Below are 144,179 nucleotides of genomic sequence, written 5' to 3'. Positions count from 1 at the left end.
ACACCCACCCAACTGGTCATTAGGACAGAGAACTGATTGTTAAATTATTTGAATCCCATCACTGGCTGTATGCTCTGGAAAACTAATGTAACTGCTTTGGATGTTATCTCTACCTGATCTCAGTGTTGGTGTCATCTCTGCATAATTCATGTGTCAAGACAGCCAGAAACAATCTTCAAAGCAACTGCATCAGCTTTCGAGAGGACACGGCCACTTTAAGGCTTTGAGAAATCATGGGGGGCTTTTCTCATGCTAGTGATTTGTGAAATGTCTTTTCTTAAAGCTTTGCACAGCCCTACAGTATTTTCTACGCCTACTCTAGATTTCTGGATTGATCAAAGCAAATGAATAGACAAGCTGAAAACAGCAGGTTCTGTTTTTCTTGACAGGCTACATGGAGCAAAACACATCCATCACCACTGATTCTTGAAGGTGAAATGAGATTTTTGCAAGAATATCCAGCCATCTGGACTTGGAGGTACTTTCTCAGGAGAATATCTTCCAATGAGCTTCTCCTTGGATAGTCAGTTTCATTACTCAAAAAAAAACATCTGATGTTTAGCCTGATAATGTCCTTTTGGTTTGGCTTTATGAAGATGCATGTCTCAAGCAGGGCTTTCCACATGGTGTTTGACTTGGTTTGTTCTGTCATTTCAAAAATAGAATGGTTTTCTATAGAAAGATGAATCTTTGGGAAGGAAAGAGGGGGAGGGAGGGAGGGATGGCAACCAGCAATCATGAACAATGTTAGGAAACCAGGCTGCATAAACTGCATAAACAAAACAATTTTTCCTTCCTGCTAGAAACATTGAAAGAGTAAAACATTGAAAGAATAAAATATCAATCATCGTTTACCCGTAACTGATTCCCAGGTTATTTGGTAGCTTTCTATTTTTGTGAATAAGATATTTTTTTAGAAATAAAGTTTTCAGAAGCATTCAGCATAGTTTCAATAGCACCTGGCTATGAATAGAAGAGTAAGAGGTACAATCTTTTATTATCTAAATTCTAATTAAGTTTCCATTTCATTCAAAAAACCTATTTAGAATATGATAGGTGATGTGCTTTGATCTGCCTCTTCATTTACTTATAGGAGCTTTTGTACCTACATTGACTATTTGCAATAGCCTCTGTTACTGAACAAAGCTAGATTTGCTTCATTAACAAAAAGCCACATATTAGAAGGATTGTTTTGATTAAAGCCTAAAGAAGCAAATTTCCCCTTTGAAATTGCTTGCAGTCCTGAGCCCCCCAGATTCATCAGCTTAAAATGCCTATAAATCTCATTATAATAGAAAGGGATGAGATTTTTTTTCCAAAACAGAGTCATTCCTAGAGGCTTTGTCCACCTGAGCTCCTGCATGTCTGGATGTGGCTATTCTCTCTGGTTAAATAATTAGTTACCACCTGTTCTTATGCTGGGAGATGCCCCAATTCATCTGGAATTTTGATACAACACAACAGGAAATTTCCCTTTCCCAAGAATAAAATTTAAATAAATAAATGGCTCCAGTTTTTCCTTTTAAACAGGTGATCTGGTTTTCTGCTGCCTGGTGCTTGGAGTGGAAGGAAAAAAAACATGGCCTTTTTATCATTTCAATAAGGGCAACAAAATAATGATGTGAAAAAGAGTGAAGCTGAATTAGGTTACTGGGAGACTGAGATCTGCATACTAAAGCTGGTTGTCATTAATCTGAGCAAACAAAGAGATAACGGGACAAAGAATGACAGCGGATGTAAATCTATGCAAACTGAGCACAGCAGCACTTAGAAGAAATAAAATATCTCTCATGCATCAGCCTGCACGTTCCCTGCCAAGCTTATCTCGCTGGTTTTAGGCTTCCCAGGTTCCACAAGCATTGCACCTGAATCCCAGGCCTAATCAGAAAATGTGCTCTTCTACTCCTTTGCTGCTTTCAGAGATTTCCAGTCCATTAGACTTTTTAGGAATAAAGAAAATCCTGTCCTTTGCCTCTGAATAGATGCTCTGCCTCACTCTACAGGGAAAGTCTACTTAACATGGTCTCTTATCTGCAGGGCTCCAGGTGAACTATCAGGAGGGTCAAAATCTACAAGAAGGACAGGGCTGCATCACAATCTCTAAACCCCCAAACCTTTTGTATATGCATGCAACACCACACCCATACTGGCAATCCACAGAGGGGCAGTAACATGAATGTTGCAACATTGTGACCTAAGATCTAACCATTTTCTAGTGATATATGAGTCATTTTGACAACATTGTTACATTCTGTGCAACACATTTGCTACATCTTTACTCTAATAATGTACTTATTACATTAGTCCATTTTGTGGGCTTGCACCATACCTTTGTGTGTACTTAAAGGTAAAGGTTCCCCTCACATATATGTGCTAGTCATTCCCAACTCTAGGGGGTGGTGCTCATCTCCGTTTCAAAGCCAGAGGTGTCTAAAGACATCTCCAAGGTCATGTGGCCAGCATGACTAAACGCCAAAGGTGCACGGAATACAGTTACCTTCCCACCAAAGGTGGTTCCTATTTTTCTACTTGCATTTTTACATACTTTTGAACTGCTAGGTTGGCAGAAGCTGGGACAAGTAACAGGAGCTCATTCCCTTTCGTGGCGCTAGGGATTCAAACCGCAGAACTGCCGACCTTTCTGATCAATAAGCTCAGTGCCTTGTGTGTACTTACTTGGCTTTTATTTTTTGACACCAGGACAAGACCCAGAATTTTTCTTGGCAAGTTTTTCAGAACCTGCCATATGAATACAGGGCATGTTTCCAAGATGAAGGGTAGACAGTTGTTAGCTAGATAGAGAAGGGCTGTTTTGGTACCTTCCTATGATCCTGTGTCAGAATCCTGATAAATCTTATGAAATGTCAAATATACCAAAAGCGGTTTGCTGATTGTGGGAGCATGGTTGGAATAGCAAAGCTTCTTGTCTTTCTATCATGCATCCAACCCATCCCACTCTACATGTGTACTCTTCCACAAAGTACAAGCAGGTTAAGGAATAAGCTGGTCCAGGAAATGCATGGGTATGAAAGTTTTGTTTATTTGCATTCTCTTCAGGGGAATTTGTGAAGAAGGAGGCAATTGGTGAGTACATGTAGGCTGGAGGAAAAAACCTAAAAATGGATGGTGATAGAAGTGATAGCATTGAAAGGAAATGAGCAGTGAAGCAGGACAGCCGAAGATGCAGAAATCATTCATGTGATTGATGGCGATCTTTAGCAATAAGGCAGTGATGGGAAATTATTGCTTCCAAAGATGCTGGACTTCTTCTAGAGAATTATTCTGGGGTCAGGTTTATTCTGGTTCATTTCTCACTCCTCCTTTTGGTTTACATATCAATAACAAACAAACAAGCAAACACTAGCCAAAATATCTGAAGGTAGCATCCAGTAGGAACCAGCTGCCAGCAAAGTCCAGGAATGGAATAACAAATTGGGTTTTGTCCCACCAGCAAATCCAGAAGGGGGACTCATAGACCAAGAATAAGTGGAAAGCCAACCACAGCTCTTAATCAAAGACAGAACCCATGCAACAAAATAATGGTGACATATCAGGGCCTAGGACTAGGAGAAGGAAAAGACCATTAGGAAATTTGAGACTCTCTATGGCCTATTTGTATTAAGCACCAAGGATTTAAAAAAAAATAGGGCTGGAAGAAATCTTGAACATCTTCTAGTCCAGGGGTGTCAAATTCAAGGCCTGCAGATCGGATTTGGCTCATGGGGATGATTAGATCTGGCCTGTGGGGCCACCCTAGAAACAGCAAAGGACCAGCCCTTGGTGCCTCCACCAATGAAAATGGAGCTCGGGAGAGTGCGTGCATGCGTCTCTCCTGAACTTCATTTTTACTAGAAGAGCACTGCAGAAGGCCCCTGCAGGCACTCCTGATACAAGTGATGTTGAGCTAGCTGCACCCATTCTAGTCATGCCCCCTGGGTCCCCCAAGGTCAAACACAACCCTGATGTAGTCCTCAATATAAATTGAGTTTGACACCCCTGTTCTAGTCCAAATCCTGTCCAGTGCAGAGATCTTCATTCCAAAGAAATGAATGTCCAATCTTTTCTTGAAAACCAATGATTGAGCACCCACAATTTCAGGAGGTTCCATAGCTTAATAGTTCCATAGCTTAATAGTTGTAACAGTCAGGAAAGTCATCATTATTTCAAGTTTGGATCTCCCACTGTAAAGCTTCTAACCATTATTTATTTATTCAAATAAGTAAGTAAGTAAGTAAGCAAGCAAGCAAGCAAGTAAATCCAGAGAATAAATAATTCCCTGTCACATCCATCTTGGAAGACTGCTATCATGTCTCCCTTTAGCTTTCTTTTACTTAGGTTAATCATACTAACTTCCTTTTAACCTCTCTTCATAAAATTTTGCCTCCAATAGCCTTCCCATCTTTGTCTGTCTTCTCTGAATTATTTTAGTTCCTAAGTATCCTTTTAAAATTATGACCTCCAGAACTGGACATAATATTCCAAGTGTGATCTGATCAGTGCAGCACAGAACAGTACTCTCACTTTCTATAATCTTGACATAATATCTCAATTGATGCACTCCTTACTAGGCCCTTTGGACATCTGCAGTATATTTCCAGATCATGCTTTATTTGTGGTCTACCAGGACATCTAAATCCTTTTTACACCCAGATCTTATTCAGCCAGTTTGATTTAGTGTGTTCCATTGATCAAACAATATCACTTATTTGGAATGAGGGTCCCTTCCAAAAATACAACTGTCCTAACCCTACTGTCATTTCAAAGCACTCTGAAGAAATGACTTTTTTGCCCAAGCCTTTGGCAAGGATAAAAATATTCCATTTATTCCTTTTCCTCGTTCCTATCTGGGGTTGTTTACCCTGCCATCATTGCTTTTATTTTGATTTTTTTTTAATTGTCCCACGTTTTTAAATGAGCCGCAAGGAGTTGGCTGGCCTGTAAATTTAATACATTATTATGGTTTGTCACACAGTCAAAAATTTAGACTGGATTTGGCATTTTATCCACCTATTGAGTTCTTTCCAAGGACTGGAATAGGCAGATGTTATTGTTTGTTGGTGTTAAAATTATTATTACTATCCTTCCCTTGCTTCATAGATGATAAAATTAAGAGTTTTTTCCATTGTAAAAGGAAAGCAATTTATTTTAATCCTATAGAGTTCAAAGGTTTATATTAAACAAAATAATTTGCACTCAGTGGCCTCATTAAATATTGTAACTATTAGAAATGTCTGAACATTTAAACAGTAATAAATTATTGGCAAAACCTCTCTCTCTTTATCTTTATCTCGATCTCTAGCTATCTCTCGCTCCCTTTAATTTATTTGCCCTAGTATATATTAATTCTACTGTTCTACATTAATACCTCATTAGTTTGCAATTTAAATTACTATTTTTTAAAGACATAGAGCATTTCTTAAAACCAGACAGCCATAACATTCATAATAAATAATTTGGAAGATTTTCTTTTAGCGCGGAAAATGGAATCTCCATTTTTTAGACTTAGTTTAGCTCATGAGTGTCAAATCCATGCCGTCACATTGCCATTATGTGGTGTTTCATGATGTTTTTCTTCTTTGCGGAGCTGAAGTGGACATGGCCTGCATATGATGCATCTGGCCCACGGGCCCCCAGTTTGACACCCCTGGTTTAACTGATGGACCCATGAAGCAAAAGAAGATGTAAATGAGAACATGAGACTGCTAATTGTTTGAGATGCAACCACAAGCCTGGAACATTCTATCACATGTGGTGGATGTGCCCCATCACAAGGAAGTACTGGTGCAAAATTCAGAAGTGGTTAGAAGAAATTACTGAGTGAAAAATAGAACTCAAGCCAGCATTCTTATTAGGACTACTGGATCAAAAAATGGACAAACAATCTCAATACATAATCATACACATACTCACTGCAGCCAGGATTGGCTTCACACAAAACTGGAAAAAAATCAATATACCCTCAGATGAAACTACAATCAGGAAAATACTCAAATGCGCAGAAATGGATAAAATGACAATAGAACTGAAAGAAAGAGAAGAATCAGACTTCTATAAAGTATGGAATAAAATGTACAAGTGGCTAGAAAACAGAAGCCAAGACACAAAATAGATAATATAAATATATGGAGATATAAATAATGAAAACTATTATAAGTGTTAATATTATGTTTGTTACAATATAGGACAAGGTTATAGTGAGAGGAAGGCAGTGCAGAAGGGAGAATTATAAAAGTTAAGAAGGAAAGCCGCTATAGAAAGCTGTAAAATTACTGTATATTGTTATGTACGTTTTGTGTTTTGTTTTGTCTTATTGTGTTTTTTTCTTTGCTGTGTCTTTCCTATTGTTTCTAAAGATCAAAACATTTAATAAAAATAATTTTTTTAAAAAAAATGAGAACATGAGACTGCTGCCTGCCATTGTATACAAAAATTGCATCATCACCATCTGGGCCTTCAACCAGCATGTGAACAGCTTCTGAATAGATACTGATGCATGCAGATAAAGCTCCTGGATTTGGGAGGCTAGCATATTTGGACCGTGATCCCTGACATTGAGGTTTTATCCATTTGTAAATCAATACAAGTGCAAATCCTTTTCATATGCTTGTGGGTGGTAGCAATGAAAGTATATTTGGGGGAGGGGAGGTTGCTCTTCCCTGCATCAGAGATTATAGCTCAAACCAATCATTGCCAGACCTCTATAAATATTTTTCATGTCTTCTATCAGTATGTGATGTCTCTTAGGGATTCTTATTACCTGAGGAATTACTTGCAGTTGTACTTGTAGGAACAGTTTTCATTCAGAAGTTTGCTACTTTGTTGGATTGTTTATGTACCTGATTCAAAAGAATTAGAAGGATGCTTTCCCCATGAAACAAAAATGTCTGTTTTTAGAAACAAATGTTTTTATTTAATTAAACCTGATATACAGATGTAGTTTAGCTTATTTTATCAGGTGCTAAAACTGTTTTAGAATTCAGCACCCTGTATTTTCCCATATGTTTCTATGCTCAGACATCCATGCTCACATTTAGCACATATTTCAAATCTATATATGAACCTGCAACAAATACTGGGGTATAAGGAGTTCCTGTTTAACTATCCCTTCCTCCAGAAAACTCCACTGCATTTCTCCATATCACATATTTCTCTCTCACCTCCACAGCCAATTCCTGTGTACTCTAATCCTTACTGTGCTATTTTCAAAGGGGTTTTTCACTCCATTAATGCTCTCCTCCTACCAACATTTATTTGTTCTTCTTATGAACACTAGCTTTTCTTCAAAAAAGCAGATATCTCCTTTTCATGCTGCAGATGGACCCAGCTAAACCTGCTTGAACAATGTAATTTTGAAAATGGGAACAGAAATTGAATCACTTCCAAACATTGAAAGAAATACCAGGAAAATGTGACAATTCATTTAGATTCCAAACAAATAATTACTACTGGGATCTGTGAGGTTGCTTTATTGGAGAAATATTTGGGAGGATCCAAAGTGGGGATGTGCTAATTTGTCTAAGTCCATTAATTTCATGCATTCCAATTTGTTAGCATCAAAATATATATGTAAGTATGTGGAATATAAAGTATACGGAAGTGTGTACACATTAAAACTGAATTATAAAATTGATATCTACGATGCTGGGGTTCAATGGCTTGTATCTATGATGTGTCTCTATAGATTTGATCTGCTTTTCCAAAATATGTTGAACCAAAACCCTTTTTTCCCATGAATAATATCAGAGTTAAAAGGGTCATTCTTCTGTTTATAAGATAAACAAAAAAGAATCTTCAGTGGAAGCAATGTAGCCCTTATGAATTGTTTATTCAAATGCTTCTTTCTAAATCCGCATTTTAACTCATATATTGTTGCTGCTGCCGTTTTCTTTCTCATCTACCAAATGAGCTCATGATTTCAGCTGTCAGCATTTTGATTTGGAGCTTGTTGTAGTATTATGATGTACTTATTTCTAAATGAGAATGTCTGCCATCACCAATAACATATATCAATATATCTATTTCCATTCATTCTCCCAGAAGAGTCAGTGCCTACAAAATAGGATATATTAATTCAGTGGCAGAATAGCTCTCTATTTCAGATCCTCTGTGCTTCAAAACAAATGAAGAGATAAAACACTAATATGCACTAGTATACAGATCTTACTTTTATAAGCCCACAGAGGGGTCTGCAGGCTGTGGTGGAGAAAGTTAAGTTGGAAGCCATGACAGTGCAATTGAAAATCTAATTTTTTTAAAGTATGTCATGAGTGCAACACATGTAAGAAATGGATTTAATTGCACTCTTGGGACTGTCATCTTATATTTTTCTTAAAGCACACCTTGGGGACACTCCCATAAACTTGCCTGTCAAATCTGTATCTCTGGTTACCATGATTCAGAGTTGTCCTTTATTTGGAAAATATGCAATTTATGAGCTCATCCAGGCACACAATTTAATGTATGTGATAAAACTTAAAATATGTCCACATAAATTTCCTATGTCCCCATAGTAGTTAAGTATAGTGAATGATGCTAAGCAAATATTTTACAATGATACAAATTAAATTTCATTTATTGGAGAGTTTCCCAGCCAGTGGAGTGGGGGAGTTGGGAAATTCACCAGTCAGTTTTTTTAACATGGGCTGGGGCTGAGTGAGGCTGGAATGGTGGGGTGAGCTACCTGTCAGAACTGATCATGCATTGATACTATGAATTACCCTGCCATAATCTAGGGATGGCTATAGGTTTAATTCTAGTCTCTAACTAAAAAAAAATATGCTGCTGATTGATTTAAGAACCTTTCCTGATAAGTTCGATTTTTAGGTAAGTTGTGTTTTCAGGCAGGCTGAAAGACAGTGGTTTTGTTCAGGTAGTTGAGTAGGACTGACATGTCTACTTGCTAATGGGAAGAGCCCCCAGAAGGGCTTCTCAGCAACAAAAGTATGATTAAATGGGAGCGGTGAGTGCCTCCACCTGTTTACTGGACCCGTGTCCCTCCTGGCTGGTCTCGAACAGCAGGGAGGTGACACGTGGCTGGCTCCAGAGGATTATTAACACCTCTCTCCAGGAGGGATCCTTCCCGCACCCCCTAAAGGATGCGGTGGTGAGACCCCTTAAGAAACCTTCCCTGGATCCAGCCATCTTAAACAACTATCGTCCCGTCTCCAATCCAGTCCCTGGTGCCAGAAAAGTTGGGGAAGAGTGTCCTACAGGATTTGATCCATGAGATGGGTGTGACAGATTCTTCCATCACTTGCAGATCAAATACTTGGAGTTTCCAGTAAAATAGGAGATGCTTTCTCTCCTGCTTCACTGAGAAGCAATTCTCAAGCATGGATTGCCCACATCCTTGTTGTCATGTTCAGGTCGAACCTGGGATGCAAGAGACAGGTATCCTAGATCTTCCATAGGACTTGCCAACAAGTTGCACAAGTGGCTAAAGAGAGAATTCCTCTTGCTTCAGCCATGCTTCAGCCAGACAGAAATCCTCCTGCTGACATGGTGTGTGGAAGAATCTACAGCTTTGATGGTGAACCTATGTCACCTGTGCCACAGGTGGCATGCAAAGCCATTGTCAAGGCATGCAAGGCATGCCCTGATAAATGATCAGGCTCAAATGATCAAAGTTGAAAGTCGGCCCTATGGACAAATCGGATGTCTCTTCCGGTTTGCTCATAGGGCCATTTTTTGCTCGCCAGAGCCTTCAGGGAAGCCTTCTGAAAGCTCTGGAGGTCGAAAATCGGCCCTACGGACAAACCAGAAGTCACTATTCCCAAACTTCCGTGTTCCCCGTAGGTCCATTTTTTTGCCCTCCAGAGGCTTCAAGGAAGCTCCTGAGGCCTCCGGAGGGAGTCTCGGGGGGGGGGGGGAAGGCTGTTTTCGCCTCCCAGGCTATGGAGCCTGGGGAAGGTGAAAAAACAGCAACAAAAGCGGGGGTGCTGGTTGCTGATCACACGCACAGGTGCTTGGGGGGGGCATAGAATTATGGGTAAGGCATGCCAGCGCACAACGCCCATGTGCTCACCCTGCTTTTGGCATGGCAGCCAAAAAGGTTTGCCATCACTGATCTACAGTATAGATTATAGTATAATCTCCCGTGTAAATGTGTCACAAAATTTCATGTGGATCATCATATGGCATGCAGAAAATTTTGGGTTCTCCTACATAGTGTGTCAATTAGTCATGCCATGCAGCCAGATATATATATATTTAAATTTCACAAGCAGAATACGAAGCAAACATCTGCTTTTCAATAGGTTACTAGTTATTAGAACTGTATAGCTTTTCATACTGCAACTTTCTCAGCACTGGAAATGTAAAGATAATAACTTCCTAATAAATTGCTGCCGAGTCTTATTTAATGTCTTCCAGTGAAGAAAAGTTCATCTCCTCACTGTTAAATTAGCTCTCTTGCCGTCCTCAAGGACTATTCTAGTTGGTATGCATCAGAGATGGGCAATATTGTACCCTTGAACATAGTTTTGTTTGCCTGTTTACTCCCTTGTCCACAACAGTTTTCTGCACTATAGTTTTACAGTTCAGTAGAATGATGGTTCTGTGAGTGTAAGTTGTATTTGTGCTTTTGTAGTTACTGAACTTAAAGGCTGCATTTATTTCCATACTAATCAAACTATTGATATTGGCTTCTCCTGAAGAAATGCTCTGAGGCAATCTAAGCTGATGGATTCTACACCTTGGGAGAGTAAATTTGTATAAAGAATGTACTTCTTCCATAACATTAGCTTTCCAAAATGTTATTACTTCAGCTTTTATTCAGTGTCTAAAACCTCTCCAAAAATCATGGGAATCCTCTTCTCTGTAGGTGGGGAAAGCTGAAATAGAAGCCAAAACATTATTAGAAGCAATGGAGCATGTGCTAATTTGTTCGTGTTTCTATTCAGCAGGCATTTATTAAATGTTTCTAACTCTATTCATATGCAGGTCAATTTAATAATCTTATCTTAGTCTCCAATGACATCTATGGAAACAATAAAAAGCCTTCTATATTTTATTGAACATAATATACAAGACTTGATGTAATCTCCAGACAGACAACCCAATTAGATTTATAAAGTTGTTGTTCTGGTTTTAAAAAAGAGGATTTCTACAGGTTTTGGTGTAGATTTTTTCCCTTGTTCTATCCTGTATGTATGAAGGCATTTCCTTATTAATTAATTCAGTGATATCCAGCCATTTTTGATTAAAGCAGTATGAAATTTTCTATCCCCATTGCCTCTCCCTAGCCTTGCCTCTTATTTCTTTATCCAATCACCACTGGGAAAGTAATGGGTGACAAAGCTTAATTGATTGTATGTGCTTTGTGTCAGTCCTTCAAAAGTGTCAAATTAAAGGGGAAAGTAGTAGTAAACTTGTCTCATTCATGGGTGGAAAAGAGAAGGCAAATTCATGGAGCTACTGTAGGGGCAAAACATTACTTGAACATTGTCAGAAGTACCACCTCATGCCTGTGCATGGCTGCAGTCATTTCAGTATCAGTATGCCATGAACCTCAGGGAGAGGGTGAGAAGAAGGTTGAGCACTTGGGGGGAGGGGGGGTGAAAGTTAAGAAAGTGAAGGTGCCTGCTGTTCGAAACGGCATTTCAAGGTTGCTCTGTGATAAGAAGAATGCTGCAAGCAAGCCTATGAGCAGAGTGGCTATTTCCAAAATATCTTCTTCAAAATTGATTGGACGATGGGGGACCAGCAATGGGAAGCACCTAAGGGGGAAAAGTTTTTACTTGGGCTTTTGGCACATGAATTTCAGTTCTGGTTTTGTACTACTGTACTGCTTTGTACTACTGTCTTTCACTTGGCTTCAAGTAAGCTGTACCTTCTTTCTCAACCCAATGGTATTAAGGATTGTTCTTCATTAGGGGCTCAAGGTGAGGCAGGTCTGACAGGCATATTTATGCCTGAGTGAGGGATTCATAAATGAAAAGTGGAGAATCAGGGGTGCAAGATATTGTCAGATGCTTACTGGGATGCCTATATTTTGGGAAAAGAAGAAAATCAGGGACTTGGATCACAATGAATGACAATATGTGCTCCTTCATTTCTTCAGTATTTTACTTTATGAATTCCTTGAGGGACCAGTCATTCATATTCATTACAAATTCTTTACATCTAAAATCATGGCACAGGACAGAATATAAATACTAGAAATTAATTAATCAACCCATACAATAATTAAATAGCAAGTTCTTCATAAAATTAGCATGTGAAAATATATTAAAAAAGACACCCAGCATAGGTGGCATCTGCAGGATCTGGCCCAAAAATTCACATACACAAAAATCAAATGTACCCTCAATTGCATTGGAACAGCCATCATCTTGACTCTTTTATGGACTTTCCTGTCAATTTACTTAAGGCAGATATTAAACTAGAACTGTCACACTTTCCCCCTTTAGTCTTAATCCAATCTGGAATGCATTCCTGGGACCAGAGGTGGGTTCCTACCAGTTCACACCAATTCGGTAGAATCGGTTCGTCAAATCTACTGAACCAGTTAGAAGAGGTTCCACCAGTGGACCCGGAAAGCAGGCCACACCTACAGAAGAGGTTCCAAAAAATTTTGAAAGCCACCATTGGTCTTTGGAACCTTGATTATTCTACACTATCATGCTCATATTTATAAAACTCAGTGCCTCTGTGAAAGGTAAGGATGACTACTGCGTTTGTGGTGCAATCAGAACATTGCATGTGTTGAAGTTGTTTTAATGCAAACCAAAGATGCCTTTTAAAAAACAAGTTTACATCATATTCTTATGCATGCCACTGCTGTGTGTGAGGTAATTTAAGGTGGTTCTGACAAGTGTCGTCGGCATCTTCATATCTGGTCACATGGGCGGCAAGCCACTCCCATCCGGTCACATGGGTGGCAAGCCACTCCCACAAAGGAGGACACACCCACAGAGTAGGTTCGAACAATTTTTGAAACCCACCACTGCCTGGGACATATAATTCTGCATAATTCAGGTCTCCCCTGAACTTCTCCCATAAGCTAGTACTACTACCCTGTCTAGAAAAACCACAGAAATCGGACACAAAGAAGTAAGACTAGAATTGTGGGGAAGTGATCTTGCATAGCTTGGCTGTAACGTTTGTTTTCAAAACAGGCCTTTCAGATCATAATTATAGAGATGGTGCTTGATATCTCCCCTCTGTTTCTCTCTATTTATGGTTTGTAAGCTCTTGCTCCCTCTTCCGCTCCTCTCTCTCAATGAGTACATTCAGAAGGATGCGAGAAGTAAAATCATGCAAAATGGTAGAACTGTACAAATGCGATTGAGTAGATTGTTTCTCTTCCTTTCCCTTCCTTTCCTGAATGGGATTGGAATCAAAGCCAGATTTGTTCAAGTGTTTGATGTAAATTGTACTTTCACATTTGTAACCAGATATGAATAGAATTGCATTTTATAAGGAAAACATTGTTTCTATTATCTGTAATATAATTCAAAATGTGAGCACTGAGGACCCATCAAGTGTTCTCTCAAAGTATCTCCTGGGATGCTCATTCCCCACACCTGATCGGTAACAAGATCAATAGATGATAAAACATAGCTTAAAAATAATAGTTCATAAATTTTCAGCAAATAAGCATAAATCTTACAACTTAGAAGGGGCCAATTTTTCTGTTTCTATTTTCTTAGTTTTCTATGACATGTTAAATACCGTACTTTATGCCACAGGTGTCAAACTTGCCATGTCATGTTGATGTCATGTGATGTATCGTGATGGGGTTTTTGCCTTTGGCCTGCACATGACACATTTGGCCCGAAGGCCACCAGTTTGATACCCCTGCAATTTGTGCCAAGCAGAGGTTTTATATAACCATGGTATTTCTTTACATTTTTAAAATTCCCCACTAACATTGGGCCAGTTTAGGGTTCTATGCCTCTGCAAAGTTGGAAAAACTAACTTCATCCCTGAAAAGCCTTCATTTTTTAAAAGAAAAGTTAAATACTTCAGCTTTGCCAGCTTCAGTAACATTAAAAGTCATTAGTCACTCAATCCCTTTGTATCATAGGATGAAAAGAGGTAGGTCATATATTTCCAGGGCCCACCAAAAACTCAGCCAACCAATAAACATAGAACTACTTTGATATGGGCGGTTATAAAGAGTTATTAGCAGGTCTCAGGACAAGTGAGCTATGACCCCATTAATAAACTGGAGCAATGTTTTATAAGTTTTACTAATACAAGCTGTTAGAAGTTGATTGTATTATTATTGAATGGTCTTCTGCTTTTGCTTTTAAAATATATTGAGTATTTGATTGCATCTTACATAGACTTGCCACAGGAATCGAGGCCCCTTACACATTTTTTTTTTAAAATGGACTATTGAATTATTGAATAACGCCATATACAAATTTGTACAGAAGCTCCAATTGCTAGAGGCAAAGATGGGACAATGTCACAGAGTTGATATGTATGCTTAAATAATATTGGAAAAATAATACAGAATTTGGCATGTTATTTGCAACAACAGTTCTGTTCAAGATGTCTCTATTTTCATCCCTGGTGTGTTTATGGGAACCTCAGGCTGGTTCTAGCAACATACTAAAGTACAAGATGTTGTTATTTTTTTAAATTTGGTTTTTGTGTACTCTGTGAACCTATTCTCAATGTAACCAAAGAACTGGAAATAGGAACTCCTTTGTATATATCACACCCTAAGATTGCAGTCAAGCACTTGCCTTTTTTACTTAGGCTGTTTTGATCAGTGCTACAGTATGTAGATTAAAGACCTAAATACATATATAAATAAACCACTAAATAAAGTCATCGCTTCCTGCCATTTCCTGTGTCGCTATGCTTTGTTTTCCAATCTTCTATTTTATTCAGGCCATCAAAGTTTTGCTAAAAGAGAATCACAGAGAAACGCACAAAGCAATTTTTCACCTGGGCATGATGAGATTTTGACTGAGTGGCTGCAGTCTGGAGGGAGGCCAGAAGCTTCCTGCAGTGAGCAAGGAAAATGAAACCCATTAGAAAGATATTTTCTTTTACTGTCCTAGATAAAAAATTTAGACATGTTGAACTGGAGGGTAAACTAGTCTCTCCCAGAAATATTTGTCCATGCTCTAAGACACATAATAATCACTGAAGTTCAACAACAACCCAAAGCTGATGTGAGCTTCGTGATTGATGATTAACTGGAAAGGTGGAATTCCGCTAGTAGTTTAAATATCTACTGTGCTAATATAAAGAAGAAAACAGCCACTTAGCTCTTTCCAAGACACAACAGGACACTATCAATTCAAGTGGCACAATAACATATTTATGACATAAGCCAGCTCATCTTCTCAAAAGAAAGAACAGCTAAATTGTACCTTTCTTTTACACCTATGAAATTTGGAGGTGGTAAATAATAGCTTCATTCTGAGCTGATCTTTTTTAAACAAGACTTTATGGGTATTTTTCAGTGGTTCTTTTTTTTTAATGGACCTCCTGGTCCATTAAATAAGCTATTACCCATTCTTTCCTGAGATGTGTCTTTCTAATGCCAAGAATTGCAATCCAGTTTTAATCTGTGTATTTCACTGGTACGACATTGGTATTTTTTTACATGGCAAAGTTGGTTCATGTGCTGTATGCATTGCACTTAATAGGACTAAATGATGTGTAGTTTCAATTTTGCATTTGTGTGCTGGAATCATTGCAGATAAACCATGCACAATATTCTGATTTGGGTAGAAGGATGTGCAACCACAACTGCCTCCTTTGGCTGCCTGAATTAATTATGTAAGATGATATTCACATGTAATGAACATGACTAAAACTGGATACCATAATTAAATTAAGTCCACTCAGAAGAAACAAGTCCCACTTGAATAACCCTGGTGAGATATTAGATTGCGAGAGATCATAATAAAATAATAGCAAAATAGTGCTTAGCATACTAAGCAGCCATGCACATGTGACTGCAGAAAAAACAAAATGGGAAAAGTATGCAGAGCAGAGAAGGTACCTGTGATCTCTTCTGCCTAACAAAGTTAAGCATGTGTGTTTCTGCTCCCATCTAATGTTGCCTCAATGCATTTTTGGTATACTGGGCACTTGGATCTACAACCTCAGCCACATATATTCCATTCTGGATCACATGACTTGGAGGGAAGAGAAGATTTAGAATGGAACAGTCAACAACATTTTGAGCCATTGCCCAATTGACTTTCCTATAAAGTTGCCCTCGGTTTTTCTCGGATATTTTTTTTCACACCACAGTTCTTTTTTTGTGGTCATCTTTCTTTATATTTTATTCAGTTTATTGTGCTGATGGACAGAACCACTTGACATACTTTTTTTTTTACAACATTTCCTGGGGGGAAATGTTGTGACTAATAAAAATTATGAAGAGTATGACTTGACATTAATTATCATAGTTGTATCATAGATTATATTAATCCTGTTTCATGTGGTATTACACTGGATCTTTTGAAATGTTTAATTTATTATTATTATTATTATTATTATTATTATTATTATTATTATTATTGTACAATTGTATCACAGCGGCCAGTTGTTTCGCCGGATTTGGCATTGGTTACTAGTCGGGCCCCACCCAGGGGCCTAGGACGTCGTAACATATTTTCGTAATATTCGTGCAGATCCAAGCAGTGCGGCTTTTTGCATTTGACTGATGGTGATTTTGTCAATTTTTAACTGTTTTAAATGTAATTCCAGTGCTTTTGGAATAGCACCCAGTGTGCCAATTACCACTGGAATTACCACTGCTGGTTTGTGCCATAGTCGTTGAATTTCGATTTTTAAGTCCTGGTATCTTGCGATTTTTTCATGTTCCTTCTCGGCGACCCTGCTATCACCTGGTATTGCGATGTCTATGATTGTGACCTTATTTTTCTCAACCAGTGTGATGTCTGGTGTATTATGCGCCAGTATTTTGTCGGTTTGTATACGGAAATCCCACAAGATCTTGACCATCTGATTTTCTGTGACTTTTTCAGGCTGATGTTCCCACCAGTTTGTTGCGGTTTTAATATTATAATTTTTGCACAAATTCCAATGGATCATTTGTGCTACTGAATTGTGCCGCAATTTATAATCAGTCTGCGCGATTTTTTTACAGCAGCTGAGAATGTGATCAACAGTTTCGTCAGCTTCTTTGCAAAGTCTGCATTTGGCATCATCAGAGGATTTTTCGATTTTGGCCTTAATGGCATTTGTGCGGATAGCTTGTTCTTGCGCAGCCAGGATTAGTGACTCTGTTTCTTTCTTTAATGTACCTGTTTTTAACCATAACCAAGTTTGTTCCCTGTCCACTTTATCTTTTATTTTTTCCAGAAATTGACCATGCAGTGCTTTGTTCTGCCAACTCTCCATTCTTGATTTTATCACATCTTTTCTGTATTCTTGTTTTGTCTGTTGGGCCTTCAGTAGATTTTTGCTCTTTACTTCGATTAATAGATGTTCTTGACTTTCTTTTAAATAATCAGCCAGTGCATGTTTTTCTTCTTCAACTGTTTGCTTCACTTGTAATAATCCTCTGCCACCTGATTTTCGGGGCAGATATAGTCTATCAGTATCACCACGTGGATGTAAACTGTAGTGCATTGTCATTAGTTTCCTGGTTTTTCGGTCCAAAAGGTCCAAATCAGTTTGTGTCCAGTTAACTATGCCAGCTGTGTATCTTATAACTGGTATTGCCCAGGTATTTATGGCCTTGATTGTATTTCCACCATTCAATTTAGATTTCAAAATTTTCCTAACTCTGTTGGTGTACTCTCGTCTGACAATAGTTTTTACTTCTCCATGCTTGATGTTATCCAACTGCAGAATGCCTAAGTATTTGTAGGCTTCATTTTCTTTGCATTTAATTAGTTGGCCATTGGGCATTTCAATTCCCTCAGATGCAGTGATTTTGCCCCTTTTTATGGATACAGTGGCGCATTTTTCCATGCCAAACTGCATTGAAATATCGGTGCTGAATACTCGGACTGTATTTGTCAATGATTGGATTTCTATTTCTGACTTTCCATAGAGTTTCAAATCATCCATATATAGTAAATGCGAAATTTTTTCAGCTTTTTTGGCTGTTTGGTAGCCTAATTTCATTTTTTTTAAGATTACTGATAGTGGGATCATTGCGATGATGAAGAGAAGAGGTGAAAGTGAATCACCCTGGAAAATTCCTCGCTTGATATTAACCATTCCGTAGCTCTCATTCCCTACTGCCAACTCAGTTCTCCATTGTTTCATTGCCTTTTCAGTAAAGGATGTAATATTTTTGCTAATGCCAGTTGTTTCTAAGCATTTTATGATCCAACTATGTGGCAGTGAGTCAAATGCCTTTTTGTAATCAATCCAGACCATATTCAAGTTCGTTTTTCTGTTCTTACAATTTTCTAATATCATTTTATCAATTAGAAGCTGATCTTTTGTGCCCCTGCTCCTTCTTTTGTTGCCTTTTTGCTCTACTGGCAAGATGTTGTTTGTTTCCAAATAATCCATCATGTTATCTGCAATAATGCCTGTGAGTAATTTGAAGGTTGTTGGCAAGCATGTTATTGGTCTATAGTTTTCTGGTGTTGTTCCTTTAGTTGGATCTTTCTGAATCAAGTATGTTTTTCCAGTTGTCAACCATTCATCAATTTGGCCCTTTTGTAAAATTTCATTCAGTTGCCTGGCCAATATTGCATGTAAACTGGTCAGATATTTGAGCCAGAAACCATGTAATTGGTCACTTCCAGGTGATGTCCAATTCTTTACCTTTTTAACTCGATTTTTGACCATCTCAGTTGTTATTTCTAATACTTGCATTTGTTTGTTGCCAATGCTTTTCTCAAAGTCATGTATCCACTTTGCTTCCTTGTTGTAGTCCTTTGCATTTTCCCACAATTCTTTCCAGAATTCAACTGTGGCCTGTTTTTCTGGTTTTTCACTTTTGGTGTCACCATTTACATTAAGACTTTGATAAAAACGCCGTTGATCTGATCGAAATTGCTGATTTTGTTTATATTGGATGATTCGTGCCTCATATCTTTCAATTTTTCTAGCTGTTGCTGTTATCTGCTGTTTTACAATCTCTACAGCTTCATTGATGTTTCTTGTATCCAATCTATATCTCCTGATTAGCCGATCTATGATTTTGTTGTTTTTAAGCCGTTGCTCATGCATGTTCTTTAAGTTACTAGCATCTGCCCTTAATTTTTTTATTTTTTGTTCTAAACGGATTTTCCACTTTGGCTTTGATGCTTTTTCTGTTGTATGACTAGGTACTTTAATTTTAATGCCTAGTTCATTAGTGACTATTACAGCTGCGCTGTACATTAACTGGTTTGTTTCCAAGATGGATCCCGGTTCAATTGTTGAAAACACTGCATTAACCATTTTCATGATAGGGGCCAAAATTTTCTTAGGCACAGTTTTTAGTGTTGGTAAACGTTGCCTTTCCTCATTAAGCAGAAAATGCTCCATGATCTTATCCTTCAATTCTTTTTGTTTTTGAGTTAGTTCATCAGTTGGTTCAGTGATAACTGGTTCTAGTGGTGGTGGTGTTATTTCCTCCCCAAGAGCTTCTTCTGGGAGTTCTACTATAATGTCTTTAGTTGTGTCTTGAATATCAGTTATTTCCGCTTGTGATATTGTTTTTTGGGTTTTGCAATTTGCCTGAATTTCCTCATGTTCAACTTCACTAAACACTTTATTCCGTATAATAAATCGCCTTTGATCTGCTAGTCGTTGTTCACTAACATTTGAATCTGGATATTGTTGTTTCCATAATTCATACATTCGCTTTAAATAGCCTCTTTTTTCTGGCTCTGAGTTGTAGTAACAGGCCATTATGGCACGGTTTTCATCTGCACTATATTTTTGTCGTTTTGTTGGCTGGTCCACTTGTAGCCCACTTGTCGACGGATGTCCAGGGACCCCAACATCCGCCGCGGCCCTTGTTAACCCGCGCGACGACCGATGCGGTATGGAATTCTTATTTGTTTTTTTCACCATATTGTATGGGTTGGCGGGGGGTTTTTTACGGGACCAGATGCCAACCTGATCCCAACCTTCCTCCTTTCTCATCCAGGCTTGGGACCGGCAATGGCGGAGTTCTTATTATTATTATTATTATTATTATTATTATTATTATTTATTAGTTTAAATGCCACTTGTTCTCTAGGCTTTGTAGATGGTTTCTCTCCACAATTATCTTATTACATAAGTAAACGAAGAGAAAGAATGACTGCTCACTCAGTGAGCTTTTATGTTTGAAGGCTATGTCCTAATCCAATACCAATCAACCACAGCTGCTCTGTGTTATTTTTGACAATCATTATTACTTAAGAAACAATAACATTCTTATTCTCACATGAGAAGAATAGGTATTTTCAAGGGGACAAGTAATGAAAGATGCTTTGCAATACTGCAATACAAATTCTACACTTTACATACTTTGTATTGAAATTGCCACATAAGTACAAGATGATGCATCTTACATTGTGACTGCACAAGTCATTTGGATGTTATTGTGAATTAATGCTCTGCCAGAATATTTCCTGTATTTCACCCATCTAGCTGAAATTATGAACTATTGTAATAATACAGACAATGCCATTTTATGCAATGCCATTTTATTACCAGTTAAGGAACTTTGTTGTTGTAGGAATTGGGTGACCGGGGGGGGGGGGGGGGGGGCGGGTCAAGGATAATGTGTATTTGAGAATATGGGATAGATACAATCCTGTGCCCAAAAACATCTTTGTGACTCTCAGCACAAGATGTATTTTAAGCATGAGAACTCATAGGCATGACTTCTTGCCAGATACTAGATTTTTGAGAAGGGGCATGTGAAATAAAATCAAGAGAAGAATTGTTGACATAGGGATATAGTTATCAGTGGTTCTCTTATTTAAAAAGTATTAGAAAGGTTTAAAGTAAACAAATTAAGATACAGTTTTTAATATCAAGTTTAAAATAGAACTGGTTACAAAAGATGAATAAATAATAACTAAAATATATAAGCTTTTACTGAAAAGAAGAACAAGTAATGTATGATAAAATTGGCTAAAATTTTTGTTGTAATCTATCTATAAGTGGAACAAAGGGGAAATTGTTCCCATGGGTTGAAAGGATTGAAATTTGTACTATGTTATAATCTTAAAGAGGATTTTTTAAAATAAAAAATTGGTATATGTAACCCGAGAATGTATAAATAAATTTATGTTGGAAATATGAACAAGAATCGACATCTTATCATGTTTGGTGGATATGTAAAAAAATGTTAGAAAATTATGGATTCAAATAAATACATTGATTCAGACGGTTTTAAAAATTAATATACAATTGAGACCAGAGATTTTTCTTTTGTATTTATAGAAGACAGCTGGAAAAATATGAAACTTATTTTTGTGCATGATAGCTGCAACAAGATTATTCTGTGAACAAAGATGTAAAGATTTGGCAATACCCACAATGGAGGATTGATTAGTAAAAATGATGGAACTTGTTGAGATGGCCAAATTGACTTCTTTAGTCAGAGAAAAGGCAATATCTACATTTACTGTTGTCTGGAAATCTTTTACAGACTTTTTGCATGAAAAAGAAAAGAATAACCATATATCTTTATGGTTTTGATTATTAGACAGAATAGACTTGAACACTGGTGCTATCTAACAAAATAAAAATCAATAGTGAAAAAAAGTAAGGTTCTACGTTAGGGCACGAAAACCAAAATGCACAGGTACGATATATGTGGTACCTCGCTCAATAGTAGTAACTGTGAGAGGGATCTTGGAGTCCTAGTGGACAATCATTAAATATGAACCAGCAGTGGGCCAAAAAGTCAACACTTTCTCATGAGCTCTAGGCTGCATTAACAGAGGGATAGAATCAAGTTCACGTGAAGTGTTAATATCACTTTATAATCCCTAGGTAAAGCCACTCTCGGAGTACTGCATCCAGTTTTGGTTGCCATAATGTAAAAAAGATGTTCAGACTCTAGAAAGAGTGCAGAGAAAAGCAACAAAGATGATTAGGGAACTGAAGGCTTAAACATATAAAGAATGGTTACTATAATTGGGTATGTCTAATTTAATGAAAAGAAGGACTGGGGTGACATAAGCAACAAGATCTAAGAAGAAATTTTCTGACAGTTAAACAATTAATCAATGGAATAACTGGTTCAAAAAGTTGTTCCAGAAGTTCTGAATGCTCCAACACTGGAACTTTTTAAGAAGAGATTGGATAACCATTTGTCGTAAATAGTGTAGGGTTCCCTGCCTAAGCAGGGGGTTGGACTTGAAGACCTCCAAGATTCCTTCCAACTCTGTTATTCTATTCTATTCTATTCTATTCTATTCTATTCTATTCTACTCTACTCTACTCTACCTTAGCCTACCCTAGCCTATCCTAGCCTTGCCTAGAAAAAAGGGAATCACAATGTAACTTTAGAGAAAGAGGTAAATTTATAACTGCTATTATGAAGATTCAAAATTATTTCTTTTCTTTCTAATTTTTCTTTTTCTTTTTTCTCCTCTCCTCCACTTTCAGCTTTGATTTCTTTCCTACTTTATATGTTTGTATTAGCTTTATTTACTTTTAAATTTTCAATAGAAATTATATTTTTAAAAGGATATTATAGACCCCAACATATAGTATGTCTGCAAAGATTGGAGCTTCCAGAGAGCCTTCAGGCGATCTTTTCTTGCTGTTTCTGTCCAATATCTGAGTACAAGAACCTGTCAGTGTCACAGTGCCTGCTTGCTATCATTTCAAGCTGGTCAATAACTGAGTGCCTTAATCCATGCTTTCAATTTCATTAGATTTATGCTTAAACTAACCTTCTTGTCCTTTTTTCCTTTCCGCAAACCAGTACAACAATTTCAAGTGTTTTCCCCTCTCCTATGCTCCGTCCATATGCGAACTTGTATTTGTGAACATTAAAAAAATATGTTTTATTAAAAAAAATCCCAGAAACACTTTGAGGGAAAGCTGTGCGATGGCAAAGCAGCGTGTTAAAAAAACAAAACCTTGCACTGAAACCTCTCTAAAGCTTCGCAGTTGTCATGGCAGCAGATCTGCAAAGTCTTCCAGCTCCCTACAATTTATAAAGCTGATGTAGCAGCAATTCTACACTTGGGCACCTTTTCCTTATCAAGATAGCAAGTTGGTACAACAGAAGCCCAGGATTTGGGAGGTGAGGCAAGGCAAGAATTCTCACTGCCCCTTGCAGATATACTCAGGGATATACTCAGACTCCTGAAGCAACATTTACAGAGCTATAATAGTATTTTCACATTCACAGGTAAAACAGCTTTGGCACAAAGATAGGTGATAATTATACAATACAAAAGTCATGAAATCAGCATGGATTGAGATCATGACTGTGCAGAAGTGACATTGGATTTTCATAGATCAAGTTTGCTAATCTAGCTAGAACTAAACTCCTGACTAGTCTTCCTTCCAATCTGAAAATAAAAAGTAAGTTAGAAATAGGAGTATCTTTGTTGTCTTGGAAACATTAGGTAATTCTGGACACAAAGCTTGCCCTTCTCTACCTTTGAGAGACTTTCTTGGTGAATGAATTTCCCCGAAGGTTCATGATTGTTTATGCTCATTTCCACATGAAGCAGCTGGGAAAGATTCTGAGATCTTTTTCTTCTGGATTTTAAATTTTGTTTACCTCTGAAATGATAAGCTACCCACTGAGCCTATTAGCTTTAAGTTCAAGGGCATTTTCTTCAAACCAAGTCATTGTAGTCTCTTTTCCCAGAAAATGTCTTTGACATAATATACACTACAGGGAAGGAAGGCAAAAGACAGAACAAGCTCTGTTTTGAGCCTATTCTATTTACTGATTGGATCAAAGATTAAAGTAGGTATTCATTTGTATAAAGTGATTTCTAACCATGTTTTCCTGTTGCTGTGAATAGGGGCAGGAATAAAACCATTGATTTGTGCAAGTCACAATTTAACTTGTACCTTTTCCAGCCTGTTATTAATCTCTTGATTTATTGCAGGCATTTGATTTCTTCAGTATTGTTCCATAATAAAGGGATTACCAAAGGCCAGAAGTCTTTCCATGAATGCTTATTTGCTATGGCTTGCATCCCAATTTTGTATTAATTAATGGGTTATATAAATAAAACTGTAGGGTTGGGAGTCAGTGTTTCTTTAGGTCTGGGGAAAAAAGCCAAGCCAAGAGACAAATAGCTCAAAAATGGTGTTTAAGGCACTGAATGGAAATTGCAAAAGCTATTGCAATTGCATGGAAATGCAAACGTTATTCCTCAATCAGATTAAAAAGGCCACAATGTAAATGCAATACATTTGAAGTTGAAGTTCCTCAGCACTTTTCTTCAATCTTCTAAGCTTTAGTTTTTCCTTCCACTCAATATTAAACAAACAGCTATTGAAGTTCTTGCTCAAATAAACTTCTGAGAAAAGTGTATTATAAGGTGACCAGATGGCCCGCTTTTGGCAGGATAGTCACGCTTTTTCACAATTTTTCCCGTGTCCCGTTTTTTTAAAAAAAAAACTCCTGATTTTTTTTAAAATTACAAAAAAGCCTCCAGCCGCCGAGGCTCTCCTAGCAACTGGGAGCGTATATTCTTCTTCGAGACGAGCGCATTCCCGCCCGCACATACCTGGGAGCTGTTGCCAATGGCTGAGGGAGAAGAAGACTTACTCCATGTGGAGACCGCGGACTTCCCTCACGGATTTTTTCTTTTTCTGTTGCTTTGAGCAGCCCCTCCTTCCTCCCCTATCTCTTCCTTTCTCTCTTGGAGCTAGCTAGCAACTGCCTCCGAGGCTGTCCAAGCTCAGCCTCTCCCCCCGCCCCCGCCCTGGACTGCTGCTTCTCCATGTTGTTGTTTGAGGAGGGGATTACTGATAGAAACACAGTGTGTGTCTCACGTGGCTGATAACCTGGTCTCTACAGAAGAGGTAATTTTAAAAACTTCGGAGCGAATCCAGAAAGAGGGGAGAAAGAGGCTGAAAGAGTGTGTGAGGATGGGGGATTTCCTAAAGTTTAGGAAATCCCCCATCCTCACACACTCCCTCTTTCTCTCTCTCTTCCCTCCTCTGGATTCAATGGGGTTTAGGAAATCCCTCATCCTCACACACTCCCTCTTTCTCTCTCTCTTCCCTCCTCTGGATTCAATGGGGTTTAGGAAATCCCCCTTCCTCACACACTCCCTCTTTCTCTCTCTCTTCCCTCCTCTGGATTCAATGGGGTTTAGGAAATCCCCCTTCCTCACACACTCCCTCTTTCTCTCTCTCTTCCCTCCTAAACCCCATTGAATTTTAGGGTTATGCGGATGCAGTATGGGGATAAGATATAATAGTTGTTGTTTCTTATGATTGCCATCCTGTGTGTCTTCCTATTATTACTGAGAACTCCCATGAAAATTAGGTGATGCTATTACAGATGCTGTTTGATGAAAATGGCCTGGGGCAATGCTGGAACACACTGAGCCAGTGGAAAAGGAGCTGAAGATCTTTGCTTACAAAGAGCAGAATGAACCAGAGGATAGAAAAGGTGCTGATGGAGGATCATTACTGTAGTTGAGACTCAGAGACAGGATGATACAAGAACTAAAGATCCAGTTTGACAAAGAAGAAGTAAGTCAGTTAAATCATAGCATGGCAGCAGAACTTTTACCTTTATCAATTTTATTCTCTGGTCTTGCTGTGCCAGATTGTGGGATAGGAGAGAGGAAAGATTTGGAAGAATAAACCATTAAAAAGCTTAAGACATCAAATTTTCTCGAGAATTTTGGATGTGAGAGATAAAATGGTAATGATGGTAAGTAATGAAGCTGTAAAAGGGAGAAGGTGGAGCAAAATATTTTATCAGAAGGAGAAAAGAAACTTAGAAATCATGTTATCTGTAGATGTTATGACAAGACAGGAAGAGACATAACAATGCAATGTAGTAATAATTCACAACCACTGCTAAGCTAAGTATCAAAATTTATTTTGTAAACTGTTTTGCAATAAAAGTGGTTTCTTGTTCAATTCTTAAATTGTTCATGCCTATTGCCTGAGGAATACAACTTCACCCTCAGGGATGCATATACCCATTTCTGATACTTACAAAAATGATAATGCTCTTTTTTAACTGACAAGCCTACAATATTTCTTATTGAATAACAATTGTTACACATCTCGCATTCTCCAAGCAGTGAGAATTTCCAGAAATGTAGCTATTACCCTAGTTTGTTTTCATGAAAGGAAGTCCCTTGTGGCCTGTTAATGGTTGGTAATAAATATCTGGTTATATATTACAATATAGCTAGGGTTTAGGTGAACAGTATGAAAAATTGAAAATGTACTGTTTCCTCTACATTTTGCTAAGGCAGCATTCAACCCTTTAGGACTTCAAAACAAGGTCAGCTGTGTTTTGTCTTTTTCTGTTTATTCTTGTGCCAAACACCCATCTAGAGTTTTACATTCACAAATTAGCTACATTGCAGAAGGACAGGCCTCGTTCCATATTGTCATTCAGGGAAAAATGATTCAGTATTTTGGGCCAGGAGTTTATTAGTTTATAAAGCAATCCAAATATTATGATCTGGTGATCTGATTGCAGGGTCCACCATTAGCCACTGTAACCAAAAGTTGTTTTCTGATGATAACATATTCCTAGAGATCTATGATTCCAGTGCAGCAAATAAGGTTCATGATAATGTTTGTCTATAGATCAATTTTTGGGTCCAGAGGAAAGCATTTTTACTTTTAGAAGCTATTTATGAAGTTCCCTTTTCAGAGCAACTCTCCTCGTGCCCCCTGTGAAGATATTCTAACAGCTATTTGCTCAGGCATTAAAACATGTAACATCAATATTATGTGTGTATCATCTGGTCTCCTGAAGATTTATGCCAAACATTGTTGATCTTCTCTCTTGTTTGCCTAAGTGTGATTTTAATGTTGTCTATTGATTTTGTTTCATAATCCTGGTTCTTGCTGTACCTGCACAGCTTTGCTGAAGGTTAGCTTTAAAAAATCCTTCAAATAAATAAATAAAGATCTTTGAAGAGTTACAACGCAGCAAAAAGAGATTAATTTGGCACCTTTTTCCTCCCTAACAAAGGAGGCTCCTGAGGATTGTCTTATGTCTTTCATCATTGCTAGAATTGTCAGCATATGGAGTGCTCAGGGAACCTTATGCAAGTGAACCATACCAGACTATTTTGTTGGATATTGATCATGTGTGGTGAGGCCAATGACGTATATGCTCTCTTCCCTACTCCTAGTGGGTTTGCCCTCTGGCTAACAAGGCTGGAGGCATAGAACTGCCTGAGGGAAGAAGAATGTGGGATAAAAAGCAAGCTGTATAAGATGCAAACTATGTTGAGCATTCCCTAACAGCTGAAGTGAGTTTATTCTCCTATGCATGAGCATTGCATATGTGGTCTATTAGGAAAGCACTAGGGCTTTTGAAGATTGCTTTTAAAAGATATATCTCTCCACATGTTGAAATCTGGATTTCATTTAGCTAAAGTGCAGGGCTCAAAAATTATCTGAACTCCTTTGTGTAATGGCAAATAAAGGAATAGAATGGAGACCTCTTTAAAAAAAAAACAGTGCTTCTAGATAATTCTTCTTTTGTAAGAAATTATTTGCTTTTTATACATTGGATCTGAGCTTTTAATTTTTTATTATCTAAGCAAAGAAACTGATTCTTCATATTCCCAAATAAAAAAAGCTGTATATTGTAAAGAAAATAATATTGAAATACTTTCACAACTTTTGTTTTCCACGTATCGTTTTTTTGGACTTCCTATCTAGACCTGGATTGTAGCAGTAGCTAAAAGTAAGCTACAAGCACGTCTGCTCAAATAGAGATTATCTCATAATCATTCAAAAATTAAATGTGATGTATGTACAAATTTTAAATCTAATCAGATATCTGCACTAGGTATGCAGCAGGTTTGGATGGAATCAATTTACAAGCCTTCCCCAACCATTGTTCTCCACAAGCGTTATGGAGATTCTCAATCATCCAGACCATGGTTCTCCCAAAGATGCTTTTCAAAAGACAACTGAAACTTCTTTGTTGTTTTTCTTCCTTGAAAACATTCTGCTTCTCATCCAAGAAGCTGAACTGAACTGGAATGAAGCTTTTTGGATGAGAAGTGAAATGTTTTCAAGGAGAAAAAAAGAGGAAAGTAGGTCCAGTTGCCTTTTGAAAGCACCTTTGGAAAAAAAATTCAGAATTCATGGCAATTTTGGCAATCTGATCATGGGGTAATGCTGTATTATTTGTAATTCAAAAATATTCCACAGAAGTTGGAGTCAAGCTTTCAAACTCTGTGTTGTGCTATGACCTGCCTTGGAAATGATACAAGATGGTGTCCTGTTGCAGATAGCAGTGCATAAAACAAAACAAAAACCCAAATTCTAGGCATGATTTCGAACACTTTTGAAGACAAATACAATATTATAGCAGAGAAAGTAGGAATTCAAACCTTAGGTTAAAGTATCTCAAACCTTAGGTTATATATCTCACTTAATACTGTGAAGTTTATTGAGCTAATCCCATCCATAAATTCCTTTGGGGGAAGCTAGATGCTTTATTTATTTAAAAATAATATCACAGCTTGCATTTGCATTCGAATGAAGTCTTGCCATAAGCTCATGTTTCCCCACAAATCAAATAAAAGTTTTCCAAGAAGGATTTTCCTCAATAGTATAGCAGAGCAGACAAAACTTACATTTCCTCTCCATTTTCACTGATTATGTTATTCCTAGCTCTCCTATTCAATCAGTGCTTCCAAATTTTACATAGGCACAGATAAAGTCAATGTGCTTTACCCCAGAGTCATCAAAGAAGGAAATGAAGCTTATCAGACCAACCATAACAGTTGGAACAAAGGTGTCAAGCCAGATGAATGGACATTAGCTTGTCAAAAAAAGAACAGCTGATACTGGAAATGAGAGCTTCTCTCAAATTTTAATAGGTGTTTTATCTAAAATAAAATTAGTTCTGTAGGGTATTTTAGCCACTGATAAAGACATGTACTGTATCTCCCTTTCTATTGTATTTCTTTGAATAGAAAATATTTATTTTCCTTAAATGTCTCTGTATCAAGAAAAGAGACAGATTAAGATAACCTCTATTATATTTGTCTGCTGTGGTTTTTTAGGGATTGTAAAAAAAAGTGAGCATCGGGGTGCTAATCTACACTGGGAGTTGATCACAATATTGTACACTGAAATGATGCTAGTAGCAGGGCACCACCACTCTTTCCAGTGGCTTTTATTGCACATTTTGTTGGAGCATGAATATTTTATTTTGTTCTCTTCCACAAGAACATCTTCATTGATATGCACTTTAATAAAACATGAGACCATGTTTTTTGGCATCTCCTTGGTTGCCTCCAGAACAGGCCCCATCACAATTTCATTAAGCAGAACAAACACTTCGGGTTCATATCCTTAATAGCGTTGTTCTGAAGGAGTCATAGACCATGTAATTTAGCAGCAAAATGTGTTCCTGGGAGTCTTGGTTGTGCTAAGAATAAAACATGTGCAGTCATCAATAAAAACTCAAAATATATAACCCAAAATACGAAGAGATTAAGCATCCTTTACAGGTTTTCCCAGGTTCATGGAATTTCATATAGTTTCTTTCCTATGGAAGTATCCAAAATAAAAGCTGAAGTAGGGCATAGATATATTACCAAAAAGAGAACATTTGTAATCAAAACAAAACACAAACACAAAAACACAATCTGTCAAGGCTGATTAAAGCTTAGATCCAGAAAAGCATGAAATATACAATCAAATAAAAAATATGCTGAGGCTCCAGAAAGAGTGCAGAGAAGAGCAACAAAGATGATTAGGGGACTGGACACTGAAACTTATGAGTATCAGTTTCAGAAATTGGGTACATCTAATCTAATGAAAAGAAGGACTGGGGGAGACATGATAGCAGTGTACCAATATCTAATGGGCTGCCACAAAGAAGAGGGAGTCAACCTATTCTTCAAAGCACTTGACAGCAGTACAAAAAGCAATGGATGGAAACTAATCAAGAGAGATCCAAACTAGAAATAAGGAATAATTTCCTACAGTTAAACAATTGATCAGTGGAATGGGTTGCCTTCAGATGTGGTCCCCCATCACTAAAGTATTTTAAGAATTAATTGGACAGTTATTTTCATGGCATGGGGGACTCCTGCTTGAGCCTGGGATTGGACTAGAAGACATCCAAGGTTTCTTCCAACTTGATTCTGCTAAACATACATTGATACAAGGAAAAACCTATATAAAACAGTTTATAAGTTCCCATAATGTGAAGCTAATAACAACAACAATAAAAACAACAATATACTGTGACATTAATAATAACAATAAATGTAACGCCAATGTACTATTGCATATTCTTTTTTAAATGCAGGAATAGACTAAGAAACTGAACTGATCATTATAATCGCATGTAAGAGGTTTTTCACCACCACTACCACCACCACCACCACTACTACTACTACTACTACTATTACTACTACTACTACTACTACTACTACTACTACTACTACTATGGCTTTATTCTACTGCAACAGAGAGAGTTGGAAGTCAACACTTTTTTAAAATTCTCTTCCTTTCCTCCTCAATTGTTTTCCCCCTTTTCCTCCCCACTGTATCTTACTATTTGCTTTTGTATTTTTGTATTTTATTCTATAATCTAATAAAATGTTTGAATTGCAAAGTATTACTGATGCTACTGATGGCCCTGATGATATTAATGAAATATCAATGAAACATCTACAAGAAAACAACAATGTTCAGAGAACACCAAGGACCTCACAACAACAACATAATGTAAGCCACCCCATTTCAATGACTCTGGGTAATTCATTACAACCAAGCAAAGAAATTACAATGAAATCAATAAAAGATGGCAAGCATGACTGACCAGAAGGAATGGGGCCAAATATCTTGCTCACACTCATCAAAGACTTGAGTGAAGAACCAGAAATAGCCCTTCAAATACAGTAACTTTCTATAAAGTAAACATATGGTTCCATAGATTGAAATGAACAGAAAATATTGGAGATACATGACTATCTATTCATGTAACATGGAGTCTACATCCTCTATGGTATCAGATATGTAATAGTTGCCAAGATGACCAACAACATTCAAGATTCTACATCTGTAACAAGCAAACGCTCATTTCTGTTAAATCTGCATTAGCCCAAGGCAAGTGTGGCTGTTTGTCAAATTACCAAATCAGGACATCCTGTGAGTTCTCGTCCCACCTGAGCAATGAAAACTGGATGGGTAACTTTGGTCTCTCTCAGCCCCAAGTCATCTCACAGGGTTGTGAGCAAAATAGGAGAAGGAAGGACTATCAGGCATGTTTGTCACCTTAAATTGAATATGAAAAAAGCTTGGATAAAAATCTAATAAATAAATATTTCATCTAATTTTGTCTCCTAAGGCTGAGTAGCACTCTATGATTCCTCCTTATTTCTTGCTTAATGCTCTTTTTGATATTCATCTCATAGCTTTTTTTTACATTTGATAAATTTTTATTTTTCATTTCTATTTCTAAAGAAGGTTTAAATTTAGTTAGTAGATAATGTGTGGATGAATTCATGTGAAGTTTTATTATTCTGAAATAAAACAATATGCTCACCTTTCAATTTGCTTATGAATAATTATTCATCAAGGCCAAAAAGTTTTCCTCGCCATGATCTCCCACTGGAACTATTTAAAGCAGATATAATTATAACTATGAAATGATAGTACATCTTAACTATGGCAATCCTATCTCTAAAAGTGCTTGTAATCCATTTATCTGTTAATGTACTACACAAAGAGCCTGGCTCTCTACACTTATACATCAATTCAGTCTTATGTTATTGGTTTAATTTAATCCAGTTTGCTGCTATTATGTTAATTCATAGCCCGTAATGAGTCACAAATAGTTTGTAAAGAGTCTGATAGAAGTCTGCTAAAGTCTTTCAGGATAAGGCTGATAAGCATCCACTTTTATCTCCCTTGAAACGCTGCCAAAACCTAATTGCCAATTAGCTTTGAAATGCTACATGGAGCATAGAGTCAAAACCAAGCTTCAGAATTTAAACTGACCAGAACGAACAAAGTTGCTTCCTGCAAAGGCTCACATGCCTGTGCTCCTTCCTTATGTCTTATGGGAGAGCCCAATCATCTCCAAGTCTTACTGCCGAGTCGCCCCTTTTGTCTTAACTGTTCTTGTCTTCTAGTATCTCTGCGAATGCACGCACTGGGAACAGACTCCCCCTGTTCCTCTTCCTTGCTGATGTCTGATTCCAGAGGCAACACATACAGTAACTCCCAGATGGCCCTGGCCCCCTCTTTGTCTCCAATGCAGAGCCCTCATCCAAGAGCCCACCCCAGACTCCAGGACTGTCCCATGTTCCTTCCCAACATCCTCACTGCCTGACTCTGCTGTTAGCTCCACAGGCCAGCAGCAGACCACAACATAGTCACTGACTAGATCCAAACATGGTTAGCATTGGCAAGTTGGTTGCATCTCATGTACCTTCAGAGTGACTTGCCTGCAATGTTATCTGTTACCTATGTGATCACAACCATTTTAAAGAGCAGATGTAATTGTTGGCAATCTATATGTCTCACCAATCACCATCCACTCAGCTCAGGAGCAATTTTAAACACCAACATTCAAAATTGGACCTATTTTCTTTTTCTTTCTCTCTCTGAATCATGTAGAAACTAGTTTCTGTGACATCTGCCTGTTAATTTTAAAATAAAAATCAGAAATGAGCATATCTCATTTCACAGTAATGAAATCTCAGTCACCAGTTTACTACTGCCAAGTTTGCTTTCTTTTTTAAATAATTACATTTTAAATATAGGACAACTAAGAATAAAAGTAATAAAAGTAATTCTAGAGAGAATGATTTGTCCCAGAATGGCATTTCCAAATGATACATTCTCAAAGAAAATTCATATTTGCTCCAAATATTCAAAGCTGTTCCAAAAATAAAAAGTATCTTGCATTTTTCAGTAGCATTTTTTTTGTGTCTATGTGAGATGGAATGGGATACGGTAATAGGAAATAGTCATTGGCTTCCATTTTCCTAGTTACAATAGCAGCTAATCTTTCCTTATAGCTTTGAAATTAGTTACATTCCAGCACAAGAGCTGCTGGGTTTCAGTATTTATACCTATTACCTAGTAGCACAGTGGAGAAGATGCAAGGTCAGCACTTAGTGCTGATACAAAGGGGCCATTGTAGTGCTGAATAACTGTAGGAAGTAAAAGGGGAGGGAAGCATTAGAACTAGCTGTTATGAGAATAATAAAATGATTTTATAACATTAAAGTCCAGTCTGTTGAAGAAGTTCTCAGAATTATAAAGAGGTTAAGTTTCTTGCATGGCTAAACTGAAGCAGTATGAACAGTAAAAGAGAAAAAAAAAGATGCTATGTATTAGTCTTCTCTAACTGACTCCTTCCTGAAGTCTTGGAATCCAATTCTAATCATCCATCACCCAGTGTACCCGTTGGTGAGACAGATTTAGACCACGGATGTCAAACTCACCGTGTCACATGGCCATCATGTAATGTTTTGCGACACCTCCCCCTTCACAGAGCAGGGGTGGCCGTGGCATGCACATGACACATCTGGCCTAAAGGCCACCAGTTTGACACCCCTGATAGACTCTGCCTTTGTGTCAGGTACATATGTTCTGTATTTTCTTAGTTATGTCATAATTCACATTGTTTGCTCCTCAGCAGATGCTTGTATTTTAACTTTTATATATTTCAAGTGACCTCCTGTTACTCAAGTGAGTGAGCTCCCATTACTTGTCCCAGCTTCTGCCAGCCCAGCAGTTCGAAAGCACATAAAAATGCAAGTAGAAAAATAAGAACCACCTTTGGTGGGAAGGTAACAGTGTTCCATGAGCCTTTGGCATTTAGTCATGCCGACCACATGACCACGGAGACGTCTTCAAACAGCACTGGGTCTTTGGTTTGAAACAGAGATGAGTACTGTCCCCCTAGAGTCAGTAACTAGCACATATGTGCGAGGGGAACCTTTACTTTTATATTTCAAGCACACAGGAATAAAGGGGGGGGGGGGTTTCTCCACAGATGTTCAGATTGATATTAATAAATATTTGTAGCAATGTTCTACTGCAGCTGAAATATAACCTGGAAGACTTCAACAGAAAATAACTTCCATATTGTTCCCAAGAATATTCATAGCATGGGAACAGCATGGGACCCTCATGGCATGGGAGTGGACTATCTGAGGGACCACCTCTCCCTGGTTACACCAGTTACATCAGTAGAGAGGACATGCAACAGGTACCATCAGCTAGCACGCTGCATTTGATGGGTCACAGGAGATGTGCCTTCTCCGCCAAGATGCCCACTTTATGGAACATCCCTTTCCCTGAAATTAAGTTAGTTCCATCCCTCTTGCTATTCCAAAAGACCCTCAAGACCTGGCTTTGTTATCAGGATTGAAGCTACCAGGGGTCAGGAGACTGCTTAGACCAGGGCTGTCAAACTTGCATCCTGCGGGCCAGATGTGTCATGCACTGGCCACGACCATACCTAGTTTAGCAAATGAGAGGGGGAGTCCTGTGATGCCACCATGACACCATGAGTTTGACACCCCTGGCAGAGGGTTCCATTGTTGAGGTTCCATTCATCATTGTCCCTTTGCCTAGGTTTGTATCTTTGTTTTTTATCATATTTATTAAACTGGATTTGTATATGTTATATTGTTTTCACATTTGTTGCTTTATCAGATTGTTGTGCACTGTCCAGATTCACTTTTGGTGAGACAAGTGGTTTGATTAATAAATAAATTTATAAAATAAATATATGTGTCCATCAAGTTATCAGAAGTCAGGTTTAACTTGAGATACACTGTACTTTTGGGATTAGAAAACATCATTCAGAATCACTCAAAATTACAGGCTGGGGATAAACATCTTTTTGATGCTGTGGGCACATTTGGAAGTCATCAGTCTTCTCATAAAATAATACTGCAGCTTTTGTGGTCAGTCACAAACCATCCATTTATGAGAAGTCAAACTGATGAAATTGCTCCCTGCCACCATTTCTGATCGATTATTTTTCTAAGATTGTTTCAGTTTTATTTTCCCTTCCAAAACAGGAGTTGCTCAAACTGGCTTTCAGAAATAAAACAATTCAGCAAGCTGAAAACAGCACAAAAGATTAGAACTTCCATATTTTCCCTCACTTCTGATTAATCTCCAATAAGAAAGATTAAGCAGTGGGATGAGATCCTTGCTTTTTTAAAGTTTCTGACAGAACACAGATAAAAAAAAAATCTAATCTAGTGGATATCTTTTATAATCAATTGTCAAGTGTGCTCTTGCCTTTTGAGTTTAAGTCAGTGGCACCTCACTTTTTGGATAAAGGAGTTCTATGTATAAAGTATTTCTGCCACAGAAACCCTGCTGTAACTTTTGAAGGCAGCTGTTCCTGCAGGAGACAAGCATCTGCTGATATTCAAAGGTGAATGTACTTGCATTTCTTATGATGTTTCATTTAAAAAAATAAAAATAAACACCTCCATTTCATGGTGTGTTGATCTCCCATAATTTTAAAACAGTTATTGAAGTGAGATTTTAGCCATAGTGAGCTTTTCTCTTCCATGTGCTTGCCTTAGATGTCTACCAATATATTTAAAGCGGAACTTAGATTGGTGGGAATATACATTCTCTCTTCAGGACTCTTTCTTAATGAAAACTAGTTATAACTGACCATAGGGGCTAGAGTTGATTTCAACAAGAGCTTAAAAAATGTAGCAAATCATTACTTCAATTGTGTTATTTTTTAAAATATTACATTACAAAGGTACATGTTTCATTAAGATCCATAATTTCACTTTTATTTTCTCAACAGTGCTGGCCAACTGAGTTTTTGTTTATTAATCTGTCAATTCTAAAGTGGCATGTCCTATTTTGTTTATTTAATACTGTGAAAGGCAGTATGGTGTAGTGGTTATAGTCTTATACTGGGATCACAGAGACTCACGTTTGAGACTCTATTCCACCATAGAAATTATAGGCTGACTTTAAGGCTTTGTCTGAAGCCCACCCACCTCTCATGATTGCCATGAAAAACGGCAACCTTATGGGAGCCACTTAACATTATTAAGAGGAAGAAATATGCTTTACTTTAGTAAAGTATATTTATTCCTTTACCCTTAAAGGAAAAGTGGTAGGATAATTAGACATTTCTCTAAAATAATCCCATTTTTGGAGGAGGTGTCCCAAGCACTCAGTGGCGGGTTGCAGGCAGTACACCCCAGTACCAGACCCTGCACAGAGCACCGGATAATGTTCCGGTACAGTGCTCTGGAGGGCCCACCCACCCGCCTGAGCTCCTTACCGGTCTTTTAAGTCTTTGGCACTTCCAAGCACATTTCACTGAGCAGCTGGAGTATCGTGGAGGGTCGCGGAGGTGCTAAGATGCATGTGCACGCTGTGCATGTCCATGTGGATGCCGCCGGGCCTGTTCCAACCATACCGGTTGGAATGGCATCCGGAACCCACCACTACAAGCACTGTACACATTCTTCCTCAAAAACAGCAAAATGCCCAAATTTCTAGGAGCCTGACCTGGGGCAGTGGGCTAGCAGGACTACCACAAAGATCAGGAAGCTCATCTTCCATGAGCAGTGAAGTAAGAAAAAAAAATTATCCATCTTCCATTAGTTGCCTTGCATGAGTATTTAACTAGGACCACCATATCAAGGCTGCAAAATCTATTCACGGAAAATAGCTATGACTTACCTGTGTATCTTTATTTCCATCTAATTGTTGTCTGTAGTTTTGTAACCCAGATATAGAAGTTCATATCTATTGCTTATTAGACATATATAAAGTAGGTTAGATCTGGACATAATTCTACACACAAGGTATAAAATATAAACTAAAAAGTATTGGAATTACAGAAAGCCACTTCATTTATGGTGAAACATTTCCAAACATTAAATTCCATTTCTTCTTCTTGTAATTCTGGTTTGGAATTACAAACCAGCGTAATGAATTACAACTAATTGTATGGCTGTATAAATGAATACAAATCAATGTATCTCAGTTGTTATTCTGGAAAATCTGGTCACTCCATCCAGTGGATATTATGTGCACCAAACATTGAATATATGTTAAATCTCATTCTTCGTTTGGTGTTCTTTAGTCAACTTCATTGTAACTATTCAAATCATTCTAAGAGTTGTCTTGTTACAATAGCTTCAATGTTAAAAACCATCCTAGTTGGTTTACTTATGGGTTTATTACTGTACCTTTGCAGAGTATACAAACAAATGTTTATTCCTTATATTTATGCCTAGGTGCTAATTCTCTTTCCATGGCAAAATGAAAGTTTCCCACCACTACATTTCTTCAACTGAATATGGAAACCCTCAAAATTTGGGGATTTTTGAATGTTTATGGAATATGAAGTGAAAAACAGACACCGTAGGCAGAAAATTCCCCCTTGTTCAAGTGCAACAATTTAACATTCAAGCCTTTCTCTTTAGCAAAAATTGTTTATACAATTGCTATGAATGCCCATAGCAATCAGGACATGCAAGAGAGTAAGAAGGAACTCAAGTGGAAAAAAAGGCTGTAAACTGTAATAACAGCGTCCTATGACCCAGCTGTCTTAGTTCACATAACCAGTAAAATGTGTTTTAGAAGCCACTAATCAGTTGATTTCCAGTGGAAAAAGGTAACGTTCCTTCACATTCAAAGAAAAGGAACAAAAGCAGAAACTGTAGGAGTCAGAACAATGGCGCCCAGGGTAGGCAACCTTATGTGGTAAAACTATTTGATTGCTATAAAGGCATTCTAGGCCTACCCCCTGCCTAGGGCAACTCCGTAGCTTCAGCATTTCCATCCCCCAAACTCTCACAAAGCAGTGGGAAACTGACTGCTGAACATCTTGAATTGTGCTGATTTTGAGATGCAGGGAATTGGCAGAAAGCTAGTCAATGCATATTGTCTTCCCTTCTGACTGATTAACAGTAGAGGGTAAATAACATCATTCAATTAATGACTTGCCCCTTGAGTTTCAACTGGCCCTAGAGTAACAAAAATCTCTTCGCTCCCATTCCAAACCACTAGCCAAATATACACAGATAGTGGAAAAAACCATGAACAAGGGAATAGGAGAAAAACAGTCTTTATTTTACTTCTTGTTTTGTGTGTGGAATGCAAGTGACAAGATTGGTTGGACTGGGAGAATAAACAATGCATAGAACAAAAGACAAATTGCAGGAACAAGACACTGAACCTCAATATAGGGACAGCAGGAGTAGAGATTAATGGTTGACTTGAACCATGGAGATGGCAGCACCATCTCAAAATAGGTGGCAGACCACCCAAAATATTGACAGAACCCCACTGACAGAACCCCAAAATACCAGTTTTGTTGCTATTTCAAATAAACTAGAGAAAGAAATGGATTCATCTCCTTAAACATACAATATGAGATGAAACATTTCTAGATTCAATATAAAAATGAGACAAGTAATGATATGGCGATGCCCTAATCTTTGGGTAAATGCATTAACAGTTAACTAACAAAAAGCCCAAATTATTTTCTCATCATCTTCATCTGCCTCCTTCAATGAAGAAGAAGAAAAATACACCTGTCCTGTACAGGAAAGATATTTATGGAGGATCAGCCTTGCTGCTCTGCCTTTTCCATCTGTCTTCATTCCTTACTTACCACCTAATTTCAGACTCCACACAAGTTAAGGAAATTTTTACACTTTGCCAGGGAGAGAGGTCTAAAAAGAGATAGAGCTGTTCCCTCATGTGCCTCATGGAACAATTTGTTTATTGAAGATTAACCCCCATCTGTTCCTGTTTTCATCACAGAGCACATTTAGAAAACTGACACATTTTGATGCCTTAAGGGCAGGCTGTAGAAGACAACCCCCTCAGATAGCACACTGCATCCAAGTTCTACTACTAGAAGCAAATGTCATCTACCTACTTCTATATCCATAACACTTGGAGTTAATTGGGACTGGTACATATGTATGTACCCTAAAGGTGTGTTACAGACTTACCTGATTAATTGCTAGGGAGAAGCTTCCATACTAACTTTAAATGTTTGATTTCTTCCAAAGAAGCAAGAAAAGTTGGGGGAAAACTAATGCTGTTTAAATTAGAGCATCCTTTCCCGGAGACCAATCAATTTCTTTTCATCTTTAGATCCAATCTTTTATTTATCAATTCTACCATAGTCTTTATAAACCCAAGCTCACTGCAACTGCCAAGAATTCCTGGCCCATTTTCTTTTAATGTTCAAAACTATGTTGGGTGGCTAGTATAAGAGCCAATGATGAATCCTCTTGGATCAAGTCATGGGCCCATCTAGCCCAGCGTTTGACTAGCCATTTGGGAAGCTCACAGGCCTGAGCAAGAGAGCAATAACTTTCTTTCTATTGTGCCCCTGAATGGCTCATGCTCCAAGTAGTGACTTTGTGAGACAAGCCAATACCAGTAAATATCAGATCACAGAAAGTTCTAACAATTACCATTTAGACTGCACTATATTCATTTCAAGCAGAAGAGGAGCACAAAATGGGTCATTTTGAGTTTTCCATTTTCTTTTGTTTCTTTGCTTGGAGAATGACTGATACTAGTTGTTTATAATGGATGAAAGAGGGCATGAACATGAAGGAATGCCTTCTTAGGAGAGCTGAGGGCATTTTACCTCTTTTTACTTCTTCCTCTGTGATTGTGAGGTGTGGCTGCTGCTATAAACATCCACATAAACTTCATTTTGGAAAATCTGAGACAATCCGCAAATTTAGTTACTGATGGAACTATACACTTCTCATTTTCTATTGTTTTTCTACTTTTTTTACTTAAATCTGTGGGTACAGATATGCATAATTTACAGGACTCATAGATATTATTTTTGAAGTGCTGCCCTGCTTATTCTTATCAGCTTAACAACCCCTTTTTCATTTAAGGTTTTTGACCTGGTTCAGTGTAAGAAATTGTTGGTGACATCCTAATCCTCATTTAGAAACTGGCTGACATTTTGTTTCCCCTGATTCTCAATGCTTACTGCAACTGGTCACACAAAATCTGATTCTGAGCTGAGGTGAAAGAAATCTCTTCAGAACCAGCAAAAATGTATAATGGGGAATATAATAGCTCTAAATTGGCATGAAACTATTTTCTGGGTGTAAAATTGTACAAGGTTTTTTTTTTAGACCAACACCTGGACATTAGGAGTTTTCATTCTCCAGTTATAAAGGTATGTATATTAAGTATTAGAAAAAGTTATTCTTCAGCTTTAACAGAGCTTTTCCCCTACTTCATTACTTTTATAAGGATTCATAAATGCTAATATATCTAACAAGCCCAGCAGCAAAAGGTTAGTTTAGGTCAACATATAATGGTGAGAAACAAGCAGAGTAGCTAGTGATTATAGACAAAAATAGACATTGGGTGTGGGCCAAAATAACTGGGAGAGTTTTCATTTTCTTTCAATTGTATCTCACAGTGTCCATGAAAAGAATAAGGAAAATTGTTCCCCATTCTCTTTAAATATTATTCTATTTTCCCAGTTCCATCATATAGGAGAAAAAAGAAAAAAAGATGAATGAGTCTAGTTCATTTTCTCAAATTTTTGCAAATGCACAGTTCACAATTGTTTCATGTTTTAAAAATTAAGGCTTGTAGAGAACTAGACACCCCCACCCCAGATCTGAGGAGAGAAAAGGGATAGTTGCATTCGAATCTGTCCGTTAGTCCAAGAGTCATACATCCACTTAGAAATTCCTACAAATTGGAAACCTCAGGCATCAGACATTTGTCCAATTCTCATCCATCCCTTCAGCTATATCCATTTCTATGGCAACCTTTTCCCAATTTTCCCAGAGTTTGGTTTGATAGCTATTTTAACTTTTAGCTCTCTTAGATATGAAATTATATTTTGATAAATTGATTGTGGGCAATAGTTTCACATCAATTTCCATTATTTCTAGATATGCTAGCCAGGCATCATGAAAGTTGAAGAAATCCGACAAGCTTTATGCTAGGATAGCTGAGTGTCTATGTATTTTAAAAAAATCGCAAATGTCATCAAGTCTTTTCAGAGATTTTCACTTAGTACCTTCTTCATAAAGAAACAGATTTTCTTAAAAACGTAATTAAAAAGTTAGTTCTTGAACTGTTGTTGGGTTTTTTTCATCAGTTTATTGTCTTTTGTACTTTTTTTGTTCAAGGCTCATTTATTTTATGAAGAGATTATGCACAAACTGAAAACAAATTCACCAACACAAATTTTCATTAATCCAGAATGTTAAAAGCAAGCCTTCAAACTAAATGCTACAAAAAATGGGAAACTGAAAGCTCAGCTAGTCACAATATTAACAGTCAATGGTACCAACTTAATGCTTTGGTTAATCTATTGGCTTTAAAGAAATAAATGTAAAAACATTAAACTAAACTTCAAAACATAAAAAGAGAGAGTTCCTGAAACAACCTTTACAAAATACATTTCTCAAAACATTTTGCCTACCAGTTCTGCTAATCCTTTTTCTCTCTCATATCAAGTGGTCTTAAATCTCCCAAATAAATTATTTACACTTACAAAAACTAATCAATGCAAAATCCGGAAAGAGAGGTCATTCTTCAGGCAGGGCTACATTTGTATAGACAGTCTGGCACATAAACATGCTCATACAGATACATAATCCAAATTTCTTTATTATGGCAGTTATCCAAGACATTTAGGGGCATTGGAACTGTCTTATCTCTAAGAACGTAAGGCATTTCACTTCTGTTTGACAAAAGACTTTCATGTTGTGAATTTTTCTTTTCTTAACAAAGGGATTCCATGTCAACAAATAATGGCATACAGGGTTGTTTGTTGGTTTTTCATAAAAAGATAGCTCTGTATGAGGGGTGTTTCCAGTTAGGATTCATATATAAGTATATATGGAGATTCTCAGTCATCCAGGTCATGGTTGCCCCAAAGGTGCTTTTTCAAGAGGCAACTGGCCTTACTTTGTTTTTCCTTGAAGATGTTTTGCTTCTCATCCAATAAGCTTTTTCAGTTCTGAAGATGAAAAAGCATCTTTGGGATATAGATCGGTAAGCATAGGTTAAATGTTAAAAAAAGGTTCTTTGTTTTACTGTGGTCTCTTAATTTCCAGGGATTGGGTTCACTATCACCCCTAGCCATTGCCCATATTGTCCGGTGCTGATAGAAGCTGCAGTACAACAATCTAGGGGCATACATGTAAAAGAAATCTGCCTTAGAGCCCTGTGTATCTTGAAGTCATGTGTCCTGTATTATGAATACTGATCTATAGTTGACTGGATCTTTGATTTTCATAACATGGCTGGTTGGTGGAGGCTAATATGACTCATAACTGTCCCTTTTTGTCTCAGCACTAGTAATTTAGTAACTGTACATCAACTGTAATCAATTATCTTTGCTATTGATTAAAATAATATGTTAAGTGATCCCAGCCTAAAAAAATTAACATCATTTAATCCAACTCTGGAACTCCTTGTTAAGTTTACCCAAAGGCTTTGGTACAGATTCCAGACAACATGACATGTAAGAGCCCTATGGGAATCTATAGCAGAACTGCAAAGGGGCAAAGCAATAAGCAGTTCCATCTTTGGAAAATGATTGTTAGAAGACGAATCACAGCAATACAGTATTCCAATCTTCAGTTCAGATAAGAAGAATGTGATTGTCAGTAATAATGAAAGACATTGAGAGAGTAAAGAAAATCATATATTTTTTAATTTGTTACTTGTTATGTGAAGAATATTGCATTTTGATATTCTGCAATGGGATTATGGAAAGGAAAGGAAGTATTTTTTATTTTTTGTCGGGATGTTACTATTTGAATGTTAACTTTTTGTCTAGGTATTCCTACTTAACTAGCATCTGACTAATACCTTAAAATATTTCCAGCTTTGCTAATCTCGAGAGTGCCTTATTCTGTTCAGTACTTTCATATAGAAGACAGAGATGATGTGTATTTTAACTGTTGGAATTGGTAGGTACAGAAACAAGAATCTTAAAAAGCCAAATGGTTATCTTCCTCCTGAAATATTTAGAGACCTCCTGCTGTAACTGAAAACCACTGTGTACTATTCTGTGTCAGCTAATATCCACACTGCATTCCTTAAGGCTTTCACTCACTCCATTTAAAAATGCAGCTGGTTTAGAAATTGTTAATATCAACCACAATCTGCCTCCCTCTACTTTTTTTCTGACTTAATTTTGGCCATGGAAGACTTCAGAAACTTGAAAGCTTACAATTTTATTTTTAATTTTTTTTAACCTGATTCAAATATTAAGTGTGTGGAATTTTAATATCTATTTTATGAGCGGTGCAACTATCATTATTATATTATTTTTGTTGATAATTATCACCCCATAAAATAAGTAATTTCAAAATTAGGCCCCAACACAGGTAGAAATGCACCTCAAAAAAAGGAGCATAGATCAGATTGGAGGAATCTTAGATTAACTAGAGCAGAAAGATTTAAGATTTGTCTAAAGCAAAGCAAATTTTCCTGGACCCATTCAAAGTAAATCTTTATTCTACCTGTGGTCTGAGAATGATTTTAAAATTCAGCCATAGGAGAGGCAATATCTCCCAAAAACTTAATTGGTGGGTCCAAAATGTTCCCAGATTAAAAGAGGGAGGAAAAAGAAGAGATAGCATAGCTTTGTGACCATTAAGTTGAATTTCAATCATAAGGAAACATTCACTAGGCCTTTCCTAACATATTGCTTTGGGGGAAATACCGTGTATACTGAAATATATTAACTTGCTTTCAAATTTCTTCTGGGCTCCTTTATAATTCTCTTTTGGACTGTGTAGCATAGCTTTGGTGATTAGGCTTATTTTTCTTATTTTTTGTGGTAACACAGTCTTTTATTATTCCAGATACTAGTTACTTAAAGCCCTTTCTTTATTTTTTAAGGATTTTTTTGGCTTCATTCTGAAGCTAAGTTATATATTGAATATACTGTATATATGTGCCATTTTCTACTTCCCTCACATATATCCTGAAGTTAGTTTAGTCTTATAACTTTAATTTGAATTTATATCCAATGCAGCATCTGTATGTATCTTTTTTCTATCATTGTCATTGTTGGCAATACAATGCTTCAGCTCTGAATTCTTCATGAAGAGATTTGTGCCAGATGAAGGTGTTGGAATCACCTTGAGATTTTCTAGGAAAGTCCTGTGATAGTGGTTCCTCTCAAAATTCTCCTAGACTGAGACTTTGAAGGACTGTAGAGCCAAATAACAGAAAGCCATCCAGCCACTTGATCTCTAATAAATAGGGAAGGAGGGAGAGCAATGCTTTGCTTGAAGCTTTGGTGAGGATTTTCACAGCCCTAACAGACAAATTGTTAGATTATCAGATCACTGCAAAAGAAAACTCCTTCAGCTGGAACACAGCTTCAAATAGCACCCCTTTAACTCTTTTTCCTTCTGCTTATACTCAAATCTATAGGCTATATTTTCTAACAAACTATATCAAGAAAACAATGGAGGGGGGAATAGAAATATATTTCTTCTGCTCTGCACATAATGCTAAGTACTAAAAACAAGTATTACACTTGTTCTTCTGAAATCCTTTATTTGGTTAGAATCTATGATCTCTATCTGTCTATTTCTATCTCTAATTGCCCCTTCTCCACAAATAAGAATGAATACTATTCGGGGAGGGAGGAGCCAATGTAGCGATGACACATCGCACGGACCTGACAGTCCGGGGCCGTCGATGAAACTTTTGTCTTTGGATGGTCCGATAGGACCTAAACCGTCCCAAAGAGACAGTGACAGGGAAGCCAAAGCCTTGCTGATCACAGGGACTTCGCAAAGTCCCTGTTTGACCCAAGGGTAGTGCTTCCAACTGAGGACAAACAGGCAGCCCCCAGGCTGGCATAGTTGGAGATGGCTCCTGAAGGAAGAAACGAAGCGAAAGCATTCCATCTGGTGAGGTTTTTTTTCTTTTTTTACTTTCAGAAGATCCGTATTAAGAAACTTTTTTTCTAAAAAAAAAAATAACTAGTCCCTAAAGTAAGAATAAAGCGGTGATTTTGACACTTATTGGACTGCTACTAGAAGATTTCCTGCTCTAGTTAGTAACGATGTTTTGTGGATTGAAGTAATTGCAACATTTCCTGTCTCCCTGCTTGTAGTCTATGGACTAATCTTTTTTTTTCCTATTTTTTCCTTTTTACTACCCTAATTTTTTTTGTTGGCTAAATTAAACTTCTTCTCTTACTTCAATAAATTTTTCCTTCTATTGGTTAAAACTATATGAAAGATAGTTAAGGAAAAGCAAAAAAAACCAATTGACTAATTATTGAATCTGCCACCTGGAAGCCAAAGTCTGAACTTCGTTTCTGTTTTGGATACAATGTATCCTTTGTTCTGCTTCACTTGGTTTCACTGACCTTGCAATGGAAGGGTTTGGAATTTGCTTATAATACCTGATAAGACTTAAAGCATGAAAGCTGTTTTTGTTAGTGCTTCTGGTAAATATTTTGGCAAGAGAAGAAAAAGACAAGCAAGAATAAAAACCCTCCTATTTTAAGAAACTTTGAAAGAACTGGTGTTTAAGATTCAAAATAAATACAGACACATTTCCTAAATTTTTAACAGGCTAGAGTGGCAGATTCCTTTTCCTATTTTTTTTCCTTTATATTTCTTTGCATTTTGAAAAATGGATCAATATTCAGAGGAAGAAAATCTAATAATCCAAAACATCCTGTCTGGACTTCAAAATATTGCAGAAGGACTTAAGAGATTTGACAGGAAATGAGACAGTTTATGGGGTGCTACAGTTAAAGAGGAGGGGGTTGGAGCCCCAGAGATCAAAGAAGAGAATGGAAACATAGAAAATAAAGATAAGATGTCAGATGAATCCATCAATGGACTAAATATGAGCAAAAGTGAAAAGAAGGGAAGCTGGAAAAATGTTTTTGACAACTTGGAGCCTTTCTTTCAACTTCAAGATGCCGGAGGGGGGGGGAGGTTGAGAAAGATGGAACTAAGAAGACAAATATATCCAGAAACAAGTTTGATAACCAAAGCTAAGCCTACATTAATAACAATTAAAGAGCAATGAAACTACATGAGAGATCCTTTAAGCTATAGAGTGCAGAGAGAAATGTTAAACTCTGAAAAGATTCTAATAAGAGAAATGACACAACTGCTGGTGAGAGAGAAAGGATAATTTTGCTACTGGAAAGACATTGGCTGATAATGCCAATTGATGATAAAAATTAGCTAATTTTTGATGGTTAATAAGTAGGGATTTTAGTATTTTGTAGACTCTTATAGATTATCATTGAATGTTTAGTCGCTAACATATAATATATCATGATATTAACAATGAAAGGATAACCTTAATTAGGATAAATAACCAGGCCACAAATTGAACTGAGTTTTGGTGGAATGATAAAGCCTATAAATTTGTATTTCAGACCTTGTTATGAAGCTATAAATAATTTGGATTAGAATAAGAGGTGATGTGACGTAAATAGCAAACAATTGTTTTCTTTTCTTTTATTTTCTGTCTTTCTCTAATTACAATAATAAAAGGGAATGTTAATGCATATCTTGGACATTATCAACTAGAAATTTTAATTTGGATTAGAAATGGCAAACAATTGTTTTTTTTCTGTCTTTCAACTATAAAAGCAAAAGGGAAGGTTAACATATACTTTGGTGATTATTAACTAGAAATGTCAACATTTTTCCTTTTCTCTTTAGATTGTCTTAGATTTTAAATGGTCATTTTGTTAACACATATTAATAGATCGTTGTTTAGAGATTGTTGCTTTTTGCGTTTGTGGAGAGGAGAGAAAAATGTAAATAACCCCTAGTTAACTATAATAATAATAAAGATATGTTAGAGAGAGAAAATGTTAGATGTCCTACTAATTGACTTTTTTTTTCTTAGAATATGTTATAAAGATATAAAGATATGGCAGATTGACTGGAACTGGGGGTAGGCGAAAAAAATGCCAGCAGGTGGCTGTGTTTCTGAAATCTTAACTAAATGAAAATTGTGGTATGGTGACAGCAAAATATATAAATTTTTAACATATACAATTTAAACTGAATGGAATATATGTGATTGTGCACAGAACGCACGAAATGTACTTGTGACCAATGGATACGCTTTCTACAAGACGTAATGAAAGATGATGCTTTTCTTTTTGTGTTTTTTCTGTAATAAAACTAATAAAAAAAATTATTAAAAAAAATGAATACTATTCAACAACACCTCTGCATCCCTCTTGTGAAACCTGGCAGGCTTCATCCAATTCAAAAGGAACTATATGCGTGAAAATTAGTTATAGGGATTACAGGCAGCATTTGTTTTGGTTTCATCCTTATTTAGAATCATCATATTTCGGTGGCCAGAAGTTATTCTCTGGGATTCAAACCATTAGAAATTGAACTTATAGACCTTCATGCTTTAGATGACAGATGTCATATTGTACAATACACTGGCTTTAGGTCCTATCTAGCCAACACTTACAGGAAAGGATATAAATGCTATATAATGGTCTATATAGTTCACTTCTCAAGAACATGGAACAGGGAAATAAAGATGTTATGCCCAGGTGCAAGTTTTTGTATATGATGCCTTAGCTATCAAATAGATAATAAGCCCAGGATAGGGAAAACCCTACCAATCCTTCCCATAGAAGAGATTCTTCAGTGCCAGTTCATGTAGCAGAAATAGAAATTTTCCAGGTATTTTCCAGGTCCATCAAACTTTAAGAGACAAGAATTGTCTGTAATCTTGGAGAAGTATCAAATGTCAGGTCCAAATCAAGAATGAACATGGTGATTCTTCCAAACTGAGTGTTTACTGTTTTACACCAATAGACAAAATATTGCCTTCATCCTCTTTCTCCCACACATAATTTTTGGGCTCAGTCGCGTCTTAGTCCTTTGGAATGCACCCTTCCCTCCTGCAAATTCACATACTACTGCATTCTATCACATCAAGCATGAATATGGCAAGTGAGTCTGTAATTGCCTCCCACAGAATTGTGCCATTATCTAAATTCCAGACAGTCAAGTGTTTTGCTCTGCCCAAAAGCAAAATTAACTTATTACTTTTACGTTGTGATTTGGACTGAATCATCGGGGAAGGCTGGGATGACAGTGGAATGGGATACTTTAAAGATCATATGGCTGACGGTGGGCTGCATTATCATTCACCATCATGAAGGTGGTTCAAATCTGGATCCTATCTTTTCAAATCTTTGCTGTCACAGGAGATAAAGCACATAGTTGTTCTTGGTCTTTCCTCATGCTTGACATCAAGATCCAGCAACTGGAAGCTGATACTTCAGTATCCCATAGCCATGAAAGAAAGAACAAAACTAACAGGAGCATCTACTTTTGCTCTCCTTTTGAAAATGTGGAAGCTCGCATGAAGCCATATTATCATATGGCAGTATTCCAGTATTTGAGCGGCTGCCACAAAGAAGAGGGGGTAAACTTATTTTCCACAGCACCAGAAGGCAAGGGATAAAGACAAGAAACAATAGGTGCAAACGAATCAAGGAAAGACGCAATCTGAAATTCAGGAAAAACTTACTAACAGTGAGGACAATTAACCAGTGGAACATCTTGCCTTCAGAAGTTGTGGGTGGTTCATCACTAGAAGTTTTTAAGAAAAGATTGGGCAAACACCTATCTGAAATGGTATATGGTATCCTGCAGTGGGTTGGACTAGAAGACGTCCTAGGTCCCTTCCAGCTCTATTCTGTTTGAACTATGACAGCAACAATGTCAGAGGATTATGAGCAATTAAATATCAATTTAAGCTCTTCTAGCCTGCGTAGAACATCACTAAGGTTTGGTAATAGCAATAGCAGACTTATATACCACTTTGTAGGGCTTTCAGCCCTCTCTAAGCGGTTTACAGAGTCAGCATATCGCGCCCACAGACTGGGTCCTCATTTCACCCACCTCGGAAGGATGGAAGGCTGAGTCAACCTTGAGCCGGTGAGATTTGAACCGCCGAACTGCAGAACTGCAGTCAGCTGAAGTAGCCTGCAGTGCTGCATTTAACCACTGCACCACCTCGGCTCTGGTAAGTTAAGTGTGCCAAGATAAGAACCTTGTGAATATCTCTTTTAAAGTCTTGTTTAGTTTGCAAGCCTGGAAAGTAGCTTTCCATCCATCTATTAATCATTTATTGCATTAACTTATACCATCCAACAGATCTGGTGCAACCAATCAGTTATACCAACCAACAAGAAATTGTTATATAAAATGGCTAAAAAGTATGTATGGATAGGCTTTGGTTTTGAATCTGATGGCTATAGAAGTGGATGGTATCTACACTTCTCTAATCAAATTGGTAGCCAGAAAAGGTACCTAAGTATGGCTGATACACATGGTTTGTTTTTCCAGGTCAGTCCACCTGCCCTATTTTGAACATCTTTATTGGTATCTCCACATACAGGTTTTCTGTAGTCAAGTCTTGGCATTAGCTGAACATGATAACTCTAAAATCATGCATTTCTAGACACAATAATCATTGACATACAGAAGTTGATGGTGCTAAAGATTACAATCAGTACTTGTAACATTTGCAAGAATGCAGCTGTTCTAAGTATACATATACAATATTTATAATAGCTACATATATTATTTAGATATAATCTAAATTAAGTTGACTAATAGCCATAGCCTGGTTAGAAAGTTCTCCCGATCTTTACTTCTTGGGCTTTTTAAAAAATTCTTTTGTGACAATGTAATAAGTTGCAGGCAGCAAACGCTGTGTGTGATTTAGTCCTGGAATTATTCAGAAGAAGCATCTATATAGAGCTATGGATTTACATTAACCATTTCCAGCCTATATTTAAGAGTTTGGCATTCATCAATTTTAAAACTCTAGCTTCATTTTTAAATGTTCAGTTTCTTATTAAAATAAAAGTAATATTATTGTTCCAAAATGTTTGACAATTCAAAAGGTTTTAAAAAGAAATATTAGAACATAACATACTAGGAAATGTGTATGAAAAATCCATAATGTTAAAGAAAAATTAACATTTTTAACAAATGTAAAGACTTTTAAAAATTTAAAGGTAGCAGATGTTACATGACTATTTATAAATAGCAATAGTGTAAATTCACAGGCATCTGAGGATACTTAAGTAAGCAGCAAAGTTATTCAGGGCATAAGTTGGGAAGAAAAAGTGTTAGCTATTTTTCATGCAATAAAGCAAACCTGTATTCTGACTACAGAAATTTCCATAATTTATAATAATAATAATATGCTGTTCTTTTTTATTCAGGGACCTTGGAAACTATAATTTGTCATGTATTTATTTAAAATATTTTTTAATATTAACTATTATATTAAATTAAAGAGAATTTCAAAGAAACCTTGAAATTAGAAGACAATGCAGAAACTAGTAAAATCCAAATCCAGAAAACTATTTTAAAAAATTGGATTCCAGAGCTCTAGAGTAAGCTACACTAAAGATGAACAAAAGACTCAGCCTACCCAACCCCAAGCACTGGTTTTTTTTAACTCTAATGGGAGATAGGGGACTGCTAGGAGACTTCTCAGCTACGCATCAAATGACAACTTTTAAGATGATATTGGGGCAATCAAGGTATAAGCTTTCTGGTAGCACACAGGATTGGATCCTACTAACACATGGTTGGTAGAGCTCTAGTTAAGTGATATTCCATTGGAGATTTTGAGGCAGCCAAGTCAGTTTTGCCTTCACTGCAAAGTGTCCTAACCACTCTGAAAAGGTTGCAGCTTCCAAAAGATCATGAAACCTGATGTTAAAATTGCCTCCAGGGGAAAGGCGGCAATGGCAGACCTTCAGGAAATCAATAAAAAAGTATCTTGTTTACAGAACAGTATATTCTGGACCCAACCAGATTTATAGCAGATTAAACTGAAAACTAAGAAAACACACACATCCCTCCCTCCCTCTTATGTTGGAATTAAGTAATAAAAGAGACTTGAGAAGTGGTTTCATTGGATGGCAGCACCTAAATTACCTTGGCTGATCTGGAAAATATAAACAGGGTTGGAACTAGATAGTACTCAATGTAAGTCAGGCTTGGTACTTTAAAAAGCCTCCTGGAAGAAGACAATGGAAACCAGAAGAACACATGGCTGGAATCCCAGTGGCTGAATTTTACTTGAAGGACACTTTTATCTTTGGCACATCTGATTTTACTGAGACCAATTCCAAAGGAGTATCACTCCAGAAAGGTGATATACATTTGGTGTCACTTGCTTGTATATCACATAGACAAGAACAATATTTTCTAGAAAAATCATTAAAAAGCAGGTGTTTCATATGGTAAAAGATGATCCTTACAGGGCCATCTGCAATAACAGACGCTGGCTTCAAAGCGATCAGCATGATGGGATAATTAAAGACTTGCCCCCTTGTTAATATGCATCACACTTATCTTCTGAGAGCACTATATTACAAATTTTACATGAAACATATAATCAATATATACAAATTTCATATTTCTCTCTCTCTCTCCCTCCTTCCCCCCTCTCTCTATCATCTCTCTCTCTCTCTCTCTCTCTCTATCTATCTATCTATCTATCTATCTATCTATCTATCTATCTATCATCTATCTATCTCTATCTATCTATCTATCTATCTATCTATCTATCTATCTATCTATCTATCTATCTATCTATCTATCTATCTATCTATCTTCTGGGTTAGTTTTCTTTTAATAGTCTTGCATTAGTGTATTACAGTGATTAAAAATATACATTACTTTACAACTGAGCTTCCTTAGAGCTAGTTCAACTGACAGTTCAGCATGGTTTGTTTTGTATGGTTTTGTGTATGTATGTAGGTTGTGTGTATATATCAGTGTGCTATACCTCTTTTTAATAGATTTGTTTATATTCTACAACTATTTTACTCAATACTGGCTTCGGTAGGAATTGGCAAGCTACATGTGCAAATGAGCAACACATTCTCTTCTTTCTTCAAAATATATCTTGCAGGCCAATATTTTTATCATTATTATAGTATTATCAGACCAAGTTCTTTCACATTTTCATTGTCTGAATTGTTTTGTTCATTACTCTCAAATGATCAGTACTAAAGTACATTACTTAAATCCAAAAATAAAACATTACTTTAACTAGGTTTTGTGTGTACATGCCAGCTGATTCACTAGAAATGGCAATCCCACAATTAACTCAGTTGACAACAACAAAGAAACCATTAAGTGCTGTTGTTACCTTCGGCCTTGTGGGCAGAGAAAAGAATAATAATTCTACAGAAATGAAGATTTAATACACAGCTGCTACAGATAATGCAGCATATCCATTGCTACCACATCTAATTTATGAGCTATTTAAGGAGATGCATAGTTTTAATCTGAGAATGTCTCTGCCTCCTGAAGCTCTTCTCCACTCCCACCCCTCAGCCACCTTGTTTCAGGAACAATCTATTGACCTAATTTACCTTGGAAAACTTTAAATTGCTCTGCAATAGACACTGCTTTGGTTCCGCAGTTGTGTCTGAAGCCTCCACAATGCGATAAATACTTTCAGCACAGCCACCCACAACCTTATGCCATCCCAATATATTGAAGCTGAATTTGTATCATCCCTGTCAGAATGGCCATTGGCAATTTGGCAGAAGGCTGCTTTTCTTTCTTGTTCCTACATCAATACTTTTGTCTGATGGTCTTAAGTGCATTCCCTCCCAATTAATCAGAATTCCCACAGCAACAATTTATTCGGCCACCAGTGACATATCTGCCCTTCACCAGAATGTAATTGATTACTTACACATGAGGAAATGCAGTTGAAGGCATAAAAAGCAGGCTCTTACCAATTGAAACACTTATCTCCTCTAGCTACATTTCGGCCTTAATAAAAAAAACCATACAATTTTATACATTTTAAACTTAAAATACTTTCAGTATAAAACTATGCAAAAAAAAAAGATACATGCATACCTTCGGGCTTTGCACAGCCCTGAATGTTCGCAGCTCCATTAATTTACATTAAACACTACCTTAAAGAGTAATGAAATTAACAGAAGCTTTAATACTTTAGCCAAATTCCCCAGTGGCAGTATCATCTTTTAAAAGTGTTTCAGCGAGATGGTGGATTCCCAGCACAAGAAAATTGCCTCAATTTTCCACACATTGAGCACAAGCTAAAATCTAGAAACCAGAAGAACCTAGGGGTGAAGAACTAAATTAATGGGCCTCATTGCAGCTGTAAGTCAGAAATGTAATCACTGTTTACATCTTCTTAAGTGTTTGGGAAAACTCTTGGTAATTTTGGACCAAGCAAGATTTCATGGGGTATCAGCCACCTGTGTTTGGTGTTTTACAAAAAGGCGATTTGGATAAATTCTCAAGAAATATTCATTTTCAGACATCCCTGAATTTTTCCTAGCAATGGCCAAAGTAGATCCCAAATTATTCTACCCCCAAAAAGGATATAGAATTTCAGACAAAGCTGAATCTTACTTCACTAGTTTTTTTTTTCCCTATCCACCCCCTTTGTCACCCTGCACTAAATAATTTCTGACATATAAGATTGAAAAGCATTTTTGCTCAGCCCAAGCATTTATTCACACGCAGCTGATTCTGATATTTATAGCAATAGCACTTAGACCTATATACTGCCATTGTGCTTTACACTAGAGAGGTATAGCGCTCTCTAAGCGGCTTACAGAGCCAGCATATTGCTCCAATAATCTGGATTTTTAGTTATTCTTTATTTCAGATGGAAGTGAGACTGTAGGACTAAGCAGGGACATTTCAACTCCACCCACCCGCTTATCTCTGCTCAGCTATCTTTGCCATTTTCTCTGCCACGTACAATGGTATTTCTCAGTGAGAGCAGAAGGACTGTGACTAAAGTAGTTTAGACATCTCAGCCAAGTGGTGCCACTACCAGTGCTTACTTTAGCCCCAGCACTGCTGCTACCACCGAGAAATACTGCCACAAGGTCTATTTTGCCACCAGCCACCTCAGCAGTACAAATCCCCAGTTACATTTGCTTTCCTATGTTCCACAGACTCTACTGTGTCCTGTTGAACTTCACCATATTCTTATTGCTGATGAGGCATACTCAGTTTGATGCTATTCAAGGCAGCTGCTGACAGTGTCAGGTCTTCTTCCCAAGGCTGCACAAGCTGTTCTCCAAATCACGTGCTGTTCTCTGAAGAGGGTGCCCCATTCTTATGAGGACTTAGAAAGCCTTCAAAAATATCTGAGATCTTCCAATGGGATGTATGCCATTCTCCAAATAGAGTGTCCACCTTCTCCTCAAATCTGGAAAATATGGTAGGATTATGTGGCCAGCAACAGCCTCGCAAAGGACCAGGGTGGGGATGCCTTGTCAGCAGTAGGAACAGGAAGACCTGCAATGGTGGTGTGTGTAGGGCAGCAGCAGTCTGAGTGCAGTGAGGGTGGCTGGACTGGAATGGCTGGAACAACTATTTTGTGCCATGCTGTTGGGTAGCATCTTTGTACCATTTTGCTGGGGCTTCCTGGGATGGCTGGGGTTTCCCAGGGTACTAATTTGTACTGCTCTGCTGTACAACAGCTTAGGAGAATCTTGCAGTTGTAGAGTTGACACACCAAGAACCCTTTTTGTGCTGTGCTGCTATGTTATGCTTGGGCTGGGCTTTGTATTGCATATTCTTTCCCCGTCCTTCCTGAGCTTCTGCTGAACTGCTGCACCCTCCCTTCCACAACTCATGTGTGTCCTGTACTAGGCCTCCCAGGGCCACCACCTCCAACCCACCCCATGCACATTTTATCTGGGATTGTCTTCACTTCCTACTTAATGACCTATGTTACGCTGAAGTTACGACAGTAATCAGGACTAGTCTGGATTGTTATGGCGATGTAGTCATGTAACATAATGTTTTATGACTACATTGGTTAGTAATGGAAATTCTGATCCCAATTCTGGTCATATGTACTACCTGTATTTTGAAAAAACTAAAAGGGCAGAATTACAGGTTATAATTTGAAACTAGCTTTGTTTTAAGGTTTTACAGATGTCTATATTTTCTGATTCTCGATGTAGAAGAACTTTTATGCACTTGGCCATCTACAAAGAAATTTGTCCATTATCATTTTATCATAGCTCCAATAATTTGGTTTCTATTCCTTTGCTAGCAATAAAATTAAATTTAAAAGCATGGATGCACACATACACAAGGAAATGATGGTAGAAAATCTACTGTGCCATATAAAATCTTTCCATGCTTGTGGATGACGCTTGCAACCAATTGGATTGAGTCTTGTCACAGAAAGTGGGATACTTTACTTATTCAAAATAAATGAATCAATGCAGCTTCAAACCTAGAGAAACTTGTATAATCCCTAGGCTTTTTACAATTATACAATGGTATAATTATACCAATTTACAATTATCTTTAGGCTTTTTAATACATACTATTATGCCATTGTATAAAGAGCAAAACTAGTAGAAATGTTGTGTTCTGGTTTATTCATCTGATTTCTACTTACCTTTTGTTCAGGGATTCAAGGTGGTCTCTCATTTCCTCCACCCTGTGGTTGTGGTAAATTGGATTGAGAGTGACTGGCCCAACATTAGCTATTAAGCTTCACTGACTGAGGGGTGGTTTCAACCAGGGTCTTCCCTATGCCAGTCCAACAACTTTACTATGCTATTCGCCTTCCTTTTTTCTCATCTCCATGTGCATAATGCTCACTCTTTTCACCTCACTACAGGTCTTCAAAATTTACCTCTTCCTCCCACTTTGCCCAAAGGAATCTCTTAATTAAAACAAGGTAAGCAAGCATATAGAATGTAAGTCCTTGAATTCTTTAGTCTCTTTATCAGCTTAACCCATATGGGGCATCTATGTTTTTTCTTTATGTAACCAAGTATTGTGCTTTTGTTTGCTTGTGCCTGTGCAGGCCTAATAATGGCTGATGTGGTTTGTGTATGTGTGTTTGTGTCTCATCAGGGTAATGCATGCATTGTTTCTATGTGTGGGACAACAAAACAGATGAAAACAGCCTAATCGAGGTAATGTATGTACAAGTTTTCTATGTAGTGGGAAACATGAGGAAAGCTGCATATATTCTGCCTTAGGTGATATGATAGGGAAGATGGGGGTATGCTTACAATGGAGCAATTGACAATGCTTAAAACTGAATGCTCAGCTATCTGCCCCACTGGGATGTGCTGCAAGATATTTTCTAGATTTTTTTTCCTTCTCAGCCTTTGCCTGATAATGCTTGTTTCTCAACTTGATCTTTTTCTTGCTAGCTTGTCCGGGGCATCTTGGTTCCATTCTTTTTAGTTTCCTGGTGGAAATCCAAACTTGCCTTACAAAGGTTCTGTCTAATTTTCCATTAGGTTGGGAAAAAAAATAAAAACCAAATGAATTGCCTTGCAGAGATTAAAACGAACTTTAATATTTCACAGTCTGGTATTTACACAGCATCTGAAGCAAGTAAAACATAGTCTGTTACAAAAACGTTGAGATAACAAAGTTGAGGGTTCATACAGTCACAGCATGGAGGCCAGGCCACTCCAAAACAGGACAGGGCAAGGCAAAGTTTGGGAGGTGCATCTGCTTGCCCACTACATTCTTCCTGGATACTCCAATTCATCTAAATTAGTTGGAATTAGATATTGACTTTGGATATTACTTTGCTTTTTATATACTTGCAGCCTCATTCCTATATTATATCAATAGAACATCAGGAATCAAGGTAGCCATAATAGGATACAGATATGGAACATTTTTACAGATGCTCATAAAGTGGAAGTGGATTTCAATAGTTAACAATAAAAAATAATAATGAGTTATGTTAAAGGAACATGTCTACACCCTCATAACTAATTTTCCATTTGCTATGAAATGTTATATGGATCTTAAATATAGTTTTCCACTGGGAAGCCAGATTATCAAAATATGACATTAATTTTGCCAGAGACAATATGTTCTATGTCTTTGATTTGCCCTAGCAAAAAAAAAAAAAACCAACTTCAAAACTTTGTCTTAATAAACCAAAGTCAAGTGGATGCTCCTTCAGCCCCTAATACAAATAGGAGTAAAATAACTAGGGATTTCAGCATTATTTTAATAAAGAACAGATTATTAAAAACAATAATTTGCCCCTGAGAGGGATTTGTACTCATTACAGTTGTCCTTTACAAGTATTTATTTAATACTAAGTGGTAATTAAACTAACTCAAGTCTCCAAATAAAATTTAAACTCAACCAAGCACAACACAGCAAAGTGAAAGACAATACTTCCCTTGTTCTCAGGTTTTTAATAGAATTTCCCCAACAAATTATCCTTATAATTTTAAAGTTATTAAAGACTTTAAACTATAACAAGCCCAATTAAAGTAAATGCTGAACTACGTGAAAGAATAGTCAGGGAGAATATCTTTTGTAGGAATCAAATAGAAGATATTTCTTTCATCAAAGTTTTTAAAACTTCTATCTCTACTGTAGATCTTCCCATAACCTTGGCAAAGAATCTGGTCTGCTGTCTTGATAAATATTGGAACAACTGCATGATGTTTTTTGAAAGACCAGAGTTTGGTTTCTTGGACCCAAATTTTCAAAGCCTGTTATCTGTGAAACCAACAAAACTCTGGCTGAAAAATCATTTGTAAATGTCCTAATTTTATGTTGAATCATCCATTCAAGTCTCAAATTCTTTTAGCAATCAACACAGCAAGCTTTGAGACAAAAATAAAACAGCTAAAAGGAAAGAAAGCTTCCCCCCCGCCCTTTGGGGCCATTTACAGACTCTATGTAGTAAAGAATAGTTGACTGAACAGAAAGGAAAGAAATGCTTTTCTCTCTCTCCTCACAGGTATATCCGTGAGATGGAATAAAAATTATGGAACAGAAGGGAGTTGTAACCTCATTCAAGACCCAGAATTGTAGAATTGATTGTTAAATACCTTTGAGGCTGCACTTACTTAATCAGTAGCTGATGCAATATTTTATTTTCAAAAACAAGGAAAAATTTCCAAGATATCTGCCGAGACAGGGATACCAACCCTGTTCTTTAATCCTTGGTATTCTTGCAAAAGGAGACTGCAGCACCATCCCCTAGGCAGATGTACTTGAGGAAGATTAATAAAGTGCCCATAAAAAGTAGTCATCCTATACCTCAAATGCATTATATCCTGTACCAAGGAAGTCCTCATATTTCCAACTCTGTAGAGCATACGAGAAGTATCTTGCACCTGAACAAAAGCCGTATTGTGCCATATTTGGAACGCTGGCCATATCAATGAAGATGACATCGGATAACAGTGGATCTTCCAAGATCTATCGTGTGACCTGTGAAAAGAACAGAATGTATCAAAGAGACTTCTGCCACCTTAACATCTTGGTGTGGATTTATACTCCCATATATCTATATTCCTTGCCAATTAAGGGTTACATAATACTAAGGTTCAGTTTGTTAATAAATTAAGGCTACGTAGCACCTTGGAATCAAAGGACAAAAGATCCTTTGAAACATAACATGGGTACATGTGGACTATCTGTTGGCACTTTATTAAACCAAATCTACCTCTGCCTATGATTGGACTGTAAGTACTAAGTGCAGATGTATCTTCCTGGCGAAAGAGCCACTTTTCATATGAGTGCCTGAGTAGTCAGAGGCACATTCTGTCAAATCTAAAGAGCCATTTAGCTCCATTATGAATCAGTTCTCTGGAAGCAAAATTAAAATAAAAAGACAACACATTCTTCCAAGTCAATATTAAGATGGAAAAATAGATTTTTAAGTCAACAACTGTTACTGGACTAAGACCAAAGGTTGATGTGTCAGTTTAGTTGCTACATTAATTTGTTCCTTTATATAGTTTTTACATAACATACAAGTGATAATATGATTCGTTTCTGATTTAAAGTATTTTAACACCAGCCTGTAGTCACTATGTGATTAGTGAATTGCATGAGTCAGCCCCTGTCTATTTCTATGTAACTGTTAAGCAAATTGGTATGTTGTGTAAACCCATCTCTATCACCTTCCAAATGTAGACAAACACTGTAGTTTGCACAAACAGCCTAGTTTAGTGGTGGCTGCTGTCTTATGCACACAAGGAATCTGTTTAATTATATGCACAGTCACAAAGAGAAGCAATAAAAGGCAACTCAATCTGCTTTAAAAGTGTCCATCAGAATCCCATGAATCAAAAGTCTCACCCCCACCCCACAAAAAAGAAAAAGTGAATGCTCTATTGCAAAAGAGCACGTATGAGATTTATATGGGGGCAACGAAATTTATTCCAAAATGCTTAAATATTAACATTTCTTATAATTTAATGCCCTCAAGCATTTTCAGGCTTCCAATTTTAAGATTATGTTAAGTGACCTTTTTAGCTGTTAAAGTGAAAGGCATTTTTAAAAAAATTTATATTCCTCTAGCATAGGTACATTAACATTGTTCAGTCTGAAAAGAAAAGCCAGGGCCACGCAAGCCTCTCAAAATATTTTAATAGAAATGCATATGCATTTAACAAGGGTGATTAAAGTCCCAGAAATAGAAGCTCTGCTTGGTAGGATGTTAATGAATTAGGTGAAATTCAGTGTTTCCACCTCTGTGATTCCACATGTCCAATTATTACAATAATTAGTCCATATCAATGTACCTTAATGTTAAGTCTGACATGGGTGGCAGCTTCAGAGAGTTATAGAGCATATGCCCTCCATAGGAAAGCTCCTCTTATTCAAGCTAGGTCTTATAATCAGACTTCTGCGATTAAGGAAGTACCGACTCCAAGGGAAAAAAATAAACTCCTAAAATGTAAGATTCCTCAGCTCCATTGGCCAATGTAAACAAACTCCCATAGTCATAACAGCTATGTTATCATGGGAGGGAGTAATGATGTCTACTATTATCCTGTTATGTCTGCCTCTCTTACTCAACTGGTTTCTGGTCTAGCTTGGCCAGCCTAGTCAACCTGTATTTGGAGAAAAAAACAATTTTTCTATCACAAAGGCAAAGAGTCTGATTAAAAAAAACAGAAGCTTAGTCCTGCAACTAAGTCAGCTCCATGAGCCGCAATAGCCACTTCTATTGTTACTGAGAAACAATCACTGCCAGCACTTTCAATGTAGGGAACAACATACTATAGGTGGCTCAAATGGGAATGTCAATAAGGAAAGAGAGTCCTCACCAGCTACAACTTCAGATGAGACAGGGAAGTAAAAGCCATAAATATGCAGGTATTGTGCTACCTATCTTAAATATTTCAGTGACTTCATTATTATTTAAAAATAAGCCAAATTTATTTATGTATTTCTCACCATCATTTTAAGAACCGATCCTCTCTATATAAGGTAGTAAAGCTGAGATAAACATTTGTTCCAGTTTTTCAGAAAATACAGAAATCAATGCCAAGATGCTAGAACAACACTGCTGCCCAACTTTCAGGTGTTGATATTTGTGGACAGTATGAGAAGAGCCAATACGTGTATCTAGAAGTTCACCAGTGCAACAAATCTGGTGTGTCTAAGCCACCCTAAGTTTGTTTCAGCTGCTATGCCCCAAATCTTTACATTTGGCATTAAAAATGTCCTCATTTAACAAGTTATTGAGACTCAAATTTCCCAATTTGGGGAAATGTGTCATTTAGAATGTCAAGTCTAGCAGCCTCCAATTACAGTCATTAATCAAGGACCTTACACTATCCTGCCAGCTTTCCCATTGAAGTTGCAAGCTTGAACAATTGCTGAATTACTGGTTACTAAATCAGAACCACCTGTAAAGCTGAGCTGCTTCAAATTTTAACCTCATGTTTGGATACCTATCACTTAACTCCAGTCACACTCATTCCCTTTTTAACAAATTGACAAATCTACATCCATGAAGCCTAGCACTATATAAGGCTATATAATATCTGTGGATGATTATAGAAACTTCAGATATTCCATACCTCATTTACCCATTACAAAGTCCACTCTCATTTATTTAACTGAAAGTCTGGAGATTTCTGTCAAGACAGTCATGAGAATTGTGGATACATTTAAATATTCTTATTTAAATTCTCTCCCTGGCCATATGTGCATGCCAAACAAGAGATATATTCACAAGAACAATTTAGCCAATCTACTGCAAAATAGAGAACTAAGAGCATCGCAAGAAAAAAACAAAACCTTCCATCCATGTGTACACAGTATAAAACTATAGTTAATGTGGGATTATATGCATAGAATTTAAATGTCCAGCCAGTAGCAGAGTGGCAGCTTTATCTCATATTTCAAAGACAGAACAAACAGGAGACAATTTGCTTTAACACAAAAACTGAATGATCAGAGAAAGCCAAATTATAAAATAAACACAGAGGTCTGAAAGCTATGAAGTCACATACTAGTGATATGAGCAAGAGAGACAGAATTTGTTTTCTAGTTAGAAGTGGTGCTCTTGAATATTGTGGGAATTCACCTGTATTTGAGAAACAAGGGTATTATTATTTCTATGTTGCCCATACATCTGAGCATGAATGCAGTGACACTGTGGTTTATTTAAAAATAGGAAACAGTTCTCTGTGAACAGGTAAGGATGCTCAGAGTGTCAATTAGTCCAAATGAGCAGAGGGACCGCTGTGTTTTGCATCCAAGCCTGGGTGAATTCTTATCTGTCTTCCTCGGGTTGCTCATTACCTGGCACTTCTCTCCTGCCCTAGGGGAGTATCAGGTTCTCTATTGTTCCTTCACTTCAGCAATGTCTTTGAAAGCACATGCTCCAAAGCCCAATCATCTCTACCAGCTATGAATGGGATGCCCCAATTAATAAAGACTCAGCTACAGTCTGTTGTTTCCAGTGGTTGTAACTAATCCTGTGACCTAGAGGCAGAATGAATTTTTTGGTAGATAAGATTTCACATTTATAATTTTTAGAGAAGATGTGACCACACTGGATAAGTTGGTAATGTGAAGTGGGTGGAAGTAAAGCTAAAAGATTCATCATCTTTTTTTTTTCTTGGGGTTTTGGAGGGAATTTGGAAATATGCCACAATTCTGTCTCTTTCCCACATCAAAAGTGAGGAAACCGCCCACCAGTTTTCAGCAGTCGTACTGAGAAATTGCTCCAAAGGCCATTAAAAGATCCCAACTAGTTGGAAATGGATCAGAACATTAGAAAAGTGTTAGAATGTTTAGAATAAATTAGAATGTTTCATTCAAAACACTTCAGGAAAATGCCATAAAAAAGTGCAAATTCTTCTCTGTGTAAGGAAGAGGCAAAGATGACCATAGGATAAAATTTCTATTCTCAAAACAGTACCTTCAGAACTAAAGTGAGCACACATACAACACTGACACTAAAAAAATGTAAAATTAAAATGTGTAACAGATAAAGCAAGGTTGATGGAGGGAAGATAGAAGTTTTAGTCATCAGGATTTCCTGAATCAATGGGATCTACTCTGATACTTAGCTTTTAGAAAGCATTTCAGTGTGTGTTTATTATTGGCAGAGAGAGTAAAAGATAAGAAAGAAAACACTCTGCCGTTTCACAGAGCAATTCTTTGGGGATGTTTGTGTGTAAAGGAGATGGACGCACAAAGCAGGCAAAGCTTGAAGAATAATTACACTCCACTATATGAACAATGATTACAAAATTATGCAACTGATTAACCATGACATACATGTAATTACTAATGAGTTTGATAAAATTTTAATTATACCTTGTTCTTCAGAGTATTCAGCAAGCCATGAAAATAATAATCATGTAGTTCTCTGTCACAGATGATTGCTCCAACAGGAGGAGCTGTGACAGGATGGAAACTGTTTGGCTGGATTGAGAGGAAAAGAATGGAAAACCTGCTCCTGGGCAAAAATCTTACAGATGCAGCATCTATCTAGGAACTTCATTGGAATACTGAATGAATCTCATATGCTCTAGTCAGAGACGCTCCTTCTAAATAGCCATTAGAACTGCAAATCAATTTCTATCAGCTGGATGATGCTTCTTTTAACTAGACAACTGATCTTTTATTATCAGCACTACACTTGTCACTTCTGATTTTGTCACTCTTCTCAGATATAATAGGAGGACAGATGGGAAAAAATACCTGAACTAAGTGATTTTCAATAGAGAAAAATATTTTCTATCAAGGAAAATATATTTAAGCTTTCTTGAACTGACCAAATTTGGGACATATTTAGTAAGATTTGTTGTTGAACCTTTCTTCTAATTTTGCCAAAATCCTTTATTATTCCCTTACTTTATTTAGTACATGACTGTACTAAAATGCACTATTCATACTATGTTAAGATGTTCAACACATATTTAGGGTTAAACTCTTCATAAAATAGTTGGATGTCTAAATAGCTACAAAAATGATAGTGTATGTTTGAGAGATGGGTGGGTTGGAAAATAGGATGTGATTATTGTATTGTGTCCTTTCTCCATATAATCATCCTATCAGCTATGGAGTTTCATTGCTTGCCTGTCGTGTGGCTTCTTACATTATTTTATATTTTTACCCCCTGCCACTGCACCAACCACAACAATCCTTCATAGCTAGGCCCAATAGTAGCAACTTACCAATAAAGAAACTAAGCTAAAGAACAAGGATATTTTTTTTTGTTTTTTAATTATTTTTTATTTTTTATTTTCAAAACAAACACAACACATAAAATCTTCCTTCTTTACATACTGTAGAAAGTGTATAAGTTGGTTACAAAAGGCTTTCGTGCATCTCTTCCACAGTCATCAAGCATAATTCATATTAATTCAAGTATTTTAACTCAGATATTTATACATGTTACCATCATCATACCTCCTTTTTCATTTGACTATAATTGTTTAAACGTCCTTCACCATAAAATATACCAAGATTTAATACATAACCACATACTGGCATTTCATTTATTATTTCTAAAATCCTCCAATAACATTGAATCCTTATGTCCTATTCTAGCTAAACATCCATAATATTTAGTAACAAATTTTTCTAATCCTCCTTTCCAAATCACTGTTTACAATTTACATCCAATTTTCTTATGTTGTACTCATATATATATATATATATATATATATATATATATATATATATATATATGTGTGTGTGTGTGTGTGTGTGTGTGTGTGTGTGTGTGTGTCTGTGTGTGTCTGTGTGTGTCTGTGTCTCTGTGTCTGTGTGTCTGTGTGTCTGTGTGTCTGTGTGTGTGTGTCTGTGTGTGTGTGTCTGTGTGTGTGTGTTGTTATCAATATCCCTCCTTTATTTGATTATATCCTGTATCATAACATTCACCCCACAATAATGAAGACTTAATTGAATCTAACTTAGTTCTTTTTTTATTAACCTTTATATATAATCCAAAAGGATTTCTAATCTTTCTTTCATGGGTACCATTCAATATTCATATCCAATTATTACTTATTATAACACTACACATTGAATACATTATTATAATTATCAATTAATTATTTATTTAACTATATCTATTGTCACTAAATTTCACTAAGTTTAACTAGTTTTAAATTATACACGTCCATCTATCAACCTGTATCTTTCCAGTAGCAAAACAGTCTCATGTCTTCTGCTATTTGGGGCGTCAGTCCTCTCATCATCTCCTTAATCAAATTTGTATGGACTCCTCTTAACAGTTCCTTGCTTATCAAATCTCTCATGTAATTTCAATGCCCTTCTTCTGCTTCCTTAATCAGCTTATCTTTAATTGTCAGTAGTGTTAGCAATGATGTTGCTAATAAAATTTCTCTCTTTAAATCCATAAATTATTTTGTTTTTTCTTCTTTTGTGTCTTGCCATCTGGGGTAGAGTTCCCCTCCATTTAATTCCTCTTTCAGTATTTCACTCTTTCCATTTCCAGAAACAAACCAATCACCATAAATATCAGCAAATTTAATTTCTTTATGGTCATTTTCCTCTTTGGTTTTTAGGATTCTAACCTCCACTTTTTCCACTTGATAAACAGGTCCAACTTCTTCATCATATTTTACTCTTAGATGCTCTAAGTCTTCCAACTTCTTCTTCATCCTCTCAAATGCATTTGATAATTTCTGAATTTCTAAGAATATCTTTTGAAGGCTTAAAGTTTCTTTCTACTGTTGAAATTGTGCAATTATCTCCAGCTAACAAACACTGCTGCTCTAGCTTGGAAGCTTTTTACAAGATTAAGAATAGATTCACAATAAAGTTTTATTTTCACTTTTCTCTGGTTGAAGATATACTTCAAAGGGACATCTGTATGCTTTTTTTCTTATCACTCTCTATAAACAAGCAGTGAGACCTTGGAATGCCAAGCCAGGATAATCAATAAGAAGAGTAAAAGTGTTTCATTTCCAATACACAAATCTCCAGTCTCCGAGTAGCAGTGTTATTGTTGCAATTTTCTTTGTTTCCTTTTGTATCATTTTTGTATTTCAAGTTTTAAAAAGGTCCAATTCTTGAATGAGTTAGAAAAACACCCACAGTAATGAAAGAGGAGAATTTTAGTTCATAGGTTACAAAGAATAATAAAAGAAAAAAAAACAGAAGAAGAAAACATAATCCATTCATTTTAAAAGGCTTTTATAAATTCCATCCATGAACATAGCATTTAAAAAGTAATCTAACCCACTGTCCAAAACCATTCCAAACTTAATTCTGCCGCTAATTTCTTCTGTTCTCCAATTTAAATTAATTTTAAGTTTTTTATAGGCAGTCTCTTTTAAAACGGTAAAAATTCCTCACCAGCTGGAAACACTTTCTCTTTCCATATCCTTTCATTTTGAAGCCGCCCCAATTTCATCAGCCTTGGCTGGATTTTTTGTCGCCGGCTTGAAGAACTTCTCTTGCATCGATCAGAGACTTTGCGATGTCCCTGAGATCAGCAAGACATATTCTTCCTGTTCACCATCTCTGTGGAATGGTTTAGGTCCAATTGGACCACCCAGCGGCAAAAGTATTGGCTGCGGTCTCAGAGCTTCGAGACCGCACGTCCGTATCGTCACGACGTTGGCTCTTCTCAAGCACAAGGATATTTTGGTGCCCATGGGACAATTAACTCATAAAAACCTCTTATCCTTTGCTTACATTGCCTCCCCATTGTGTTTTTTTTCTTTTTCTCAACATGGTTTTGTAAACTATTTTTTAATAAGAATCATAGGATTGTTGGCTTGGACAATGGCTGAGGGATAAGGTGGCATTTCTGAGCTGTCAGACAGCAGTAATATTTGTACTTCTAGCCCAACTCCACAAAGCAATAAAGTGATCATAATTCTCATTCAGCAGTCCATCTAGATCTCTAAACATCACATTACAAAAATGGTGCAGTTTGGCCAAAATATGTGAGTCTGATCATTCATTCACTGAGATTACATTTATTCAATTAACACCTACCTTAGTTGTCTTTACTTTGTTTCCAGTACTGCAACTCCATCCAGACAAATCCGGTAGTACTTTACACTCCTCTCCTTCTAGACATGGCTGCATTTGGCACCACCATTTCTGAAGCACTATTGATGCTATGAGAAAACAAGTGATGCTGTTAAAAACATTAGCAATTCATTAGATTCATGCTGTATTTTTTCTTAACACAAATGTATACATCCAGTGAACTCCAAAGATTTCAAAGTAAGGTTATTTCAGGGACGTGCAGTCAGGGGAGGCAGGGCCTCACCACTGTCATCATGAAAAGAAAAGAAAAATTAAAGGAAAAAGGCTGAGGTAGTTGCTGCCAGAGTCACAGTGGATGACTCTGCTTAGTGTTTAACTGCAGGAGGACGCGAGGAACCCCGCCTCCTTTAGACTATCTTTATGATCATTTGAGCAGAGTTAAGCAAGGGTTAAAAGGCAAAAAATTCTTATGCAAAGGAGGCATCTGGTTCTCTCGCCTCCTCCTGCAGAGGGCACTTTTTTTAGAGGCTTTTTTTAAACAGTTAAGCAGAATCATCCACATGGTGACTCTAGCAGCAACTAGCCCAGCCTGACCAGCAGCTCTTGCCTTTTTCTTTTTACATTTTTTACGTTTTCATCGTGGCAGACAAGAGGAGAGTTGAAATCCTGTCTGTGACACAGCTGGAAAAGGTGGGACGGAGGAAGGGGGGAGGAATTCAAAATTATTGTAATTTGTAAGCAATTGTAATTTGTATTGTTATAAGTAGTGTGTGTGTGTGTGTGTGTGTGTGTGTGTGTGTTTATCCGCCTCTGCTGGCGCGCAAGCTGGCACTTTATTTTTTATTTTTTAAAGCCATGCCACTGCGCCGCAGCCATATGTCCCGCTGTATGGCCATGGCGCGGCAGCATGCACTTTAAAGTGCCGGCACGCCTTTCTGCCATAGAGCGAAACACATCCCGCTGTATGGCCACGGGCGCGGTGGCATGCACTTTAAAGTGCCGGCACGCCTTTCCGCCATAGAGCGAAACACACCCCAGCGGGATGTGTCGGGGCTTTGGGGGCAGCTGGTGCTGGCCGACATAGAGCGGTCTTTGCCTGCTTGCCTCACCAGCCTCACCACATATCACTGGATTATATTATACAATGCACTGAAAGAAGCGCTCAACACATTATCAGATGTTATCATTGCAGCTCCAAACTAGCTATAGATGGAAGTTCAAATCAATGTTTATTAAATACAAGTGAATTTTATATATGGTATGTGTAAATTAGAAGTATTGAACTGATATATCCAGATTTATTTATTTATTATTTTTGAAATAGGAACTGAGACAAAAAATCATATTATCCAAAGTCTGGAACACAGCTATGGAAGGAAGAAATTGTGTTAAGAATAATAATACAGTTATGAGGAAAGTCATTCTAATTTTTTGAGATATTTTCACATTTACATGAATACACGCAAACATGTTTGAACAAAACTGTCCTATGCAAAGTTCAGCCACTGATCAAACAAATCCAAGATTATTTCCTGTGGCTGCACCAATTATTCAGCAAGCAAAGGCAAGACAGCCATTTTTCAAGAATATTTCCAGCTGTCATTTTGCATAGAATCGAGGATGGGATTTGATAGCCAAAATAGTCCAGTCCAATTCTGGGAAGATGGTGGAGATCAACCTATGACTTCCTACACTCAGAGTCTGCCTTCTTATCACTGAAATATAACCTATTCACCTTTCTCTTAAATGAAAAAGCTATATGGTTACTTTTTATAAACAGATGATAAATGGATGAGCAATGAAGCAAAGGAGCTTTATAGAAACCCAAGAATGCATTTAAAAAAATTAAATTATAAATTAATTATAAATTTCTATTATAAGCACATGGCAAATAGTGAAAATAGCCTATATAATACATACTAGGAAAAAAGTTTTATTTGATTTATGAATGTAAAACAAAAAATTACATTGCAAAAGAATAGAACAATATCTTGGCAATTGTAATTAAAACAACAGTAACTCTGGATGGTTAAGAAGTTGAACAGTCAAAAAACCAAAATGAAACTTAAATTTTCTCAGTCAAAACCATCTGCCTTATCAATTGGCTTTTCCACCATAGGGGAAAATGTTTTTAAAGATTAAAAACCCAATGCAATTTTGCAATTGATTTTTAAAATTCATAGATAGAAAAAGATATTTTTATCCAGGAAGTGTTAAACAGCAAAGCAATCCTTCTACTCAAATATTCAAATACCTCTTATACAGTAGTATCTTTTCTTTTTTGTTCCATGTTATTTTTAAAAGGAAGTTAACTAGTTTCTCTAGAAAATCTGGTGTTTCTTCTGCCTCATCTTACTGCCATTATCTTTGCCATAAGTACTGTCATCCACTAATTCTAGTTTATTTTCTTGCTTTCTCCTTTTGCTATTTTCAGTTATGGTATAGCACTGAACAATTCTTAATGGCAGCTAACATATGCTTATTCTTGGAGGCAAGTTGCAAGCAAGTAATATCTCATTCAATACCTTTGAAAGTGATAGAGTCAGAATGTTGTGTTAAAATTTGGGAGACCCATTTGTAAATTGTCATTTATTCTATTTTAGATATAATTCTGCCCACGCACTCCCTCTTTTCTTAAAAACACACCATGCCGAACTATGACTAATTGTACCTAAGTTTACATAGAATAAATATACATTCAAAATCTAGAGCATATGTAATATAACTATATGAATTTAACCACACAAGGGCATAACAAAAATCTCTAGACCCCAAGCAAACTTTTTAGAATGGGTCCCTGTGGAAAGTTAAACTACCCTGAAACAGAAAAATGTCATATGCAACTGTCAAGGGCAACATTTCTTCTTTGTGATGTCTGATCGTGAAATTCTTTAAAACTGAAACAATGGTGAACTTTCAAGCTGAATAGCCATGGACTAGTTTTCTTTTGTGTTCTGTGTTTCACCAACAGCTGTGGTTGGCATTTTTCAGAGGCAGAGTGAGCTGATTAGTGATTAGCCTTGGCAGCTTAAAGGCAACAGAAATGGGATGAATGGCTTCTTGTATTTGATGCTGGGAAACTGATTTTTGTTTGGTTCCTTTTTCAATTGGTCCATTTTGAAAGAACCAAGAGTACTGGTTTCTGATTGGTCTGGAACAGGCTGCACATTGGTTCTTGTGTAAGTGGAATTCTGATTGCTTTATTTTGGATAATTTCAAAATTAGTTTATTCACTAAAAATGTTGTAAATGTATTTTGCATTAGGCACGAATGCCAATAAACAGCACTATACTTGCTAACTGCATGTGTGTGTGTATGTTGCTTTGTTCCTATCTGTCTGCAATCTTCTATCAGTTCATCAATTCCAAGACTAAGACAGCTCAGGGGTAAGCCACCTCCCTTCCACCCCCAGACCCATACATGTCCAACACTCAAAAATTAAGTTCTTTAATTTTTACATTTCATTGCCTGGGATTGTTTCAGAGGTGGGTTCCCACTGGTTCAGCCGGACACACACCCGAACCGGTTTTATCCTCGGTGGCGCTATCTTGATTTTATGTCCTGCACATGCGCAGAACAATCTTCATTGAAAAAATGTATTTTTTCCCTTTTTAAATATTGTGACTTTTTAGGTGCAAATGCGCACGCTCATGGAACACATTTTTTCAGGCGCTGAACCGGTAGTAATGCCGGCAGGAACCCACCCCTGGATTGTTTTATCAATTCATTGAACAAATACACACTGCTGTGACACTATGTTGGGTTGCCATCAAATTTCTATTCAGGAAGACAAACTATGTAGAAATTAGCAACAAAAAAGATAGAATAGCAGGAGAGGGGCAAGGAAAAACAACTGAATCCCAGAAATGATATTGGGAATTCCAGCTTTTTTTCCCTTATGACGAAACTGAGAATGCAGAAATGGAGTATCACAAATTGTAGCATGACAAAATGCTTATTTTAAAAATGAAAAAACTATCTGTAAAACAAAGCTTCTGTTCTAGTTTATGCAGATTCTTTACACAGATGGATTTAGTACTCTTTTAAAACTTGTGTTTAAGAAGCTGGCTTATTACTCTTCCTTTGCTGCAAATGTGTATCCTGTTCAGAAGGTTGAGTTGATCAGTATAATTACAGGATTTTCATTGTTTTTGCATAGGCGAGAGGAGAGATGGAAAGTTCCAGCTCTTTCTGATGCATGTGCAAGCCACCTTAGAAAGCAGATCAGACCTAGATTAAGACATGGAAGAGGAGATATGCCAAGCAGAAGCACTTAAGAGAACTTTTTTATACTTCACTGCACACTCCTCAGCTTCTGTGACCCATCAGCTGGGCTATTTTTAGACAAGGTTTAATATTATTCCAAAAGAATACTGTGTTCCGAAGTCTGGTAACTGACATGTTATAGATGCAGAACACCTTTCTGCCTGCCATCTATTAAATCAAGTATCTTAACCTATCATTCAAGGCCCTTACCAATATTCATCCAGCCTTGCCCCAGCATGTTACAGAAATTTGTGGTTTTCCTACTAGCAAGTGACATCTGGTGGGGGGAAATGAACTAAGGGCAGCCATCAATCACTTTCCTTAACGTGTTCCACATTGATACAATAACCACAGTGCCACTCACTGATCATTACTAAAACAAAATAGACTTGGTCACTGTGGCAGGAATTTTTATGCCAATATTCTGCCATTCTGGATGGCATTATAATAGTTATCTGGCCAGTTCTTAATCTCTAGTAAGGAACAAATGAATAAAACATAAAGTGGGAAATACTTTTAAGATACCATCATAATGCCCACACCCACAAGATACAAGGCTGGTTGGAGCAAGTATCCAGGAAGGAAATTTTAAAATATATCTTCATTAGTTGTGTTTTCTATAGAAAACTTTACATGTGGTCGTACAGGGGAACACTGGAATAATATGAATGCAAGGTGCATAATCAAGCCTATAATTAGCCAGGGTTTTGGGTGGGGAGAGAACCTTGATCAAAACTGGAAGAGCTACCAGTCATATTCTGCAAAGCCAGGGCCAATATTTCATTCTTAAAGGAAGAATAAGGATTGATAAACATTGACAGGAAGCACACAGCAAAACAACATTAGTCGGAAAGTATGAATTCTTCCATTAGTACTTTTCTGCCTTGGGACTGCTTCAACAGTCCAAGACATGTTAATGACAACTGATCAAGAACAAGCTGTCATGAAAGGTTAACTACAGCTGGGATTTGGAACCTCGGGGTTCTCTGTTTTTCTCAGGGCCTTTGCCTCCACAAGCATTTAGGTCTGGTAAACTAGACACAGGCAAAAGGATTTCAGTCTGCCTTTGTTGACATGCCAGCAACACCCTGATTTCACTTTGCCTGTCAGCTCCTTCCTATATCATGGTAATGCAGCTGCAGTGCAAAAGCTGAGAATACAGAAAAGTGACAAATAAGCAAGCAATATTGCATGGTGTGCTGCCCTCCTGAGCACAAAACAGCGAGCCTCAGGCTGCCTGTTTCCTCTTCTCTGCCACTGCAGTCAGTTCTACCACTTAATTCAAACTAAGCAGGATCTGTCATTAGGTCTGAAATGGAGGAAGTCTGATTAGCGTATTTGATTGTTAACAAGTCTGATTCATAAAGCATAATTTGTTTTCTCTGACATAGTTTGAGTTAACAATTGTTCTCTGTTTGGCCAAATTTAAATACGACTCTTCCTTGTTGCAATATTTAGAGACAGAACTGCATGAGCCTAAAAAAAATCACAGTTTCTAATGAAAGCAAGGTAGTACTGCACCATTACGTGATGCAATAACTAAAGAGAAGATATCACAATAGATTTATCCACCGTAAGGGACAGATACAGGGGCAATATAGATTAATATCTGAGCGGGAACCCAGTAATTGTATAGCTATTTCCTCACTAGTGACTTACAGTCCTTTTGTCACTTATGATTAAAGGCTGTCCTCATAAACTGGCAAAGCAATTAATAATTGTCTAAAGTCTCTTGTAAAAAATAATACCTTAAAAACATATATTTTATTTAAGGTGTGTGTGTATATATATATAATTGATTTTTGTCCAGAAAGAGCAGCAGAACCATAGACTTAGTAATCCTTCAGGAATGTCTCTCCACTGCTTTTTATTTTGTGCCCTTTGTCCCCACCTGTGGACCTCACAGCCTTCCAACATTTCAAACTTCCAACATAATGATGTGGACTGCCAGACCCTTTAAAACATTTTGCAAGGTGTCACTAAAGAGGAAAACATGTATTGCTGAATTATTCTCTTCTTAAGATAATAAGAAACATACCCAATTGAATATCTTCACCACTGATTTTTTTAAAATACATAGAATTCTAATGCTTCATTTTAAAGTTCGTGCAAATAACTAACATCCGTCTTCACAATAACGTAGTTGTTTGAAAAAGATACTAGTTTTAGAATTGTCCAAAACACATTTCAGTATTGACAGAAAGACAAGAATTTTGAATGCTGCAAAAGCATCTGGACTAAAATATTACATTTGCTTTAACGGATACATACTGGTTTTCTTCCTCTTGTAATAACTTCAAAAGTTATTTTAAAACATTAATATCCCCATTAGCACAAAAAAATTCCAAATATTTGTTAGAGATTAACCTGAAATTATCATGTCAATAAGGATCAAATAATAAATAAATAAATAAATAAATAAATAAACAAACATACTGTCAGTATGTTCTAAAAATCTTCAGCATTTAATGCTGGAAATAAAACTGAATTTTGATTTACAAAAAGGATCTAAATCCATTTTTCAATATCTTTATTGAAGCCGTTATATAAAATTTCCATACAGAAGTCGACGTCTAAGTATATGCCCACTGATAAAGCTGAAGGCAGGAACGTTTTTTAACCACATAGACTTTTCTACTCCATACTAATTTCTTTTTTTGCTCTCTTTTTTTTTTTTAGTATAGTCAGCGCATTCATTTTTTTATTCTCGGATTCCTGTTCTCTGTTAGTGCTTATAGGTACATATTATTGTTGAAGTCCCCAGGGCAACAGAATAAATAGCATGCATTTAGCAGCCATTTAAGTTTAAGCAGAAGCCCAGCATCTATTTATCCATTCTGCCATTCTTCTATTAGCATATACTGCTTATGCCTGGTACATATGCCCTATACAGATAGTCCTCAACTTACAATAGGTCATTTAGTGACCGTTCAAAGTTACAACAGCACTGAAAAATGGACTTAAGACCATTTTTCATAGCTACAACCTTTGAAACATCCCCATGATCATTGCTGTGGCCTGGGGTCACTGATCCCATTTTTTGACCTTCTGACCAGCAAAGCCAATAGGAAAGTCAAATTCACTTAACAACCGTGTTACTGCAGTGATTATCAACTGCAGTGATTCACTTAACAACTGTGGCAAGAAAGATCATAAAATGGGGCAAACTTCACTTAACTATGTCTCACTTAACAACATAAATTTGGGGCTCAATTGTGATCATAAGTCAAGGACTACCTGTATAAAGCTACTACCATACATAATCCCTACCGTATAATCTCAAGAATTTCTGTTTTCAAGTAGAATGTTTCTGAATTTCCCATAACTTTACAATAGCTCAAACAGTCATTTGAGATCTTGAAGACAATAGCTGTAGCTATATTCTATTCTATTCTATTCTATTCTTTCTGATGTGCACATTTCTTTTTCCCTTTTATTTCTCTTTTTTCTTTGCACTTTAATTGCTAAGCAATGGCAAAAGAACTATATGTTTGACTGGAAACTCTTGCCTGCATGATGATTTCAATGAAATCTCAATGGTAATTTTAGGGAAATGCTTTGTTCACATAAACTGAAGCACTTTTCCAAAGCTGCTAAGAGATGCTAGTCTTTCAGGGGAATAGTATCCTATGTTTTTTAAGTAGTTTCTTGGCATCACATATAAATCCATTTGCACCAACCAAGCTGCCAAGCCAATCAATAATGTACCAGCAGAGGCTTTGAGCCATTTCAAATAGATCCCAAATGACACTATTCAATAAAATATAGATGGGCTAAGGTTTTTTTTTAGCAGTTTGCACAGGTGATTAGATTGCATGCTTTCATTCCTATGTGTTACGCCTACTTTATAGTAACAAGATTTCCTACTTTTTAAAGTAGATTTCAGGGAGAGGGATCTGAGATATTATAGCTAAATTGACCTTCCAACAAGAGGAAAAAAAGGAAATGTTGATTTTTAAAAACATCTCTTTTTGAGTTAAAAATGAGACACAATTGCATGTAAAATATTGGCTTCTGAAGTCAAAACTGGGCAATAATTACAGTTTCAATGGAAAAGCTCTTTATAGAAAGAAAAATCTATAGTCAATTTTCTGAATAAGTGGGAGAGTTACTGTTTTGCTAAAACCAGTTAAATAATTAATGTACGGCTTAATATCTACAATACTACACAATTATGAAATATCACATGCATATCAAAAAGCTACGAATTGTTTTTTTTCTGTAGCCCATCTCTTCCATTAAATATATCTGTGTATCCTATGTCCTAAATCTCTTAGCAAGGCAGATCCTTCTTTTCCCAGGAGAGAGGAAGAACATCACTTAAAATAGCAAATTGATTACAGTATTTACTGTACCAATTTCCTTTAAAAAATACTAAGCAGTTGATAACATACCATTGTATCTATACTACAGAGGAAGGCGATGTGACTGGCCTAGGCTTCCTGTCCTGTTTTGTATATTTTTATTCCACATCAGATTTCGTTTCCAGTAGTGGCAAGGTGTTGGTGGCCACACATTTCTAGGAAGAATAGGAAACTAATAAGAGTATATCTCTTCAATACAAAACTTTATTAGTTGTGAGCTACGGTATTTATTTTGGCAAGATTCAATTAATTTCACATTTTGGATATCTAAGTAATAAATATTACAGGTTCTCATGGAAGGGCTCTACAATCAGCCTGAAAGATTGCAGATTATAACCAATTAATTGGTTATAACCGAATTAAATCTGTGAAGTTTCTCTTTAAAAAAGATTGAAAATACGTACTTGAATGAAGCATGTTTGCCATTGCAAAAGAAAGGAAACAGATAGAACCTGTTGAGAAAACTTCAGGAACTTTCCCACGGGTGGACAGTGCATGCAATCTTAGGTCACATCTCAACTGAGACCTGAAGTCACAGGGCCAGTCATTTGTTCCTATTACAAAACGGTTGAGGATGAATGAGTTCGGGACGGTAACAAAACATAATACTGTCTATTTTATGGGGACAGCATGCCAATTCTGTCAAGATTTACTAATACAACTTTAAACTTAGTTTCTGATTGGATATGCAATAGTATCATCGTTTTCATTATAAACTAAAAAAAAACTAGAAAGCAATAAAGCTTAAAGAAATGAATCAAACTGTGCAGTAGAAAGCAGAAGATTTTGGAGTACTTGATAACCCACTTTTTCTATTCCAAAAATAGTAATTGAAGAACATTCAGAAGAGTCAGACTATTACCCCATCTATCTTGTTGTTGCTTCTCCAATCTGCTGATCTTCAGATACTTTTGGTCAATCACTCCCATAAAATCTGTGTTAATCTGGATTATGATGCTAAAGTAGCAGTCCATCTTACTAGCTGCAAGACTGATTCACATTGAAGAAATGTTTGCACGGCTTTCTTAATCCTACTTGAAGATTTCAGGGATTGAACCAATGACACTGAATAGGCATTTGGTTTGCCATTAAACTATAGTGCTTTCCAAATCTTGGCTTACCCAGACAGATACTGAGATGCTGTACAAATTCAAAAACAGGACTGGGATGTAGAAACATCAGCCTTCCCTGCCATAGAAAATTATTCAAATTGGCTAATCATGGTTGCTATTAATTTCTTTTAATGACTATCAGAGAAAGCATCAGGCAAATGCTCTGATCATGCAGAGGCACTCATGTAGCAGCTGCCTATAACTCTTTAAAGAAGCTAAGTCATTTCGTGATATTGTTGCATTTGATGTAAAATATGCTTGACAGGAAGTTTAGTCTGCTCCCATGTGCTCTAAAGCATACTTTTGCCTTCAAATCAAAAGCACATACATCCCTGTTTCTTGCAGAACACCGAATAACATAGTTGGGATAGCTGATATTGTTAAACTATATCTGATCATATTTGATATAAATTTCCCAGCAAGCACAGCTATCCAGACTCACAGGCTCTAGAACAAGGGTATCAAACTCAAAGCCCGGAGGCTGGATACGGCCTGTGGGGTGCTTAGATCTGGCCTGCAGGGCTGCGCTGGAAGCAGCGAAGGACTGGCCCACAGTGCCTTTCCCAGTGAAAACGGAGCTTGGGAGTGCTCCATTTTCGCTGGCAGAGGGTTGCAGGAGGCCATTGCAGCCGAAACGGAGCTCAAAAGACCATTTTCACTGGAAGAGCACTCAGGCAACCACTGGCACCCCCTGACATCAATCTGGACATGCCCACCCTGGCCACATCCATCCCCTCACCCCAAGGTCAAACAAAACTCTGACGTGGCTCTCAATGAAATCGAATTTGACATCCCTGCTCTAGAACTATGCATCCATCTTTTGATCTTGCTATAGCCATGTCCAAGCATTCATACTTCAGATAGCTATACACTTACCATCTACACATGAAGGAGCAGCATGTGTTGTCCCAGCCACCTGACCTGGAAAGCAGGAACATTTCACTGTTTGGGAGCGCTCTTCAATCTTATTCTTATTACAGCATCTGTGGGCAGCAATGACTTCACACGTACCAGGTTCTATGTGCACTGCAAGAAAGGAAAGCATATAGTACACCTATGTTTAAGGAGTAGAAAGACATAGAATACATAGAATAAAATAAATAAAGGAAAAAGTAGATCAAAAAGCTTAGCAGTTTTTTTAAAAAAAACTTTGCTAAATGCGTTAAATAAGAGCTGAGAAAAAATACAATTTTTCAGCAGCCAACTATCAGCAAGAAGACATGCATCTGGAAAAAAAATCAAGGCTCAGCTGAGTCCAAAACACCAGCTGTATCTAAAACAACAGGTTCAATTAACTGTGTTTATGGGCAAATCCAATAGTATACTCATTATAAAGTCATTAGCATTGGCTAATGTCAATTCCATAAAAAGGTTTCTTATCAAAACATTGCGAACTGAAAAATTACATTGGTGGCATGTTCTTGTCATAAACTCTGGCAAAAGTGTTTGAGTAAAATGTGGTACAAGCCACACAAGAATACTTTTAGACAGCCATATCCAGTTGAACTTGCATCAACTTTCCCCAACCTGTTGCCTTTCAGATGTGTTGAAACTGCAACAGTCAGATTTGCTATTCCCAAATAATCTAGAGAAATTTCATGATAGGAATGACTGATATAAATTTACTCATAACTTCATGGCTTTTCGAATCGTCACTAATCCAAAACCAATCTAAATCCAAATAAAAATTACATGTCATGACAATGGAAGTAATGGACATCAATTTGAGGTCATCTGAAGCTGATTTCTAGATCAATTTGAATTTAATAATTTTGTAGATTTCCCTTTCCTATCATTGCTTTTTTCTCCTTCTATCCTATGCCTAAAATTTATCATTTTTGAACATGATTACCAACTTGGGATCCAGGATTTTATATGGAAGTGTATTTGCCTTCCCTAGAAACCATAATCTAAAAGATTTATAGATGAGATACAATTTAATCCAAGAATCTACTGTATATACTCAAGTATAAGCCTAGTTTTTCAGCCCACTTTTTGGGCTGAAAAAAGCCGCCTCGGCTTATACTCGAGTCAGTGAAAAATTTGCCCGAAATGGAGGAGAAAAAGGGGCGGGGCCATGCCGCTGGGTGACACTCGTGAATGGCCCAGTGCCCCTGTGAGTTTCCCCTCCCTCTGTGTCAGTTTGCCGCGCAGCGCGCACCGCACCATCCCCCCTCCTCACGTTCTAATGTAATGCAGGGCTGTCTTACGATTCCCCTTCCTCCCCCTCCTGCCGCTCTGCAACGATGTCCCACCTCCTCCTTGTTATGGCAAGCAGCCACATAGCGATGTCCCACCTCCTCTGGTACAGTGATCCAATGATAGGAATCACTGTGCCGTGTGTCATAGGAGGCGGGACATCGCTCCCGCGGCTGCACGGGACATCATCATCACAGCGGGACATCAGCATCATGAGGTGAGTGAAGTATTTCATTGAATACACCGCTAGTTTACTGTTTTTCTTTGAAATAAATATTCAAAAACATTATTGGTATCTATTTTTATTTTTGAAATTTACCGGTAGCTGCTGCATTTCCCACCCTAGGCTTATACTCGAGTCAATAACTTTTCCAGTTTTTTGTGGTAAAATTAGGTGCCTCGGCTTATATTCGGGTCGGCCTATACTCGAGTATATACGGTAAGTCATTTATATCTTTTTCTGTTACTCCAGCAAGTAACAAACTAATAAAGCTATATTTTATAATACTGCATTCCATTTCCCTTCTGTAACTAGAGTTGAGTCAGCTGATGTATATTTATCAAATTAATTGATTGTTTCTTCTTGTTATCATTTAATTTACATATGATCATCAGTTAAATAAAACTCAAGAATGTTTTTGAGAATTTGAGTAAAAACACTTCATATTTGTTAAGTGTCAATCATTTGATGACTCATTTCATTTTTGCTATTAATAATGTAATATAAGAAAATTTGCTTAACTTTAATTGCATGTCACTAGAAATGAAGCATAATGGCCACTTAGTTGGCCCAAAACAGGGGTATCTGGCACTTTACAGGGGCATTTTAAAGGACTGTTTTGCTGGGTTCTTTATAAGGTTGCAGACGTGATTCTAATTGTAAAAATGTTTACAAGAATGACATAAATAATTAAACAATTGATTTCCCTGGAATTATCTCATGTTTAAAAAGAATTACATTAACAGCCCCCTTAATATTTGCCTCAATATCTTTAAATTTGTAAATAAGGTAATAAACAAAGCCAGAGGTATTGAAATAATTTTCTTAAATCTCCTTTCTTCAATGTCCTTCAATGTCCTTCCTATGCATATGAAAGGGATCCAAGTCTAGGGAGACTTCCTGAACCAGAGGCTCAGGACTTATCATCAGCAATTTTATTACCGTTATATGCATATATATCAGGAAGCAAATCTTGCATTTTATAGAAGTTTTTTCGAAGAAAAGATGCTGAAGATCAGTCTCTTAAAGAGATGGAGGCAGAATTAAAATTATTTGACCTAGATAGTAAGAAAAGTCCTTGGCTCAGAGCCTATGTATATTTCGGCATTATTACCACTTCCATTTATGTATATTTATTGATATTTCATGGACGTTTTCTACTAATGAACCATCACTTTCATTTCTGCCCTTAATAATCACACAATTATCTATCCTGCAAATGTTTGGTAATAATATTCCTGACTATAAATTTGACACACTGCTTCTCTCTCCCTCTGTCTTTAAATTTGTTAGTAATTCAGTTTTAATGAAAGTTTTCAATATGCAAAAGGAACACAGAAGCTGAAGTAGATAAAGCAGCCAACAAAAATATTCTGGTATATAATCTAAATAAGTAATCACCTCCTGGATTTTATTGATTATAAATGCTGCAAAGGAATTTAACAGAACATATTTGACAAAAAGATACAGTTGTCAATTCATAAAGTTATTGTTTGTACATAATAGGTATCTAGCTATTGTTCAGTTCATGGAAGTTAGGACACTGCAGCAGACTTAAATGCTTTTTAATAAAGTGTATGACTAGAAATATTTTTCATGAATTAGATTTCAGATATTGCCTTGAGAATATATACTGGAATTCCATCTTTTTTCAGTTTTACTTAAAACTCATAAATTCTCACTAAAATATAATCTCGAAATATAAAGGCTCTTAGTATTGATCATTGGAAATATTAGCAATTTCAAAAGAATGTCCTATGAGGGAATAATTACTGTTCCATTGCTAGCCTTAACAAAAAACAGAGCTTTAAGCGCCATGCATCTCAAGCCAGTTAGTTAACATATCTACAAACACTGCTGTGTCTTCCCTTAGAATTCAGCATAAAAAATAGTGTTTCCTGTAATAGGCTTTTTATATATTTCAAGTCATAACCATTTACATTAGTGCAAAAAACTTGTGCACATAGTATTCTATGACAATGTAACTTATTCTTTTTTTTTAAGTCAAGTATATTTTAAGTCTGGTCAAAATATAAATGATGACGCGATCAAGAAGTGGACTTTTTACAAAAAGAAATATGTACTGCAATTAAATGTTTTTTTTTCAAAAGTTTCATATTAAATTTTATTATTAATTGATAAATAACTTTGAATACCTAATAAAATGTTTGACATAAATTTTGACTTATCTGCCTCTTTTCAATTCTTTATTACATGTTGTATTTGACTCCACATTTTTTAATAAATAATTTCAACATCTTTTCTCATTAAGATTTTATTTGTACACTGCCCAGAGTCACTGTGTGAAGGAGATGGAAAAATTCCGGCATTCTAGAGTCATGTGATTGCCATTTGCAACTTTCCTACCTGAAGGTTTATGTTACGCAAACTTATATTTTCTGGTTGGTTTATGCTCTGGTTCTTTGTGTTGTGGCCTATGACCAAAACCAAATACAATATATCCATCCATTTATCCATCCATCAAACAAATAATTCAACAAAGCTAAATTATAGGAGTTTTGAATCAAATTGAGGGAGTTATTAAACATAGAGCAAAATTAAATTGGGGGCTAGCAAATGTTATCCAAATTTAAGAGTTCCAAATTTCCACACTAATATTAATAATTAACTAAGAGCTAATATAAGCTAATAACATGGGATCTTGGCAAATTGGAGAGAAGCACCTGGATTTGTCTGCTTGTTTATTAAACAAATTTATATGGTCTCCCATCTCACTATGTACTGGACTACTAACTACACCATGGCAACCAGCAAAGACATGCACCAAGGGAATTTAAAAATAACTCAAGATGAGGGGCACAAAATCTTTTTTAATGCACATCACGGATATTTTAAAATGGCCAAGTCTTTGATTGCACAATTATACCTGTAATCCTACTTTTTTTTTATAACCCACCCCTACTCCTACAGTTACATTGGACAGGTAAGGTCCGAAAGAATGCAAAATTGTTTGTCATTCATAATTATAGGACTTAGCAAATATTCACCAAGATGGACATTTTCAGGGGAATTGAAATTGTGGAGGATATCAGTGGCTACTTGTGATAGGTTTCCATGGAATATTTTGTGTTACATTGTGGAAACAGAATGCTGGACTAGGTAAGTTATAATCTGCTCCAATATGGGTTTTCTAATGTTCACCTTCTCAGCTGATTATTGATGTAATTCACTTAGTAGCTGAGAAGTATTTCACTAAATAACCAAGAGTGGGCAAAAAAGGCAGTAGGAGTAGAAGTGACTGTGATCTTTCTGCTGGCTTCCCCAGTGAGTTTCCTTCTGGGAAGCTGCAAAAATCTTCCTTCCTTCCTTCCTTCCTTCCTTCCTTCCATCCTCCCTCCCTCCCTCCCTCCCTCCCTTCGCTAGAAAGAAGACATTGGAAAAAGCCTCAGAGATTCCTTTTGAATATTGGGGACAATTGTTCAGATGATAAATAAATCTGGCTGACACGCTCTGTCCCTTTTCTCAAAATCCCATTTATTTTTGAGTCACTTTGGCTGTTCTTTCCAAAATTATCATCCTTACACACAGCCTATCCCTCAATATGTGACTTTTGCAGCTTTCTCCTACGAGGTCATCTATGTATACTTTGTGTATGATCTGTAACCTCAAGTCAAAAGTAATACACTTTTACCAGTATATTTATTCAACATGTATCTAACTATTGACAGGAAGAGACAGAGGGCTTCAGGCAGGAGTGGGTTTCAGGCAGGGGTGGGTTTCAGCCAGTGTTACTGCTGGTTTGCTCCTGCATGCGCTTCTTGTGCGTGTGTGCACTGGATGTATGCTGCATGCATACTGGATGCGTGCTGCATGCACATGCATAGTTCAATAGAAATTATTCTGTGTATGTGCAAAACTAAAAAAAATGGTGGTGGTGGCGACCAGGGAACAGGTTTGGGGGCGTGGCCATCCTGGGTCGCTGCCGATTCTGCGACCCAGGCTGGCATTCCACTACCAGCCGAACCAGGTCAAACTGGTAGGAACGTGCCTCTGGCTTCAGGGTGTTAATGAAAAATTAAAACAAATGCAAAATTTTTAGATCCAAAGTCTCAGACTATTTAGGGCTATTTGTAGAAAAACTAATATGTGCAGGTTAACTTCTACACATCTAAGCATATTACAGATAAAATCTTACCTACCATAATTATTTTTCCAAGTTCATATAATTTCTGATTCACACCAAGAAGCATTTGAAAGCCAGTCTTTAATTGGGAGAGGAAATTGTTCAGTCCTAGGTGAACTGCAACATGCTTTTGTAATCATTTAATAATGTTCTTTAAAATTTCCTTTGTTATTTGAGATTTATTTTGCTGATGAAACACTTTACTCCATATTCTCAGAATTTCTATTAGTTTTAGGAAAAATACTAATACTGTGCTTGTTAAATAAAATGATCTGGGCATAGCTAGGGGCCGATTAGAGGCCATTCGTCCCAAAACTACTTTGGAAACAGGAAAAATAAACTCAGTTGTTTTGTTCTGGGAAGATAGAGTAACATTTAATAAAGAGCAAAATATGTTCCTTAAGCTAAGACAAGATTTAGGACATTTATTTTGCATGTCTAAATTTCCCAAACTTTTCTTCTATTTAAAAATAAGGCTTAACATTTTGGCTGTATCTAATCTGGGGTGTTTCAGTAGTTGCAGAAAGGTTATCCAGCTACATGTAGTCTAAAGATTAAAACTGTATTTAATTTAGCAACTAAACATATTTTTACAAGTATTATGCATTTACTTTTTTGCACAGAATATTACTTATAAATTATATATAATTTATAAGTTAATAAATTATATATAATTTATAAGTTTAATATAAAGTATAATAGTTTCAGACTTTCTATAAAACTATGCCTAACTTCCCAAAACTTATAAATATCCCAAGCCATTTTTCACAGATAACAGTATGAGAAAATGGGGGTAGCATTGTGGGTGTTGAATCTTGTTTGTTGTGAAGAATGTACTTATTAGGAATATGCATCTAAATAATTTTAATTACCTGAAACAAGAGATTCTCAATTAAACAAAGGCAATATGTCATACTAATAAATTGCAAGTAATATTTGAAATTGCCCTGGCATTTACAGCAGCGGTCTCCAGATTCCTCTTCATCATAAGCATTAGAATATGTAAAAGTACCACTTTCACATTTAGGACAAAACCTATATAAACTTACATGAAAAAGTAGAAATGTTTATTATGCAAAATAACAGGAAAAAGTCCTGAGATACTTCTTGTCCTGCTCTCTTCAATTTCTTTAGCCTCCCCCACCTCCAATATTTCTTTTATGTTCAAATCCATCTTGTTTTTGCACTAATTTTAAAACAAGTTGATCCGTTAATCTGGTTGTGCATACTTTAAGAACAAGAGGTTTGCTGGACCATTTGGAAGTGCAGCACTTCTCTAATGCAGCAGCATCTTTTTCAGGTATGCAAATGCATGCGCTACTACATAACCTATAATCGTTTGACATGGTAAAACCCTTATATCTGACAGTTGCCAAACAGTTTCCTTCCAGAAAAGCATTCATGGTGTACTTGCCTGCCATTTTTCATTCCTTTGTAGAAAATTCTAACTAGGGTTGTTTTTTGAGGGATTCGTCTTTTGTATTATTAATCATTTTAATCACTAAAAGCAGAGTCAAAAGACTGAAAATTCATATGAATGTGAATAATTCCTCCAGAGAATTACACAGATTTCAGAACTTTTCCACAATGTTTTCCTCATCCATCCATCACTGTCTGACAGAAAGTGGCTTCCATGAGAGAAGCCCAGGAAGATCCCACTACTGAAAGACAGAAACAAACAAGGCAGACTACTAAAATGCATGTTTCCTGGTATTTCTATTTGGTGCTCCTTGATCTGAGCTGTATAATTGCCTTTTCTGACTTCTTCAGCTTAGTCATTCAACACATTGTGGGGGCTTTTTAGATCTTAGATTTAAGCCTTTCTTTAAAGCCATGTGGCTCATGCCTGTTTACATGAATTCCATGACCCTGGACCTAATAATTTCTACCATCTTTTCTCTTGTAGCCTGAAACCAAGTGTGGGTTGTTTGCTGGAAGCTTAATGCCTGATCTGGCTTGAACAATGCCATTGTTTAACCCACTGCAATTCTGAGAGCCTGAAGACTAATTTACAGCTTTATGATTGAGCACAATAGGAAATTTGCTTGATTTATGATTACTCCATTTATTCTCTGTCAGAACTGTAAAAAAAAATCCTGGTTTAAATGTCATGAAGACCGCAACATTTCAAGCACTCTTTTCAGCCTCAATATAACTGATCTGGGACAATAATATTGAGGTACCCTACTGATTTGCAAGATATGAATTTTATACAGATATTAAATATAATTTTGTTTATAATTAACACTTCACATAAATTGACATTATTATAATCCATAATGACCTTCTGGAATTATCTGAAGAAATGAATAAATTTGGGGATGTGTTTGCTCAGCTAAAGAATCCTTGACCAGCAATCCTTAAGTTGATATGTAATATGTGATATAACGATGAAAGGATAAAGATCAGGTATGAATTGGTGAATCTCTATTCAGCAAACCATGGCTCACCTTTACCTCAGACCTCAAACTTACTATGTGCTACCTGTTACTTTCAAGTCATGCCAGTTTCTCATAACTTTTATTAATAGATTTGGTTAGAACAGTTCATTTATTCATTAATTCTGGCAACCAGAAAGAGCTCAAGCAACAGCAGATGCTGAAAGATTTACAAAACAATCTTGGGTGTTCAATGAGCCATAAAGAGCTTCAGGAATCCACACCCTAACTGCAGTTGTATCAATACAGCTGCATCTCTGCAGGACGGTCAAACATTTGAAGTACTCTCCTTCTATGGAAGTTGCTCATAAGCTAAACAAGAGAGAAAAATAAAAATGAAGAGAAGAAAAAAAAATTCTAGCACCAAAGAGTCTCATAAGTACAGCAGAGAACTGGAATCTAGACCCTTGGGCCTGCTTTGGGATTTCTTCTCAGAGATGATGAATTCTGAAACCAGCTGGGTGACCTTGGGATTATCACTTCCTCTCAGACCTAGAAAGGAGACAATGGCAAATCTTGCCAAAAAAAATTGCAGGACCTTTCCTGGCAGTCTCACGAATCAGACACAACTTGAATGAAATAAAAAAAATCCCTGAAATGTAATATACTGTAGGCAATTAATACCATAAGCCATTTCACGCTACCTCAGTTTACCAACAATACAAAACCTGCCATTCACTCATTGCCTTGTGCTACCATGCCAAAGTTCCTGGAATGGCAAAGATTTCCTTATTCTGTCTAAAGGAAGGAGGAATAGTGCCTCCCTCCAACATTTTCAGCATACATGAAGTATACAGTGACCACCTCCTTTATTATTTCAAATCAGCAGGCTCCCAATAAATAAAGTGGGCTAATAAGTTATGTTCCATAAGCAACCTGCTCAAGTTCGAGGCATATTAACTAGTCCACAGATTTAAATGACTGCCTCAGGAGTTGCTGGGAGCTGCCACATACTATTTTCTTTGAAGGAGGAAAGCCTTAGAGTAGTAAGTATCAACTGAACCTCAAGAGAAAAAAAGGAGTAGGAAAGTCACATTAATATATTTCTTTGAAATTAATAGGTGTTAATGAGATGAACCTGTCTTAATTTCCTGAAGAACTAAAATCCCAAAATCATTTCTAAAGCTATGCCTTAATCTTATTCTTTACCTCAGCTTTTGTAATTTTTCATCTCTCAAGAATACAATTTTATTTCACCAAGCTAAAAGAGGAGGCATAGCTTCAAAGTAAAATCTTGCTTTAGGATAGGAAAAAAATATTTAACCACTTGATTAAAAAAATCTCAGCAGCAGGAAAAAATAATCCTATAATGAAATGTGTCATTATATTCAAAACAGATCAACTTCTTTGTCTCTAATTTATAGTTCTGCTATGACAAATCTCATAAATTCACTGTTTTCTTTTGATTGTGTTTTTATATAAATATAAATTATCATATTTTTCTTTCCTCATAAAGACAATGTCTTTCAATGCTGATACTAATTATAGGTTTATGGCAGCCGGTACCTTTTTCTCCTGTAATGATTTTGAGAAGAATAATGCTTTATGTATTCCCAAGGGACTACATGAACATGCTTTCTAAATATTCCAATACCTATTCTGTAATTATAAGAATTAGAGTTGCTCCAATTCAGAGGACTGCACTAATACCAACTGAATTTGGACTGATTTCTTTATTTCTTGAAATGCCTTTTACAACAAGGGACAGGACAGTTTGTATATATTTAGATTTCATTTATGTAAACATAATAGAATGGAAAACTGGGGAAAGGAAGCCACCCTTATTTTGTTTTTCTCATCTCTGGAGAAACTCCTAGATTTTAATTGCCTGTAAGACATTGATTTTTATCTATTTAAATGTTAATATTCTTTCCTGCATTGTTGTCTTTATTCTGTTAGTTTTATTTTTCCACTGTTTTTTATTATTTTATGCATGCTACTTTTTTTAAATCATCTTGTTATCTACCCAGAGATCTCTCATTGTTTGACAGATTGAAAAATGATAGTTGAGATTTTCTCAAGCTGGCAGAGAGACACAAAGACTATGCTTGTTTTTTCTCCCACTAGGAGTTACTTTATTATTCAAAATTAAAATGTCTGCAATTGTCTTGTTCCTTACTTTTAACCTTAATGCTACGTTTATATTTATGTCCATTTCTTATTTATTTTCTTGCTTACCAAACAAGCTAACAATAAACAGCCCAACCTAACAACTACCAAGACAACTCCCAGTAACACCGACAAGGCAAGCCACCAGAATATACAATGAGAAGAAATTCTACTAGCACTGATGGATGTTACAGGTTGGGCAATGAAAGGTCTGCAAGAAAACAACCAAGCTAAGAGAGCACCAAGGACCCCTCAGAAGTAAAAGCCCGTGTTTGCTATAGATTACAGCAGAAGGGACTAACAATTTTCTCAAAACCTTTTCTAAGGGTTTCTCTAAACGTCAGAAATCTGAATGTCTGAAAACTGCAGGTAATAGGAGTTGGGGGGGAGAGATGTCATAACTGACATTTAATGTTGAGATTAGCAGGATTTGTTTACCTCCTCACTTGACAGAGTTGAAGCCGAAGAGTATTCAATTCATGACACTTTACTGTCTGAATCTGAGATTACTCTTAAAAAGTTTCTGCTGCACTTCAGAAGGAGGGAGATTTAATTTGGGGTGAACCCCCCCCCCCAAAAAAAGATTCTATCTCTTTCACTAGCCTTCTTATTTGCCCAAGGTAAGGGTTCTTAATGCCTTCCGCACATGGCCAGGAGAATAAAATAATGGGGCAATAAAGATTAGGCTGTAAGAAAAGCATTATAATTAATGAGAAAGAATTATTGTCAATGGAATAATTGTCAATTCAGGATAGATACACATTTTAAAACTATGAGAACAGTTGCACACAAAAGGATGAAAAACTGGCACCATGGGTTTTTATTTACATGAAGAGGCCAAGGGTATATTTCTTGTGTTATGTTACAGTTGTGGCATTTTAAAGACTGACAGATTTATTGCACTCATAAGCTTTTTTGTAGACTAGAGTTCCCTTCATGCATATAAATCAATTACAAGATATGTTAACTTCGCTAGATAATCTCTCTCATACTTGAGCACTGACAAAAGTAGAGAAAGATTATGAACTATTTGGCAAAAATGCCATGAAATGTTACCTTGAAAGCTTTCTGAACAACATTTTAGCCTCGTAGGACTCCTATGAGGCAGTTTTAAAATGCAGTACAGAGTAATGCTCAAGGCTTCCTAGAGTGTCACTGATGAACAGAGATTTCAATTTCTCATATCCGTATCCAGCATTCTAGCTACCCCACAGGTATCACTTAATACACAGAGAGAAAACCCTAGGAAGCTTAAAACTAAAATAAGCTATGTTTTCCATTCTGATTTATTCTATTTTGATGATGTAGGGTATAGCCTTATTAATCAAAAAGTTACATTGTCTTTTAAAATAGGTAGCACCACTATGACTACATGAGAAAGAAAGCAATGTGCATTAATTTCCTTTTTAAACAACAAATAAAAAACCCTGCTCGGTTAGTCAACCCAGCTATAAAGCAAATATGAATCACAACAGAGCTCACCTCTAGGTGAGATATTTGTCTTCATAAATATGTATTTCTTTATGTTTACTTGTGTCTCACTTAAGCTTGAAATATTGGAAGGATTTTCTGTGGAAGAGAAAATGTTTAGAATTTGTGTATAGAATTCTTCATCACTGCAAGCTTTCCAATATCTGTTCCAATAGCAAACTGAACTTAGCTCAGGGAACCTTCTCAGCAAGATACTCAAACCACATGTTTCATTTGCAGCTGCAATAACACCTGAATAATATAGAGAATCATCATTAGCGATGGAACATCCAAAACTACAAGAAGCAAGCTGTTCCACTGATTAATTGTTTTTACTGTCAGGAACTTAATATGGTGCACAAACTGCAGAATCAACCGATAGCACAAAAGTATAATGCAGAGAAGAGATTATATCATAAAATAGATACAAACATGTCATAAAATAGATACAAACATGTTTTGACCTCAGATATGTAGTGGGTACAAGGTAAGCCTTTTTTAAAAAAAAAAATGTGTTAGGCTTCTTTTTTTATTTTGCTATGCGCTATTTTGTATAGGCACCAGGCTAGAAAACAAGACACCATGAGTTCAAGTCCTGTCTTAGCCATGAAAGTCAGCTGGATAACCTTGGACCAGTCACTCTCTCATAGCCCGAACCACCTCACAGGTTTTGTGGGGGAAAGAGAAAGAGGAAGGAGGGTGTGTCAGATATGTTCACTGCCTTGAGTTATTTGTAAAAATAATAAAGGCAGGATACAGATAAATACAATTTTCGCTTTACTATAGAAAAAAAAAGAAAAAAGAAAAAACACATAGTGTGGATGAATTCATTCAGCTAAATTTTTAAATAAGCCATTATATCTTTATCAGATAAAATTATATTCATTGGTCTTTCCATTATACAGATGACAAACAAGCCATCACAAAAACAGCTCATATTTATAATCCAAAAGCTAAACCTAGAGTGGTTCTACCTTTCCAACATGGAATAATAATCATTTTTGTCAGTGGTGGGTTCCGACAGCTGCTACTGCCAGTTTGCTCAGGAATGCACTGTGCATGCATTTGCAATACAACAAAAATTGCTCTGCACATGCTCAGAAGCAAAAAACAAGATGGTGGTGCCTATGTCAACGCTGGGAGAACCAGTTCATCAGTGTGGCATGCCTGGGTCGCTCTGGTTCCAATGACCCAGGCCGTCAAGCTACTACCAGTTCGGCTGAACTGGGCCGAACCGGTAGGAACCCACCATAGATTTTTGTGCTACTTTTCACAACCAATACTTCTAAACTTCTGAAATGTACACATACACAATGCACACATATTAATATCTACATATTTTGCATTCCCAGTTTTAAACTGTATCTATTGTATAAACATTGTATCAATAAAACAATGGATATCAGTTCAAAATAGGGCACTGGAAAAAGCTCCTATTTTTTATTTTGGCCCTAATGAAATTGATTACTAGAACCAATTAAACGAACTTTATATGTGAGACAGAATATTTTGTTGAATTAATCTCATTTTAAGATAATATGAAACATATTGTGCTTTAGGATATTATCAGATAAAGATATATTTGTTAAAATGATATTTTAATTCTTTATTCCAGAGATCTTAAAAATAAGTGGTATCAACCCTAATAATACAGTTTCATAGTAGTTATAAAAAATGCCAGATTCAGAACCATCTAAAGCACATTGCAATAGAAAGAGTAACTTAGGCATTGTTGATGCTGCTGAACATCTTGATTAATTTGCATTTTAGTTGAATATAGAGTAATTTTGCAGTTTCCAAATTTAGTTTTATTATAACCTGAATAATTTAAAACATTGCTCACAAAAATCTAATCTAAAATATTAATAGCTCTGACAACAACAATTTAAAAAGATTATCCCAATGTATAAATTTGCCATATGTCTTGCATTCTGTAATGTACAAAATGCAAACACAAAATGAAAAATTACTATGGCTAAAAATACAGCCAAGCATTTTTCATAATGTTAAAGAAGTTATATAACACCTTTTGAATTTTGTCATATATGTTATAAGAGACATTAAAATCTAATAACCAAAAAATCCCTATTGCTTTATATCAATATATTTATTTAGGAAATAAAACCCTGATAAATTTACTTTGTTATATTGCTTCCAACTTGAATATAAGATATCTTAAGTAGTAAATTCAATTAAGTAAAATACACACTTGGAATAGAAATGGAAATAGATGAGATGCATTCTAGCTAAATGCAATTCAGTGTGCTTAGTCTGGATAGACTAAAAAACATCATCATCCAGAAAGCAGGGCAAGTGACATGACATGCAACCCAATAGCATCTATATTTGATGCAAACTATATTATTCAAGTCATAATTGTGATGCTACTACACACAAAATGTCATCATGGTTTATAACATTTGTCTAGGCCAACCACTTCTTGAATATATCCAATGAAATGTACTTGGCATAAATTTTCTTTAAATATGTGGGATTCCATCTCAACCATCCCCAATTTCAGGTGAGGGGAGATTGGGCTTAGCAGTTCCTCTCAAGGCTTTTTACTGAATATTTAAAGGCTTAGAGTAGGGGTGTCAAATTCAAGGCCCGAGGGTCGGATCTGGCCCATGGGGTGCATAGATTTTGCCCTGGGGGCTGTCATGGAAACTGGCCCGTGGTGTCTCTGCCAGAAAAAACAGAGCTCAGAAGGGCTGGGTGTGGCTCTCCATTTTTGCTTGTAGAGGGTTGCAGGAGGTTACTGCAATAGAAAACAGAGCTTGGGAGGGCCACATGCAGCTCTTCCAAGCTCCATTTTTGCTTGCAGAGGTTGCAGGAGGCTGTTACAGCTGAAAACGGAGCTCAGCAGCCAATTTTCACTGGCAGAGCACTCGAGTCACCACAGACGCCCCCAACACAGGTGACGTTGACCTGACCATGCCCACCCTGGCCACACACACACACACACACACCAGTCCCAAGGTCAAACACAACCCTGATGCAGCCCTCAATGAAATAGAGTTTGACACCCCTGTTTTAGAGTAAACAGGCTAATGGACATTTGACACAGGAGCAGGAACTCTGCAGGCAAATGGATCTATTTACTGATCAATCTCTATTGTTACGTGAGTAGACATCCATCATGCCACAGAATTCTCTTCACTTTCTTCCTGCCCATATTTCATCCCACGCATGTCCCTAATGGACAAGTAATTTGTGCTTAAAATGTTATTCTTCGTGCATCGTTTAAAAACACCATTTTCACCTTTTCAATATTATTCAATAATTCAAAATGATTAAGTAAGTCAGGGTTTGTGGCTTGTCATGATATGAAAATTCATACAAAAAGAATTTACATTGACCTCTACACACCACATTAAAAACAAAAATACCCTGTTTCCTTGAAAATATGACATGTCCAGATAATAAGGCCATGCCACATTTTTCTGGTGGGCAAAAATATAAGCCCTCCCCCTCAAAAAAGCTCCATGGACAACCCCCCATCTCCGGCCAGGCAGAGCGCCGCTCAGTTCAGTTTATTGTATTTATATGCCGCCCTTTTCCCCCGAAGGGGACTCAGGGCGGCTCACAACTCGAACCGGGGAAGGGGGATACAGACAAAAAAATTAAAAAACAACAAGCATAACAATATATAATTTAAAACTCACAACAGTCATACCATTCGAGACGGGGGCAACAGCTCTTTAGCCCCAGGCCTGTCCGAACAGCCAGGTTTTGAGGGCTTTGCGGAAGACCTGGAGGGTGGTGAGGGTTCGAATCTCCACGGGGAGTTCATTCCAGAGGGTCGGAGCAGCCACAGAGAAGGCTCTCCTCCGGGTAGTCACCAGTCGACACTGGCCGGCGGATGGAATTCGGAGGAGGCCTAATCTGTGGGATCTAATTGGTCTAGTGGAGGTAATTGGCAGCAGGCGGTCTCTCAAGTACCCAGGTCCAATACCATGAAGGGCTTTATAAGTGATGACTAGCGCCTTGAAGTGTATCCGGAGACCAATAGGCAGCCAGTGCAGCTCGCGGAGGATAGGTGTTACGTGGGTGAACCGAAGTACACCCACGATCGCTCGCGCGGCTGCATTCTGGACAAGCTGAAGTCTCCGAATACTCTTCAAGGGCTGCCCCATGGAGAGCACGTTGCAGTAGTCCAGTCTAGAGGTCACAAGGGCACGAGTGACTGTTGTGAGGGCCTCCCGGTTCAGGTAGGGACGCAACTGGTGCACCAGGCGAACCTGGGCAAATGCCCCCCTGGTCACAGCCAACAAGTGGTGTTCAAAAGTCAGCTGTCGGTCCAGGAGGACTCCCAAATTGCGAACCCTATCTGAGGGGCGTACTGTTTGACCCCCCAGCCTGAGAGATGGAACACTTGGCCAATTAGTAGGAGGGAAACACACCAGCCACTCGGTCTTATCCGGATTGAGTACAAGCTTGTTAAGCCCCATCCAGTCCCTAACAGCCTCGAGGCACTGGCACATCACGTCAACCGCTTCACTGAGTTGGCATGGGGCGGACAGATACAGCTGCGTATCGTCCGCATACTGATGGTATTTTATCCCGTGCCGTCGAATGATCTCACCCAGCGGCTTCATGTAGATATTAAACAGGAGGGGGGACAGGACCGAACCCTGTGGCACCCCATAATTCAGGGGCCTAGGGGTCGATCTCTGCCCTCCAACCAACACCGGCTGCGACCTGTCCGAGAGGTAAGAGGAGAACCACCGTAGGACAGTGCCTCACACCCCCACCTCCCGCAGTCGTCGCAGAAGGATACCATGGTCGATGGTATCGAAGGCCGCTGAGAGGTCAAGGATGTCCTTCCAGATTCTCCCCTGGTGCCTCGGCTGGCTCTGCGCAATTGGAGTCCAGGTCCATCTGAAGCCGAGCCAGTTTATCCGCGAGGAATTGGACGTAATCCTCAGCTCTGCCCTGCAAAGGATCGCTCGTATCCCTCCTATTTAGGAGGGAACGGGTTATCCTGAACAGGGCGGCTGGGCGCGACTCAGCGGAAGCAATCAGAGAGGCAATGTGTGTTCTTTTGGTCGTCCTAATTGCCCGAAGATGGGCTCTGATGCTGGATGTTAAAAGCGCTCGGTCTGACTCGGACTTACTGGATCTCCATCGTTGCTCTAGGCGTCTCTTTCAGCGCTTCATCTCCCGGAGTTCCTCAGTAAACCAAGGGGCCCTCCTGGATCCACTACCTCGGATCGGCCATAAAGGCGCGATCCGGTTAAGAGCCCCTGCCGCTGTTGAATTCCAAGCAGCAACCAGAGTCTCCGCCGGACTGCGGGCGAGGGTATCAGGAACAACACCAAGCTCCGTCTGAAAGCCCAAAGGGTCCATAAGTCGCCTGGGGTGGAACCACCTAATCGGTTCCTCCTCCCTACAGTGGGGGTTTGGTCTCCGAAAGTCAAGCCTCAGTAGGTAGTGGTCCGACCATGACAGGGGTAAGGTCTCACTACCCCTCAAACCAAGATCACAACTCCACTGCTCCGAGTGGAATACGAGGTCGAGCATGTTACCCGCCGAGTGAGTCGGGCCCCGAATTACTTGGGACACCTAGTGGTATCCCGAAGGTGCCAAGCCGTGGGAACCGGAGGGAGGCAAAGGTGATTGTGTTGCTTGGAGCCTTTGGGATATCACTAGGTTGATGAGCAGCGCTCTGCCCAGGTGAAGAGGGGGGTTGCCAGGTGGCTGCTATCCTGCGAGTGGGCTCCCAAAGAGCCGGGCACAGCCTCATGAGCAAATGGCTGTGTTGTGCTGTCGCAGCAGCGCAACACAACAGCCATGAAGTGACCACACTCATGAGCAGCCACCTGGCAAACCCCCTTTCCATCTGGGCACAGCGCCACTCACTGACGTAGGAGTATCACCAAGCCACGTGAGCGCCTGTGGGCCAGCTGTCAGCAGAGCGTACAACCATAAAGCGTACACCAAGAGAGGCCACTGCTGGAAGACTCGGCTTGGAAGCCACTAAAAAAGCCATGCTGGGATGGCGGTGGTGGCGGCTGCAGCGGAGGTGCCCTGACTCTGCAGGGAGAGCTGGGCCAGGGCATTATGAGGCTGGGAGGTGCGTGAGTGAGAGCGGAACAGCTGCTCACAAAACCCCCCCTCCAGCTGTGCAGAACATCATTCACTGGCATTTCGAACCACCAAGCCATGGGAACTGGGTAATGGCGAACAGGCGCTCACGCGGCTTGGCGATACCCCTAGGTCAGTGAATGGTGCTGTGCCCAGCTGGAAAGGGGGTTTGCCAGGTGGCTGCTCGTGAGCGTGGTCGCTTCATGGCTGTTGTGTTGCATTGCTGTGACAGCGTAACACAGCCATTCGCCCATGAGGCTCTGCCCAGCTCTTTGGGAACCCGCTTGCAAGAGAGCTACCTGGCAATCCTAAAACAATAAACCCTTCCCTCATAATAAGGCCCAAGTCATATTTTGTGGGTAAAAAGAAAATAAGACCCTGTCTTATTTTCAGGGAAAGATGGTAGGATTTTACATGCACAAAATATCTACACACAGAGTCTTGCTATGGCTGAATAAATTCATGGTTATGGTTTGGGAGAATGTATGATAATGGCACTATACAGATTTACAGCTATCCCCATCATGTCAGCTAATGCCAGCCTTCAAAGCTCCAAGTATCTGTTTAGGGCTTTTATTTCATATCAAGTATCTGTGGAAAGAAAAAAAAAACCCTGCTCTACAGTGGATGCATAATGACAATGATAGGAGTTTCTCCCTCAAACGTCCCCCTTTTTTTTTTCTTGCTGAGCTGGAAGAAAATGTTTACAAGTTTTGTCTGAGAAGGCAAATCAGAGCAAGTCCTTAATGCTGAATAGCGGGAAACCGTGGGAGAGATGGGGACAATTTCCTGCCCTGTGTGCCATGCTTTTCACTCCAGTTTAGCTGTCATTTTCCCTCCTGATTTCCCCTATCTTTTTTTTTAAACTTATCTTGCAGAAGCATATATACATTGTAAAAAAAGAGATTACATGAATCCTGGATATACAAATAAAATTAAAGCTTTGTCCTAATCCAGATGACCTGTAAAAAGGAGCAGTCAAACACATTTTATGCCCTCATCTAGACGACATTAGCTGCCTCTCTCCAAAAATATAAATTGCTTCTCCAATCACTCAGTGACAAAATTGATCAAAAAATATATAGGTGACAAAGCCCTTAAGAAATGAAAACAAAAATCCATTTCATGATAGACATTTTCTTGTGTGACTAAGATGACCTCTGATGCACAAACACAAAAGAGAAGAAGAGGAGTAGATTAGTATAAAATATAATGTCCAATAGGTGCATTTAGCGTATATGTCAGTAGTCAGGAAACTTCTCAGGCAGTTGGTGTCACTCTACAATTTTATAAAATGTCACAGACACAGAAAAATAAAAATGAAGCATTTGTATTTGTATGTAAAACAAAGAGAGAGAGATTTAAAAAAAATAATTCTAGCTTTCTTTCTTTAGGTTTGATAATACTAACATTGTATCAGAACAAGTATGTAAAATGTTTGGTTTTATGAGTTCTACTTATTATTTTAAATATTTGGGACTTTGTTTTTTAAAATATTTCTAAATATGTGAAAATAAACATGTCAAAACATTTAAAAATATTGATTTGAATGTTAATAGACAGATTAAAATTCCATTAGGTTTGTGGGGCAAAATTTATGCTGTGAAAATTAATATAGTTCCCTGCTTCATTAGCCTTCAGAAAGATCCCAGTATTAATCCAAAATAAATATTTTTGTCAGATCAAAAAATTATTTAGGAAATTATTTTGAAATATCAACCCTTTATGGGCCTTAGTGAAAAATTATTAATTTCCATCAGAGTCAACCTGCTTGGATAAACATACAGTAGAAAAGCTGTTTTATTGCATGTTGCAAGAAATTTTTAGGCACTACTGGGGCATAGATTAGATTTTGATATTGAGAGTCATGAATATTTAACCCTTTGGTAGAACTCGAAAATAAGAATAGATGGTAAAATATTTTATTAGAAAGTACGAGCAGGAATGGAGTAGTGATTTCAAATCAATTATTATGTAATTCAGTTCAGTTCAGTTCAGTTTATTAAATTTCTATGCCGCTCTTTTCCCCCGAAGGGGACTCAGGGCAGCTCACAACTCGAACCGGGGAGGGGGATACAGACAAAGATTTAAAAACAACAACATAACAATATATAATTTAAAACTCACAACAGTCATGCCATTCGAGACGGGGGCAACGGCTCTTTAGCCCCAGGCCTGTCGGAACAACCAGGTTTTGAGGGCTTTGCGGAAGGCCTGGAGGGTGGTGAGGGTTCGAATCTCCACGGGGAGTTCGTTCCAGAGGGTCGGAGCAGCCACAGAGAAGGCTCTCCTCCGGGTAGTCGCCAGTCGACACTGGCCGGCAGATAGGATTTGGAGGAGGCCTAATCTGTGGGATCTAATCGGTCTAGTGGAGGTAATTGGCAGCAGGCGGTCTCTCAAGTACCCAGGTCCAATACCATGAAGGGCTTTATAAGTGACGACTAGCGCCTTGAAGCCTTGAATTAAAAAATGAAGAATTAAAGCACACCCAAAGTCAAGCTTTTGTATTGTGTATCATCTGTGGCTTCTGAGTAGTCTTCAAAGGCAGTCTTACAAACAGCACATTGTAGTAGTCTGTCCTGAAAGTAATGAGTCAGGTTGATAAAGTAATTAAGGCTTCAAACTAGAATCTGGGTGATCATGTTTTCCAGCCCTGCCTTGGACACAAAGCTGACCAAGTGATCTTGGGTCATCCACTTTCTCTCAGCCCTAGGAAGGAGACAATGGCAAGCCACTTCTGAAAAACCTTGTGAAGAAAACTACAGGGATTTGTCCCGGCAGTCTCCAAGAATCAGACACAAAGCTTGGGCTTTGTGCTTCAGGTAGAGGTGGAATTGAGGCACCAGTCAAACTGGGCAAAGTTTTCCCATCCATGACCCCCACTTGCCTAGTTGGGAAGACTGCCCCAAGTTGGTGCTGCCCTTTCATGAGGTGTGCTGCCTTGCCTGAAGTAATAATCAGAGACAAACAACAGCCAAATGGTTTCTTTTATATATATATATATATATATATTATTCATTTTCACATTCCATTTTACAATCACTTATATACAGGGTATTTGCTATAAGAAAAAAAAATAAAAAAAATAAAAAAAAATAAAAAAATTAAAAAAAAAACACAACTCATCATTCACAACCCCACCTGACACTTCCATCCTCCATACACCCCATCTACCCCCTCCAACTTTCCTTTCCTCCCTCTAACGCTCCCCTTCTACTTCCCTTTCCCCTCAAACCTTCCTTCTCCCCTTACTCCCAACACGCCCTCCTTACATTCCCCTTACTCCTTCCTTACTCCTCCCTCCTCTTTCCCTCTACCTCCCTCCTTGGTGTATTCCTTTATTCAAGTGTTGTTTATTATAATCTGATAAAAAGTAAAATAAACCAAGGAAAAAAAAATATAAAGAAAGAAAAGAGAAAAAAAAGGGGAAAAAAAAAAAGAACAACCGTATATAAGTGCATTCTTGTTCTTATTGAGACTATGTTAACACCCACCCACCCACCCCCCATAAATCCCCATCCCTACTCCTCCCGACTTCCCAGGGCCCACACCTGGCACTGCCTTCTATCTAAAGTATCTTATGTTCGTATGGATTAAAAATAAAAGTAATATATTAAGGGAAAAAAAAACCAAAAAAAAAAAAGAAAGAAAAGAACACAGAAAAAAGAAAAAAAAAGAAACTCTTTGTGTTAAGCTCAGCCCCCCATCTTTATCTATGCTTAAATAGTATAAGTCATTCTATCTATATTTTATTCTCGTCTCTTGCTTCTTTGTTATTTACCCCGGCCTCCTGTAGACTCTCCCATTCCTCTTCCTTAACCTTGTATTCAGATAAACATTTATCCAAATTTGTATAGACATCAATATACAATCTAGCTCAAAAATAATCCCTTCTAGTAAAATTTAAGCAGCGTGGATCATTCCACATATTCAAATATTACTTTACAGAAGAATAATCAAACTTTCCCTTCTGATAGGATTTAAACAGCGTAAATAATCTTTCTTAACCTTAATTTCAAACAGTAATTCAAAATAATCTGACCAAACTTTCCCTTCTTAGTAAAATTTAAGCAGCGTGGATCAAGTATTACTTTACACAAAAATCAGTTTGCATTCTATCTTAAGATGATCCCGACCAACTTTCCCTTCTAATAGGATTTAAACAACGTAAATCATTCCGCATGCATTTTGCCCTCATCCCTTGCTTCTCTGATATTTACCACTATCAAATTTATGCAGACATTAGTTTAAAATTTAGCTCAAAATAATTTCACCAAGCTTTCCCTTCTAATAAAAATTAAATAGCATAGATCATTCCACATATTCAAATAATACTTTCAACAAGAATCAGTTTACCTTCTGTTTTAAAGTAATCTCATCCAGCTTTCCCTTCTAACAGAATTTAAACAACATAAATCATTCTGCATTCATTTTACATATATACATTCAGTATCACCCCACCAATATACGTAAATCATTCCGCATGCATTTTACCCTCATCCCTTGCTTCTCTGATATTTGCCACTATCAAATTTATGCAGACATTAGTTTAAAATCTAGCTCAAAATAATTTCACCAAGCTTTCCCTTCTAATAAAAATTAAATAGCATAGATCATTCCACATATTCAAATAATAGTTTCAACAAGAATCAGTTTACCTTCTATTTTAAAATAATCTCTTCAAACTTTCCCTTCTAACAAGATTTAAACAGCGTAAATCATTCTGCATGCATTTTACATATATACATTCAGTATCACCCCACCAATAAATTCCGCTTTTTCTACCGGAGAGAGGTCGCAAACCCCCATTCAATCCACAACTTTGGCGAATATTTTAGAATGTCTAAATCCTCAAACTCCGCTTTTCTGCTTCTCCGAGGGAGGGGGAGCTACCCCCTCCATCTTGCAGCCATGTGGTCTGTTGCTTGCCTTCTCCTTCGGCTTGTCTCTCCTCTTTTCCAAGTGAATCAGGAAGTCCCGCCTTCAAAGTCTTGTAATAGAAATCTCGAGCCTCCGAAACAGAATTGAGACGAAGTCTTTGATTCTCAAATGTGACCGTAATGCCGGCTGGGGCCTCCCATTTATATTGAATCTGATGATTTCTAAGCTCTTTAGTTAAAAAAGCATAGTCTCTTCTTGCTCTCAACATCTGAAATGGTATTTCTTTGAAGACAATCAAGTCCTGGCCATCAACTCTCAAACTATTATTGTAAAATTTTTGCATGATCGCGTTTCTGAATTCTTTTATGGAGAAATATATAATTATGTCCCTCGGGAGCTGTCGCTGTTCCGCTACCAACGAATTCTGGCGATAGATTTTCCGAATCTGCCAATCAAAGTTAAGTCCCGGGCTTCCCACCGCATGGCTGAGGGCTTCAACAAAGGTCTGTTTCAGATTCTCTCGCTCCTTTTCGCGGAATCCTCTGACTCTTATTGCGAATGCCTTCTTATTAAAGTTTATCATCACGAGCTGTTCTTGAGTATCTCTAATTTTTTGTTGTAATATTTGAATATTAGTAGTCAAATTAGAATTAGCCTCCTCCAAGCTTTCCAATTTATTCTCTATTTCAGCAGTATAATCTGACAGGGCGACACGGCTGCAAACGTATTCGCCTTCATTTGGTCAATTTTAGACTTTAAATCACCATATAGCTCCAATACAAATTCCTTAATTTCTTGTTTAAAATCATTAAACATTTGAAAAAAAAATTCCTGTGTTAAGAATTCTCCAGTAGAGGGCGTAGGAGACAAGGGCTGCGATTCCAGTGTAAATTCTTTAAGTTCATTCATAGATTCTTTAGGCACATTTGTAGAGAGACGCTTCGATTTTGACCTGGGTGCCATTATAAATAAACAAATAAACAGCGCTTTCGCTCCCCTCTGTTTCCAAAAAAAACAAAAAAAAATTATCTTGTTAAGGAGCGGTCTGCAGGAAGGTAAAACCGGCTACGTACATCCCCTATCAGTCACCAACGGAGAGAAATCGCCATTTTGAAGTCCGTTTAAACAAAGAAGCCTCTAAGACAAATGGTGCTGGTATTTAAGATAGTAATAAAAGCATAAATCTCACAGGAGTGGGACCCGCCCGTATTAATCCTAGCTTCAAACAACTTTGCTTTGTCCTGGGGGGGGGGATCGCCTATCTGGGGCTGCAAAAAAAAGCAGCTGAGAAGAACTGGCTGGAGATAAAAGCTCCGCTCACGCTGGATCTAATCTCTGTCCACAGCCAAAAAAAAGAGAAAGGCTGTGAATTACGAATAGACCCTAGCACACAGAGCTACTCCCTGCCCCTTTATAGCCAAAAAGGGGTGATATCTATGATCTTATTTAGATATACAGACCAGATCTCTGAGAGGAGCTCGGTTGAGCCCTCCTCGGCGACAGGCTCCGCCCCCCCGGAAGCCCAGCCAAATGGTTTCTGAACAACCAGCACTTCTTGTCCTGCTAGGACGCTGTTTGCAGACACGGAAAATGAAATCTAGTCCTATAACTAAGTGGCAATAATGGCAGTTTTAAGGAGTTTCTTTTTTAAGCTATTTCATAGATGACATCTGAAATTCAAGAATCAAGTGATAGAACTGATCTTTATCCCCTCTGTTATCTGACTTTAATCTTCATGAATAATTTACATCTATACATTTTATTAACATATTAAAGTACTAAATTAAACTAGATTGTTAGCAAAATTCAGATAATCTCTCTCACTATTAGAGGTGGGAAACACAAGTAGTTCTTCCCTATTATAGCAACCCATGGAATGGGTTTTGCTTGACAATGAAATAACAGTTTCTAAATCCCCACTGAGCTTAAAATTCTCATATAACTTTTTCAGATATTTCAAAAGGTTTGTTTGATTGCCCTGGACTCACAGGTCCTGCTGAATGGGCGGGGGGGGGGAAGCTGTGGTCAGCTTGCTGCTACTTGGAGGGCAAGAATCCCACAATGATATCTTATGCTCTTTTTATTAAAGGTAAAGGTTCCCCTCGCACATATGTGCTAGTTGTTCCCAGTCTAGGGGGTGGTGCTCATCTCCGTTTCAAAGCTGAAGAGCCAGCGCTGTCCAAAGACATCTCCGTGGAGGAAGGTAACATGTGGCCAGCATGTTACCTTCTCACCAAAGCTAGTTCCTATTTTTCTACTTGCAATTTTTATGTGCCTTTGAACGGCTGGGTTGGCAGAAGCTGGGACAAGTGATGGGAACTCACCTCGTTACACAGCACTAGGGATTCAAACCGCTGAACTGCCGACCTTTATGATCGACAAGCTCAGCGTCTTAGCCAATGAGCCATCAAGTCCCTATAATTTTATCACACTTTTTATTACACAGCTCAATTGCAGCAATAGACACTACATGAGCTCTCTTTGAAGAATACCTGAAAACCAATGTTGGTGCAAAAATGCAGCTGGCCATATACTAGCTTGTGTTTACCACCAGGAACGTATTAAAAAGTAGCTTAAGGTCTTGAACTAGTTATCAATCTTGTTTTTCCATAATGGCTAAAACACTGAGGAACAGGCTCTTGTCTCAAATACATAGGATCATTCTGGGTGTTTTATTGTTCACATGGACACTTTATTGTTATATGCCATGCACATTTTAGGTTTTAGTAGATGTTTCGAATATGATTATCAAGAATACAGGTAGTCCTCAACTTACAACAGTTCATTTAATGAATATTCGAAGTTACAATGATATTGAAAAGTGTGATTTATGACCATTTTTCACACTTACGACCCCAGCAGCATCCCCATGGTCACATTATCAAAATTCAGACACTTGACAACTGACTCATATTTGTGACGGTTGCAGGGTCCTGGGGTCACCTTTTGTGACCTTCTGACAAGAAGAGTAAATAGAGATGCCAGATTCACTTAACAACCAAGCTACTAGCTTAGCCACTGCAGTGATTCACTTAACAACTGTGGCAAGGAAGGCTGTAAAATTTGGCAAACTCACTTTAGCAAATTACTCACTTAGCACTAGAAATTTTGGGCTCAATTGTTACAAGTCGAGGACTACCTGTATTTAAATCAGTCATCACTCTGGACATTTTAACTGTAATTTTTGTGGTCGTTTTATTGTGCTTATTAATAAAGGAAAACATTTGTAGCTCAGGGTTGAAATGAGGGATCCTCCTGAGCTTAGTTGTTTTCTTGCAAACGTTTCATTACCTAATGATGTTACCTAGTTTGGGTAATGAAATGTCTGCAATAAAACAACCAAGCTCTGAGACTACCAATGACCCCTTATTGTGCTTATTATGTAAGCGATCATACATTTGAGTGGCTTGGTGGCACATGAATCCAGCAAACAAACAGACGGTCCATGATAACACTTTCGCATCGCTTCCTCATCCACTACAGGTGGTCCTCAACTTACAACAGTTCATTTAGTGACCATTCAAAATTACAACAGGACTGAAAAAAATGACTTATGGCCTTTGCAGCATTCCCATGATCATGTGATCAAAATTCAGATGCTTGGCAACTGTTTCATACTTATGACCTAAGTAGCTAAGTTAATGGAGAAACCAGGTTCATTTAACAACAGTGTTACTAATTTAACAACCCAATGATTCACTTAACAATTGTGGTAAAAAAAAAGTCATAAAGTGGGAAAAAAATTTCTCACTTAGCAACATAAACTTTGGGCTCAATTGTGGTCATAAGTTGAGAACTACCTGTATGGCATTTAAAGGATTACATATAACTGTGTATATGAAATATATCAGTGTAGATGCTAAGAGTCAACACTAACTTGATGGAATATAATCAGTACACATACACCCACACACAAAAACCAGGATGTCACAGTAAGTTAAGATGCTGAACTAGGAGCTGACAAACCCAAGTTCTAGTGCTCTCATAGGCAATAAAGTTCTCTGTGTAACTTTAGCCCAATTGTTACAGTATCTCTCATCCCTAGGTTGGAAGCATGAAGAACTTTTAAGTACTAACCTACAGCATGTTAGATTATGATCCATAACTTTCAATGAAGCAGATTTAGCCTGTAGTCATTTAGTTTGGGCTGACCACACATTTCGCACACACATTTACAGTTATATTCACAGTGCATCTCCTGATCACAAAAAAGGCTGCCTACACCTCTATTCTATATAGCCCAGGTCAAACATAACTACAGACCAAACAGAAAAGATTCCAAGGTTGTTTTACCTTGGCAGACAAACCAATTAACCAAAGTTTAAGCCCAGAATAAAACTTGGTTTTTTTTTAATTAATCAGTGGTTTTATGATTGAAAGGCACAATAGTATATCAGGTCTACTATATACACAGCTGCTTCTTCCTCCTTCTAATATATTTCATATCAGAAACCTTGAGATGGCCTTGCCAGCCAACCTGCATTTGAAGCTAACAAATATGTTGCTTTTCAGAATGAAAATATTACCTCTGCCCAGGAGTAGTACGGATGTGAACAAATGATGTGGGCAGCAAGCAGCTGAACTCAAAGTCAGTGAGTCTTTTAAATAGTGATGCCATTCAGATTTGTTTTTTAAATTAAACTTCTTAAGTTAAACTTCTAAATGGAAATACTGCATCTCTAAACTCCAGATTTCAATTAAATTGTAAATTACAGGAGAACCTTCTCTCTATATCCAGGTATTCAAAAACACCCACTGTTGGTCCTGATAATGTAAATTAATTATGAATGATTAATGAAGTAACAGAACCCTAATAAACAAAAATATTTTAATCAGTTGAAAATTCTGTGAAGCTGCTTTCAATTAAGAGATGTCCTAAATTCCCTCAGGGATGGGAGTATGTACATGTTCATTTTTGCAATGAGAAGCATACTGTGTTCTTCTCTCCTTTGTGTCACCTCTGAAATCAATCAAAGTTTCAGCTCAGTTTTGCATACAGACAGCTGCACATTCAATCCCAGGTGGGTGAGATTTTTCCTTTAAATGAAGATTTATGTCTTTTAACATTTAACAGGAACCATTTGATCAAGATATCTTTCTTGAAATAAAAAATAGCTCTATACCTACACAATGATCTTAAAATCCATTACTATATTCCTTTTATCCATTATTATATTTACCCAAAAGGAATACTAGTTTCCTATTTCTGCCAAGTAATTTATCTATAAAATAGTGAAGTCAGCAGATTCACTAAAATATTATAACAAAGAGGGGTGCTGTTTTCTACCTGATCTTCCTTAAATTCAGAATCATTTTCCTTTTAGATAAATATGTATATAAACAATTGCCATGCTCTGTCATATCACACTTTCAAATGTGATAGCTTTTTGAGACTAGCTGAAATTGGACTGCCACTGAAAGAAAAACAAGATTTGCTTTTGAATGGGAGACCACCTGGAAATTCAAAGATTATTTGTTAGAATCAAAAGGGATGTTCAAAATGTTCAAGAAGAAGGCAACAGAAAACTCTTTCTATTCCATGATCAAGGAAGCTGCATACTGTCAACAGGAATCAAACCTGACTTGAAATTATGTATACCTTATCATTATTCATTCATTCATTCATTTGTTCGTTCATTCATTCACAGTATATTGTGCATAATAAGTTTTATTTCCTAGAACCCCCAAAATCACCAATCAGAACCTGGTACAAAAATGGAAGACTTCTGAACACAGGATTTTTCTCAGAACATCTCTGCCAAATGTAGATTCCAATCCATTCATAAAAAAATCAATTCCTAATTCTCCCCAGCTTTCCTTAAATCAATAGTACAAATCCACAAGAAATAGCAGTGACAAACTCAGACTCAGAAATACTTGTAAAGTATGCAAATATATGGCAAATCACGCAGTGAGTTGAAGGAACTTGCTGTGACTTCAAATGAATAGAACATACTTCCCTGGAATCATTTAGTAGCATATCCCATATTTAGCATGTTGCATAAATGTTTAAAAATAAAGTAGTTGAATGATTCTATACTACCCAATTCCAGTCATGTACAAACTGGCAAATTATTTTTTATCCTATTGTCTTATGGTAGAAGGGATAAAAGGAGAGAAAAGCAACAAAAGAGGCAGCTGATCCATCTACAACAGGGGTTGTCAAACTCAATTTCATTGAGGGCTGCATCAGGTTTGTGTTTAGGGTGGGCATAGCCAGGATGGGCATGGCCAGGGTGGGCATGGCCAGCTCGACGTCAGCATACTGTATGTCAGGAGCACCTGTAGTGGCCTGAGAACTCTACTCCTTAGCTCCATTTCTGGCTGTAATGGCCTCCTGCAATCCTCTGCGAGTGAAAACAGAGCTCGTGAAGACTCTGCATGGCCATTGTTGCTGGCAGAGGCATCGCAAGCTGGTTCTTTGCTGTTTCCAGGGCACCCCTACAGGCCAGATCTAAGCATCCCATGGGCCAGATCCAGCCTGTGGGCCTTGAGTTTTACACCTCTGATCTACAATATCTGGAATTCACACAAAAGTCAAACCAAACAAGGAATTACCATATTTTTCAGAGTATAAGACGCTTCAAAGATGCATCTAGCTTTTGGGGAGGAAAACAAGGGGAAACAAATCTGCCTCTGCAATTTTCCTCCTTGTAGCAAACAGCAAACAGTACAAACGATATACACTGTGATGTTACATTTCAGACTATACTTGTACAGATGCTGTTAAAATTGATGTGGCTTTTTAGAAGTATATGTTATTCTCTGTTATTTAAAAGAAGATACAATAGCACTGGGCCTCTTCAGATCAAGCATTTATTTTAAAAAGTTTCTTCATTTTGTTAAGTTATGTAGAACAATAATAAAGCAGTCTTTAAAAAATAAGTCTAATATTTTGAACATTCTATAGGCATTTATAGTTATTGACTTACCTCCTTGGAGCAAATAGCAAACAGCTTGTTTCAGTTTAGCCTTAGAAGGGGAAAAAATCTGCCTCTGCCTCCCAGCAATTTGTCTCCTTGTAGCAAACAGCCTGTTTCACATTCAGATTCAGTTTCAGCTATTTCAGGCTGCAGGGATTGTCATAGCCTATTGCCACCTCTGCAAGCCCCATTTTCCTGTTTGCTGCAAGGAGGTAAATTGCTAAGAAGCAGAGCCAAAGGGTGGAGGCCAGTGGGTGGGTGGGCTAAATTCAGTGTATAAGACTTACCCAAATTTTTACCCTCTTTTAAATACAGTAAAAAGATAACAGTATCATGAGGAGGAGAGGTTGCAGCAGACAAAAAAACCAAAACAAAAGGATGAATTGGGAAAAACAAACTATTATAATTGTATAATAGCCTTACAATTTACAACATTGGGCTTTCTACAATGTAACCATCACATATAATTTTCCAATCCCTGTGTCAGGCTTGCAGCCGGTTCCTTTTAGGATCTTTGGCCTGCCACACTCTCTATTATTTTACTATGCTTTTTCATTAGTGGGGAATTGGGAGGAGGAATAGTAAGGAGTAGAATGTGTTGTTGTCAAAATAAAAAATTCCTTTCTAGAAAGCCAAGGTCATTCTTTGTCTCTGCACCTCTAAGCCTGACCGGAACTGGATGGGTGGAACTGCCAGCATGGCAGTGGAAGATTGGACCATATGATGGACTTGTGGGTATGGGGGCAAGATCATGAACTTTCAACTGGGTGGGGAAACCCAGGAAGCTCAAATTCGGGTTTCCACAGATGTACCAACATGTCTCTCTTAATAAATTGGAACTTTGAGGATTACTTTGCCTTGGATTCTGATTTAATTTTGGAGGATATTTGGAACACTGACATTAACCTGAATCTCACTTAAATTTTTTCACCGGCAACCTGGCATGGGGGATGGGAGGGGTGCTGACTCCTAACACTGACCTGACCCGGTCACCATAAAATATCAGCGAAGATGAAGATAGAGCCTTTGAGAAAAGAAAGATGATCACCAGTTGCTTCTCTGCAAAACTTCCAAAGTGCAGAGGAATTTGTAGAGGAGTAAAATTGAAGATTTATACTGTCTGGGAAGATGCAGTCACAGCCAGAGGCAGTTGGAAAGGCTAATTCAACACACGGCTGGAGAGGGCAAGAGCAATCACCCAGTAGCCGACCAGATGATTGAAGCCTTCCAGACCAACTGGTGCAGCCAAACGTGAGTAAATATTCCCCCCTCCTTCCCTAGCAAAGGCTGCAATGGACTTGAGTGGAGATGTTTACTCCTTCCACACAGCAACAAGTGAATTGACCCAATATCCTGAGCTGAGTCACAGACAGACATGGGGAATTCAACCCAGCCAGCAGGAAGGGGTTTGGCCAACATATCTTACTAGTCAGCCACTGATGTTTGGGATGCAGCCTGTGAATCAAGTACCACTGGAATGGGCTTCCTTCCCAGGTCATGGAGGGGAGAGATGCCAGTGGCTGCCTGCTTGGCCACCAACAGGGGAAAATCAACCCAGCCAGCAGAAAGGGGCTTGGGCCATATTTCCCCCTAGCCAGCAACTGATGTTTGGCTGCAAGCTGTGAATCAAGCAACCCCGGAATGGGCTTTCTTCCCAGGTCATGGATGGGAGAGATGCCAGTGGACACCTGATCTCCCTCAGCAGATGGCACCATGTCAGATAACTGGGCAGTGGCCAACCAAGTATTGAACCCTCCCCCACTGAGTCCAGTCTCACCTGCAATGCCCCAACAGGTTCTTATCCCACCTTCCATTCTCAACAATGGAAGAAGGAATGAATGAGGGGGAAACTGCAGAATGATAGCGGAACAATGTGATGAGGTAATTCCTAAGTTTACAGATGCAACTGGGTTCCGTCCCTTGGGGGGAGGCAATAAAATGCCACTGTTGCTGTCAACTTGGCCAGAGAGCACCAGAGTGCCTGATTCCAGCCTCAATATCACAAATGTTTGCACCAACTGCCAGGGGAGTAAAGAGAAGGCCCCATATGACACCAGAAAAGGGTCATCTGGGCCAACAAACTCAGAAAACTGATCCTCAACCTAAAGTGATGAAAAATCCAACCAATGGGGAGACCTCGGGGAAGAGAATAGTGTAGACAACACAATGGTAAGTGCACCCGTCCATCCCTTCACCTTCCAAGCTAAGCTCCAAGGACCTGAAACGAAGTTGAAGTTGAAGCAGTCGTGGACACCGGCTGCACTCAATGCTTAATCAGCATGTCGATTGTAAAGCAACTAGGGATATGCACAAGACCTCTAGCCCACCCCTTTCAGGTTGAGCAGATAGATGGAACACTAATTGGGGGAGCCCAGCCATGCTAATGTTCGAACTGGTAAAGTTACAGGTAAGCTGCCACTATGAGCTTCTTAGATTCACTGTGGTTCCAAAGATGCCGGAATTAATTACCTTGGGGTTGCATGGCTTGACAAGTGGACGCCTACGATAAAGTGGGAGGACAGCAGTAAAAAATTGATGATTGCATTTGGCCCACTACCACCGGTGGAGCCAAAGGGCCACCCAGGGATGATTGAACCCAAGATCCCAGAACCTGCAGCACCTGCAGCAGAGACAAAACCCCTAGGTATCCAACAAGTACCAAAAAAACTTGTTGGCGGATGTTTTGTCGAGAAAACTGCAGTACTAGTAACAAGGAAGAAGTTGTTCACCCTATCATTTCTTTCTCACACCAAAAGGTGGCTTAGGTCACCACCCGAAGCCAGGATAAGCTGATAACAGCGTTGAAATCGACACTCCTGGCAGACCCGTGGTTCAACAATAACAAGGTCATTCTAATGATGAACGGTGGCTTAGCCTGGAAGGGGTTCAAACTGTACATCCCTGTGGGGTTGAGACTGGAAGTTCTACAGCAAAGCCATGATGCGAAACTAATAGGTCACTTTGGATTCCTAAAAATGCTCCACCTCGCCAGGCATCAATTTTAGTAACTAAAGATGAAATCAGATGTGAAAGATTACATAAAAAGCTGTGCTACTTGCGCAACAATGAAACCACTGCTGGATAGGTCCCCTGGACTACTACAACGAGTGGCCGGCCCTAGCCGACCATGGGAGGAGATTGCAATGGAGTTCATCATCAAGCTCCCAGATAGCAGCGGGAATAGAGTAATCTGGACAGTTATTGATTTGTTTTCCAAGCAGGCGCATTTCATCACATGCTCAGGGTTGCCCACAAAGAAATTAGCGAAAATGTTTGTGAAACACATTTATTGCTTGCATGGAGTGCCCAGGAGGATCATTTCAGACCACGGAATTCAGTTCACCACCAAGTTCTAGAAAGAGTTCCTGAGGTCCATTGGGTCCACACAAAGACTCAGCTCAGCGTTTCATCCCAGCACAAACAGCACAGCGGAGAGGGACAATGTGATGGTGGAACAATACATCCAGTGTTACGTGGACTATCAAGACAACTGGTCGGACTTTCTACCCTTCTCCGAATTGGCGTATAACAATGTGGTCCATAGCAGCACTGGATTAACTCCTTTCCATATTACCAGTGATATGAAATTTGTTCCCATGCCTGAGCTGCCTAGAGAACCTCCCTCCTCCATGTCTTGAATGAATGGATGGACACATTAAAGAAACGATGGGAAAATATGAAGAAAGCTCTAGCAGATGTGGCAGGAACCTACAAGAAGCAAGCTGATAAACATCGCTCGCTCCAACCCCCTTTCATGTGGGGGACAAAGTTTTTGTATCTACCAAATACATAAGATTAAGAATGCCTAGAAAGAAATTTGGTCCAAAATTTTTAAGTCCATTCCCAATAGTTAAGATAATTAACCCAGTTACAGTTCAACTCAGTCTACCCAGAATTCTAGGGAAAATTTACCCAGTATTTCATTGTAACTTGTTGAAACCAGTAATTGGGTCCAGCAGCATTAAACCGTCCACCCAAGATCCCTCTCCTCCTGTAGTGATAGAAGGAGAGAGACATTATGAAGTGAAAAAATCTTAGACTCCAGGCTGTATAGTACTTAGTGCATTGGAATGGGTACCCTTTGTCCAAACGTACTTGGGTGAAAAACTGGGACCTAAAAGTGGATGTTAGTAAAACAATACCATGAGAAGTTTCCCAACAAGCCAAAGAGTCCCCCTGGGAGGGGGAGGGAAGAGGTGGTTAAATCTGTTACATTAACCCCTATGTTATTCTCTTTTCAGGAAACATTTTTCTTCTGAGAAGAGGCCGCCTGTCAGGCCTACAGCCGGTTCCTTTTAGGATCTTTGGCCTGCCACACTCTCTATTATTTTACTATGCTTTTTCATTAGTGGGGAATTGGGAGAGGGAATAGTAAGGAGAAAAATGTGTTGTTGTCAAAATAAAAAATTCCTTTCTAGAAAGCCAAGGTCACTCTTTGTCTCTGCACCTCTGTACCTAACAGGAACTGGATGGGTGGAACTGCCAGCATGGCAATGGAAGATTGGACCATGTGATGGACTTGTGGGTGTGGGGGCAAGATCATGAACTTTCAACTGGGTGGGAAAAACCCAGGAAGCTCAGATTCGGGTTTCCACAAATGTTCCAACATGTCTCTTAATAAATTGGAACTTTGAGGATTACTTTGCCTTGGACTCTGATTTAATTTTGGATGATACTTGAAATGCTGACATTCTATTTTGTAGCCCCACAGAAGATGCATTACTATTAAAGTATTAAAATTAAAAGAACAACTTTGAGCAATGTATGTTTTGCAAAGTAAGAGTGACCATAGTAAGATCTGTGAAGCAAAATATGTCAACTTGAAACCTTAAAATCTATTCTTTTCCCTAATCCACAAAAACATCCACAAACAACCAGATGCTCCTACCCAGTTATATGACTGCATTTTTGGACATAACCCCTGCATCCCCACCAAATGCAAATATTAGGGTAATGTGTGGTTGTTAAGTCTTAATTGAATTTATAGGCTAAATAGAATAAATATCTCTATTTCTAGTGGAAAGAGCTGTGATACCTTAGTGATGACTAACTTTTTTCTCCTCATGTGAAGAAATCATGTGTGTAGGCACTATCGCACGCATGCATGTGGCCACACCCACAATGCAATGTGCCCCACTCCTTGTGCATGTGCACGCGAACCCTGCACGTGTGTGTGAACCCTGTGCATGCAAACACACACACACCAGCGTGGCCTACTTGGAGGGGAGGCATTTTCACCCTTCCCACGGTCTTGAGGTTTTCCTCGAGCCTCTGGGAGGGCAAAAACAGCCTTCCTCAGGCTCCGCAGGCCCTCCAGAGGCCGGAAACAGGCTCATTTCTAGATATCTGGAACTTCCAAGAGGCCCATTTTTTGCTTTCCCCAGGCTCCGGAAGCTTTTCTTGAGCCTCTGAAGGCTCTGGGAGGCAAAAACATCCCCCAGAGCTTCGAGGCATGCACGGCAGAGACCTGAAAATCAGCTGACTGGTGGGAGGCACGCACATGCATGTGCAGTGAAAGTTAGCTAGACAAGGGCTCACATGCCCACAGAAAGGGCTCAATTTGCTACCTGTAGCATGTGTGCCAAAGGTTCGCCATCACAGCCTTAAGATCTTTAAAACTAGAGCTGTTCTTGTTTTTGACCAGAGAAAAGACAGGATAGCTCCTAGTTTATTCACCACTTGAATTGCCCAACTACTGAATGGCAAGATAGGTTTCATGTCTTCCTTGGTGCAAGGCAGTGCTGTTAAATGTGCTAAAGCATGCCATATACAAGTGCAGCGGCTCACGAGGTTAGAACTCTAGGTTGACAATCAGCTAGCTGTGTTCGAGACCCGAATTCTGCTTTGTGATGAGATGAGCTCCCATCATTCATTCCAGCTCCTGCCCACCTAACAGTTTGAAAGCAAGTAATCTGAAGTAGATAAATAGATACCATTTTGGTGGGCAATTAACCTGGAAAGAGTCCCCAACCAGGCATCCCTGTGCAATGGTGATGTCACCATCTAATCCTTTCAATCCAAAAATTCTCAGCACTTCCGATGCGAAAGCAGGAGCAATCTGCAGAAAAGCACTGAATGCCAGCAAAATAGAGACAAGGCAAAGGCCTTGTCCAGATGACCTGACAGATTCTCCATTTCTTTACAGCTAGGGTCTTCCAAATGTGGTAGACTGAATGGAATTGATCACAACTGTAACACATAATTTCAACCAGCTGGCTAGAGTATACGTACATTATAGCCTAACATGTCAGAGGATACAAAATTGGGGAAGACTGCTTTCCAATATATAATTGTAAACTTTCTCGCTATTACATTTCTTTCTCTTTCTTACTTCAACCACGATATTGCTAATCAATCTAATCCTCTCAATATTAAGATTTGATATTTGGCAGAATTCAGTTTTTTAATTACCTGATAATCAATTCTAAAATCAGAGATTGCTAAGCTTCTCGAAAGCTGATTGCCAAGTAAGAAGTCTGTGTTCCACACTTGGCTCTTATACCTTGCTACTTCTAATATTCAATGAATAATTAAAGTTTTAAACTCATTTATGCCTGAACATATTCAATGATTATCAGAGGAACAAGTAATGTTTTTATTGCTTGCACTTACTATGCCTTAACTAAGTGTATAGAAAAGAAGAGGATTATCAACTTTTCATATCAGCTTTGCAGAGTATATTACAAATCCTTTATAAAATGGTAATTTTACTCATCTCTTTCACCACAGTTTATATGAGTTTATAACTCAGTGAATGTCTGTCATGCTGGTAAGATGCTATTACATGGCCATAAATAAAGCCATTCAAATCTGTATACGCAGAGACACAATTGTGTGTAAAAATATGCCCATTCTATTTTATTCTACAACTGGAAATTCACTTCAAATCAAGGTTTTATTACTAGTTCTGCTGCTGAATTCTTATGGCCATTGAACAACATACTTTTGGACATAAAAGATAAAGAATAGCATGAAAAGTATGTAATATAATAAAAACAAAGTATAATACATACATAAATAAATATACCTGCGTAAGAGACAAAATATTATACTTCAATCATCAATAATTTCTTTTCAAGAGAGAAATAAATTTTCAACAGAATTTTCTTCCAAGCTTCCAAATTCTAATCTAAATAATCTTTATACATTATACATTGGTATCTTTATATTAAAAACTATTTCATGCCTTCATCACAAAATACTGAAAATAGCTGACAACTTCACATATATTTTCTACTTGGTAAGTCAGAAGAAAAATGTAAGTATGGAAAGGATGAGAGTTATGAAACTTCCTGGAATAAATGGAATTGATGAAAGCTGCCAGACATTATAATATGGGGGCAAAAAGAACTCCACCTTAGAGTAAAACTAGTTGGTACCCCTGCAGTGAAGAAGGGGATGCAACAGAGCAAAGTATGCCACATTACCATTTATTCTGACAAAGTGAACCAATAAAAACAAAAATCCTGCAAAGGTATATGCATTAGTGCTTGTCACCATGGGAATAGTTGGTATTCTGAAAAATGGCCCATGATTATGTCTTCACAAGCTTTAGCATCCAATATTTTAAACACAGAACTTAAGGGCTACTTAAAATCTCCTTGAAAATAGAAATAAAAATAGAAATAGAAAAGTATGGACACCTGCAAATCCGCCCACGTTAAGAAGTGCATTTTACCACCTTGACTCAGTGATGATGCTTACTTTATAGCATCCTCTAATTCTTCTCTAAAATTAACATCAACGCTTGAAAATATTTTATTTCACATTTTCCTTAAAGGATACATTTATTCAGTTAGGGTTTTACCAAAAATGCTGAAGTTCTTGGAAAAGAAAAGGTAGGATAGCCAATGTTTTCATACTTTTCTTCTCCACTACATTGTTCATGCAGCAGGGAACATCTCCATTGTATGTTATGAGTTGTTTTTAACCAAGAATCCTGCAATTCTCAGCTTGATTTCCAAGGTCATACTAGCTTGGTAAATAATCCCCCCCCCCCCCGCGAATATTTTGACTTTCAATTGTTTTATAAATCAATTTGTGAAAGTGGAAGCAGGAGGAAATTAGGGGACGGGATGACTTCTTTAGGCATCATCCTTCCATTAAAACATTTTTGTTGAAAAAAATGTGTATGTGTGTGTACTATATAATTCTTGTTGCTTGTACTTGCAGACATCTCATTATCCAAAATATGTAAATCTACACATATCCTCTTCTATTGGATTTTTTATTCTAAATTTGTTTTCTGAATTTAGATTTATTAGGCAAAACTGAAGTTCAAAGAGAAAGCCTGACATTACAGCTTCTTTATCAAACAATTGCATTTAAATAAGCACATCAAGAAACTTGAACCTTAAACTCATTAAGGCAACCAATTATTAATTTTAAAGTTGAGAATGTCCAAATAAATTCTGCTAGTGATCATTGCCTTCATCACAGTAATTTTTTTAAATTTAAAATTGTTTAACAATGGCTTTATAAAAGTAGTTGCCCTTTTTTGCTGCTTTGATCTCTAGGAAAATGTTTATTACATATTCAGAGGCACACATACAGACACATATGCACACATATCCCTATTTCACTCTTAGAACATTCAGCAGACACTGCAGCTGAACAAAAAATTAAATCATAAGATACAAATGAGTCTTTATATGCACAGAAAGTAGTGTGTAAGAGAAATCCACATATTCAAGAGCTAGTTGTGATTTACTATTAAAATCCAACATAAACTTAATCTTTATATTATATAAATAAACTGTCTCACTCATCCTGAGAAACATAGAGTGTGTCTGTACATGTATATTCCATATGATGGAATAAAAATTGATGGACTATCATACTGTTATAACATTACAATTCTGTTCTGTCTTAAAATATGTTGGCCTCATGCATCACATTCCCCCAAATCAAATTGTTGCCTCTTATTCCAAGAAATTTCTTGACAAATTTCATGAAGAGAATAATTTAGTGAAACTGTATGTCATAAACAAATTTTAATCCCTCTAAAATAATTCCAGACATTATTAGAGAAATTTATCTTCATATGCACCTAGCAATAAATTAGGAAGTGAAGAAAAAATAGATCCTCAGTGATTATTTAAAATGGGACTATGTGTTTAGGTAAAAGATTAGAATTGATTTATCTATAGAAGGACATGAATGGTAAAAATAGAATACGGAATAAAGTACATGGAATCATATTTCATGTCTTCTCCCATATATTAGGGAGAATATTCTTTAAGGGGGGGGAGAGAGACAGAGATTTCCTTTCTATTTGTGGGGGGGGATTATTACCCCCTCCAAAAAAAAACCATTAAATCCTGATCCCCTTGCACATAAATTTCCTACATATAATGTAGGCACCATAAAAAAAATGGGATCTTCAGAACAGCATTCTATTGTCACCTTGGAAAGCCATATCTACAGGAGTAAATATACTCATTTGAGGATGCATTGAAGCATTGCATGCCTGAGCAGGACTTCTAATTTTATTTCATTCCATTTATCCTTGGAAATACTTAGGAAGACTGATATGAGTTTCCAGGCAAGACTTCCTTCCACATACTTATGAAGCTGAATTTTTTTAAAAAAAAAAAACATTTTACAGCGTAACATCATTGGTGCCTCCAGCTTCTCTTGTAACTATTTCCAAGTACTCCCATTAGTAATTGCAGCATATGCTGATACATCTCAAAGAAAATATAGAGCTATTGCACAACTCCTGAAACGTCTTTTCAACACTGTTGTGTCTTTCACAGCACACAAGAAGTAGAACCAGCCTTCTGACATTAGGTCATTAAATACAAAAGCAGTTTGGAAGAATGCCTCATGTATGGAAGCCAAAAATGCAGCCGAACCGGAGTTCATAGGTTCTGCTATTGTTAAAAAGCTCTGTTGCATCAAAAGCTGTTATGGTCAGAAAAGAAGCAGTGAAGCAGAATTACTTTAGAAGTATCACTTTTATGCAGATACAAGTATGCAACAGACATGAGCGGAATTCCAATTTGAATTTCTTAGCCCAATTTCCATCAGCTCTTTCTCGTCAAGCGAGAGGCTTCGCTTTCAAATGAGAATTAGAAAATAGCTTGTATACGAAAAATGACAGAACTATATTTACAACTCAAAAGACTACAATGCAGTTATGCCTGTGAGACTCAAGCAGCATTTGCTTTTTCTCTCTCTCCTCAGACAGGTACTTATTATGCCTTTCCTGATCAATCTCTTCCTCCCTCCGCCTTTTCCCTCTCCCTTTACATCCCTCTCCCCATATGCCCACTTTTTATGTACTCCTACCACATTCAAGGATATACTCTAGGTAGCAGCAATGGGACTTACGCACTTGCAAGCAAACCAAAAAGGCTCCCCTGCCCTTACGGACAAAACTATCTTCCTAAATACTCAAGGTGATTATTCACTTTTAATTGCTTCCAATCGCAGGAAGCCACACAGGAAAGCAAGGTTCAGACAGTTCTCTGCAGTTATTAATCCCTGAACTTCCTCTCCTTGCAGGTCACAGTAGAGAATTCAGGGATGGCAGAATATATTTTTAGCATGAAAGATAAATTAATACTATTATGTTAATTATGTAAAAATGTATTCACTTCTGAATAATTAAAATCCCACTATACAGGTTTTATTCTACAAACACCTGAAGTTCAGCCCATTATCAGTTAAAGGTAAAGGTTCCCCTCACACATATGTGCTAGTCGTTCCAGACTCTAGGGGGCAATGCTCATCTCCATTTCAAAGCCGAAGACGTCTCCGTGGTCATGTGACTAGCATGGCTAAACGCCGAAGGCACATAGAATGTTGTTACTATCCCACCAAAGGTGGTTCCTATTTTTCTACTTGCATTTTTACATGCATTCAAACTGCTAGTTTGGCAGAAGCTGGGACAAGTAACGGGAGCTCATCCATTATGCAGCGCTAGGGATTCGAACCACCAAACTGCCGACCTTTCTGATCAACAAGCTCAGCATCTTAGCCACTGAGCCACCGCGTCCCTATAACATTTCAGTAAAAACTAAAAATGTATACCACTGCTTTTTAATTTTTTTATCTATTTGGTTTTTGGTTTTGTTTTGTTTTGCTCATTTGCAAATATTAACTAATGGCTAATTTATATTACTTGGTTTCATTACAAAGGGGCTCTCAACATCTTCCCTTAATTACCAGCATCAGAAGGAATATCCTGACTATCCTTCTATCCTGAAGGAAGAAAAAGGTTCAGATGAAATGGACTTGAATGAAAGAAAAGAACATTGATGATCAATTTTCAAAGCCCAGCTCATATTGAGAGCATATGGTATGGGAAAGCACTTTGACAGAAATAGTCCTTAGGCAGCATACATTTGTAAACCAGACGAAACATGAAAGAGGAACTCAGCTGGAAACTAGATTTCCCCCATCAATGTTTATTCAGTTGGTTGCCTGAATAAATCCTGAACCAGGAGTACACAACTTTCAGAAAGAGACGGGTGAAATAATATTAGTTCCTTTGGAACAGCCTCTGCCCTTATATCCTAGAGACCTATTAGCTTTCCAGAGGGCTGTGAAAAGGGGAAGAAGCTGGATCTTCCCTAAGCATTGGGCGTGGATGGAGGTGAGCTGTGAGGACATTTGGTCTGACACCTGGGGAGAAGGAAATTTGTTTTTAACCTTGCCTTCATAGAATGTCATGAGCCACATAATCATTATATGGGATAGTGTTGTGGCCTATTGGCCTCTAGTTCTTCAGGCAGCCAAATCAGATGAGGAGGCAGCGAGCAAGTCAGGGCCAGCATCAAGGTAATTCTGAGAGCTCCGAGGGGGACGAGGGAATGGAGCTTTCAGAGATAGAGATAGAGGCAGAGCCTGGGCCTTCCATCTGCCTTCAGATGGAGAGTCAACAGCTCCCAGATTTGGAGTTGGCTGATGAGGAAGAGGAGGAGCAGCTGGGTGCAGTGTTTGATGTGCAGATGTGCAGAAGGAAGAAAAGAGGAGAGGAGTGGAAATCTATGGGCTGGTCCTTGGGACAGAAGAGTCCCTGCTGCTAATGAAGCCCATCCTAGTTCTGGGGATAAAAGGCAGGGGGCGGAGATGAATAGGTGTAGCAGACAACTATTCATCTCCCTGACAATCAGCCACTGACAGCCTGCAATTCCAACTCCTGTCTGGAAATTATCAGAATTCTTGGAATCTGCAGCGCCGTGTTTGTGTGTGTGTGTGTGTTTCGCCTCTCCAGTCATGTTATCATATTCCATTTTATCATATATAGAATTAGAGTTGATAACAACATTTGGAGGTTCCTGAGAATTTTACTTACCATATTTTTGGACTATAAGACGCACTTTTTCCCCTCAAAAAAGAGGCTGAAAATCTGGGTGCATCTTATACACTGAATACAGCATTTTTTTGCCTCCCGAAGCCCCGCCCCTTCACCAAAATGGCCGTGCATACCCTTATGTAGGCTTTCAGACAGCTCCTGGGGGCTGGGGAGGGCAGAAATGAGCAAAAAACAAGCGTTTTTGTCCAGCCCCCAGCAGCACTCTATAAGCCTCCGTAAGGCTATGCATGCAATTTTTTTTTTACAAAAAGTGCCCATTTTTGCAAAAAACGGGCATTTTTTGCTCATTTCCCCCCCCCCCCCCCGAGCATGCTGCCAGCCCGCCCCAAGGTTATTCATGCCCTTTTAAAAAAAAAACAGGCCTGTTTTCGCAACAAATGGGCCGTTTTGGGGAGGTTTGCAGAGTGCAAAAACTTTTTTTTTCCTTTTGGAAAGCTTTTTAACTGATTGATGAGAATTACATTGATCAAGTGCTGTACCAGCAGAAACAAAGTCTTAGGTGCTGCAGATTGTCAGCAATTTCATTCTCCAGTACATGGATAAATACACCTGGAAACATTTACCTATCTACCCTCTCTCTCTCCGCCTCTATCTACCTAGATACCTAGCTTCTCTCTCTCTCTCTCTCTCTCTCTCTCTCTCTCTCTCTCTCTATCTCTCTCTCTCTCCCTACCTATATACTGTATTTCTTTCTCTCTCTATCTTTCTATTTCTCTCTCTCTATCCCTCTATCTACCTACCTACACGCTCAGCTTGCCCCATCTGTAGCTATTGCGCAGCTATTGTAATTTCAATTTTTTTCAGCCCACTTGATTATTAACAAGCAAATTAACACTTCTAACAACTGTAGTTGCAATATCTCTGGAAGGCAGCAGAACGAGAAAAAATGAAGTACAGTATTCTATTAAACACTGCAGATTTACAAGGAAAGAAATAATTTGACTTACCCGAATGGCTTCTGTGATATGATGATGCCTGTGTCAGCCTTCCCCAAAGCATTATAAGGCAGAGAGAGAGCACCAATACTCCTTTGCTCAAACTTTGGACGTTCCTTTCACTCATTCTGCCATGCCAAAAAATAAATTAAAATGAAATAAATTAAAATGCCTTACATTGGGGATAGAGAACTTTGCGGTCATAAAGTAGGGAAAGAAGACGATGCACAATTATAAGATTTGATTAGATTGTCCTTTCTACAAACAGTGAAATTATATTTCAGCATTTCTGTATTACAATCTTCCCTAATGATAAATTACAAATATGTCATCCTAACATAACCTTTTCCCTGTGAATCAGCAAAAAATCCCACTGGCAGGATGCAGATTTTTAGAACACCAAGTCCTTCAATGAGCTGTATAAAAAACTGTTTCCATGCTTCTGCTGGTGAAAAATAAAACAGTTCTCTAAGCAGAATTCTAACAATACTAACATGAGGAATATCCAAGCTCACATTTTTCTAAGAAAAAGTTTTATTCCCGTTATATGGCTGCATACACACATTCAAACATAGATATAGAAGAGCTCAATGGTTTGGCAATTTACGGGCATGGTGCAACTTCATTAGCAGCAACTTCTCTTGCTGCTAATCAGTCAATTAGATTGATTAAAGCCAAATTGAATGACAGCCATCTCTGGGAAAAGATAGTTGTTTCACTATATGCAGAAAAAAAAATGTCACTATATCATTCTCACAAAGGAAGGTATAATTTAAAAGTCAGAAATCCATTTATTAATGTGAAAGCAGCCATGCCATTATAAAAATGCTTAAAATAAATAAGAAAAGACAAAAGAGGAAACCATAAACCTTTAAGTAACAGGAATGTATGAACCTGACAGAAAAAAAGCTGTTCCACATTGAAGACAGATTATAATGTGGATCTTGTCTAATCTTGTCTAACCCCTATACCATATTGACCATTACCCAAATTGACTTCCTGATGGAAGTACTTTCCATCAGGAAAAGCAAAATTCATTTGACCAAACTGAAACAGCTGAATGCAATAAGCATGGCTTGGGAAAAAGGAACATATTTATTCTGATTAATAGTAGGGTCCTTAGTATTCCAATTCCAAATAGCCAGCTTATCTGAACTTTTGTGTTTTCTCCAACTCAAGAGACAGTCTCACTCAGTGGCATTCCAGATAAACGACTGTCCAATTTCTTCTTTAAAACCTCTGTGATGGAACATCCACAACTAATTTCTTTCTCTGATTAAGATTCATTCAACTCTCCCATAAAAATATTTTGTCAAGCATTCCCCATCAAATCCCATAACCAAACCATTTAAGCAATTGCTATACTTACCTCCTATTGGGACTTTACAGCTACTGTCTGTGCATTGGCCAATCTCAGGTAGACTTGGTGTTGGAAAAGAAGGGGAAACATTAGGGCATCTAAAAATGAAAAAAAACACCAGTTTTAAAAAAAATCATTGAAGAACTGAAAAGTAACTTGCAAATATTGAAAGCCTCACATTAGCTTGTAAAAATGGTAAACTTTTTCATAAAAGATTGCAGGCCAGATTTCTATATATGTATCAATTTTTACATTATTTTTACATTCCTTTTTATGTTTCCCCATCCCAATACTCCATCCATCACCTATTCTTTTATTCAGCCATCCAATATCAAATTCATAGCAAACAAATCCATGCTTATTTTATGTATATGTTGGAAAAGGTTCATGAATGATATTATCTTGAATAAAATGTCTCTGTTTTATACTTCCACCAATAGGAAACATTGGTATTTCAGTTTGCATGTGGAAATGTATGTACTTTAAACAACTGCTTTCTAATGAAGTTAACTGAGCTCACAGAATAACCTATTGGTAGAAAAATCAATTCAGTTGTTCCCAAATATACTAGGGAGAAACTGACTAGAAAGTTAGGTGAGGTCAGATACGTTTTATAGGTGTGATTATAGAACTATCTATCTCTAAAACCAGATCAAAAGAAATCTCAATGACATAACCAAGAACGGTCAGATGACACACAAAAAGAACAGTGGTAAATGAAAAACAGCTGAAATCCTTTCCTAATAAGTAAAAACCTGAAAACAACAGTTATGGCACAATATATGAAGATTAGCTGCATCCACTCTTAAGAACTGTGTGCAATTATAGGCAAGAGAATGGACTGATTCAGTGAGTGGGAAATAGAATAGTTAGTGAAATTAAAATATACGGACATTTTGATATAGTATGATGAAAAAAGCCTGAAATTTTACCATTATTTTTAGAAAACTTTGTGAAGAATGGGGCGTTGGTTCTTACCTGATACGCCCCTTCTCTAGGCAGGTGGAGACAGTGGTCATGCATGGGTTAACTCAGTCAGTAACCAATAGAACTGAGTCTACCAAAGTGATGTCATCACCTCGGGGGAGTGTCCTCCCGCTTTTGTGACGAAGGAGATAAGTAGACTGCTGTGCGTTAGTTGACTGTTTTCAATTCGCCAGGGGAAAAAACCCTTAGCTCCATAATGCCCATTGTCCCTAGGCCAGGAACCAAGGGTGGGGATGACTGCTGTCTCCACCTGTCTAGAGAAGGGACGTATCAGATAAGAACCAACGCCCCATTCTCCAATGTTGGTGGAGACAGCGGTCATGCATGGGACGTACCAGAGTTGGGCTTATCCCTGGGTGGGATTGAGACTGGGCTAAGAGCTTGAAGAAGGGAGAACTTGCTGGAGGACTCGCCATCCAAATGCCGCATCCACCAATGCGTATCTGTCCATCTTATAATGGCGGATAAAAGAATTAGGGGTCGCCCAGGTGGCCGCCTTGCAGATCTCTTCCACCAAGGCCTGCCTTGTCCACGCTGCAGATGTAGCCGCGCTTCGTGTGGAATGCACAGTGATGTTACGTGGAGGAGAGAGCTGGTTTGCCACGTAAGCCCTGGTTATAGCCGATCAGATCCAGCACCCCACCGTAGATGGTGAAGCCTTTAGCCCCTTATTTGTGGGATGGAAAGAGATGAAGAGCTCCTCAGTGCATCTGAAGTCTTGGCAATATAGATCTTAAGAGCCCTTCTGATGTCTAATTTGTGCCATTTGCACTCGAGTCTATGAGAGGGATTAGGGCAAAAGTTTGGTAGGGTGTGGGCCAGGGACCGATGAAAGGCCGAATTGACCTTTGGGACAAAGGTGGGATTAACCCAAAGGACCACATGGTCTGGGTGAAAGATACACAAGTCGGAATGGATGGAAAGAGCTGCCAATTCTGAGATACGTCGTGCCGACATGATAGTCACCAGGAAGGTTGTCTTCAATGTGAGGTGATGCAGGGAGGCCGACCTCAGCGGCTCGAAGGATGGTCCACTGAGGGAGTCAAGGACCCTGGTGAGATCCCCCGAGGGAAAGCGGTGGATGACAGGAGGGTAGAGGTTAGACGTGCCCTTAATGAAGCATCATACATGAGGGTGTAAGGAGAGAGGCTCATTTCAGTGAAGAGAGAGAACCAAAGACAGAGCCGAAACCTGCCTCCGAAAGGTGTTAGGCACAAGCTCTTTGTTTTGTCCCTGTTGCAGAAACTCCAAAACCTGGGAAAATGAAGCCTCGAGGGGAGAGACAACTTTAGAGATGCAACATGTGCTGAAAGTCTGCCATGTTGATTCGTAGATTCTATTAGTGGCTGGGCGTCAGGAAGCCTGAATGGTTTGGATTACAGTCTCAGAAAGGTTAGCCATCCTCAAGACCTCCCGCTCAGCCTCCATGCGGTTAGGCGGAGCCAAGATAGGTCGGGGTATTGATGGAACCCTGATGAAGAAGGGACGGTATCAGGGCAAGATGCCACTCTGGCCCCACTGAGAGGTTGATGTGGTCCGCGAATCACGGCCGATGCAACCAATTGGGGGGAAGCAGAATGAGCTCAGACTCATCCTCTATCATTTTTTGAATGACCCTCTGTATGAGGGGAAAGGGAGGGAAGACGTACAGGAGACCATGGGGCCACCTGCACCTCAAGGTGTCCGTCCCTTCCACACCTGGTGTCATTTAGCGAGACAGATACCTGGGCAGCTGTTTGTTGGATGCCGTTGTGAAGAGATCTAGGATTAGGTCCCCATACCTGGTCGACAGCTGTCGTAAGATGCAACAGTTGAGAGTCCACTCCACAGGGTTGAGTGTTGTACGGCTCAACCAGTCTGCCCTGGAGTTGTTGTAGCCCGAGATGTGTTCGGTGTGGAGAGAGAGAAGGTTGACTTCCATCCAGATCCCTAGGTGAAAGGCGGACTCCATGAGAGAAACAATTCTCGTGTCCGCCCCCCCCCCCTGCGGTTGACATGTGCCTTGGCTGTCATGTTGTCTGTCCAAATGAGCACATGTGTGTTGCGAACTGAAGAGTGGAACTGAAGGAGAGCTAGATGGATGACCCTCAATTCTAACCAATTCATACTGTGGGAGAGGTCAGAGTCGGACCAGAGAACCTGAACTATCTGATCCTCCAGATGAGTGCCCCAACCCATCAAGCTCGCGTCCATCGTGACAATGAGGTCAGGAGGTTCCCTGAAAAGAGACCCCTGAGAGATGGCAGGGGAGATCCACCAATCCAGAGAGAGAAGGACCTCTGGAGTCAACCTGACTATTGCTGGGGAACAGATGCTGTTGGAATGGCAGAAGAAACCTTTGGAGGCAACAGCTGTGAAGCCGCGCCCAAGGAATGATGGAGAAACAAGAGACCATCTTCCCCAGCAGTTGGGACAGCTGGAGAAGGGGGGCATGCCGCTTCCTTCGTATCTCTAAGGCTAATTCCCTGAGGCTGAACTGTCTCTCCTGAGAGAGGAAGACTTTTCCCTAGGTGGAGTCGATAAGAGCTCCCAAGTGGACTAGACGAGAGGTGGGGGTCATGTGGCTTTTCTCTGATTGATGGAGAACCCCACCTCCTGAAGTACCTGCAAGGTGTCTTGTAAATCCCACAGGGCTTGTGTGTGTGACCTGGACAACAGGAGGATGTCATCCAGGTAACAAAAGATCCGAATGGGTCTGGCACGGAGGTAAGCTGCTATGACTGACAGGATCTTGGTGAAGACCCTTGGGGCTGATGATACCCCAAAGGGAAGGGCGCAATACTGGAAGTGACAGCCTGCATAGATGAATTGGAGAAATCGTCTGTGTTGCTTGTGAATGGGTACATGGATGTAAACCTCCGTGAGGTCCACTGAGGTTAGGAGATCGTGTCTGCGCACACTCTCTAGAATTGACAAGAGAGAGTGCATTTTGAACTTCCTGTACCCGATGAACCGATTCAAGAATTTGAGATCAAGGATCGTTCTCCAGCCCCCTGAAGACTTCGGCACGATAAAGAGACAAGAGTAAAACCCCTGTCCCACCTGTCCTGGAGGCACAGGTTGAATATTAAGAGCAGGTGATGGATGGCCTTTTGAGGATCCCTGGAAATGGGGCAAGGGACAAAGTGGTTTGAAGGGCTGGAGAGAAAATCCAAGAGAAGGCCGAATCTGATTGTGGCCCTGATCCTTGCGTCGTTGGTGATGTCGTCCCAATGATCTGCAAAGGTTGACAGCTGACTCCCTATGGGGAGATCTTTCAGGCAGTCACTTCTGCCTCTTGAAGGATCGGTTGGTATTGTCCCTGAATGACTTTCTGGGCTGGAATCTCTGGCTGTTTCTGCCTGACCTGTTATTAAAGGAGGGGCCCTGTCTGGGAGGAGCCTGACATTGTGGACGCGAGTTGAAGGAACCCCCCATCCTGACCTCGAAAGGGCTGTCTGCAATAAAAGGATTGGCTTTGGCCCTCCAGCTTCTTAGTGGCCGGCTGCAAGACCTTCCACTTATCTTTGGACTCCACCAAAAGGGGGTCCAATGGGGCTCCGAAGAGAAGGGATGAAGAATAGGGAAAGGAGCCAAGCCTCCACTTGGCCCGGGCTTCTGCCTGCCGCTGCTTTAGCCAAAGCAGACGACGGGTGGAAATGGATGATGCTATGGCCTTGGACACAAACCTAGCTGCGTCCAAGGAAGCATCTGCTGTGTATTCTAGGGCCACTTTTATTTTGTTAATGTCCCTGTGAGCCCTGGAATCCCTGGCTGGGAGCCTAGCCTGGAGTTGCCTCAGCCATAAGAAGACAGAGCGACTAAAGAAGGAAGCAGAGGTACCCGCCCTAACAGTCCAAGCTGAGACCTGGTGACTCTTGACTAGCGTGTGCTCTATTCTCTTGTCCTCAGGGCAAAGAGCCTCCTCAGGAGCTGCTGAGGCAGCATTGGGGGAAGAAAGGCCAATTATAGGTAAGTCGACAGAAGGTACCTCCAAGGCGCTTATCCAAGGTATTGGGGAGAGGACCTGTACCTGGTGATGCCCACTGGTTCTGGACCATGTCTATGAAGAGTCTGGGTGATGGAATTACCTCCTTTTTGACCTTAGGCTGGATGAAGAGAGGATCAGTAGTGTCTGTCTTGTCAGTCTCTGTCCCTTCAGGTGCTTTAGGAGAAGGGATGCCAGTGATTCTTCTGGCCTTAAAAAGGAGAAAATGAAAGACAGCAGGTTTGAACAAACCGACAAATGCAGGGGGGTCAGGAGGAAGTCCCTCGTCTTCCGAGAGATCTGAATCCCTTGCCGGGCATTCTTCACCAAAAACCAAAGGCTGGTTGGAAGTGCCAGGGAGCTCATGCGACGATGAAGCCGAGACCCCACATCCCTGGAACCCGAGGAAGAAGCAGACCTGCGAGGGGTAGAGTAGTTAGAAGATCTGTGTTTAAGGGTCGCTGCTACACCATGTTCAATGGCCTCAGAAACTATGCCTGCCATACCAGGAGAGTAAGAGCAGCAGCGGGGGGAGGGGAATCCTCCCCAATAGAGGGGATCTTCATCCGGAGTGATGCTTCTGCCCCCCCCCCCTCAGATTCATCCCCACTGCAGGCAAAGTCACCTGGGCCCCTGGCCTCCTCTGGCTGAATGATGGAAACTGCAGGAGAGAGATCATCCTCTGACTCAGAGGACAAGTCAGGTGGAGGACTGGTCTGAGAAGCCCTTTGGGACTGAAAAAGATGGGATTCAGTGTGATTAGCTTTGGCCCTGTCCTTGCAGGGAGGAGCCTGGGTGGCACTATCCCTGGCCTGTGGCTTGGTATTACCCCTCTGTGACTCCTTGGGAGTCTTGGGGGAAGATTCCGTGGGGGATGCTTCTGGGGCCAGTTTGCATTTTCAGGTCCCAGCAGAAGGGGTCTTGTTGGTGGATAGAGGCAATTGTGGCTCAGGGGCAGGAGAAGAGGCCATGACCTGTACTCATGACTTGTTGAACTTCAAATTGGCTGCTGGAGATTTTCACGCCAAAACAAAATGGCCACCGAGGCTACAGAACCTATGGGCCAGGCACTACGAGGTAGCCGAGACCACAAGGCAATTGAGGGCGATGAAGGCCCTGCGGGGAGGCTGCAGAGGCAGCCGATGGGGCAGGACTGCTGAGGAACGGTGGCGGCGTGCAGCAGCGGTGTTTCCCGGTGGCGGTGGCAGCTGCTCCGGGCTGCTGGTGGTCCTTGGCAGCTTTTGAAGGCAGCTGGAGTGGCTGTGGTGCGAAGGGGCGCATAGCCCAGCAGAGGTAGCAGCGCAGAGTGAGGCCTCAAATGACGGTTGCCACAAGACACTGTTTGCCGGAAAGCTCTCTGCCAGCAAGCTCCTGAGTCTCTCGGGAATAGGGTGGCATACAAACCAAATTAAATCTAAATCTAAATCAGAGACAAAAGCCTCAAAAATCTCTCCCAATAGCCCGGGCTAATTGAGAGACTTAGCTTTAAAGAGCTATCATGATTCCTTCCAATTTAGATGAAATTTAGAACAAAATCCAATTAAATATGATTTAAATAACTTTTAAAGTTGAGGAGAAAGCAGTTAGCACAGCCAGTTCGATCGAACTGAGTCTAGAAAAGCGGGAGGACACTCCCCTGAGGAAATGACAACACTTTGGTAGACTCAGTTCTGTTGGTTACTGACTAAGTTAACCCATGCATGACCGCTGTCTCCACCAATATTGGAGAATTGAAATATATACATTAACTTGTATAAAATATACAGAAATAAATAAATGATACAGCTGTTCCATTCTTGTGAAAGACAAAAACGGATCATTAACCTCTACGTCAAGAGGAAAAAGAACTTCACAAACAAGGAAGGAATAAATCCTTCTCTTATTAAAATAAATGTAATTTCACCTGCAGAAAGAAATCATTCTTTCAGTTTGTCCTATATCTACAGGAATTACAATGTTCAATACCATACATAAAAATCCATGAATTATAGAATATTCAGAAGTCGGTTTGGGGAATAAAGGATATATGACAACTGTGTGACTGGGCTGGGATGTCTGGAGTATTTAAAAGATTTTATTTCAAAATCCTTTTAAAATGATTTGGATATATTTAAAAAAGCATTGGGGGAAAATTCCTAATTTTATTGCCACATTTTAATATATCTAGGTTGGCAAAACAGAGCTGCTGCCTAGAACACTAAAGCCTATGGCAACTGAGAAACAAGCCACACACAAGCCTTTATTTCTGGTTTTTTCAAATTTTGATCTTTAACTAAGAAATGCTCATTGACCAAGAAATGCAAAGAACAGCAAGCAGACAAAACAATCCTGTCCAATGCAAACACAATTTACCAGGGATGGGGAAATGACAGCTTCATAACCTTGCATATTACCTGCTGGGATTTGGCAGAGTCTGAAGAACTACAGAAGCTATAAAACTTTAATGCCCAATTTGAATTTATTAACACTGAGACAGAAAGCAAGTGCATGTTGCTTGTAGTGATACAGATTCCCAACTGGACACAGAGCCAACTCACAGCCGTTTCTGATCAAAACCTGAATTGGGTTTCTCTAATGACTTATTTCTAATATATGTTCTCTCTCTCTCTCTCTCTCTCTCTCTCTCTCTCTCTCTCTCTCTCTCTCTCTCTCTCTCTCTCTCTCTCTCTCTCTGTATGTGTGTGTGTGTGTTAGTGTTATGAACCTATTACTCTATCCTGTTGGTTTCAGGGAGCTTCTTCATGTCACAAGAAACTGCCTGAAAGGTTTCTGGATGCCAGTGCAATTGTTTTAGAAGCACAGAATGACAACAAATGAGAAAGGCTTCTAGGTTTGTGGAGCAACACTCTTATTACACACTCCTGTTTTCTCATTAATTCCTGCTTAAAGGAGATGAATATAGTTATATCAAGATACAAAAGATTTATTTTGAAAAGTATCTTTTGCATCATTATTTATCTCCCAAATATAAACCAATAATCCATGAATTATAGGCTCTGACTCAGCATTTTAAGAAGACACTAAACAAGGGTGACATAGTAATTTGTTATAATGGTGGTTAAAACATACAATATATCTGTACAATTAAGGGAGGACATTGTGAAGCTAATAAGATCTAAGCCTTTTAGTGAATTATACCAATATGAAGCACAGTTGGGGAGCCCAGCATTTTGGCATCACAATTTTTCCTTTCCCATCTTAAAATTTCTTTCACAGTAGGAATTCCTCTAGCAATAGGAAATTCATTAACAAAATAAATCTTTTAAAACATATTTGTGAAGGGGAGGGTGTGCGTTTGTGCGTGCGTGTGTGTGTGTGTGTATCCAGGACTAATGATTATATATAGTCTGACTTATGACTGGTCTTCAAACTTATGATCATCGCAACATTTTTGCAGTCACATGATCGCAACCTGTGCCCTTGATACCAGCATGCCTTTATGAGGGTTGTAGTGTCCCACATAACCACCATTTGTGACCTTCCACCTGGCTTCCAACAAGCAGAGTCAATGCAAATGACATATCTGCTTCATAATTAAAGCAAAAAAAGTCATAAAATCAAGCACAAGCATATGATGACCCATTTAATGACCATATCACATCAGACGTTCTGGTCCCAATTAGGGTCATAAGTTGAGGACTATATGTATCATTTTAAGTTGATAATACAAAAATATATAACAGCTATTCTACATCTAAATAGGTTCTGTGGCTTACCTATAGTGGTCATAAGAGCTTTCAACTACCTCTTATCTGTGGTAGAATATTATCAGTTAAAACAAAAGGTCTAACATATTTCTGATCTTTTTTTGTTGAATTTTATTATAAAATTGTCACCAGAAGAGAATTATTGGGTGGGAAACAGTTCTGAAGAAACAAAAAAAATTATATCCTTTTCTAACAACCTGTAAGTAAATTCTATTTATTTAGTTTATTTATCAATTGTTTTATGCTGCCCATCTCACATGTATGACTCTGGATTATTTATGAATAAAGCCATAGAATCATATAAACGTAAGAGCTAAAAACAAAATTTTAAAAAGGACTAAAATTTAAGTTTAAAAAACAGTTGAAAAGTTAAAAAGGCAAAAGGGGGGTGCCTTAAACCTACCAATCACTACCAGAATTGCGTGCCACTCTTAAACCTCCATGCCAACTGGCAGAATCTTGACATTCTTCCAGCAGGCTAGGAGAGAAGGGGCTCATTTTGCCTTTGAGGGCAAGATATTCCATAGGGCAGCAGTAATGCCAGAGAAGGGTCTCTTCCTGGCTTCCACCTATTGAACTTCTTTCACCAATGGGGTCCACAACATACCCTTGCTGCCTGACCAAGTGGGCTGGGCCAATAAAATAGAGATGAGGCAGTTCCTCAGGTAGCCTGGTTCTAGGCTACAAAGGGCTTTAAAGGTGATAGCCAATACCTTGAATTACACCTGGAAGCAAGCTGGCACCCAATGCAGGGATCATAAGTTGAGGACTACCCGTATCACTTTAAGTTAGTAACACAAAAAGGTTAATGTGATTTTGAAAAAAAGAAAACTAGAAGGTGGAACAAGGAAATGTAAAATTAATATCCCTGACATACTACTGAAATCTGGAGAATCCTTGAATGCTTGAGGATGAGATAGGTTCCATAAAGGAAGGATATCTGTACAACATAGCCATTGATATTTAGCATTTGTAATCAACACCTGTCTCTTATTCTATCCCATCAAAAAGCACATCCCGGGAAAGAAGCTGGTTATCAAATAGCTTTGGAAATCTCTGTGGTGATTTTCTAGGCTTGAAAGGGAGGAGAGAACATTTCATTTATGTATGTTTATTTTGCCAGGTACTTAATGATCAACTTTATTCTACCCTTGTATTAGTGCTGGTACAATTTTACTGTTTCTATTGCTATTGTAACTTCTATTTATCTGAATTATATTGTTAACTTTTAATATTTTATTGCTATTTTAATTGAATTTTGGACAATGTTAATAAGGTGGTAAAAATACTATTGTTTTGAACTTTGCTGCTTTACACCACTATTGTAGCTGCTTTCCCTAATGAAGTGTCCTAAGATATATAAAACTCCAACTCCCACTGTGCTGAATTATGGTAACTGAAATCCAAGGAACCTGAAGTGCACCACACTGGGAAAGACTGTCAGAGTTTTAAGATCTTTTTCCTTCTTTTATTTAGCCTACATTACCCAATGTCACTTCTGATTGTTCACTTCAAAAATACCAGCTGAAACCACAACAGACAAGCATATATGCACTGAAGCACTTAGATCTCTGTAAAAAATGTATTAATACTATAGCGCCTGTGGAGTGCCATCTGGTGACCTTCTTTAAAAACCTGGACCATTTTAGCGAAAGATGTATCAAAAATCATTTGGAGGGCTGCTGTAAAATGTTAGTGGAGCAACTCATGGATAAAAATCACCCAGATCCACTTGGAATTGGTTTCAAAATTTAATAAAGTTATAGAAAAAAAGAAGCTGTCTGTACAGAATTGATGAGGTGGTTGGGCAACACCTTATGTTGTCATCTGGGAAGAATTTGAGACTCTTATGCCTGAGGAAATGGCAGAGCTCTGAGCAATATCACCTGCAGACTAGGCCTTCTCCCCTCTGGTCCGTACACCTATTAAGAATTATGGGAGACGCATGGTGAACTGGAGACATCTCTGCGATGTCTCTAACCCTAATTTTGATATAGATGCCTCAATCTAATTGGAGTGCCAGCAATGTATAATCTTCTGCTGCAGTTCTAGCATTGAAGCTGAGGTGAATCTTTTCTTTTCTTTTCTTTTCTTTTCTTTTCTTTCTTTCTTTCTTTCTTTCTTTCTTTCTTTCTTTCTTTCTTTCTTTCTTCTTTCTTTCTTTCTTTCTTTCTTTCTTTCTTTCTTTCTTTCTTTCTTAATAAAAGTAAAAAAAGCTTTTTTTTGTCCATGTCTTAAAGCCTGTGCTGGAATTTTCACAGAAGGTATTAAAGCAAAATATTGAGCTGCACAATTTTTCCACTGCAATTCACCCCAAAATATTGAAATATTTTGAAGCCCATTTTTTTCTTCTTGTTCTTCAATTTCTTCCAAATTTGTATATAATTATTAGTAAAAACTTTATTAATAGTTTAATAATAATGATACCTAAATATTGTAAAGATGTTCTACGCAATCCACAAATCTGTAGAGATTTCCTATTATGTTTTGGAAGGCATATGAAAACACATGAGATCTGATTTGTGAAAATTAATTGATAGTGCTGACACTTCCACAAATTCATCTAACTCTTAATATAATTATCTCAATAGGAAGTATTTGAGAAAATCAGAACTATATCAACTGCAAAAGGATTTAAAAGATACATCTCATCACCCAATTTTACCCAGTGAATCTGACTGTTGGATCAAGTTACTATTACCAGCTATAGCTTAGTTGAATAATAAAAGTTACTTTTACCCTAAAAATAAATTATTGTTACTGAGTTTTATTGTTCAAATGTTTCTTTTATATGTTTTTATTCCTGAGTGTTTAATTTTTAAACATTGTATATTGCCTTAATAGCTTTGAGCAAAAAAAGAGAGGGGATATAAAATATTAACAATTTTGTTCTGATAAAAAGCAAAATTAATGACTAAATAAATAAAAAGGCAAAAGATGTACTAGCTAATGCAGGTTAATTGATCCTCTGGGAAAGAAAATATCCCAGCATACAGATGATATCTTGATTACACAAAGTCTGTTTTGAACTATCTATTGAAAGAGCCACACAGCAACTATCAGTATCAATTATACTCCTCTACACAGGCAGACAAATGAAATGAAATCTTGTTGACACAGACCTTCAACAAAGTAAAGATGAACTGCAGGAATCCTATTTAGCCTGTAAATTTTGAACAGGACCCTGGCCAGCACCCCTAGGCACTCTCACCAATGGAAGCACATGCAGCACTGCCCTAAAGCACCCTAGGTTAATAAATGATTCAAGGAAAACTAAGTGATGGTGTCAGCAATTTGCAGAGGTCATGTAAGGAACACTGCAAACCACTGTGACTTATCATGTGTCACATTCTTCCTAGCTATTTATTACTATTTTACTCAGACCAGTGTATTTTTGATTGAGAGACACATTAAGTTCTTACATAAAGGTAATGAGAGAGGGGAAGAGACACAGGTTTTGGATCTCAAGAAGTCCTCCAAAACTTACAATTTTTTTCACAGAGCATTACTTATGTTAGATCATCCTAAAAATTTATCTGCCTCGAGGTGATCTTAAATGAAATTATCCCAAGATTTACAAAAGGAAAGGAGATTGAAGATAAATCAAAAAGCCGTTATATTGAAACATAGCTCTCAGAGTTACTTCCTGTAGATTGGCAGGAGATTCCTGTAGATTTCAACTTGAAGGCATTTATTATTCAAAGTACTATTAATTACAGTAATAATTTAATAAAATATTTTCATATACTAAATGTTTGTTGATGAACAATTTAAAATTTCATAAAGGGGTCAATGAGCTGAACAGTTTGAGAATCCATGCTTTAGTTTGGTTCAGCAAGGTTGTTGTTGTTGTTGTTGTTGTTGTTGTTGTATGGCATTGTTGCAGTAGCCAGGAGATCACAATGCTACTGCAAAGTAGTAGTTTGGCTTGCTAAGGTACCAGTTCTGTTTTAGGGCACGCTTGCGCACTTCACAAAGTGCGCCACAAGAGGGCAAGCTGGGTTCAAACCAGTAGCTCTCCTGGCAGCATCACCCAAGGCTCTTCCTGGAGATTCAGAGCCATCAGGAATCTGACTCCCTGCGCGAAGCACCATCCTGTCTCCCCCCTAAAGTGGAACCTATCTATCTACATGCATAGAACATGCTTTAGAACTGTTAGCTGGACAGAAGCTGAGACAAGTAACAGAAGCTCACCCTGTCATGCAATGGTAAAGCTTGACCCGCTGGAGCTGAGACCATCTCCAACGTCATTAAGCACTGAGCCACCGATCCTCAGCAGGGCTGTCCTGACAAAATGTTGATCCTAAAGGAAATCTTAATTTTAAGGCAATGTTTCTTATGCTGGTAAACTTATTCTATATCTTTATTAGATTTCTATTCCACATTGCATTCATCTATTTAAAAGGGTTTATATGAGGTTCTCCATTCTATCCCCATAACAATCCTTTGAGGTTTGCTAGGCTGAGAGAATATAATTGCTTCAAGTCACCTCATGTTCTTTTATGGTTATAAGTAGAATTTGGTCTCCACAGTCTAATCCTTCAGTATTGTTGTGCACAGATTATTTTACTGGCATACACAAATTCATGAAAGTAATCTGGTTGATGTTCTTGAAATATAACCATTAAACTCTCTGATTCTTTTGCTGTGTGAATGATCTTGAGAGAATGCTTAAGAAAAATATTCTACTCATTGTTACTATATCACAAGCATTGACATGGTGCTTCTTCCTATGATGTTTTTACCACAAAAGAAGGATACTGTAGATCCTTCTGGACTAATTCTAGCAATTGTTTCTTAAGACTGGCAGCTAAAATCAATTCCACAAATGTACCATCATAAATTCAAAAACTCAAAAGACCTTGGTCCAATTGAATGGGCAATAATATATCTCATGAGTTAACTAATTTGGTACAATCAGAGCCATCTGTCTAAATAAACAGCTTAAAATATGTACTCTTGTAATTTGTAATGGCCTATAAAGGAAATTTGAAGAAGGCATTTATCATAATCTTAGCTTTAAGTTGGATATGAAACAAAGGAATAATGCAAGCAAATACCCTGTAATATTCAAATGTAATGGCACTCAGCATTATTATCTATCACATCACCACATCTAGATTTCAGAATACAGCCTTTGGTTGAAATAATCAAAGGAAATTGGTTTCAGCTAATTCTGTCTTCAGCATATTATTATTGCATATGCCCTATCATGCCTGGTCTATATAGGTAACTTCTCTAAGTGCTAAGTTGTTGCTTAGGAAAATTAGCATGCATTAAGCTAAATACATTTGCTTAGAATTTCAAGTAATAATTAATATATCATCAGAATTTGTACAATCCTTTGAAGTTTTTGCATATCAGTGATATGGCTCTAAGAAGAGAGTAGATATAAACAAACCAGCACCAGAAATAATTCTGAAATGTATGATACATAAATGGATGCATGCAACACTTGGAGCTATTTGAAATGAATTAAACATTCACAACATTATGCTATGTATACTACTGATAACCAAGCAGACAAAAAATATTTTGAATTTGTTCTTGAAAGAGATAATGACAACTACAGGTTTTCCAAATGTGGATTTGCAAATTCATGTATAGTAGCAATTCAATGACTTATAAGAACTTCCATAGCAGAATCAAGTTCATTCAGTTTCATACCTCTCTTTTACTTCACACAAAACACATATTCACAATAAAATACTAATTTGTCTCATTATTTTGCTATGTGCTCACATTTAAGCATTATGTGGTTTGGGTTGCTTTTTATTAATAACTTGGTTTTCTCCCAGGAATTACTTATTAATCTTATTTAGGGTAGATTTCTGAAATAAATTATTTTACTTTTAAATTTTACTTTATGTCATAAATGTGATAAAAGTTAAAAATGATAAGCCTCCAGGTATAGATAATGTAATTGCAGGAATGTCTGCAAGATGTCAGGTTAATAAGGTATAAGAGGTACAATGAAAAAAATTTGAGAACTGCGGTATAGTTTTATGCTGAACAGGGAATGATAAAACAAGATTTTTATTCTATAGCCAGTTAGTGACAAATGTATTATGCATGTGGGGAAAAACTTATTGTAAGATAAATACATTTGAATTATGGAACATTTTCTTCAAATATGAAATTGACAGTTGGGTGTTAAATATGCAAAGAAGAATATAAAATGAAAAGTGCTAATATGTGAAAATATATTGAATGCTTAGTATATGAGTCAATATTGATCAAGGAATCAGACAAGGATGTGTCCTTAGTTTTTAATGTATTTATGGATACACGTATAAATAATTTTGTGGAGGTATCAGAAGTAAGTTCATAAGATATAATTGTATGCAAAACTTTAGGTCCTTCAAATGAACAGAAGCTGATTCAGTTTTTATATGATACAAAGTTAAACATTATGTATTGCACATTTATTTTTTCATTAAATTTATATGCCACGCATCTCATTCTAGAAAGAATCTCAGGCAAGCTTACAATTAAAAGCATAAATATGAAAGTATTAAAATATTAATAATAATAAATACAAGATAATAATAATAATAATAATAATAATAATAATAATAAGAAGAAGAAGAAGAAGAAGAAGAAGAACAACAACAACAACATCTAGAACATCTATTAATCGAAGTAAAGAACAAAAATCTACTGAAGGCCCAACAGACAAAACAAGAATACAGAAAAGATGTGATAAAATCAAGAATGGAGAGTTGGCAGAACAAAGCACTGCATGGCCAATTTCTGGAAAAAATAAAAGATAAAATGGATAGTGAACAAACTTGGTTATGGTTAACAACAGGTACATTAAAGAAAGAAACAGAGTCACTAATCCTGGCTGCGCAAGAACAAGCTATCCGCACAAATGCCATTAAGGCCAAAATCGAAAAATCCTCTGATGATGCCAAATGCAGACTTTGCAAAGAAGCTGATGAAACTGTTGATCACATACTCAGCTGCTGTAAAAAAATCGTGCAGACTGATTATAAATTGTGGCACAATTCAGTAGCACAAATGATCCATTGGAATTTGTGCAAAAATTATAATATTAAAACAGCAACAAACTGGTGGGAACATCAGCCTGAAAAAGTCACCGAAAATCAGATGGTCAAGATCTTGTGGGATTTCCGTATACAAACGGACAAAATACTGGTGCATAATACACCAGACATCACACTGGTTGAGAAAAATAAGGTCACAATCATAGACATTGCAATACCAGATGATAGCAGGGTCGCCGAGAAGGAACATGAAAAAATCACAAAATACCAGGACTTAAAAATCGAAATTCAACGACTATGGCACAAACCAGCAGTGGTAATTCCAGTGGTAATTGGCACACTGGGTGCTATTCCAAAAGCACTGGAATTACATTTAAAACAGTTAAAAATTGACAAAATAACCATCAGTCAAATGCAAAAAGCCGCACTGCTTGGATCTGCATGCATATTACGAAAATACGTTACGACGTCCTAGGCCCCTGGGTGGGGCCCGACTAGTAACCAATGCCAAATCAGGCGAAACAACTGGCCGCTGTGATACAATTGTATAATAATAGTAATAATAATACAAGCTAAAAAAAACAAAGGCAAGGAGAGTACAGAGACATCTTCCCTATTCGTCTACCAGCCATCTCCAAAAAACCCACCATCCTGGGCCCAACATTTGGGAAGCCAGGCTCTGCCTGTCACAAGCCAGGAAAAAGGGTGAGTGATGGAAGAGTAACATCTCCTTAAAAAACTTTAGTCCAGCTGGCCGGGCTGCTAGCACCTTGTAAGGGCCCTTTCCAGGGTTACAGGAGAAGACGGTCAACAGTTTTGAAGGTGGAAGGCAGCTCTATGCCCCAAATAAATCTTCTAGGAGAAAGGAAACTCTGATTACAAACTTCCACTGCCTTGTGGCTATATCCACTACTGGAAAAGGCGTCAGGAGTCAACCTTGAGGCAAAATCCGGAGCTGGAATCCCGGAAGCAGTTCATGTTTCTAACCTGTAAATATTCCCACCATTCCAAATTCCTGCCCTGTTGCTCTAATTCCATCTTTGTTTTCATGTTGCCCTCTTCTGTCATGATATCTTTATATGTTATGTTTCTTGTCCAATTAAATAAACTCGGATGCGTTAAGGCCTCTAATGGTGCCAACCAACACGGAACCCTAAGATAATATTTTTTCCTCATTTTTTCCCAGACCCCCATCAAAATCTTCCGAATATAATGTCCCATGAAGTACCTATGGGGGGTGTCTCTTTCTTGCCAGAGGGAGGCATGCCATCCCTGGGGGAGGTCATGTCCCTCTATAGCCAATAGGCACCTTCTATTCAACATCACCCAATCTTTCACCCATGTCATGATTGCTGCGTTATAGTATGCTTCCCAGTTGGGTACTCCGAAGCCTCCCAGTTCTCTGCGTTTTTGCAAAGTTTGGGCTTTGATTCGTGCTTTCTTGCCTTGCCATATAAACTGTGTCACTATTGTCTACAAGGATTTTAAAAAAAATTTGTCCAGTTTAGTTGGTGCCGTTTGAAACAAAAACAAAAATTTTGGTAATACATATGTCTTGACTGTCGCAATCCTGCCCATCAGAGACAATTGTTTGCTACTCCAATTAGTCATATCTTTGGATACTTGTTGTAGCAATTTCATATAGTTATCTACCTTGATAGAGGAACATCTCTCCGTCAGCCAAATTCCCAAATATTGTACTTTGTGGGCCATGTTGATCCCTAACAGGCTTTGTACTTCCCTTTTCTGGTTCAGAGTCATATTTTTAATTAACAGATTTGTCTTCTCTTTGTTTATACGTAGCCCCGCTATCCTACCGTACTCCTCTATTTTACGTAAAAGTTGTATCCCAGACGCCATAGGGTCCTCCAGGATAAAGACAAGGTCATCGGCGAAAGCCTGGACCTTGAATTCCTGAGCTTTAGCTCGTAACCCTTTAATTTGTGTATCGCTTCTCACTATTCTAAGAAGGGATTCTAATGTGAGGATAAACAGTAGGGGGGATAGCGTGCATCCTTGTCTTGTGCCTTTACCAATCACAATGTCACCCGCCTCTTCTCCGTTTACCAATATTGTCGCGGTTTGTCGTACATAAATTGCCCGAATTGCATTTAAAAAGCTTTCTCCAAACTTCATGTTTTCTAGTTGTGACAACATAAAATTCCAATTTACCCAATCAAAAGCCTTTTGTGCGTCAAGAAACATAAAGGCCACTTGTTTATCTGGCCGAGCTTCATAATATTCTAAGGCATCCAAAATAATTCTGACATTGTCTTTCAAATGCCTTGACGGCAGGAAGCCGTTCTGATCAGGGTGTATAAATTTGTTAAGGAAAAATTTGAGTCTATCTGCCAATATAGCTGCAAAGATTTTATAATCCACATTCAAAAGTGAAATGGGCCTATAGTTTTTAATTTGGGTACGGTCAGCTCCAACTTTAGGCAAAAGGGTTATATAAGCCTCGGCCCATGATTTCGGTGCAATAGAATCCGTCAAGACAGCATTAAATATTGCTATCATCTCTTGTCCTAAAATTTCCAAAAAAGATTTATAGATTTCAACTGGCAAACCATCCATGCCAGGGGTTTTGTTGTTTCCCATTTTTTTAACTGCCTTTTCTAGTTCCTCTAATGTTATCTTTTGCTTCAGTACCCCTTTTGCTTCATTTGAGATCAAAGCAGATCGGAAGCAGTTCATGACTGTGTATAACCACGTTCTGGTAACTCCTCCGACGCAGCTGGAACCAATCGTTTCAGCTCTGCTGTTCCATTGGACTATTTCAGGGATATGGAGAGGGGGGAATCTGCTGCTTGGGTAACAGTCTATCCTCCATATTAATCCAGCCAGGCCTCGTCCTCTGGAGAGGACACTCCAGCTTTGCATACAGCCAGAGCACGATACCATAGTCTTCTGATACTGAAGGATGCCAATGAATCTCCAATACAGAGCATCGCATCAAGACCCAAGCCATCCAGCACATTCATACAACCTACACTCCTCTGGAAAGCTAAAAAAAAAAGTGGGAATAGACCTCACTTTAGGTGGCAAGGTGGGCAAGCCACAGCAGAAAAGGTTAGCTTTCTAGACCTGACCGGCTGAAACTCTTTGACTGATAGGGGTCCTCAACAAGAGTCCTCCCAGACTGAGTGAGGTAGGCCAATCCCACTTGGGCAATTTGAGACATAGCTATAATTTAAGTGCTACTGTTTAAAGAAAACCCCAGTAAATATAACTAAATGGAAAAATTTACAATCCTTCTAGTCTGTACTATGTATCACAAATAGCAGTTTTGAAATGTTTCCTATATCCACTAAAGAATTTTCTATTGTTGTATTAGACTTCCTCCCCGCCCCACTTTTCCTAGAAAAAAAATACTGATTTTGAACTATTCCCAGGTTTCCTTCCCCGCATTAAATATTTGTGATTCCCCCATAATTTTTCAAAATTATTGAAGTCTATTTCGGATTATGAAGTCTATTGCAAAATCTTTTATCTTTTTTTCTTCTAAGTACTTTGCAGTCAATTTGAAGGTATATTTTAATTCTCTGTCCTAGCTAAAATAACGAAACACTTTTCAGTTTTAATTTCTTCTTCAGACAGTTGCTTCTAATTAGAAAATGGTATGAACAATTTATCAGTTATATGGCAAAAAAAGATCTAGTTCAAGTAAATGAAAGTTTGTACCTTGACAAAATGTTTACAAAACAGATAAAAATAGATGAATACATTTTAAGATGTGCAAGTGCTATATAAAAGGTTGTATAAGGTCTATTGCAAGTAATGAATATTTGTAGAAAGAAGAAAAATGCTGTACATAAAAGTGGATTTCTGCTCATATTGTGATATGGCAATAAGTCTGGAATAGCAAGGAAAATATAAATATAAACTGAATGAAGTGGGAATGGGTAATTTAAGAAGTGTGTATGTGAAAACAACAAGAGAAGGATTAAATATGAATGTGGAATGAATACAAAAGTGAGCAGCAAGAATTCAAGAAGCATACTGATGTGATTTGGGAGGTGAAAAATGGGCCCATTTTTAACAAAACCAGGGCCATTTTTGCTCTGCCCAGCCCTCAGCAGGTCTCCCAAACCTTATGCGCACCCCCTTTTTTAAAAAAAATGGGCCAATTTTTGGCCTCCCAAACCCCCCAGGAGTGCAGTTTTTGCTCTCTCCAACCCCCAGGAGCACTCTGCAGGCCTCCCAAACCCTTTGTGCATGCCAGTTTTGCGAAAAACAGGGCCGTTTTTCACCTTCCAACCCACTCCTCCCTAAGCATCACATTTCTGCCCTCCCCAGAGGGTTTGGGAGGCCTGCAGAGTGCTCCTTGGGGCTGGGGAATGCAAAATCTTTGTTTTTTGTTTACCTCTTCAAAATCTTGGTGCTTCTTCTACTCTGGTGAATCTTATAGCCTGAAAAATATGGTGTGTGTGTTTGTGTGTATATGTATGTGTGTGTGTGTGTGTGTGTAAACATATGTAGATATGTATGTATCTATAACTAATTATACACACCAGTGATGGGTTCCGGATCCCGGCATCACCCACATGGACGCACACAGCACGTGCATGGGTCGTATCTGCCTGCGACGCCTCCGCAAGCCTCCGCGATGCTCCAGCTGCTTGGCGGAGTGTCATGCAGGCACAATACATGCGCTGAAGCGCCAAAGGCTTAAAGGACAGGTAAGGAGCTTGGGCAGGAGGGTGGGCCCTCCGGAGCACCGTACCGGAACGGTACCCTGTGCTCCGGGCAGGCTCTGGTATGCCCGTACCGGGGCGTACCGCCTGCAACCCACCACTGATACACACATACATATGCCCATACATTAAAAATGATTTGGCTGAGAGGAAAAGGAAGGTTGAGAAAGTTATTATTGGGTAGAGATGGTTAGATTTTCAAAAGGAAAGAGGAAAGAACTTTTAAAAAACCAGGCAATATATTAAGTAACATATTGGTGTAAAGAAGCGAAGGATGTTTGCAATAATAGTAGAAGCACTGATTTAAACTAGATTTAGTTGGGTTTCCCTTTTATTATCTTATCGATTTTTTTACTTTTTATTTCTTACTTTATTTCTGCATTTTGTATAACACTCTTACCCCAAAATGGAATAATATGATGAATACAGAGCTATATATACACTGATGCAACCAAATAAACTAGAAAACTAATAAATGGTTCTAAATGATGTCTTCGTCCATTTAAATATATATATGATTGACTGATTGACTTTTTATCTTGATTTTTATTCCACAGAACTCAAAGATATAGAAACAATTCCCATAATCTAGATGTAGACACTGATTATATTTAAGCTTGCTTGACATAGTAAATCTTTGAATCAAGTGGATTTAATTTGAATGTAAATATAAATTTGAATGTAAAAATTCAAACAAAATACTTCTTTCAATGAATTAAAAATCTCTACATAGAGAAGATGAAGAAAAAAATATTTGAAATATGTCACCAAAATAAAATATCAAACTTACTGTCCTTAAATCTGAGAGATGTATTTAGTTGATGACTAAACTACTCAGCACAAAATATCTCATGTTGCTCTTATTCTATAAATCTCTTCTTCCCTCTACAAACAATTGTTAGATAACATGATATTGTAGAGATGCAAATAACCGAATCACAGTCCAAATAACCGTATCGCTATATGAATTTCATTTCAAAAACTTCCCCATGCCAATAAATATTTCCTAGGAAAACACCTGAAATATTGCAGCAACAGATTCCAGCTTCATCTGAAGATGCATCTCACTGACAACGGGGGGAAAGTCAAGCTAATTCAGGGGTTTTACTCACATTAAATGTGGACATGTATTTTATTTATTGCACTATGAATAAAAAAACATCACAAGTGTTTCTTTAAGAGGCTTGGTATGAACTATAGAGGGGAGACTCCTGGGCGGAAGCAGCAGGCAAATGCCACATCTCAGGAAGTGCTCATTACATTTTAAAGATAACCCTACATTGCTCTCCACACTGGCAGCTGTAATTAATGGTCTGAGTACCAGAGAACAGTAAAGTGAAGCCAGACTGGGGAAAAGCTACCATTACTTTTCCTTTTCAAGCACCTTAGGACCTGTTCCTGTACACTGCAGCTAAGCCTAAGCATCCCTGGGACACCAGATAGAGAGGTGATCTTCTGGGTGTCCCAGAGATTCTCAAACCCAGTAAAAAAAATGGAACAATGGTTGAATCAGATTGTTAAAATCGGTCATTTTAGAACAGTAGTTTCATTAAACTGCTACAGGGGAAAAAACAGAAAAGCTTTTCCCAAAAAAGACTAAACTAATGTAAACTAATGCCATACGAATCATGCCAAACATCTATGATTTTGCAGTACTTTTAGGCTCTGCCAATCTTAATTTCTGAAACAGAAACAAAGCCAAGACAGCTGCATCCAACACAGATTTAGACCCCATGAAGCTTTTCTTCCAGGACTGAGTTGAGTTAGAGCATGCCAGGTTTTAAAACCATGCTTACTTCCCATTGCATGTGAAATGGAATAATAATACAGTTGCATTATGTATTGCCCTTAAAAGAATTAAGGGTTAAATTAGCTGCTGATAGAACCTTTTCCAGCATATTATTTATGTCGTATGTGTATAACTTTCCTTTGATGGAAAGAAGTGAGGTTGAAAATAACCCTAGGTCTGATGAAATGCCTTACAGTTTGAGGAAACAGATAGAAGGAAACAAAGCCATTACAGAAGAGAATCTTGAATCCAGAGGAGGGAAGTATTAGGAGAAAGAGATTCAGAGTAATTTTGTCTTAATTACACTAGGTATAAATAGTAATGGGAAATTGCTATGGTAGATTTTTAAAATTCTGTTAATAATAAAGGCTTTTCCAGACATCAATTTTTTTTCCTGAGTTTACCAGCCTCACAGGATTTCACATGAGGTTAATTTTACAGCAAATCATTATTTGAATTCAGGTCAGGTTCAATGCTCTAATCCAGATGCCCTTCAAATATTTTGCATTCCATCTCATATGCGCTAACTGATTCTGTAATCAAAAACATGTGGAGGGTACCAGGCACCTTCCTCCATCTAATCACTGTTGCAATAATCATTGGGAAGAATTACTCCAATAGCAATATTCATACAACATGTTAATCAGGTCAGATAAAGATGTCATGCTTGGTTAATCTTGACTATTTTTAGTTATTTTTCTGTCTTAGTGTGTATATATGAGCCTAACCTATTCTTAATTTATAGTTCAATTTAGTGCACATAAAGAACATGAGCTAATGCAGTAACCACATTAAGTGGATTGTGTCAACATAGCCATTAAGAAGCCCTAAATCGT

The 144,179-nt window shown here is 38.1% G+C and overlaps 1 protein-coding gene across 1 annotated transcript; it reads right to left on the bottom strand.

Annotated features, from left to right (window-relative positions):
• Window positions 1-55,024: 55,024 nt before the first annotated feature.
• TAFA3 (TAFA chemokine like family member 3) lies at window positions 55,025-119,953 on the bottom strand. The gene is made up of 6 exons (XM_032218581.1): window positions 119,839-119,953; window positions 76,972-77,121; window positions 66,357-66,481; window positions 62,694-62,801; window positions 58,164-58,325; window positions 55,025-55,102 (listed from the first exon to the last, which is right to left on the bottom strand). The coding sequence occupies exons 1-6, from the start codon at window positions 119,951-119,953 to the stop codon at window positions 55,025-55,027; spliced, it is 738 nt and encodes a 245-aa protein (XP_032074472.1).
• Window positions 119,954-144,179: the final 24,226 nt, after the last annotated feature.

Source organism: Thamnophis elegans, chromosome 5 (assembly GCF_009769535.1).
Source record: "Thamnophis elegans isolate rThaEle1 chromosome 5, rThaEle1.pri, whole genome shotgun sequence".
NCBI lineage: Eukaryota > Metazoa > Chordata > Lepidosauria > Squamata > Colubridae > Thamnophis > Thamnophis elegans.
The sequence above is the reverse complement of the archived record's forward strand: the minus strand, read 5'-3'. Positions and strand labels throughout refer to the sequence as shown.

Bases quoted from the DNA above. Each gene is read 5' to 3' on its own strand.
- TAFA3 (XM_032218581.1), bottom strand. From the start codon at position 119,953: ATGAGTGAAAGGAACGTCCAAAGTTTGAGCAAAGGAGTATTGGTGCTC. The intron at 66,482-76,971 runs GTAAGTGTATAG...GTTTTCTCATAG, and splicing joins TGCTCCTTCATGTGTAGATG to CATCAATAGTGCTTCAGAAA. The intron at 55,103-58,163 runs GTATAGGATGAC...ATTTCTTTGTAG, and splicing joins CAGGATATAATGCATTTGAG to ATGGCCAAGTGCATAAAAGT.